The sequence below is a fragment of the Podarcis tiliguerta genome (assembly GCF_965153285.1).
Source record: "Podarcis tiliguerta genome assembly, chromosome: 2".
Classification (NCBI taxonomy): domain Eukaryota; kingdom Metazoa; phylum Chordata; class Lepidosauria; order Squamata; family Lacertidae; genus Podarcis; species Podarcis tiliguerta.
Window position 1 is genome coordinate 107751117 of NC_139535.1, and position 142050 is coordinate 107893166.

Genomic DNA, 142050 nt, shown 5'->3' on the forward strand with positions numbered 1-142050 from the left:
AACTACTGTATAGAAACTTATTCATGTATGCTACCAGAGCGGCAAGAATGTTACTCGCCCAAAAATGGAAAGAAGCAGAGTTCCCAGCAAAGGAAGAATGGATACAAAAACTTATGGAATATGCAGAAATGGCGAAACTTACCGGAAGAATAAGAAATCCAGATAACAAACTTTTTATAACAGAGTGGAAATGGTTTATTGAATATTTACAGATAAACTGTAAACAGATAAGAACATTGGCAGGATTGTTGTAATAACCTGCCGTTTTATAAGAGTACACATTTAAAGCAGCTGAATAAATGAGCAAATTAAATTGATTTGGATATGCAGAAGATATTAGAAATAAATTTAAGGAACCACAGAAAGAGGGGGAAGGAAGTCAAGCTTTGCAATGTTAAAATGATTGTAGAATTAGTGACATGTATAAACCTGAAAAGCATAATTTTTATTTTAAAAAATGCAGAAAGCAAAATGTTCAATCACTGCATTTTTATTGTAGCCAAATACCTTGGTACAACTGGAAAGGTGGGCTGGTTGTGTTCTGTTTCATTCGTGTAAGAAATGAAGCCGACCCGAATCACAAAAAAGTTAGCGTGTTGCACTTTGTTCCTTGGCTTCCTTTAGGTTATGTGATCGATCACACACCAGGGCTATCTGCCATTCTTGCTCAGGTTGGAGGTTTTCCAAAATCTGGGTAGGGATATTTCCTTCAGATGCTCCCACCCTCTTCTTCCCTCTTCCAAAGAGCCCCTCTCTTAATACTTTGTTGACATACCTTTTAATGCAACTCCAATTATTTTAAGTATAAAATGGGCATGTGGAATGCAGAGCTCATTCCTGCTTGTCTGGGCAAAACCCTTGACCTTGGCTTGTGCAGCAAGAGCGCCCCCTTCTGACACAGCCAGGCAACATCGCGTTCAGAGAGGAAGCCCAGGCAGGTTCTGAAAACAGAACCTGGTTAGGCAAACTAAGGCCTGGGGGCCGGATCCGGCCCAATCGCCTTCTCAATCCAGCCTGCGGACGGGCTGGGAATCAGCATGTTTTTACATGAGTAGAATGTGTCCTTTTCTTTAAAATGCATCTCTGGGTTATTTGTGGGGCATAGGAATATGTTTGTTTTGGGTTTTGTGGACCAGCCCCCTGCTGAAAAAGTTTGCTGACCCCTGATATAAACCCTGTGCTGTAACAGCCCATGTGCCTTTATAGAAAGAGCAAGCAAGGAAGCTCACACACCCTTTTTGTTCATATAATCAAAAAATATATCTCGAGGCACACACCTGACCTGAACATTTAGAGCACGGTTATACCACTTTAACAAAAGCCTGGGAACTGTAGTTTGTGTAAGGGGTTGTTGTTGTTTAGTTGTTTAGTCGTGTCCGACTCTTCATGACCCCATGGACCAGAGCACGCCAGGCACTCCTGTCTTCCACTGCCTCCCGCAGTTTGGTCAAACTCATGCTGGTAGCTTCGAGAACACTGTCTAACCATCTCGTCCTCTGTCATCTCCTTGTGCCCTCCATCTTTCCCAACATCAGGGTCTTTTCCAGGGAGTCTTCTCTTCTCATGAGGTGGCCAAAGTATTGGAGCCTCAGCTTCAGGATCTGTCCTTCCAGTGAGCACTCAGGGCTGATTTCCTTAAGAACGGATATGTTTGATCTTCTTGCAGTCCATGGGACTCTCAAGAATCTCCTCCAGCACCAGAATTCAAAAGCATCAATTCTTCAGCGATCAGCCTTCTTTATGGTCCAGCTCTCACTTCCATACATCACGACTGGGTGTAGGGTGTTAGGAGGCTCCTATTCCCCCCCCCACACACACACAAGCTACAGTTCCCCAAGTTGATTAACAGTCAACCCGGGAGCTCTGGGAATTGTAGCGCAGTGATGCAAAGAAAACTCCAATGGTTATAAGTGCTTCTCCTCTGAATGCAATTCTGCCTGCTTCTGCCTGGCAGTGCCTCCGTGCATGTCTGTGGACGTGTGCGCATCAGCGTCTCTGGGTGTGCATTTCCCACCTGGCGTTCCAACCGCCAGCCAAGGCAAAAACAACAGCTGCATTCCAGAGGCTCTGAGCTTTGCCAACGCCGGCACAGCGGTCCTGAGACGCAAACCCATTGTGACAGGCCAGTGGGCCCCAGACAGCCAAGCACCTTCTGCTTGGTTTGCAATGGCATGCGAGGCATGGAGGCAACTGGATTTAGCACCGGGGAGCATCCCACGCCCAGTACCCTGGGCATGCCTGGAGATTTAACTGGAGGGCAGCAATGAAGCGCTGAGAAAGTCTGGAGAGGAGGGGTTGGGGGAGTTGGGGGAGTGGTGCAGGAAAAACAACTTATTCCTTACCTTAAAGAAAACAAAAGAGGTCATTGTGGACTTTAGGAAATGTAAATTGAATATTCAGCCACTTATTATTAAGGGGAAGTGCGTGGAACAGGTCCCGGTGTTTCGATTTCTGGGAATGGAGTTGAGAGATAACCTAACCGGGGGAGAAAACAGCAGAGACCTGATGAAGAGAGCACAGCAGAGGTTGTATTTTCTGAGAATCCTAAGGAAAAACAATCTCTCAAAGGACCTGTTGATGGCATTTTACCATTGCACCGTGGAGAGCGTATTAACTTATGGTCTGTGTGTGTGGTTTGGGAGCTGCACGGCCAGGGAAAAAACAATGCTATCCAGGGTTGTAAAGACTGCAGAGAGAATAATTGGGTGCACTCTTCCCACCTTAGATCAAATCTATGCTGCCAGGTGCCATAAGAAAGCGGCAGAGATAGCGTAGGATAGTACGCACCCCGGAAATGATCTCTTTCAGCTTCTGCCTTCTGGAAGAAGGTATAGGGTTATAAAGGCCAGGACCAGCCGCCTGAGAAACAGTTTCTACGCAAATGCAATTCTGGTTCTAAACGCAGCATAAGGGGTCTCTATAGTAATAGTGTATTTTAAAATGGGGTTTCAGAGTTTTTAGGGGTTTTTGAATGTTTTACGTAGTTTTTCAATTTCATTGTTCTGCATGGGACAATGACAATAAAGATATTGTATATCGTATATCGTTAGTTGCAAGGAAGCTCTTCCTTCAAGGTCTTCCACTCAAACTCAGGAGACCAAAATGCTGATCTAGAAATCAAGGCTCCCTGACACCTGAGATCAGCCTCCTGTGATTGACAGGTCCCTTTAACACAGGGGTCAGCAACCATTTTCAGCCGTGGGCCGATCCACGGTCCCTCAGATCTTGTGGGGGGCCAGACTGTATTTTGAAAAAAATACTGTATTTTTCGCTCTATAGGACGCACTTTTTCCCCTTCAAAAAATGTGTGTGCATCATATGGAGCAAATGCTGGCTCCTTGGCTTCAGCGATAGCAACGCGAAGCCTCCGAAGCACAGAGGCAGCGCTCTGGACGCTTCGCGTTGCTTTCGCTGAAGACTGGAGAGCGAGAGGAGTCGGTGCGCAACGACCCCTCTCGCTCTCCAGGCTTCCGGGATAAACACCTGAAGCCTTTGGAGTGCAGCGGCAACTCGCGCTGCACTCCAAAGGCTTCGGGTTCCTTTTGCTGAAGCTGGGAGAGCAAGACTCTCCTGACTTCAGCAGAGAGGGAGAGCTGTGCAGCGCCCCTTCAGCGAAGTGGGAGGAGAAATGGAAGGGGCTCCGTTTCTCCTGCCGCTTCGCTGAAGGGGCGCTGAGCAGAGAGAGGGAGAATTCCCCCCCCCCCCCGTTCTCCCCCTCCTATGGTCCGGTGCACCCTATAGAGTGAAAAATATGGTATATATGAAGGAATTCCTATGCCCCAGTGGCGTAGCATGGGTTGTCAGCACCCGGGGCAAGGCAAGTAATTTGCGCCCCCTAACCCGTGGATTTGCGCACCCTAACCCTAACCCCCAGGTGTTGCGCCCGGTGCAGCCGGCCCCCCCTGCACCCCCCACGCTACGCCACTGCTATGCCCCACAAATAACCCAGAGATGATTTTTTTTAAAAGCACACATTCTACTCATGTAAAAATACACTGATTCCTGGACCGTCCGTGGGCCGGATTGAGAAGGCGATTGGACCGCATCCGGCCCACGGGCCTTAGATTACCTACCCCTGCTTTAACAGCTGCACAAGTAGAAATGCAACGTCAAGCTTTATCCAGCATAAAAACATGGCAATGAGGCATGCTGAATTTTTGCTCTGGAAACACAGGAGGAAGCAGGAAGCTGCCCTGCTTGTCAACGTTATAGGAAAAATTGGGGTTGGCTTTTACAGCTCAGAGGGACAGCGGGTGGTGCTGTGGGTTAAAGCCACAGAGCCTAGGGCTTGCCGATCAGAAGGTCAGCGGTTCAAATCCCCACGACGGGGTGAGCTCCCGTTGCTCGGTCCCTGCTCCTGCCAACCTAGCAATTCGAAAGCACACCAGTGCAAGTAGATAAATAGGTACCACTCTGGCGGGAAGGTAAACGGCGTTTCCATGCGCTGCTCTGGTTCGCCAGAGGCGGCTTAGTCATGCTGGCCAGCAGCTGCATGTGGAGGAGCGGGGAAGCGAACCCGGTTCACCAGATTACAAGTCCACTGCTCCTAACCACTACACCACACTGGCTCATTGTTTGCTACTATGTTTTGTGTTTTTATATTGTAAACTGCCCTGTGATCCTTGGTTGAAGGGCTGTGTAGAAATTTAATAAACTAATACAGTGGTACCTCGGGTTACATACGCTTCAGGTTACATACTCCGCTAATCCAGAAATAGTGCTTCAGGTTAAGAACTTTGCTTCAGGATAAGAACAGAAATCGGGCTCTGGCAGCGCGGCGGCAGCAGGAGGCCCCATTAGCTAAAGTGGTGCTTCAGGTTAAGAACAGTTTCAGGTTAAGAATGGACCTCCAGAACGAATTAAGTACTTAACCTGAGGTACCACTGTAAGACGAAGCAGGCTTGATAACACAGCACATAAGCTTCAGATCCATGCTGGACAGCAATGAGCAATTAACTGCATCAATGTGTTCTCACAAGCAGTGGCGTAGCGTGGGGGGTGCAGGGGGGGCCTGCCGCACCGGGTGCAACATCTGGGGGGGGGCGCTCGCACTCGCAGCTCTCTGCCCCTACCTGGCTCACTCACTCTCTCTCACTGCAGTGCTGGCTGTGCAAATCCGATCTGAGCCGCCGGGTCACCGCCCACTGTGGAGGGGAGGGTGCCAGGCGTGCGGTGCGGTGCGGAGAGAGAGTGAGGGACTATCTGGGGGAGGGACAGTGCAGCGGGGGGGCGCAAATTACTTGCCTTGCCCCGGGTTAGGGGGCGCAAATTACTTGCCTTGCCCCGGGTGCTGACAACCCACGCTACGCCACTGCTCACAAGCTCTTCCTCATAACGATGCCGCCTAGAAACTTGATTTTTTTAAAAAAAATGGGGGTGGGATGGGGAAACCCAACAATTTGGCATTGTCAATTTCCCCCGCTTCAAAGTGCAGCTGCAGTCAAGTGAGCTACGTTAACTCAAGTTTTGGCCGTGGACTCTGAATAACCTCCTAGACTGCTGTCCCTTCCACGCTAGCGTGAGGCTTGGAGATTCTGTTTTCCGGGCAGCGCCTTGAAATATCTGAGCCCGACTTAAGTTTTCTGTTTGTGACTCACACTTGTGCCTTGTCCCCAGCTAGTTACGGAGTGCCTTTGGCATGAGATTCAGCAATGAAGCAAATGCAACAGGCAGACTTTGGGGGGGAGGAGAGAGAGAGAACAAAACCTCATCTTGAGCCTATTATTCTGAATGCTGCAAAGGGACACATGTCCGGGACTTCTTTTTTTTTTGGCGCACTCTAGGTTCATCCAGCGTCTTTTCCTGCCTGTTTTCCTGTGGGATCTTGTGGAATTCCTGCTTGGAAACTCCCTCCCCAGCTTTTCCGGGGGCAGTGAGGGACCATTCTAGGCTGTGTTTAAAGAACATCTTGGGCTGAATGTGAACCATTTCGCTCCCCTTCCCTGCCTCTGTGTCTGGGGAACACATGCTCTTGTTTTTCCATTGCAAAAAAAAAAAAGTGCTTCCAGTCTGTTATGTACTGAGTTGAATAGGATCCAAAATGCAGCAGTCTGATTGGTCCTAGAACAATAGGATTCAGAATGCAGCAGTCTGATTGGTCCTAGAACAATAGGATCCAGAATGCAGCGGTCTGATTGGTCCTAGAACAATAGGATCCAGAATGCAGCGGTCTGATTGGTCCTAGAACAATAGGATCTAGAATGCAGCAGTCTGATTAGTCCACAGGAGCCACCCAATCCAGCTCCAGGTGGAAGTGAATCCGCAACCTGATTGCCTACAGGAGAATCCCAGAATTAGCCAATCACGTTGGTCCCACTGTGTAAGTAATGTATATAAAGCAGACATTCTGGGGGAACTTCCATTCCTCCTCACCACTATGAACTGAATAAAGAGCATGAAATCCACTCTCGACTCCGAGTATATTTCACAGTCTGTCACAGTTTTCTGGTGGGATACGACCCCACACCAGCACATTCGTGATGTGACATTTTTACAGAATATTTGGGAGGTTTTGCGCAACAAAGCTTGCTTTGCACGTAAGATCAGACTTTTTCCGATAAAGGAAAGTGACGTAGAAACACTCTGGGAAATGTGGGGTTGTGCTTGCTTGGAAGCAAAGTCACATCTCCCCGCGAACAAATTAGAACTGTGGGTGGAAAAGTATTAGAAATTAAGAAAAAGTATTTTACTGTAAGCAGCACAGGAGGGAGGGGAAAGAAGCACCTTGAAGGAGGGGAATGAAAAGTCAAGTTTTTAAATCTGTGTTAAATTTGTTGTTCATTTGTTAAAAATTTGGAAAACTAATAAAAATTAATTGACAAAAAAAACCCCCAAAAAACAACCACAACCCAGAACAAATGTTCATTAAATAACAAACATCGTTCAATCACCCTGCGGACAAATGAGGTTGGGTGACTGAGCAACAGGTCATCTGGAAGAACCCAGGTCACCTGGGAGCTTTAAAATAGGATTAGACAATTTCATGGAGGAAGAGGCTACCATTAGCTACTAGCCAGGATGGGTAGGTTCTGCCTGATCTGACGTCTTCCTTGGTGATAGGTAAAGGTAAAGGTACCCCTGCCCGTATGGGCCAGTCTTGACAGACTCTAGGGTTGTGCGCCCATCTCACTCAAGAGGCCGGGGGCCAGCGCTGTCCGCAGACACTTCCGGGTCACGTGGCCAGCGTGACATCGCGGCTCTGGCAAGCCAGAGCCGCACACGGAACGCTGTTTACCTTCCCGCTAGTAAGCGGCCCCTATTTATCTACTTGCACCCAAAGGTGCTTTCGAACTGCTAGGTTGGCAGGAGCTGGGACCGAACGACGGGAGCGCACCCCGCCGCGGGGATTCGAACCGCCGACCTTTCGATCGGCAAGCCCTAGGCGCTGAGGCTTTAACCCACAGCGCCACCCGCGTCCCGTCATTGTGATAGGATAGGGCAATTTCCCCCTTTCCCCAGCTACTCCATACTGCAAAAGCGTCAGAGTGCAAGGGGTATTAAGCCTCTGTCTGGCTCCTTTTGCCAATAAAAGCCCGGAAAGATGTGATGGGAGGGGGAAAGGGGAGAATTAAATGGCAGGTCCCAACTTAGAAAAGGGGAGGAGGGAAGAAGGGGCGACTACCACTTTTAGAACGATGCCTGATTATTCAAAGACGGCGTGTTGTTGTTGTTTAGTCGTGTCCGACACTTCGTGACCCCCTGGACCAGAGCACGCCAGGCACTCCTCTCTTCCACTGCCTCCCGCAGTTTGGTCAAACTCATGCTGGTAGCTTCGAGAACACTGTCCAACCATCTCGTCTTCTGTCGTCCCCTTCTCCTTGTGCCCTCCATCTTTCCCAACATCAGGGTCTTTTCCAGGGAGTCTTCTCTTCTCATGAGGTGGCCAAAGTACTGGAGCCTCAGCTTCAGGATCTGTCCTTCCAGTGAGCACTCAGAGCTGATTTCCTTCAGAATGGATAGGTTTGATCTTCTTGCAGTCCATGGGACCCTCAAGAGTCTCCTCCAGCACCATAATTCAAAGGCATCAATTCTTCCACAATTAGCCTTCTTTATGGTCCAGCTCTCACTTCCATACATCACTACTGGGAAAACCATAGCTTTAACTATATGGACCTTTGTTGGCAAGGTGATGTCTCTGCTTTTTAAGATGCTGTCTAGGTTTGTCATTGCTTTTCTCCCAAGAAGCAGGCGTCTTTTGATTTCGTGACTGCTGTCACCATCTGCAGTGATCATGGAGCCCAAGAAAGTAAAATCTCTCACTGCCTCCATTTCTTCCCCTTCTATTTGCCAGGAGGTGGTGGGACCAGTGGCCATGATCTTCATTTTTTTTTATGTTGAGCTTCAGACCATATTTTGCGCTCTCCTCTTTCACTCTCATTAAAAGGTTCTTTAATTCCTCCTCACTTTCTGCCATCAAGGTTGTGTCATCTGCATATCTGAGGTTGTTGATATTTCTTCCGGCAGTCTTAATTCCGGCTAGGGATTCATCCAGCCCAGCCTTTCGCATGATGAATTCTGCATATAGGTTAAATAAGCAGAGAGACATCTAAGGGCAGACAAATAGTTGCCCTGTTCTCAACATCAATATGTGTGTGTTTTTGTGATGGCTTCATCGTTCAAATGTTACTCGTGCCCACGGACAAGACACTCTTCTTTCGCTGGCAACATTGGCATGAAGTGATACAAAACACACACACAAAATGTGCCAAATGTTCAAACTATTGCAATCTTTGGAACCATACGCAAGCCAGCAGTTATCCAATACACACAAGGCAGTAAAAGGTGCCTTAGACCAGGGGTAGGCAACCAAAGGTTTGTGGGCCGGATGCGGCCCAATCGCCTTCTCAATCCGGCCCGCGGACGGTCCAGGAATCAGCATATTTTTACATGAGTAGAATGTGTCCTTTTCTTTAAAATGCATCTCTGGGTTATTTGTGGGGCCTGCCTGGTGTTTTTACATGAGTAGAATGTGTGCTTTTATTTAAAATGCATCTCTGGGTTATTTGTGGGGCATAGGAATTCGTTCATTTCCCCCCAAAAAATATAGTCCTGCCCCCCACAAGGTCTGAGTGATGGTGGACCAGCCCAAGGCTGAAAAAGGACCCCTGCCTTAGACAATATAACAAACAGTTCTTCTCTGGCACCATCTGCTGGTCAAAGTGACAAATGCAGCAGTGATGCTAGAAAGATAATTACAGTCGGACCTTGGATGCAGAACGCCTTGCGAGTCCAACGTTTTGGCTCCCGAACACCGCAAACCTAGAAGTGAGTGTTCTGGTTTGCAAACGTTCTTTGAAACCTGAACGTCTGACGTGGCTTTCCAACGTTTTGGAAGTCAAAGGAACTTCCAGAACAGATTCTGTTCAACTTCCGATGTACCATTGTACTGATTTTTTGCATAGACAAAAAACAACAACAATAACAACAACAACAACAACAGAGAGAAGATGGATAAGAGTAATCCTCTTTGCAAGCAAAACCCCACAACTTTTTTATTGACGCAAGATTACAGAAAATATTCAACAACAGAAAGAACAAAACCATGTTTTTCCACAACTGGACATAATTGCCCAATGACCTGCCAGAGCCAAGAAGGCCCAGAGCCAAGAAGATTGTGCCATTCAAAGGGACTTGGTCTCAGGTTGCATGAATTTATTTAAAATGGTGCAAGGCAAACTCCCAGTTAGAAGGATCAAGAGCTGGGAAAGTTTGCTAGTCCGTCCGCAACATGGATTCTCACCAGTTTGCCTCGTCGTCATCTGGGGCCAGCTGGGCTTCCAAGGTCTCTGAGGAGTCAGATTCTCCGATGCGGCAATAAACAAGACTTCTGAGTGCCATCTGCCCGGTGTCAGAGCTGCCGCCTCCTCCAAGCCTTGGGCAAGCCGAGCGGCAAAGATTGTGTAGTTGACCAAGGTCTTCCAGGTAAGGTCTTCTAGTTATCTCCCGCTTGGACTACTGAAATGCGCTCTATGTGGGGCTACCTTTGAAGTGCAATTAATCCAGAATGCAGCAGCTAGACTGGTGACTGGGAGTGGCCACCAGGACCACATAACACCGGTTCTGAGAGATCTGCATTGGCTCCCAGTACGTTTCCGAGCACAATTCAAAGTGTTGGTGCTGACCTTTAAAGCCCTAAACGGCCTCGGTCCTGTATACCTGAAGGAGTGTCTCCACCCCCATCATTCAGCCTGGACACTGATGTCCAGCTCCGAGGGCCTTCTGGTGGTTCCCTCGCTGCAAGAACTGAGGTTACAGGGAACCAGACAGAGGGCCTTCTCGGTAGTGGCGCCCGCCCTGTGGTACGCCCTCCCATCAGATGTCAAGGAAATAAGAAGCTATCTTATTTTTAAAAGACATCTGAAGGCAGCCCTGTTTAGGGAAGTTTTAAATATTTAATGCTGTATTGTTTTTAACACTCGGTTGGATGCCATCCAGAGTGGCTGGAGAAACCCAGCCGGATGGGTGGGGTATAAATAATAAATTTATGATGATGATGATGATGTTCAGATCAAGGGAAGTCCTGCTCTATTCTGTTTCTGTCAGATCACTCCTGGAGTACTGTGTCCAGTTCTGGGCAGCACAATTTAAAAATGATATTGACAAGCTGGAACTTGTGAGGAGCATGCACCACTCTGGTGAGACAGTCTGCGGGCAGGTAGGTTCTCAGCCTGCATACCAGGTGGAGCTGGTAGACAGCTGCCCTGGACACAGAATTGATCTGCGCTTCCATGGACAGCTGCGAGTCCAAAATGACTCCCAGGCTGCGCACCTGGTCCTTCAGGGGCACAGTTATCCCATTCAGGACCAGGGAGTCCTCCACACCAGCCCGCCCCCTGTCCCCCAAAAACAGTACTTCTGTCTAGTCAGGATTTAACCTCAATCCATTAGCCGCCATCCATCCTCCAACCGCCTCCAGACACTCACACAGGACTATACTTCTGTTACTGGATCCTAGAATAGCATTAGCTTTTCTTTTCTTTTTGCTAGGACCCCCTAGATCGTTTCTGCATGTACAGCTGGCAAGCCAGGTGTCCCCCATCTTATATTTGTGTATCTGGTTCTCCACGGAAATTGGGGTGGGAAGTCAACGAAAACAAGAGAAAAAGACATAATTGTGTTTTGATTATATATGCTAAAAATGTTGAAACTTAATAAAATATAATTGGGGGGGGGATAATTGTAATACAGTACTGTGGTCCTAACACAGTTCCTCATTCTGCTGTAGCTGTCGGATAATACAGAACTGTGTCTAGAAATCCTACTCAGATTTAATTAAAGCTCTCACCACACGAGGGCAGTGCAGCACAGCCTTGCTGAAGCTAGAGAAAGATAATCCTGGTTCAATATTGCATATGCAATACCGATCCCAGAAACAAACAGTGATTGTTTATTTTCTTCAAGTTCCAGCTCTTATTTCCTGCTTCTTCATCCTTACAACTCCACAGCATTTCAACTAAAGCCTGGGCCCCCAACTCCTGCAAAGAATGACTTCAGGCCAGGGTGGAATTTGGGTGGATCAATTTGATTTGATACCTGAAGGAGCGTCTCCACCCCCATCGTTCTGCCCGGACGCTGAGGTCCAGCGCCGAGGGCCTTCTGGCAGTTCCCTCATTGCGAGAAGCAAAGCTACAGGGAACCAGGCAGAGGGCCTTCTCGGTAGTGGCACCCGCCCTGTGGAACGCCCTCCCATCAGATGTCAAAGCGATAAATAACTACCTGACATTCAGAAGACATCTTAAGGCAGCCCTGTTCAGGGAAGTTTTTAATCTGTGATATTTTAGTGTATTTTTGGTTTCTATGGAAGCCGCCCAGAGTGGCTGGGGAAACCCAGCCAGATGGGCGGGGTACAAATAATAAATTGTTGTTGTTGTTGTTGTTGTTGATTTAAATCACTAGTCAGTAAGACTTGATTTAGATCATATATATATATATTACAGAAAAACTCATTCTTGCTGGTATAATCTTAATATTTACAACCAGATGAGGGTTTTGTTTTTGGAATAATAAATTTTCAGAGTAGCTTTTACAGTGAGATCAAAAATTACTGATTTGGTTATACTATTAGAAATACATAGATAATTATGAAATTATTTGAGGTTTAATAAGTTACCGTAACTTATTTATATCTGGAAAACTTTTCTGCTGTACTTTATTGGAAGGAGAAAAATAATCATTTCCTTAATAACAATTTAAACAGTTTATTTAACTAAAGCAATAACATCATAGCATATGTATCCATGTTTCTTAACTGATGTGGTTAAACTTTTTTTTAAAAAAAACACAAAAACTTAGACTGAGTTTTAGCACACACGAAAAACTTAAAACAAATCCTTATTTCCTTAGCCTTTGGTAACCTAAATAGAAAATCTTTAGAAAGATTTATCCTCCAAAAGCATTTTATTTAAAAAATCTAATTTAAATAAAAAAATATGATTTAAATCAATTAAAAAACCCCAATTTTTATACTTTAAAAAAATCATTGGTTTTCATCCACCTTGCTTCAGGCCCAAGGGACGGGCATCCTTTGTAAGAAATTGATGAGGCCACTGTACGGCTGTGCAAATCCCTTTCCCATAGTCCTAGGCAGGGGGCGGCGGCAGAGAGAAAGAACAAGGACAGGTTCCCTGGGACTAGTGGCCTTTCCTACAGGGTTGCATACCCTCCAACATTTCTCTGATGAAAATAGGGATGCCCAGTGCTATTTTTCTTGAAAAAGAGGGGACAGGACTCAGGAGGAACACCTCAATGGCGCCCACCTGAGAGGTGCCAGAACTGAGTTCCATCAAGTCCCACCTGGGGAACGCCCTATTCCATACCCTCCAACATTCCTCTGATAAAACTAGGGACATGCACTTGTATGCACCTGAATCTCCTCTTGCAAAATGAGTCACAGCCTGGAGCTCTCTTGAGTAATGGAGAAATGCATTTAAAGGTGTGGAATGAACTAATTGTTCATTCAGATGAAATGGATGCTCATGGTTCTATAACCAGTGCTATTTTTATAGAAATGGAGGTACCAGCACTCACCATGAATGCCTCCCTTGTCCTCTTATAACATACCCTCCAACATTTCTCTGATGAAAATAGGGACATCCTACTGTACCTTCCTGGGGTCACGGGTGAGGCTGTGGTCTAAACCACAGAGCCTAGGGCTTGCCGATCAGAAGGTCGGCAGTTCGAATCCCTGCAACGGGGTGAGCTCCCGTTGCTCGGTCCATGCTCCTGCCAACCTAGCAGTTCGAAAGGACATCAAAGTGCAAGTAGATAAATAGGTACTGCTCCAGCGGGAAGGAAAACAGTGTTTCTGTGCGCTGCTCTGGTTTCGCCAGAAGCGCCTTAGTCATGCTGGCCACATGACCCGGAAGCTGTCTGCAGACAAATGTCGGCTCCCACGGCCAGTAAAGCGAGATGAGCACCGCAACCCCAGAGTTGTTCACGACTGGACTTAACTGTCAGGGGTCCTTTACCTTTACTAATAGGTATCTAAAGCCATTTGCACATGCAGAATGTAGGCACCCTATATATAGAAATGAGCAAACCAGTGATATTTTAGGGAGCAGGCTAGCAGGCGGAGCCCATTACTTACATCATAGGAGCCTATGCAACACAAAACACTGTCGCTGTATGTAGGTTTTATTTTATTTGGGTGTTTTTTTATCTTATATCTTGGAAATGTACATCCAGTTGTTGTTTTTCCTTTCCATTTTTGGGAGGGCCCCAAGAGAGTGGGGCCCTAAGCTATAGCTTGTTTATCTGCACCTAATGGTCAGGGGCACCTTTACCTTTTACTGTAAGGTAAAGGTAAAGGGACCCCTGACCATTAGGTCCAGTCGTGACCGACTCTGGGGTTGCGGCTCTCATCTCGTTTTATTGGCCGAGGGAGCCAGTGTACAGCTTCCGGGTCATGTGACCAGCATGACTAAGCATGGCGAACCAGAGCAGTGCACGGAAATGCCGTTTACCTTCCCGCCGGAGCGGTACCTATTTATCTACTTGCACTTTGACGTGCTTTTGAACTGCTAGGTGGGCAGGAGCAGGGGCTGAGCAACAGGAGCTCACCCCGTCGCGGGGATTCGAACCACTGACCTTCTGATCAGCAAGTCCTAGGCTCTGTGGTTTTACCCGCAGCACCACCCGCCTCCCTACCTTTTACTGTACCTTCCAACATTTCTCCGGTGAAAATAGGGATGCCCTAAGGGAAAGCGGCACATTCCGAAATCAAATTAGAGAAGGAGACGGCTTCTGCAAACCGGGGACTCTCCCTGGAAAACAGGGACACTTGGGGATTCTGGGGTTAGCACACTGGAGCGGAGAGGCACCCCAAATGAGCATTAGCACCTGAACATTTTGATAAGCTTATTCTTGAATCACACTGGAATTTCTGCTAGATGGGGGGTGGGGGCAATATTTGCTGCAGTTCTTCCGCTCCCGGCGTACTTACAGTGGCTATTTTCTGCCTTCAGTGCTGGAAATGGAAGACATGCCTCTGAAGACCAGTTGCTAGGATTCACAAGAGTGCGGCTGTGCTCATGTCCTCTGTACGGGTTTCCCATGGGCTTCTGGTCGGCCTCTGTGAGAAGAAACGCAGGACAAGGCAGGCTTCCTTTTCAGCCTGATCCACAACAGCTCTTCATTACCTGCTAAAGCGTGATCAGGTTTTATTGGGCTGCAGGAATCACATACAGTGGTACCTTGGGTTACATACGCTTCAGGTTACATACACTTCAGGGTACAGACTCCGCTAACGCAGAAATAGTACCTCAGGTTAAGAACTTTGCTTCAGGATGAGAACAGAAATCGCACGGCAGCAGCAGGAGGCCCCATTTGCTAAAATGGTACCTCAGGTTAAGAACAGTTTCAGGTTAAGAACGGACCTCCGGAACAAATTAAGTACTTAACCCGAGGTACCACTGTACCGCCCAATACCCGCAGGCAGTGGCGTAGCGTGGGTTGTCAGCACCCGGGGCAAGGCAAGTAATTTGCGCCCCCTAACTCGTGGATTTTAGCACTAATTTTAGCACTGCGAGTGCGAGCGCCCCCCCCCCCAGATGTTGCGCCTGGTGCGGTCAGCCCCCCCTGCACCCCCCACGCTAAGCCACTGGCTGGAACTGAGTTCCGGCGGGGGGGGGTGAGAAGAGCCCTGCAAATATCCTCAATGGGCAGGATATACATCAGGCTCAGAAGTAAAGGGGATGTGCAGGATGAAATACAGGATGAAATACACAATGATTTACCAGCTCTGTGGATAGAGCACGAGACTCTTAAATCTCAGGGTTGTGGATTCGAGTCCTGCTTCGCAGGATGACCCTCGTTGTCCCTTTCAACCCTAAAGGTAAAGGTACCCCTGCCCGTACGGGCCAGTCGTGTCCGACTCTAGGGTTGTGCGCCCATCTCACTTAAGAGGCCGGGGGCCAGCGCTGTCCGGAGACACTTCCGGGTCACGTGGCCAGCGTGACGAAGCTGCATCTGGCAAGCCAGCACCAGCACAGCACACAGAAACGCCATTTACCTTCCCGCCGGAGTGGTACCTATTTATCTACTTGCACTTTGATGTGCTTTCGAACTGCTAGGTGGGCAGGAGCTGGGACCGAAGGACGGGAGCTCACCCCGCCACGGGGATTCGAACCGCCGACCATGCGATCGGCAAGTCCTAGGCACTGAGGTTTTACCCACAGCGCCACCCGCATCCCCCTACAAGTTTATAATTCTATGACTTCAATAGGCTCAAGTACATGGGTGTAGCCAGGGGGCAGCTGCCCCCCCCCCCAGATCAAGTAAAACAATAGAAATACTTAACTAACCGACCAATCACATTGGTCCTGCCCCACCCCCAACAAAAATCCTGGCTACGCCCATGCTAAAGTACAGCTGTACCTCGGAAGTCGAACGGAATCCATTATAGAAGTCTGTTCGACTTTCAAAACGTTCGGAAACCAAGGCGCGGCTTCCAATTGGCTGCAGGAAGCTCCCGCAGCCAATCGGAAGCCACGCCGGACGTTCGGGTTCCAAAGAACAGTCGTTTCCAGGTTTGCGGCGTTCTGAAGCCAAAAACGTTTGAGTCGCAAGGCGTTTGACTTCCGAAATACGACTGACTGTATACCTAACTCGTTCAAAGGACTAAGATGGAAACCTCTGCAGCCGGAAACTTTCTGGGTTGCGCTGTGTGGATGTGACAGATCGATGTCTTGCCTCAGAAAGCTGAGTAACTGAAACCGAATCTAGACTAGACGGAAGGGCTGTTGGTGGGCGGCCGTCAGACCGGATGGGTGTGATGTGTCGCCTGCTCTGGATGGGGTTACATTCCCTCAGAAGGAGCAGGTATGTCTCTCAGGGATATTTGTGAATTCATTTGTGTCACTCGAGACTCAAGTGGACTCAAGATTTTAAAAAAAGAAAATTGGAAATTATTTATGTACGCAACAACAGCGGCAAGAATTATATTAGCACAAGCTTGGAAGACAGAGGAAATACCAAAAAAAGAACAATGCCAAGGGTCTAAACCACTGAGCCTCTTAGGGTGGCGATCAGAAGGTCGGCGGTTCGAATCCCCATGAAGGGGTGAGCTCCCATTGCTGTGTCCCAGCCTTCTGCCAACCTAGCAGTTCAAAAGCACACCAGCGCAAGTAGATAAATAGGTACTGCTGCAGCGGGAAGGTAAACAGCGTTTCTGTGCGCTCTGGCTTCCGTCACGGTGTCCCGTTGTGCCAGAAGCAGTTTAGTCATGCTGGCCACATGACCCAGAAAGCTGTCTGTGAACAAACACTGGCTCCCTCGGCCTAAAGTGAGATGAGTGGTGCACCCCATAGTCGCCTTTGACTGGACTTAACCGTCCAGGGGTCCTTTACCTTTACCTTTTTTTACCTATTACCTGAAGGAGCAACTCCACCCCCATCGTTCTGCCCGGACACTGAGGTCCAGCTCCGAGGGCCTTCTTGGTGGTGGCGCCCGCCCTGTGGAATGCCCTCCCACCAGATGTCAAAGAGAAAAACAACTACCAGACTTTTAGAAGACATCTGAAGGCAGCCCTCTTTAGGGAAGCTTTTAAAGTTTAATAGACTATTGTGCAGTGGTACCTCAGGTTACATACGCTTCAGGTTACAGACTCCGCGAACCCAGAAATAGTGCTTCAGGTTAAGAACTGTGCTTCACGATGAGAACAGAAATCGTGCTCCAGCGGTGCAGCGGCAGCACCCAGTAGCTAAAGTGGTGCTTCAGTTTAAGAACAGTTTCAGATTAAGTACGGACCTCCGGAACGAATTAAGTACTTAACCTGAGGTACCACTGTATTTTAATATTCTGTTGGAAGCCGCCAAGAGTGGCTGGGGAAACCCAGCCAGGTGTGCAAGGTTAAAATTTTATTTTATTTTATTATTATTATTATTATTATTATTATTATCATCATCATTATTGAATAGGACATTCCTATTTTCTTTGGAGAAATGTTGGGAGGGTATACAATAACTAGTGATGACTCTCCAAGCTTTTGGGCAGCGGTCTCTCCTAGCCCCACCTAGAGATGCCAAATCTGGAACCTTGTGTTGCGCTGCCCTTTCCCTGTGACTCCGCCACGGCCCTTCCCTTAGGGGAGAGGGGTTTCTTAACCCTTTCCCCTGGAGCTGTTCTTTCCTGCCTAAAAGCACCAGCCTCCGAGCTGCTTTGAGCCCCGCTGTGGTAGGAAACATACATAGGTACACACGTCTTTTCTACAGTGAGGAGAAGACGTCTGTGGGCGTGGGCGATTTTCAGTGGTGGTGGGGAAGCAGGCTGGGAGGTAAGGGTTTAGAAGGTCCTCTCCCTCTTCCTGTGCCAATCTTCCACTTCAGATTGCAACCTTGGGGGCTGCAATAAAATGGAACCACGCAACTATAGGTAACATATCGCGTCATGCTTAGAAGTATGTGGTTTGGAGGTGTTGTCTCCCACCAGTCATTTCTCCCCAGCAAGCACACGGAACTGCTGAAAAGTGCTGCATTTTGTGGAGAAGTGTTACTACAAAGCTCTCCGCAAATGGGTGCCTTTCATTGTTTTAAATCTGAAGCGCTGGTTTTGTTAAAGCCGATCCAGAAAAACTTAATTGCCCTGCAGCAACAATTCAAAAGGAAAATCACCGGGGATTCCCAGGGGTGCCACAGGCTGCCTTCTCTATAATACAGTGGTACCTCAGGTTACATACGCTTCAGGTTACATACGCTTCAGGTTACAGACTCCGCCAACCCAGAAATATTACCTCAGGTTAAGAACTTTGCTTCAGGATGAGAACAGAAATCGTGCTCCGGCGGCACGGCAGCAGCAGGAGGCCCCATTAGCTAAAGTAGTGCTTCAGATTAAGAACAGTTTCAGGTTAAGAACGGACCTCTGGAACGAATTAAGTACTTAACCTGAGGTACCACTGCATTTAACAAATGGTTATAGATCTATAGATCCATCCATAGATCTTCAAGGTGATGTACACGCAGCTTCTAAAACAATGTGAAGATAAAATATTTTAACGGAAACAAAACACCACCCAAATCTGTAAAGAGATACAAATAGAAGAAATTGAAAATGGGAAAGACGGGAACATATTATTTGCTCTAAAAGGTTCAAGAGAACAGAACGGTGCCTGGGAGAGAACAGTGTTGATGCAGGCCAGGCAGATATGCATGGGAAGGTTGTCAAAACGCTCAGGGTGCCACCACATGAAAGGTCCCGTCCTGGATAGCCACAGCTTAAGGTAGGGCACGTGGAACAGGTTGTCAAAGAACGGTCTCAGCAGATAGACTAGTCCAGGGTTTCCCAAACTTGGGTTTTTTGGACTACAACTCCCATCATCCTTAACCAGCAGGACCGGTTGTCAGGGATGGGAATCGTAATAAAAAAACTGCTGGAGACCCAAGTTTGGGAAACGCTGGTCTAGTCCGTGCAGGGAAAGGTGAGACCTCACAACCAGTGGACCCAGATAAAGGGACCCCTGACCGTTAGGTCCAGTCGTGACCGACTCTGGGGTTGCAGCGCTCATCTCGCTTTATTGGCCGAGGGAGCCGGTGTACAGCTTCCGGGTCATGTGGCCAGCATGACTAAGCCGCTTCTGGCGAACCAGAACAGCGCACGGAAACGCCGTTTACCTTCCCGCCAGAGCGGTACCTATTTATCTACTTGCACTTTCTGGGGTGCTTTTGAACTGTTAGCTTGGCAGGAGCAGGGACCGAGCAACGGGAGCTCACCCCGTCGCAGGGATTCGAACCGCCGACCTTCTGATCAGCAAGTCCTAGGCTCTGTGGTTTAACCCACAGCGCCACCCGCGTCCCTTCTGGACCCAGATAGAGCTTAGCTTAATAGCAGCACTTTTAATTAGGAAAGGATTTTAAATACTGGCAAAATAGGCTCTGTACAGCAGGTCCCAGTTAGCAGCATATATTCTGAACCAGCTGAAATTTCCGATTTATTTATTTTTGCCTCAAAAGCAGCCTCCAAGTTGCTGCAATGTGTGCTGGATGCAACATCGAAGAGATCTTAACTTCTAGAGCCAAAGGAAGAGCCTCAAATCTGAAGAATGACAGTTCTAGTAATTTACAGCAGCAACATTATAACATCCTCACCAATTTCTCTGAAAGACAGAATAGGAACAAGGTTCTGGGTTACAGTTCCCCTGCCCCGCTTTAACATTTTGTGCCGTAATCTGGATTGCACTGAAAGACTTCGCATATTGCACCTGATATGCAGCAACCCCAGTTCTCCCGCATGACTGTACAACTTCACATCTACACATTTTTCATCAATTAATTAATCACCCAGCGATTAATAGGTCATTGTGATACAGTTTACGGCCTGAAACGAGGTTGCACACACCAACAGCACCTTTTGGCTAGTGCCCATGACATCACTCGCCATAAACAACACAACCCACTCCGCCCTCAATACGCAGGTGCCTGCACCACAACATTTTCCTATGCGATACTTAAATCTGGTGTGAAATGAGAAGGCAAACCACGCATGCCGGCCGGCCTCGCATTACTGATGTTACTGATGTTCACAATCCAGCACACGTGCTTTTGTCGTGTGCCAGGAGGTGTTTCTAACACCACGTGCGAGAATATCCTCAGCCAACAAAGAGCGGACCTCTCGCAGAAGCTAAATTACAAAGTGAAAGTGTAAAGGGAGGAGACTCTTGAGAGTCCCATGGACTGCAAGAAGATCAAACCTCTCCATTCTTAAGGAAATAAGGCCTGGAAGGACAGATCCTGAAGCTGAGACTCCAATACTTTGGCCACCTCATGAGAAGAGAAGACTCCCTGGAAAAGGCCCTGATGTTGGGAAAGATGGAAGGCACAAGGAGAAGGGGACGACAGAGGACGAGATGGTTGGACAGTGTTCTCGAAGCTACCAGCATGAGTTTGACCAAACTGCGGGAGGCAGTGGAAGACAGGAGTGCCTGGCGTGCTCTGGTCCATGGGGACACGACTAAACGACTAAACAACAACAACAAAGGGCCTTGTGGGCTGCATCCCTGGAAGAAGCCAGAGATCTGAACCACTCGTTGCGCTTTAGGGAGTGTGGTGCCACCGCAAAAAACCTGCAACCAGCTCCCATGTCACACGGATTTTGGACAGTGGAGTGCAGAGCTCAGTAGGGAGGGGGGGCAAAACTAGCATGATTTGGATCTGCCTGCCATTAGCTCTGGCGCCACCTACTGTTAGCCTCCCCGCCTTCCGCCCTACCAGTCCCAAGGGGCACCAGACCACTGCTGATTATATTGTTATGAGTTGCGGGGGGGGGGGGGCAGGGAGGAAGTAGGCTACACGCAAGATCCGTCTAAACCCTGGAACCGGCAAGTGTTAAAATATAAGCCAGGCTAGCTTCGTGGGACGCGGGTGGCACTGTGGGTTAAACCACAGAGCCTAGGACAGGGGTCTGCAACCCGCGGCTCCGGAGCCGCATGTGGCTCCTTTACACCTTTGCTGCGGCTCCGGGGTGGATACTAGCGAGGGGAGGAGGCGCATTGTGCGCCCCGACACTCCCCACTGTGGTGGGCGCTGTACTGGCTGTGACGTCGCATGGGGGCAGTGCATGTGTTAGTCATGCACCATTCCGACGTCACCTTCCCGCCCGCTGTCAGATCGGAGGGCAGCGGCGTGCATGCTTTAAATGTCGCAATGGTTTTGCGGCTCCCAGGTTTTTTTTTCTTCGGAAACGGGTCCAAGTGGCTCTTTTTGTCTTAAAGGTTGCAGACCCCTGGCCTAGGACTTGCTAATCAGAAGGTTGGCGGTTTGAATGCCCACGACGGGGTGAGCTCCCGTTGCTCGGTCCCTGCTCCTGCCAACCTAGCAGTTCAAAAGCACGTCAAAGTGCAAGTAGATAAATAGGTACCGCTCCGGTGGGAAGGTAAACGGCGTTTCCGTGTGCTGCTCTGGTTCACCAGAAGCGGCTTCGTCATGCTGGCCGGAAGCTGTACGCCGGCTCCCTCGGCCAATAAAGCGAGATGAGCGCCGCAACCCCAGAGTCGGTCACAACTGGACTTAACAGTCAGGGGTCCCTTTACCTTTACCTTTTTTGCTTCCTGTGTCAAGGTGATCGCCTGGGTGATGGGCCATTAAGAGAACAAAGGAGAGGGGGCTCTCTGCTAGATGTCAGAGTTAGAAGGACAAAGCCTAGGTTGAGAGTTGGCAGTGATGTGGGCCAGATGTAAAGCCGCAAGCCGGAAGAAGACAGAGAGGCAGAGCCATGCTTGATTTCTGTTTGAATCCAAGGCTGCAGCTATAGGAGAAACAAGACCCTTTCAGGGTGTTGATGCTGTGAACCCCTCCATCGTAGACTCAGGTTCTATATATGTGTAAATAAACCATATATCCTAAAGACACCAGAGTCTCCGCTGTGCCACATTCCAAAAGTAAACATGGACCCTAGGTAAAGTGCCCGGAATCTGCCATTAGAAAAGCTTGCTTACTCAAATATAAAATCAGTTTTGCTTCTAGTTTGTTTGGCACTGTGACCTAAATGCCACGTGTTAAACTAGCCTTTGCAAATCCCTTTCCATACTCAAGAGGCACAGAGAACGGCTTAAAATGTGACTTGTGAAAACAAACCAGACAAGACCAGGCAGGCATGTCCCAAGAGGCAATCTGGCCCCCCTCCTGGGTGCAAATTTGTACAGTGCCATCCCAAGAAGCTCAGTGCCATCATCAATAAGCTCTGATGTGGCTGCAATCCTGCACACTTACCTGGAGTTAAGACTGCTTCTACGCTGGCGTCCTTCAGCACTGCTAAGCTGAAAGTGGGATGAAAAAAGGCGATCCTCAGAACGCTTCCTATCAGCTAAGACGCTTTTGTAATGTTTACTCAAAGGTCTGCCCTATTCAGCAGAGGCCTCTTCCAGTGTTAAGAAGAATCTACCTACAGTACTTGCAATCTCAGCCTGTTTTATTGCTTCCTGCTGAGTGAGGCTGGGGGATTATGGGTGAACTGCTTAATCTCCTTTGAACAGCTTGTCTTAGTTTTCCCTTATTGTCCGTTTCTGGGGGAGTTCATTACAGTGGTACCTCGGGTTAAGTACTTAATTCGTTCCGGAAGTCTGTTCTTAACCTGAAACTGTTCTTAACCTGAAGCACCACTTTGGTTAATGGGGCCTCCCGCTGTCGCCGCACCACCAGAGCACGATTTCTATTCTCATCCTGAAGCAAAGTTCTTAACCTGAGGTACTATTTCTGGGTTAGCGGAGTCTGTAACCTGAAGCATATGTAACCTGAAGCGTATGTAACCCGAGGTACCACTGTATATGTGTGTGGATATATAGTATATTTTTAGTATATGTGCTGCCAGAGTACAAATCTTATATAGTGGTACCTCTGGGTATGAACTTAATTCGTTCTGGAGGTCCGTACTGAAGCCGAAACCGCTCGTAACATGAGGCGCGCAATTTCCGCTCACATCCCGGGGCAAAGTTCACAACCGGGAGCATCTACTTCCGGGTTAGCGGAGCTCACAACCTGTAGCGTTCGCAAGGAAGACAGTACGTAACACAAGTTTCCACTGTACACATGCACAGTCATACCTTGGAAGCTGAATGCCTTGGCTCCCGAAAAAATTGGCTCCCGAACAGTCGAAACCCGGAAGTGAGTGTTCCAGTTTCCCAATGGTTTTTGGAAGCCGAACATCCGGCACGGCTTCCGATTGGCTGCAAGACGCTCCTGCAGCCAATGGGAAGCTGTGCTTTGTTTTTCATACGGTTCTAGGAGTCGAACGGACTCCCGGAACACATTCTGTTTGATAACCAAGGTACCACTGTATATAGGTAAAGGTACCCCTGCCCGTACGGGCCAGTCTTGACAGACTCTAGGGTTGTGCGCCCATCGCACTCAAAGAGGCCGAGGGCCAGCGCTGTCCGGAGACACTTCCGGGTCACGTGGCCAGCGTGTCATCGCTGCTCTGGCGAGCCAGAGCCGCACACGGAAACGCCGTTTACCTTCCCGCTAGTAAGCGGTCCCTATTTATCTACTTGCACCCGAGAGTGCTTTCGAACTGCTAGGTTGGCAGGCGCTGGGACCGAACAATGGGAGCACACCCCGCCGCGGGGATTCGAACCGCCGACCTTTCGATCGGCAAGCCCTAGGCGCTGAGGCTTTTACCCACAGCGCCACCCACGTCCCACTACCACTGTATACGTGAGACCCTTTTTTCAGTCAGAGCTCACTGGAGCTCAGCTGCAGCACCTCTCAAGTGGGCGCCATTGCCATTCTAAGAGAACAAGGAAAAGTTTCCGGTGAGTTCCAGCACCTCTTTTTTTTAGAAAAATGACACTACAGTCATACCTCGGGTTGAATGTGCTTCGGGTTGAGCGCATTCGAGTTGCGCTCCACAGCCACCTGGAAGTAACGGAGAGCGTTACTTCCGGGTTTCGCCGCTCACGCATGCACATACGCTCAAAATGGCATCACGCGCATGCGCGTCAGCGGCAAAACGCGGCCCACACATGCACAGATGCGCCGTCGCGTCTTGCGTTGTGTTCAGGATGCGAACGGGGCTCCGGAACAGATTCCGTTCGCATCCCGAGGTATCACTGTAGCTAGCTACACATGCGCCTGTTCAATGAGACATTTGGGCTTTCCCCCCCTTCTCTTAAGTGAATGGGTGGTTTTTAATGAGGGACTGAAAACGGAAGAGACACATCATTGAAATGAGCGCTCTGGATAGTCGCCTTTCGCAGGGCGGCACGTGAACCGCGTTTAGCCCCATGCGCGACAATGGCATCTTTACAAAACCGGAACCGGTCAGACATTTGGAGGCGAGCCAGGATTCGGGAAATCGTTGCAAAGGCGGAAACTCACGACATTGGAAAGGCCGGGCTACAAGGTGGCTGCTGACCTTTCTCTTCTGTTTGGCGGCTGCCCAAAAGGAGTGGGAGGGAAAGGGATGGAAAAAAAATAAGGGAAGGGGAATAACTTTCATTTCAGGAACAAAATAAAAAAATTCCTTCCAGTAGCACCTTAGAGACCAACTAAGTTTGTTACTGGTATGAGCATGCACACTTCTTCAGATAGTTTCAGGGAACCCGTAAGCAAAAATCACATCCCACTCTCACCTTAACTGTCCTACCCAACAATTCGTTCCTCATCTGTATATTTTACTCGATAGTAAAGTTTCTGCCCCAGTTTGATAAACTCTACTCCCAAGGAAAAGCCATTTGGACGACCGCCTTGCAACAAGCTCCTACTACATTTACTATGAAACCGTCGGGTCCAGTAAAGTTCTACAGGGCTAAATCCAACCTTAGGCGTACTTACTCACGAGGAAGCCTCGTTGCACTCAATGGGAAAAACAACTGACTTCCAGGTATACAGAGTCAGGACTGGGCTGCCGCCGAGCGCAACCTCCCTGCTGGTTTCCATTGCGCATTCGCTCCGAAGCAAATCCCACCCGGCTCTCCGCTGCTCCGCTCCCCCAAGCGCGCGTTGCTTCCGGCGGAGGAGGGCTGCGGCCGCGCAGTGCGATCCGCGTCCTCCTCCTACACACGTTCATCGGCAAGCCAGCGTCGAGTGGGGCTGCCCCCGCTTTCTATTAAAAACCGCCCTGAGAAATTCAGGAAGGGATTTTTGTCCAGTGCCAAATTGCCAAGAGCTCATTTCGCCCCCATGCATTTGATGACGGCTCCCGGTTTTTTAAAAGTGCAACAAGGAGGAGGCGTGACGGTAGCTAAATGGGGGGGGGGGCTTTGTTTTTGGGGTTGAGCTCCCCCCCCCCATAAACTGGAGTGCTTGCTTTGCCCCCGCGCGTAGCGTTGCCACCTGTGATTGTCTCCTATTTCAATGCAAAATGCTGCGTCCTGTATTGATAGTTTTGTTTTACATATTCCAAGTCTTCTCTCTGTGTGTCTGTCTGCCAAGTTAGGGATCCTCTCCAAATGCGTGTCTGAAAGGTCATGTATTTAAGCTCTGGGTAGCCAAGGACAGACAGATTTATAAATTCATGTGTATGTTTGTGTGACAAATTCCAGAGGGGCCATTTTGTTAGGCTGCAATTATGGGCATAGCCAGAATTTATTTGGGGGTGGGACAAACCTGGACAGCATCTTAAAAAGCAGAGACATCACCTTGCCAACAAAGGTCCGTATAGTAAAAGCTATGGTTTTCCCAGTAGTGATGTATGGAAGTGAGAGCTGGACCATAAAGAAGGCTGATCGCCAAATAATTGGTGCTTTTGAATTATGGTGCTGCAGGAGACTCTTGAGAGTCCCATGGACTGCAAGAAGACCTCCTTCTTTGGAGGTCTTTAAGCAGAGGCTTGACAACCATATGTCAGGAGTGCTCTGGTGGTGTTTCCTGCTTGGCAGGGGGTTGGACTCAATGGCCCTTGTGGTCTCTTCCAACTCTATGATTCTAAGAAGATCAAACGTATTCTAGCCCTGAGTGCTCACTGGAAGGACAGATCGTGAAGCTCAGGCTCCAATACTTTGGGCACCTCATGAGAAGAGAAGACTCCCTGGAAAAGACCCTGATGTTGGGAAAGATGGAGGGCACAAGAAGAAGGGGACGACAGAGGACAAGATGGTTGGATAGTGTTCTCGAAGCTACCAGCATGAGTTTGACTAAACTGTGAGAGGCAGTGGAAGACAGGAGTGCCTGGCGTGCTCTGGTCCATGGGGTCACAAAGAGTCAGACACGACTAAACAACTAAACAACAACAACATTTGGGGGTGGGAGTGGCAGGCTTTATGTTAGGGGGAGGCAGAACCGAGTTATCTGCGACACAGCTGGTCAGTTAAGTACAGTATTTTTCTTGCTTTATTTACTTGATGGAGGGGGCAGGTGCCTCCTCTGTACCCCCCTGGCTCGCTTATGGCTGCAATGGATTGCTCTGAGGTCACTTCGGCACCAGATTATTTTTTTAAAAAATCGTCCCTGTCCTGTATTTTGCATGAACAGAGGTGGCTACCCTACTGGGGCCTCACAGCATACTTGCACCGGTGCACTGACGCTGCAGCTGTTGTAAACAAAAATTGGCCTTTTCCCTTATGGGGTATCCAAGAGCCCATATAGAGTCCTTACATAGGTTCCCTATTGGTAGGAGAAGATAACAGAGGCCAACCAGAGAATATTGAGAAGCAAAGCAGCAAGTAAGCTTGATCTTTATTGATCTGTTGCAACAGATCACCCCTCACCTGCAGGAGAGAGGAGGAACCCAGAAAAATGGTGCGCAAGGCCTTATGAAGACTTTTGAAATTGCCACCCTGTAGATCAGGACCACCCCCAGAAACATCATACATACATCACAGAAGGGGTGTAACCTAAGACCACCCCTCAGATACAGCGCACCTACATCACAGAAAAGGCGGTCTAAAACAGAAATTTGAATATTGTTTTTCTCTTGTTGTTTATCTCCTGTCTGGCAGGTTACTTGTTTGGGTTGCCTGGGGAGCCTGGCCAGTCTTTTGTAATGATAAATACTTAGTTCCTGGGCCAGGTCACAGGCTCACACCCTATTCAAACACAGACATACCCTTAAGACAGGATTTGTGAGGAAAGAGACAATGGAGAGGTTTCCCACTTTGACCTTGCAGAGAAAACATTTGCTCAGTTTAGGAATCAAAACGGTTCCAGGTCGGTCTTCCTGTGCTGATCTATGTATGTGCTTGGTTGGTACACTTATGAACATTTGTTGTTGTTGTTTAGTCCTTTAGTCATGTCCGACTCTTCGTGACCCCATGGACCAGAGCACGCCAGGCACTCCTGTCTTCCACTGGCTTCCGCAGTTTGGTCAAACTCATGTTTGTAGCTTCGAGAACGCTGTCCAACCATCTCGTCCTCTGTCCTCCCCTTCTCCTTGTGCCCTCCATCTTTCCCAACATCAGGGCCTTTTCCAGGGAGTCTTATCTTCTCATGAGGTGGCCAAAGTATTGGAGCCTCAGCTTCACGATCTGTCCTTCCAGTGAAGGACTCAGGGCTGATTTCCTTCAGAATGGAGAGGTTTGATCTTCTTGCAGTCCATGGGACTCTCAAGAGTCTCCTCCAGCACCATAATTCAAAAGCATCCATTCTTCGGCGATCAGCCTTCTTTATGGTCCAGCTCTCACTTCCACACATTATGAACATTACCATATATCTAAGGCCATAAAATTCCTATCACACAGGCGGGCCGGCGGCGTTGCAAGGCTGCGCTCCCTGCCCCTCTTTTCCCACTGGGGACAAAGGCCGCGGCGCTGCTCCCCTCCCCTGGCAGCCCCAGCCAGCCCCACCCTGCTCCGTAGCAACGCCGCGCATTGCTCCGGCGCGCGGTGCGGGGGAGCCTCGCGCGTCCTTGGGCGTGTAGTATTTTGGGTTCGGAGGCGTCTATTTTTAGCCCCATTGATGGCTGGGATTCCGACGACGTCAACGGAGCCCGGCCTTGACGTCACGGAGGCTCCTTCCAAGCCGGGGCGGGGAGGCGGGGTTTGCAGAAAGTCAAGCGGCGCACGGATGGAGAGCGAGCAGCCGGGGCGAGCGCGCAGGGGGCGGGAGGCGGCGGCGGCGGCGGAGAAGCGGGTCAGGGACCCATCGCGTGGGTGGGGGGCGGGCTGGGGGCTCGGCATGGCTCCGGAGGCCGCGGCCCCGATCCCAACACCGGACTGCCCGCCTTGGGAAGAGCGCGGAGAGCGGGGGAAGCAGGGGTGCCAATGGAGGACCGCCAGCGACAGCCAGGTGAGATGTGGGGAAGAGGCGCGTCGGTGGTGGGGAAGATCGATTTTCCTTTCTCTCTCGGAAGCATAGGAACCAACTCCTAGGGGAGGAGATCCCTTCGGCCCTCCCCGCAATAAAATATTTGAGGGGGCCACCTCCCCAAAAAGTTGATGGGCATTGTCATTAAAATAGTCCCTTGTGATCGATTATGTGGCGCAGGGCTCACCTGCCCCCCACTCAATATTTTGTTCAAGTTGGCACCATGGGCGTATCTAGGGAGGCGGGGGGGACGACAGCTGCCCCTCCCCTAAATCAAGTAGATACATAAAATACTTAACTGACTGAGCAATTGCCTCTCAGGTAGCTTGGTTCGGCTCCCCCAACATATATCCTGCCCCCCCCACCCCCGCAACATAAATCCTGGCTACACCTATGGGTGGCAGCCCTGCTGGGAAGGCAAAGCAATGCCTGGCTACATAGAAGTAAATCCCACTGTTTTCTGTGGGGTTTACTCCTAGGTACCTGCAATGGCGTTTTAGAAAACCTACATAAGGACTGGTTTAGTTGATCATAGTTTTTAATATCTCTGGGTTCTACTGAGAGATCTCCTGCATAAAGCTGCCATTCTTTCCTACAGTGAGCAGGTATTATTGTAGGGCAGCCCAACCATAGCTGTCAACGTTTCCCGTTTTTTAAAGGGAAATTCCCTTATTCCGAATAGAATTCCTCGCAAGAAAAGGGAAAAGTTGGCAGCTAAGAGCCCAACCATTCTCCCTTGAATAACAATATATGGGATATTAGAGGGGTTCTGGCCACCTGACTACTTCCGTATCATTTTTCTTTCTCTTTGGAGTTGTCAAAGGCCAGGCTAGTTCTGGTCTTGCCTTTCTACAAGATTGTTCCAATTAAGGGGGGAATGTTTCCCCTCCCATTCCAGTAAGTGAGCTGAATTGCAAATTGTGATGCTTTCAGTCAGTGTAGATCTCCTTCATGCAGTTTGGCACTCTGTATCCCACCTTGGCATAACAAAACACAACCCCTCTTCTGGAGCTGGGCACATATGTCAGAGTGGCCCGCATACTCTGCATTCCACTGGATAGTACTGTGGGTGTCTAGACTTGTGTTTGGAGTGAAATGAAGATGCTAATTTTGTTTGCATAATGGAAATTTCCTGGGCTACTACAGATTTTGTATTGGTGAACATGCTGCTTCACAGAGGAGTGATCACTCTCAAATACATAGGCATAGGAGCGAACCTAACACTATAATCTTCAGTATGTTTACTTGAAAGTAGGTCCCACTGAGTTCAGTAGCATATATGCCAAAGCATTCATGTTTAGGATTGAAGCCTTTGAACATCACTGTATATGTTGCAGTGTGGGGGGGGGAGAAATATTTGCTTGGCTGGCAAATGAAGTATTTTTTTCTGTTGCTTCTTCCTCTTGCTAGAGCCTCAGTGCTGATTGCTACATGGACAGCCTAACAAAGCCTTGACAATGCTTCAAAAAAATAATTAAAAAAATAAATGCGGTTGTCCCCAGCAAGATAAACCATTTCATGTTATATTCTTCCTCCGTCATATAGATTTCCTTGAGAATTAAGTTGGACTGAGCATGGTCGTGTGTGTGTATGTGTGTTGGGCAGTGGGCATTTAGTGTAGCTCCTTCCTGTGGAAATGCTGTCTGAACTCACTTTGTTAACTGGTTAACTTCTAGCTGCCTTGGATATCTTTATCCAAGGTGGGGTGTAAGTTTAAGAAATAAATACCGGTAACCCAAATGCTGCCTCTTGCCACTTGGTGCAAGTACACACTGCCCTAGATATGGACTTCAGAAAGTTATGAGATTCCTCTCTCTGTGTGTCTCTCTGTGTTTCTCCCTTTCTCTTTCTTTTCCTCTCTCGCACGCCTCTCACCTTTTGAAACTCCCTGAAGCACTCGCTGAAATACACCTTTTGTCTGGATAGGATAGAGACTTGGCTCAGAGCAAGTTTTGTTAGTGATGTGCTTCTCCTTTGCGACTGCGCCGCAGGGATCTCTTTCCTGGATGTCAGATGGGCACACACCCCTTTGGGTGACTTGTGATCTCAGTCATATTTGCCCATCGGTAGGGCACCATGATCAGTGGCGTAGCGTGGGTTGTCAGCACCCGGGGCAAGGCAAGTAATTTGCGCCCCCTAACCCGGGGCAAGGCAAGTAATTTGCGCCACCCCCCCCCCCCGCTGCACTGTCCCTCCCCCAGATAGTCCCTCGCTCTCTCTTCGCACTGCACGCCTGGCACCCTCCCCTTCACAGTGGGCGGCGACCCGGCGGCTCAGATCGGATTCGCACAGCCAGCACTGCAGTGAGAGAGAGTGAGTGAGCCAGGTAGGGGCAGAGAGCTGCGAGTGCGAGCGCCCCCCCCCCCGATGTTGCGCCCGGTGCGGCCGGCCCCCCCTGCACCCCCCACGCTACGCCACTGACCGTGATGTACCCAGTTTTTAAGGGGTAATCCATTCGAGAGCTCAATCAGGCGGTTTTTTGGTAGCCTAGTGTTGTCCATCTGTTGAATTCTAAACCAATAGCAGAGGATTCTTTGATCTATTTGGCTCACTATGCTCAACATGCAAGTTTCCAACCTGACCATGGCAGACTGCACGTCTTTGGGTAAACCTACAAGGACTCTTAAAAAATAATTCTATGGGGGTTCCAAACCAGAGGCCATTGAGGTACCCCAAACCTCTGCACCATATAAAATCTGGGCCATTGGTTTTGTTTTATACACAGATAGAGCTGGCTTAACCAGATTTCCACCTTTACAACCAGCAAATTTCAAAATAGCTTTTGCTATTTTGTAAAGGCTTACAATTTAATATTGGACTTAATACCTTGATCTGGCTGCCCCAGTGCCCACTCTGCGGCTGGCTCTTCCTATTGCATGCTTCCTCTTGGTAGGCCAGGGATAGCTGATCTGGGGGCTTATCGATGTTGCTAAACTTCAGTTCCCATCAGCTCCAGCCAGGTTGGCCCATGGTTGGGGATGATGGGGGTTGTAGTCCAATTGGTGTTTGATCCTTGCCCGCAGGTCATGAAGATGGAACTTCAGTTACCGTATTTTTCGCTCTATAAGACGCACCAGACCATAAGTTGCACCTAGTTTTTGGAGGAGGAAAACAAGGAAAAAAAATTCTGAATCTCAGAAGCCAGAACAACAAGAGGGATCACTGCGCAATGAAAGCAGCGAGCCCTCTTGCTGTTCTGGCTTCTGGGATAGCTGCGCAGCCTGCATTCGCTCCATAAGGCGCACACACATTTCCCCTTACTTTTTAGGAGGGAAAAAGTGAGTCTTATAGAGCAAAAAATACGGTACTTAGGAGGTCCCCTGCCCTGCATCTTGAATGTCTGGTAGTACCTGACCTCCTCCTGGGTTGCGATGGAGCATTGTCTTTTCATTTGGTTAGGGTTGCCATATTTCAAAAAGTGAAAATCCGGGTGCAAAAGTTGTTGAGATATTTTTTGGGCAAAGTTGTTGAGCTTTTCCCATATATGTCCAGGAAATTCCAGAGGTATGGCAGCCCTACATTTGGTGTTTTGGTGCAGATAGCAATGAAAGGTGTTGTCATATGGCAGAGCAGCCTCCCTGCTCTGTTCAACAAAGGGAAACATTGTGCGCATGACAATTCCGCTTGCACAACTCCAAGTAGGAATTTGGGCCTCGTGATTGATTTGGCACCCCTGGGTAACTGACTCAAGTAGCATTGTTTCAGATCACCCCCCATTGTTGATGATGATCAACATTTCTCCGATGAAAATAGGGATGTCCTGTTGCATAACGATAATAACGATGATGATAATAATGATTTTATTATTTATACCCCACCCATCTGACTGGGTTACCCCAGCCACTCTGGGCGTCTTCCAACATACATAAAAGCATAATAAAACATTAAACAAACTTCCTTGTGCAAGGCTGCCTTCAGATGTCGTCTAAAGGTTGTACAGTTCCTTATCTCCTTGTCTTGGGGGTTGCATAATTCCATGCCCTCTGGTGAAAATAGGGACGTCCTAAGGAAAAGTGGGATATTCTGGGATCAAAGGGTCTGGGAGTGTGCCTTAACTGTGCATGTATGTACCGTATTTTTTGCTCTATAAGACTCACTTTTTCCCTCCTAAAAAGTAAGGGGAAATGTGTGTGCGTCTTATGGAGCGAATGCAGGCTGCGCAGCTATCCCAGAAGCCAGAACAGCAAGAGCGATTGCTGCTTTCACTGCGCAGTGGTCCCTCTTGCTGTTCTGGCTTCTGCGATTCAGAATATTTTTTTTTCTTGTTTTCCTCCTCCAAAAACTAGGTGCGTCTTGAGGTCTGGCGTAGAGCGAAAAATACGGTACTTGGAATTCAGTTTTAATGTGATTTGAGTTTGCTCAGTTTGAGACCAGCAGCACTTTTGAGGGGTGCTGAAAAGAGTGTGTGGCTCAGGGCAACGCTGCAACGTTTGGCCTTCAGTTCTGGCGAAACAAGCTCTTTCATAACTGTGCTAAAACAGTCACCAGCCTGCTCAGTTGCATCAGGGTTGTTGTGTGTGTTTTTATTCTGGCACCAGCCAGCCATTCTGGGACTCCCAAATGCTTCCCCCAGCTTTGGCTAGAAAGTGACGTTTTTAGGAGGTCAACTAGGGAGGGGAAGGGAAAGATTCCTGGTTTAGAAGGGATTCCCCACATGGCCTATATATGGCTCTTGGCGTGTTCTTCCAAGACCTGCTGACGCGAGCCGCTGCCTGTCCAGCTGCTGACGTCCAGCGGTGGGTGGGACACCCTTTACGCTTTCTCTGACGCCGCTGTGGGCTTGGCTTCCTCTGAAACACAAACATGCGTGCATTCAGCGCTCTGCCTGCCAAACCCCACGAAGCAGTTCCCGGCCCGGCCCCTGATGATTGAAACCAGCTGTGGGCTGCTGCCCTCCGCCGCCGCCGCCGCTGGCCGCCTGCCAGATGGCTCCTCTTGGCCAAGGTGTTCGCTACACCTGCAGCTTTGCTTGAGATGAAAGAGGGAGAGAGCGAGGGAACAGAGCGAGGAACACCAGTCCGGCTCCCGTGCGATCAAAGGCAACACTCCTTTCAAGACAGCAAATAACTTAACCTATGGAACTTTCTGTTACGGGTGAGTCACACTTCGAAGCAAGGATTCCTTTTGCGGGGAGAACCCAGGAACTAATTGTGGCTACAAGCCTTCTGAGCAAAATAAGACCGATGCTCTTTAGATAGAAGGGCTGAGTTTCTGCCTGGAAAGGAGCTGATGGTTCCATCCACGATTTTATCGAGCTGCATTTTTATTTTTTTGTTTGGTTGTGAGTCACAGGTGTTTTTTGCAAATAGAAACTGCCTTAAACAGTTCGGCCAATTAAAATGAGCTGCGGGGAGTGTGCAGGAGAACTATTTACCCTGGAATAAATAATTATGCTAACTGGGGTTTTTTAATCCACCGCAGTGGTATTAAAGGGTCCATTCTCCACTCTGCCAAGGGATGCCCAAGGAGCAAGGATGTTAGTTTGGGTCATTGGTGGTGGTTGCCCTGATCTGAGGTAAAGGGAAAGGGACCCCTGACCATTAGGTCCAGTCATGACAGACTCTGGGGTTGTGGTGCTCATCTCGCTTTATTGGCCGAGGGAGCCGGCGTACAGCTTCCGGGTCATGTGCCCAGCATGACTAAGCCGCTTCTGGCGAACCAGAGCAGTGCACGGAAACGCCGTTTACTGTCCCGCCAGAGTGGTACCTATTTATCTACTTGCACTTTGTGCTTTCGAACTGCTAGGTTGGCAGGAGCAGGGACCGAGCAACGGGAGCTCACCCCATCGCAGGGATTCAAACCGCCGACCTTCTGATTGGCAAGTCCTAGGCTCTGTGGTTTAACCCACAGCGCCACCCGCTTAAAGAAGGGGTGAAGAACTTGCAGCTCTCCAAATGTGGTTGGACTACAGTTCCCATTATCCCTGACCATCTGGCCAGGGCTGATTGGAGTTGGAGTCCACCAGCAATCCAGATATCAACATTAGACTATGAGAATATTCCCCCCACCCACCCTTCAACCAGGCCTGAGCAAATAGGAAAGATCAACAGTTTAGCCGCCCTGATTATGTGAGAGGGGATGGGTACAATTACGGCGAAGGATGTATGGTTTCCTAAACACAAGACGGCCTTTATTGCAAATCCGGACTCTTCCTCTTAACGGTGTTGCTTTTCTTGGAAGTTCTCTCCAAAACCCAGTTTGACATGTTCGTACACTTTGTCCTCTACCTGTGTTCCTGTGCCAGGAAAGATACATTTACTTTCTGCCAGTCAAAATGCTTATGGCAGGACTCCCTGGATACATGTGCCGCAGGTGTACATTGCCTAAGGGAAGGGAACTTCCTGAACAATAAAGAAGTCATTTGGGGTCAGGAGGCTTTGGAGAAGGCCTCTCTTCTTTAGTTTTTCCTTCTGTAGAAGCGGAGAGAGCTATCTCCTGCTTCTCCCCAGACAGGTTTAAGAGTCTCCTCTCCTTCAATGATGGGCTTTACATACTGACTTCAGTTCTGACTCCGCCACAAATTTTCCCCGTGAACACAGACCCGCCAACATCAAAATAATTTTGCTTCCTGGAGAGACTTTACCAGAGTTTTGTCATGAATCAGTGGAAGCTGTGGGTTGGGCGATTCAAGATTCACTGGCCTGGATTGAATCTAACAGATATACAGGCCCAGTGACTGATCAGAGAGGGAACGTTAGATAAAGCACAATTGCTGAAACTAAGCACGTCCCAAACGTGTACTAACCTAGAAGGGAGAAGCGCTGGGTGCCACCTGTAAAAAACCAGAATACATGTAAATTTCTCCTCAGATAACGTGAGCCTAAAATCTAGGATCCAACTATTTTGCTTAACTTGCCAGCATTCATTTATTTATCGCATTTGTATCCCAACTTTCTTCCAAGGGCCTTGGGGTGGCAAATGAAGGATGTACAGTGGTACCTCGGGTTGAGTACTTAATTCGTTCCGGAGGTCCGTTCTTAACCTGAAACTGTTCTTAACCTGAAGCACCACTTTAGCTAATGGGGCCTCCCGCTGCTGCCGTGCCACCAGAGCACGATTTCCGTTCTCATCCTGAAGCAAAGTTCTTAACCTGAAGCACTATTTCTGGGTTAGCGGAGTCTGTAACCTGAAGCGTATGTAACCTGAGGTACCACTGTACTTGTTGCATCCTAAAAACCAGCTTTGCAAAGTAGACCAAGCTGAAAGACCACGATTGGCCCGAGATTGTGAAATCTGCTTTGTTGCTGAATGGGGTTCCGACCCTGGCTGTCCCAGGCTGTCCCGAGTCCTTGCGGTGTTCCTGTGACACACCTTGCCCACAGGACTTTTGTATCGTCAAATCTGCCTGCTACGCCTGCCTTGAGGAGGCAAAAGGCCTACGTCAGCCTTTCTCAACCTGTGGGTCCCCAGATGTTGTTGAACTACAACTCCCATCACCCCTAGCTAGAAGGCCGGAGCTCAGGGATGATGGGAGTTGTAGTCCAACAACATCTGGGGACCCACAGGTTGAGAACCGCTGGCCTAGGGCCTCAGCTTGTTTAGTTACCCAGCTTTGAGGTCTTCATCAGAGAGAGGCACCACCTACAATCCTGGGAATGTTTCCCTCCTTCGAAGCTTTCTGTACCCTCTCGAATATCCTGCAACACCAGCCAGGAACTCGGAGCCTCTTGCAACATTCATGTCTAGAACACTCCGTTGGCAGGCTAGGAGGACTTTGTACCTTTTGTTAATCCGGTTTGCACCTGGGCTGCGGGGAGGGGGCACAATCTTCCACTTTCCAGCTGCTCTCTTCAATCCCGAAGCACAATGCGCAATATCGGATCGCGCCTAGTCAGGGTTTCTGCCACTGGGCAGAGCAGAATGCCCGGGACCTTGTTCTGCCTGGGGACAGGGTAGCTTTTGTGCGTTAGAATCCAGGAATTGCACAGCGCATCTCCATCTCGGAGTGTGGGCAGCTGGCAGATTTTGAATGCTGCCTGGCTGCCTTGCACAAAGGGTGGCAATGCCCAGAGTCCTTTGTGTCAGCACCAAAGGTTCTTGGATCTGACTTCCTTCTGATTGTTTCTTCATCTGCTGTGTCTCGGCGGGGGGGAGGGGGGATGGAACGAGTAGCACATCCCATCAATGGCAGAGAGGGAAACAGGCGAGACAGTGGTGGTGGTAATGAGAATTCATCCAGCCTTTGACCACCCATTCACAGTGATCCTCTGCAAAAAAAAATATTTGCCAGATGAGGACATAAGCAACCAGTAACAAAGTCCATATTGTAAAAGATCCATTTGGCAGACTTATGAATCGACCCAAATCCTGCCTCACAAGGGGAAACATTTGTGAAGTTTTCTATAATGTTGTCACACGGTTTGATGCCTCTCTGTATTCTTTGTATGGAAGTTCATACAAGGATTTGGGGGCCACTGCGAAAAGGCCCTGCGACTGCCACATCGCTTTACCCTCCCCGCCCACTTTTGGACAATGGTACTCTGAAGACTCTCAAGGGGGTGTGTAAGTGAGAGATTGGTGGAAGAACACCGAGACGCCTCCGAGAAAAGACATCTGGTACGGAAACACTTTTAATAACTCAGCAAGCGGCTTGCTACCCTTCCTGGCACCCAGTTCCAAGCTCTGAAGTCTGACGCGCAAGTTGGGAACACTCTGAAACGCAAGGGTTGCCTTGGGAACAAAACCCGAGTACCAGGCTTGCAAGCCATCTTTTCTTTAGAACCAGACTGTGCCGGAACAGTTTGTGTAGTTAATCTATCTTCTCTATGGGATGACTTGGATGCAGCTGGCGGTACATGGTGTTGCTGGGTGTTAAAGCAGGGTCCAACTTGGCAGCGGATGTAGGGCTGGCTGCTTGTCTGATGGGTAAAAAATAAATAAAAAGTCTTGTTTTGTTGCACTAGAACCATAACAACAAGAGTTTGGGTTGGTTTTTTCCCCCTCCCCTGTTATTAGCATGAGTTTGGAACTGAACTATTCTTCAAATCAATTGGTACGAGAGATTATGGGCGTTGTAATCCAGCAAGACGCGGGTGGCGCTGTGGGTTAAACCACAGAGCCTAGGACTTGCCGATCAGAAGGTTGGCGGTTCGAATCCCCGCCACGGGGTGAGCTCCCGTTGCTCGGTCCCTGCTCCTGCCCACCTAGCAGTTCGAAAGCACATCAAAGTGCAAGTAGATAAATAGGTGCCACTCTGGTGGGAAGGTAAACGGCGTTTCCGTGTGCTGCTCTGGTTCGCCAGAAGCGGCTTAGTCATGCTGGCCACATGACCTGGAAGCTCCCTCGGCCAATAATGCAAGATGAGCGCCGCAACCCCAGAGGCAACCCCAGAGTTGGTCACGACTGGACCTAATGGTCAGGGGTCCCTTTGCTTTGCCTTTAATCTAGCAAGATCTGTAGGGCTAAGAGTTCCTGATCTTTGACGTAGTGTCCAGCAGTGATCAAGTTGTGCACTGATCTTGTAGTGGGGGGGGGGGTCGTGAATACAAAGACTTCTCCCTCCTCTCCAGTGTCTTTTTAAATTATTGAGCCAAGGATGGTGTTTCTCCCTTTATATATATTAATAATGATATAAATAGAATTTTGTCCTCTTCAATAGCGATATCCATTCTCAGAGTGCTGATCGTTATGTAACCGACAGCTGCGTAAGGTACCAGCAGGCTTTGGGGAAACCCAATAGATTTGCAAATGTACAATAAATATTTGGGAGGGTGGGGGAATCTTTAAAAAGCTCAGAGCAACCAAAGAGAACCAGTCACATGGAATACTGATTGACTGCTGGGGAAAGCTGAAAACTGGATGGGTAGCGGCAGAGAACGGGAATAGGGTTCCTGGAATCCTGAAAATCAGTTTGTTCCGCCCTGCAACATTGCTTTATATATGCCAAACGTACTCGATTAATTCAGGCTTTCTACCTAGATGATTCTGACTTCTAGACCTGATCGGATGATAAAAACCAATCTGCCTTCTGAATTTCGAATTACATAATTACTGTTTCAACGCGTTTGTTCAAGAGTGGAAACCCAGTGTGCGTCGTTTTCCATGTGTACATAGCAGGTTCCTTGCTTGATGGTTTTAGAAATTATTTTGAGTGTAGGAGAGGCACAAAGGCTTTACTAGAAGCACAGAGAGATCTGAGTAGGTTTTCCCCTGGTCTCCACCCCCACTGGCAAGCCACATTTCCATGCTTTCAAGAGAAGGGCTTGCCTTGCTCTGAGACTTCAATACGGCTGCAGACCTCAAACCACTTCGAAGTGCCTTTAAATTGTTTCAGAGTGGAACTTTCCATTGAATTAATGTGAGGACTGGTTGTCGTCTACATATACATGCCTTTCAAATAGCTTTTTAAACTCTGAGGTCTCCTGCCTAGCAGTCTGGTTTTTGCCTTTTTGGGGGTGCTCCTCTCATTTTCTGCTCTTCTTCTAGAGTAGCCGTCAACTACCGTACATTTTTACTGGCCAGCTGAAAGCAACAGAATGATTTTGGACTATTTAAAGAAATGTTACAGTTTGATGAATTTGCGGGCAGGATTTGAATAACGAGTAAAGAAAGAATTAGGACTTATTGTAATATTGTTAGGACATAAGAGATAGAAAACGGGGGGGGGGGATTCATGGAAAACAAGATGGGAAGTCAAAAAAAATTAAAAAATATGATTTATTGGAGTGTATATGTAGAATTTTTTACAGAAAGTTAATGTTTTATTTTTAAAAATTCCTTCTCAATCATTTCCAAATTCATTGGTCACATCAGGATTCTCTCATTCTCCCAAAGAGCTCAAGATGCCATAAAGGAGGTTATTATGTTTTTTATACTTGCAAAAAACCTGTGAGGGAGGCTAGGCTGAGGAAATCAGTGACTGATCTAAGAAGAGGGGTTTTGGGGGGGGGCTAAGCAATTTTTTTGCTCAGAGTCCAGTCCTGGATTCATGATTCTTCCCCCCAAAAAATATTGAAAACACAGTGTTCTATGGGGAACCTGATACAGAGAAATTGAGCCCCTCTGAGGACAGAGGATTGGCTAGATCAGAGATGGAGAAGCATGGTAATCCAGATGTTGCTGGACTCAGTCGTCCCTGGCCGAGGTCGATGAGAGTTGGAACGTGTCCAGAGGAGGGCAACCAAAATGGTCAAAGGCCTGGAAACGATGCCTTATGAGGAACGGCTAAGGGAGCTGGGCATGTTTAGCCTGGAGAAGAGGAGGTTAAGGGGTGATATGATAGCCATGTTCAAATATATAAAAGGATGTCACATAGAGGAGGGTGAAAGGTTGTTTTCTGCTGCTCCAGAGAAGCGGACACAGAGCAATGGATCCAAACTACAAGAAAGAAGATTCCACCTAAACATTAGGAAGAACTTCCTGACAGTAAGAGCTGTTTGACAGTGGAATTTGCTGCCAAGGAGTGTGGTGGAGTCTCCTTCTTTGGAGGTCTTTAAGCAGAGGCTTGACAACCATATGTCAGGAGTGCTCTGATGGTGTTTCCTGCTTGGCAGGGGGTTGGACTCGATGGCCCTTGTGGTCTCTTCCAACTCTATGATTCTATGATTCTATGGTACCAACAACAGCTGGGGGATGTCAGGTTCGCATCCCTAAGCTAAGTCATCTTCAGATTTCCAGTAGCGCCAGGATTCTGTGACTTGGATTTTAGTAGTGTCCCTCTATAATCTATTTACCAACCCGACATTTTAAAAACAAACCAACAAGGCACCGTTGGTTTTAATTCCTGAAATTTTAGGGTTTGTCCCCCCCCCACCCCGCAAAAAACCCCAGCATTTGAGAGTGCTGGGGTAACCAGCCAATTGACAATGACATTCCTCTCCTCAGCAGCTGCTCTGGGATTCCGGCCAAGTCTTCAGCTCAAACATGCAAGAAAAACGCATCTTGTTACGCAGTCGGTCTTAACAGGCGCGAGGCCTTTAAGCAAACCCAGAGGCTGCTGAGGCTAAAAATATTTTTAACAATAGGAAAATACATCAATCTTTCCGGCTGCCGAGTTATCGGCGTCTTTTATGCTTGGCCTACAAAATTCCACTTGGAGGTTGCAGCCCCTGATGTATCGCCAAGTTGGAAAATGGGGAGCGGGGGGGGGGGAGTGGGAGTAGACCAGGCAGAGGAAAAACTCCTTCCGCCCTGGGCTGACTTTGTTTTTGTGACACTAAACTCCCGGCAAAGTGGCTGGGGCCTCTGGAGTTTGACCACTGGGGCAAGGATCTTTAAGGCACAGCTTTATAAACACATACACACAGCCTGATCTTATATGCTTGTTTACTCAACAGCACGCCACGCTGAGTTCAGCAGGGGTCCTGAGGCTGGCAACACAAGAACGGGGCCTTATCTGCAGTGGCTCCCCGTTTGTGGAATGCTCGCCCCAGGCAGGTTTGGCTGGCACCTTCATTATACACCTTTAGGTGCCAGGCAAAAACGTTATTGAGTTGTTTTTACTATTTATGTTTTTATATTGTGATTTTATCTTATGAACTGCCCTGAGACCTGCGGGTATAGGGTGATGTACAAATTTTAATAATGATGATGATATTAGCACGACAGCCTTTGCATTGGCTATACAAGTAGGGGCCTGTAAAAGTAAAGGGAACCCGGACTATTAGGTCCAGTCGCGGACGACTCTGGGGTTGCGGCGCTCATCTCGCTCTATAGGCCGAGGGAGCCGGCGTTTGTCCACAGGCAGCTTCCGGGTCATGTGGTCAGCATGACTAAGCCGCTTCTGGCGAACCAGAGCAGCGCACGGAAACGCTGTTTACCTTCCCACCGGAGCGGTGCCTATTTATCTACTTGCATTTTGACGTGCTTTTGAACTGCTAGGTTGGCAGGAGGAGGGACCAAGCAACGGGAGCTCACCCTGTTGCGGGGATTCAAACCGCCGAACTTCTGATCGGCAAGCCCTAGGTTCTGTGGTTTAGACCACAGCGCCACCCACATCCCTACTTGCAACTAATTTACCTGCTTGTAACTCATTTGCCCTCAAAGTAGTCTTTGCCATGCAGTATTATTATGTGACCTTTAAAAGAAAAGGAGGGATTGGCTTCTAGGAGGGGAAAGGCCATATTTTATTGAATTGCCATTTTTTTTGGCACTGCTTTTTAGGAGGCAGGTGCCCTTGGTGCTGTTCTTGGTGCTGCGGGTTAACATAAGAGCAGCTCTGCTGAATTGGATCACAGCTCCATCTAGCCCTGGGCTCTTGCCTTCTGCAGTGGCTGGGAGTTACATGCCTTTTGGGAAGTTCACTGAATGAGGCCTGTGGACAATAGACCTTTCCCGATTCTGCTCCCCAGCAGCTGTTGTTCAGCAGCCTAACTTGCTCTAAACATGGAGGTTCTGTATAGCCACTGCAGCTTTATCAAGTAATGCCTGGCACACTGCGAAGTGATCTTTCTCCCCACCCACCTTCTTTCCTTGTGAATAAGGAACTCAGAATATCATTTTAGCTTCGCAAGAGCCCTGCAGCAGAGATACTGACATGCCCTGGGCTACTCACTTAACCTTTCCTGTACTATTCTCAAGTAAATTTGGAAGTAAATATGGAAGTGAGAGCTGGACCATAAAGAAGGCTGATTGCCGAAGAATTGATGCTTTTGAATTATGGTGCTGGAGGAGACTCTTGAGAGTCCTATGGACTGCAAGAAGATCAAACCTCTCCATTCTGAAGGAAATCAGCCCTGAGTGCTCACTAGAAGGACAGATCCTGAAGCTGAGGCTCCAATACTTTGGCCACCTCAGGAGAAGAGAAGACTCCCTGGGAAAGACCCTGATATTGGGAAAGATGGAAGGCACAAGGAGAAGGGGACGACAGAGGACAAGGTGGTTGGACAGTGTTCTCGAAGCTACCAGCATGAGTTTGACCAAACTGCAGGAGGCAGTGGAAGACAGGAGTGCCTGGCGTGCTCTGGTCCAGGGGGTCACGAAGAATCAGACACAACTAAACAGCAACAACAAGTAAATTTAAGCCCAGGAATCTAGTCCACAGCAGCTTCTGTATTCTGACAAAGCAGAGAGGTTGTATTCAGTGAAGGCCTACTCAGCGCAGACCCATTGAAGTTAATGAACGCAAGTTGGTCATGATTATTAGCTAAAGTGGCAGACCTTCCAGGTGTCCCTATTTTCCAGGGACAGTCCCGGATTTACAGAAGCTGCCCTGGTTCCTGATTTCATCCTGGAATGTCCCGCTTTTCCTTAGGGCACCCCTATTTTCACTGGATAAATGTTGGAGGGTACAGAGTTATCCAACCCCCGAGCCAAGGAGATAAGTAACTCTACCATCTTTAGAAAACATCTGGAGGCAGCCCTGTTTAGGGAAGTTTTTTATAATAATAATAATAACAATAATAATAATAATAATAATAATAATAATGTTTTATGTTTTTATATATGTTGGAAGCTGCCCAGAGTGGCTGGGGCAACCCAGTCAGATGGGTGGGGTATAAATAACAAAATTATTGTCATCATCATCATCATTATGGAGCATTAGCACAGCTGTAGTAGGTCAAAGAAAGTGGCTACAGATTGAGAACCCTCATTTGGGACCTAAAACAAGCAGTGGGGAGCCATAGAGGCAAATCAGCCCAAATATTTGACTCTTACTGGCAAAGGACCGCAAGATCCCACACTGATGACAATATGCCTTTCAGCTAGTCTAGAGTTAATTGTAGTACCCTCTGATTTCTTGTGCTGCCTGTTCATTCCAAAATCCAGGACTCCGTGAATGAACCTGAATGAAATCCGTTAATCCCACTAGAACCAAACCCTGAAAAGTCTTCACCCATGTTTGTTGGCTTCCTCTTATGACTCTTGGTTATTACAACCCAATAGAACAGGCTATGCAAACTATGAAAAGTAAAGAAAAGAGAAAGTGCATTTTAAAGGCATGCTTGCTCCAATGACTTGTCTCCCAGGTTATCTTACCTGAACTATAGCCTGGAAATTTTTGTGGACAATTTGGGACTGGCAGTAGCACCTAATGGGTACTTTGACTCTTTTGATTTGAGGGGGATGTGATGGTGGAGGCTAAGGTTTTTGAATATTTATTGGTTTGGCGCTTTTCAGGCAAACCTCCCAAAGCGGTTTCCGTAAGGTTCTTGCAAAAAAATAAACATTGATTTTTTTTACCCAAAATTTTTTTAGACTGGAACAGACAACATCTTTATTTAACAAAAGCTGTTACCGCATCTTCTCACTCACTCTCAGAGCAAGATTGTTCGTTGTTGCGTTTTCTCTGATATTACTGGTGTTCATATAGAATAGATTTAGGTTTTATTGCGTTAAGTTTAGCTTGTGGAGATGTGAAGGTGGGGGAGGGGAATTAGGAGGGGCTGTGCCCCCCCCCAAGTTTTGCTTATTTCCACGCCCCCTGTTTGTTTCTAAAAAAATACAGGAGGAAGTGGTTCCAGAGTTCCATTTTTCCAGAGTTTTACCAGAACTTGCCTTAAAAGCTGGGGGGGGGGGGGGACTGGCGGGCTGTTAAGGTCTTGTAAACAAAATTGCAGAGAGTAAAATCAAGATTTGGAAGTGGGCTTAGAAAGCCGGCTGGGAAAGAGAATGAGGCTTCTCTGAGGTTGTGGAGGCAGGGATGACTGCCAGTGCCTTGTTTGTGGCAGAGAACTACAGTGGTACCTCGGGTTAAGTACTTAATTCGTTCTGGAGGTCCGTTGTTAACCTGAAACTGTTCTTAACCCGAAGCACCACTTTAGCTAATGGAGCCTCCTGCTTCTGCCGTGCCTCCAGAGCACGATTTCTGTTCGCATCCTGAAGCAAAGTTCTGAACCTGAAGCACTATTTCTGAGTTAGCAGAGTCTGTAACCTGAAGCGTCTGTAACCCGAGGTACCACTGTACTTCTTTAAAAATTATTTATGGTTGGGGCATGCAAGGAAAGCCCCCCAGCCAACAACAGGTGCACTGGGGCACGTGCAGAAAGCTTGACCTAGTTTTCTGGACTCCTGAGTCACCCTTGTCTCTAGTTTCCCTTGTTTGATTGAGCAAAACATGCGCAGGGCGGGGGGGGGGGAGGGGTTTCCACCAGGCTCTTTCCCAAAACAGAGCCAGCCAACTAGAGATGGTGATAAAGGGCAAATGATTGATGCAAGCTGGCAGGGCTCTGCCCTCGTCTTTACACTAATTTCCCTAGCCTAATTTATTATCCACTTTGGAGATCTAGTGAGCTTCAGATTCGCTGCAGCTTTTTCCCCCAGCACCAGCGTTATAAATGTGCAGAGTATGGTTTTCTTGGTTTTTTTATTTACGGTATTTATTGTTTCTAACTTTTTAGTGCTGCCAGTAGTATTGAACATTTGTGAATAATTAACAAGTATCCTGCCCCTAGTTGGGTTGTATGGGAGAGAAGTAAGGACATGTACTACAAACAGTGGCATAGCGTGGGTTGCCAGCACCCGGGGCAAGGCAAGTAATTTGCGCCCCCTAACCCATGGATTTTAGTAGGGGCAGAGAGCTGCGAGTGCGAGCGCGCCCCCCCCCCCCGATGTTGCGCCCGGTGCGGCCGGCCCCCCTGCACCCCCCACGCTACGCCACTGACTACAAAGGATGTGTGCATCATCTGAAAACACAGTACATAGTTGATTTGGGTGCATAATATTTTTTTAGAAAAGTTGTTTAATTTACAGATATATTATTCTTGGTTAAATGAATTGAAACTCTTGATTTTTAACATTTCTTCAATCGGGTTGTAAGCTTAGTGGTAGTGCATTTTCAAAGCATGGGGGGAAATATATTTTAAATATTTTAAAAATTCTACTTATGCAATTGTTTAATTTTATAACCAAGCTAACCCCCACCCCGCCCAAAGATAGGGACTTAAGGCCTTAGGTTCCCAGGCCATCTCTCATCAATACAGTAGCCAGACCTGCTTAGCTTCAGCTCAGTCATGTGCCTTTTAAAACCACGCCGCAGGGGCCAATTAATTGCATTGCAAGAAGGCAAAAACCTGGAAAACATCCCAGCCTTGGTTAAATGGGGTTAGAAAAGCGAAAGTCATGCCCTCGCTGAAATTGACTCTCACCATCGGATTGCAACTTTTGTTTATTTCTCTGTAGTGGGTCTTGTCCCTATGCCTTTCACAGCAGCGGGGGATGCAGAAATCATGTTTTCCCATCTCCAGGCCAAGAAGGTGGAGGTGTGTGTGTGGGGGGGGTTCCTCTCGTCTAAATTCACCGTGCGCTGTTATTGAAAACGGAGGGGACGAGGCTTGCAAACAAAGCAACGCTAAAAATGTTGCAAACCAAATTCCGCTCGCATTATCCCCAAATACTCCTGAGAGGGAGCGGCAGCTCTTTGTATTCATGGTGGTGGTGTCGTGGCTTTTGCAACGATCAGGGCAGAGAGCATCGCCCGCCCCCCCCATGCCGCTTCTCATCGTTCCTCTTCCTCTCGGTGGGCATCTTCTAAATGAAGTCTCGGGGCGTTCCGCCGGCCCCTGCTCCCAGGAAAGGGGAGGAGCCGCTGCTTCGGGCGACTATGGGAGGGGAGGGCCCTGGAAGCACAGACGCGAGAGGAGTTTGGGGTTGTCCTGAGAACCTCGTGGCTGGCAGGGAGGGACGGAAGGAGGGAGGGGTGCAACCACCGCCCGGCTGGGGGGGTTGCCGGCGTGTCTGCAGCGCTGCGAGAGCTGCCTAAGCCGCGGATCCGAGCGCTGCTAGGAGCTCGCCTTGCAAGACAGCGCTCGCCTCTTGCATCGCCCGGTCTTTTTTTATTATTATTCTTTTGCCGTCGCCCCTTCATTTCCGTTCCCTGGATCCTCCCGTTCCCCCTTTTGGTTTTTCCTATGACACTTTCTCTCGTCTCCCCGGCTTAGGGAAAGGGCTCTATTTTTAGCCGGGGGCAGCTCGTTCTATTTTTAGATCAAACAATTCCAAGGCGTGCGTCAATGGAACCCCGCGTGCGTCACCCGCGCAGACATTCCAACCCCTCCCCTCGCTCCGCGGGCGCCGGAACATTCCGCCCCTTTTTGCCTTGTATGGTGAAGCCTGCAGCCCGGCGCGTGCGTCAGAGGATCCCCCCTCCTTCCCTGCCCACCCCTCCGCCTGTGCGTCACAGAGAGCTTAAGAGAATCTCCTGGCCACGGGCTGGTGAGCCCCAGTGGCTTACTCGGCGTCTAGACGGCGTGCAGATCTCTCTCTCGCGCGCATCTCTCGGCTGCCGCGGACCAGGAGGAAGGCAATCGCTGCCGCCAAGCCCTCGATGCAAGCTTGACTTTTTTATTTATTTATTTTTGGAGGGAGGGGAAGGCTCCCCCACCACCAAAAAGAACCCATTTCGAAAAGAGAACCCAAAAGTGGAAGGAACTGCAGCAAAACGATCTCTGAGCTGACTTGGGTACGTGGATTTTCTTAAATCTCTGCTTTTTTTCTCTCTCTCCCGGAAAGTGCTTAAGATGCGCGCCCGAGGGTCGACTTTTTGGCAGATGTAGGGGGGGGTTGCATGGGGAGGGGTGCGGAGAGATGCGGGATGCGTTTTGTTTTGGAAGGCGGAAAAAAGAACTTTGTAGTACACGGATTGTAGCGCGTTGCTTTGTGCCCGGGGTGCTCTTGCACGGTGAAAAGTTGGCTGTGCAGGAGATCGGGGCGGGGGCGGTTATATCTTTTGGGCTGGGGAAGCTTCTACTCCGGAAAGTTTTTTTCTGCAAAATGGGAAGGCTAGGTATAGACACTGCTTAATGTATGCATTCTAAATCCAGGACTTGAGGTGCAGCGGACCCTTGCAGATCTAACTCGTTTATCTTGGTGCATCTTAGCGGGTGAACAGAACTCGGTCCTTAGATTTAAGCCCCACGGAGTTTCTCAGTGATTGGCTCCTAAGTAGGTGTGTCTAGGCTTGCAGCCTTCGAAAAGTTGCTCTAAGGTGGAGTCAGTGCGTTACCAGGATCTGCAGGGCTGCTCATTTTCATAGTGCAAACATTAAACCTGACGTTACGTTGGCAGCTTCTGAAAGCTGTCCCGCATATGGCTCCTAAGTATAATTGTCTCAGAGGACATTGTTAACTGAGTGGGATAAAAGTGATGCAAGCAAATATTGAAATGAAACAAACGCAGGAGAATTGTTTCTGAATTTCAATCAAACTGCAAAAATATATATGATCCAGTGAGGAAGGTGTGAAATGATGTATTGGGGCGTGTCCCCGCCCCCGCCCGTCCCCCCCCCCCTGGTATGTATTGAAGGAGATGTTGGCTTTTTTGTACTGGAAAAGTGCAAGGGGATTGGATTTGCAGGGTTGGGGGGGGTGGACTGGGTTTGGGCTAAGGAAACTATAATGATGCACTTGTTTCAAGTGTTCAGGGAGCCCACATTTGCATTTTAAAGGATGAAGTTGCAGTAACCTGAGCTTGAGGGAGTTTTGGCAGGTGTGTGCTGGTGAGTTTTAAGCGGTGGGTTTTGCTTTATATATGTATATTTAAACCTCGATTGTGACAGCCGTGTAATCTGACGGGGGGGGGGGAGGATCTTCTGGGGCAAAAGTTTAATGGTGTCTGATTTGGAAGGAAAGCGAGTTTGCATTACTGGAAGGCAACCTGGTGGACGTTTGATAGCCAAAAATACAATGTGCAGCCAGCCTCAGTGGGCTCTGAATAATGAAGACTGTTCTCTTGCAAGGCTGATAACATGGCTTGGCTTTTGTAATACTCCGTATTTTGGAGAGGGGGAAATAAATAATGAGTTCCATCTTTGTTGAGGTTGCCACTGATTTGTTAGACACCTGCAGCTCTCCAGTGAGGCAGAAGTTTCCTTTATCAGGCTGAATGTGCCCTGCCCCCCCCCCCCCCGTGTACAGGTTTCTCCATGACTTCAAGTTTATTTCCTTATTCTGAGGCCACCGGGGAAGAGCTCTTTGTGCCAGATTCTTGTCTGCGTGAGGTAAAGCCTTTGCAGAGTGTCCCCGGGGACATTTGATCCTAATCGGGTTGGAGAATTTTTTTGTAAAGCCAATTGCTGGTCCTCTCCTTGTTTCCTGAACGCAGAAATCCCTCTTCAAGATGGAAAAGGGTGGAGTGGGGGGGACCTGTTTGCATGCAAATTGTGCAGAGGGAAGATTTTGAAGCACCCTCTTATCCGTCTAATTTCTTCCCCCTCCTTCTCAAAAAGAGATGCTCTTCTTTCAATAATAATAATAATAATAGTAAGTTTTGATTTGCAAAGCAGCTTGCTGTCAGCACAGGTGGTGTGGAGCGTAAATCAGAGAGGGCTCCTCCGCCATGGCCTCTTTCATGTGGCTTCTCAGGGGCTTGCAGTTCCTGGCATGTTCTGAGCAACAGGTGCAGCATCAAATTCAAGCACCTGGCACCGTTTTTTTCACAGCTACCAGGGTCTCCTCCTGTTTCTAAGTTGGTGCGCTAGACTTCAAAGGCTGAGGAGCCAGATCACAGCGGGTTTCGTTTTTTGTCACAGTTCCAAATTCATCACGGGCACCTTCTTTTCCGGGCCACATCAACTTTCTGCACGTAAGGTGGAAAACCTAGGTGCGTGAATCAGTTGAGTCTATCAGCTGCGATTATAAAATGGGGGGATTTCATCATAGTTTAATATGAGCTGTTCCTGTGGAAGTGGTGTTCAATAACGAGGTTGGCATCCCGAAGATGTCTACTTGGTCTATTTTGTTTTACTGGAATTAAAATAACAAAGAATGTGGTTTACTAAAAAAAGAAAAAAGAAGTCCCTTTGGATTCAGTGGTAAAGATGCGTGTAGCCCCAATTACAAAAGGGACCTGCTACTTTCATTACATCTCATCCAAATACCCTCCATTAGGAGAAACTGCTGTTGGCAGGCTAAAGCAAGGGGCAAATTGCCTGACAATCAGAACTAGGAAAAATCCCAGGTGGGTGATCTGGGCTTCTTGAAATCTGATGTTGACAGCTCAATAGCTTTGTGCCTGGTTTCTAATTATTGGAAGCTTGTTTTTGTGTCTTGTTGACAGCATGGAGTACAGAGTTGATTGCCATGTCGACTTCTTCAGAAGTCTTTCAGGCGTAGCTTTCCTCATCGTGCCATCCATGTAACTGTATGAAGCTTCACCTGTTTGATTTCTGCCTTCTGCATAGCTGTTAAAGGCATGGGGAGGGGAGTGTGTGGCCACCATCTATAATACCACTAGATAGTTGTACATCTGGGTTGGAATCAACCTAGACCCACCTCCTTCAGGTGGGCTTGAGCACAAGCAATTATTTCCAGCAGTTATCGCTGGAACGTCTTAGCCAATAAACAGTGGGGGTTTCTTCCATAGAGTGGGATGATAACCTCACCCATATGTTCCAAACCAACAGTAAAATTGCACTTGTTGTTCCAAGCCCCCTTAGCTTTAAAACATGCATGAGCATCAGCAGCTACTGTTTTCAGTTCTGAAGTTAGGAACCCTTCCATGGTTAATTTGCACCAACATAATCATGTGCAGAGACAGCGATCTATTCTTACTGTTTCGGCTTTCCGGCAGGGGGTGCTCTTGAGCAGTCTGGTCTGTAAACGCAGGGAGTATTTTAAGCAAAGAGCTAGTAGGTCATATTGTTAGTGCCCAGTTGATTTCTCTAAACTAGGGGTATGAAATCCTTCGCCCCCTCCATACACTAGCCAGCATAGCCAATGCTGTGAGCATTCAGATTTTCTGACCACTGTTGGGGAAAGTTTGCTGGGCTTGAGCGATGATCTGTCTAACCCAGAACAACTACACCAATGTAGATTTGTGTACACACACACACACACACACACATTAATCCTCAGGCTAACTCTGGAATAACTCCAAACTAATGAGATTTATCCAGATGTGCTTCAAGGTAGTTTATGCTTCCTGGCAGTGGTGTAGCGTGGGGGGTGCAGGAGGGCCGGCCGCACCAGGCGCAACATTTGGGGGAGCGCGCTCGCACTCGCAGCTCTCTGCCCCTACCTGGCTTACTCACTCTCTCTCACTGCAGTGCTGGCTGTGCGAATCCGATCCGAGCCGCCGGGTCGCCGCCCACTGTGGAGGGGAGGGTGCCAGGCGTGCGGTGCAGTGCGGAGAGAGAGCGAGGGACTATCTGGGGGAGGGACAGTGCAGCGGGGGGGGCGCAAATTACTTGCCTTGCCCCGGGTTAGGGGGCGCAAATTACTTGCCTTGCCCCGGGTGCTGACAACCCAGGCTACGCCACTGCTTCCTGGTGTCTGTCTTTCTCTGAAACAAGGAATGTTGAGGCACGGCACCTGAATGCCCAAGCTGTGAAATGCAAGAGAAGCCAACTTGTACCAAGATATGTCCGTCTGCAATTTTTTTTAAAGAAGCAAACAAGCCCATGAATGTACAAGAGGTAGCCGTGCCTCCGTTGTTTGTTTGTGATGTGCCACGGAAGCCATTTGTGTTTGGGAAAACAACAAGGCTCTGGAAAGGGCTGGCTGAGCTGGCCAGGTGAATGCGTTGTTATGGAAAGACTGCACCCATTAACTGTTCTTGGGCGGCTGGGGAGGGCTGTGTGCGAGAAGCAGTATACAGGGTGCCGTTGCACACAGGCAAAGCAAGCTCCTGGCATTTGGAGCCTCTCTTGGAGGCAAATGTGCAACTTACAAGCCCCCATTAGATGCTATGAGTCCCTTAGTGCAACACACAAATGCCCGGTTTTCCCATACAGTGGTACCTCGGGTTACATACGCTTCAGGTTACTGACTCCCCTAACCAGGAAATAGTACCTCGGGTTAAGAACTTTGCTTCAGGATGAGAACAGAAATCGTGCTCTGGTGGCACAGCGGCAGCAGGAGGCCCCATTAGCTAAAGTGGTCTTCAGGTTAAGAACAGTTTCATGTTAAGAACGGACCTGCAGAACGAATTATGTACGTAACCAGAGGTACCACTGTAGTTCAGTTGGCCGGTCCCTGAGGCTTTGGGGGAAGAGTTTTGGTCCAGAGTTTGCATGAACACAAAAGGTGTCTTTCTGCAGCATCCCAAAGAGCAAGGTGAAATCCTACTCTGGGAAACAGTTGCAGAACCTCTGCTGGTGTATCCAAACCGCTCCGTAGAAACATAAAAGTAGAACCCTAGAAATTATTGAACCTAATGCAGCCATGCACATTCATTTAAATAGGTCTGCTCTGAGTGCAACTTAGTGGAATACAGCCCTACGTTTTGGCAGCAGGATAGCAATCTGCCCTGACATAAACAAGGTTGTGGGAATAGTCTTCGTTGTTAAAACCCGTGACTATCTACCCCGTGTCATGCTGGTAACAGTCATAAAGGGGATGAACTGTGGGTGTGGTATTGCCGGCATGTTTTGCATGCCACCTGGCCAGGAAAGCCCTTGCTGCCCTGCTTTTATGCCTAGCATGCTCACCTGCTCAGTATTTATACATCAACACTGCTGGAAGGTACGGCTATGGTGGCTGGTTGGAAGGGCTGCTAGAGCGAGTAAAGGGGACAAAACCCATTGCACAAGCTAGCAGCCCTGTTTGCATCCAGAAAATCTCCTGTGCTACCTTTCGAAAGCTCTTCATACAGAGAAGATAGTAAGCAAATGTATGGAATCTCTACAGAAGGCAAGTGTAGAGCTGTGAGATTCCTTTAGAGTCTATGGGGCGGGGCAGGAGTTGCAGGGAGTATTTCCTGACCCCTGAATTGTCCAAATTTAGTGTGTTTTCAGAGCATTGTCAATGATGCGTTCCCTTTTCCTGGACCTGTGACGGCTGCTTGTCTCACCTGAGTAGATCAACCTCTGGACCTGGGGTAGCCAAGGTGTACTAACTTCTTGGTGATGTTAGATGCCAGCAACATCAGCCCCAGCCAGCAGCCAGCATAGGCAAGGGCCAGGCATGATGGGAATTGGAGTCCAGCAACATTAGGAGGGGACCACATTGCCTATCCCTCCTCCATGGGACTCCTTCAGTCTGTAGACAGAAATATCAATAGAAAGTTAGCAGTATCTGTCACACCATTCGACTGATGCTCTCACCTTGCAGCCTTCTTTCCCTGTTCCTCCTTTTGCTAAGAGGCCCCCTTGTTTGAGAAGCCCCAATGGTATTGGCTGTCATCTTGTGCTCTGCCATCCCAGCCGCAATCCCTGAGATTTGATCTCCAGCGAGTGTAATGGAACTATCTCGATTTGTACTACCAAGGGAGATTTGCAGACGTCAGGCCTTCCTCTGTGGGGGAAGAGAGCTAATAAATACTATGTCACAAGGAAGAGCCCAGGGTAGCATCTGTTGCTGTGTTAGAGCACTGTAAATCCTAACAAGCTTTAACAATTAAGTACCAGGGTTCTATTTTTAGGGCAGCAGAATAACGAGCCTGTGTGGCAGCAAGGAAGCTGGGAGTGTGGCGGCACACTGGTATCAAGCAGAGAAGGTTCTTCTTTAGAAAGCAATCGATTGGGGCTAGCCCACCCACTCGTTGGGCAAATGGAACCTTTGGCCCTGATCAGTGTTCGAAATTAGCCAGGCGCATTTTGCACCCGGCTAACGGCCACTTGCAACCAATTGAAGATGCCTGGGTGCCAGGAAGGCGCCTGACATTTCCATCATCTGGAGGTTCGTGCCTGGGGATCACTGGATCTTGACTGTTTTTACACACTAATACCACATCCTGTAGATTTCTACCAGTTATATTTTATCTGCACAATCGGAATGAATTTCAGGAGCCGAAATGCTTTTTCTATGCAGCCTGAGCTGGAGTAGTGAACAATGTTGTAGGTAAACGCTGTGGCTTGTCTTCAGTTACCCCACCCCACTGCCTTGCTCACAGTTACGGAGAATATTCTTATATTATGAACGGTCTGTGTCACCATTCAGAAAAAGAGGTCGGAATAGGCCAATATATATGTGGGCTGTCCCTGGATCAAGTGACTTTCCTTCTTTACGTTCTCAAAAGTTCTTCAGCTATCTCAAGGTTGTCTTCTGATCTAGCCAGATGTTTAGCTGACAACCCATCATGGTCAGTCCATCGTTTGAAAAATAAGACTTTAGAGCTGTCTTGCCCCAAAATGGCAACTAGACATTCTGCTTTGGTGGCTGTAATCTTGGATTAAGAGAGCCTAGTTTATAGATCTGAATTTCTAACACTGGTGATGGCAACTCCCTGGCAGATGCCACTGGAGTGACAAACTTGTTAGAAACCCTGGGGGCTTCTTCTGCCACTTCCTGCCCTGGAAGGAAGTGTGTTGCGAAGGTCAACATTTGGGTGCCCATTCAGGTAACTGAAACGGACCCTTATTTGTGACTTGTTCTCACTACAGCCGAAGCACCTGCCGTTCCATCGGCTTCCTCTGCCCACATGCTTCTCTGCTCTGCCACAGGGATGTGGCGTGTGCTACCTGGCACTCTTTCTAAACTGGGCAAGGAGGGAGGGCATCTTGGTTCAGTTCAGCGGGAGAACCTTCTTTTCCAGAGGCCGGCTGAACCAACAGCAGCTTAACAGAGGGATTGTGGTTCTGACCGGTCCGTAGCCGCAGTTGTCCCAGTGCCACTGCAACCAAAGAGGAGTTTGTTTCCCACCAAGGGGAGCTCCTTAACCTTGTCCTTGGAACTCTGCGTATCTCTGCATTCCGTGATCCTTTACTGCCCATTAAAGCAGAAGCTCCTTCACCAAACAGAATCTAACCTTTAAAGGTCTGTGATATGAATGACATTATCAACTTGCCGCAACTTGCTTACTGTCTTGGTTTTCGCCTGGGTCAAAAACTCCTGTTACGTCTCCTCTTCCACAGGGCGGGGGGACATTTGCTGTTCAACCCCCACAGAGCGTACTTTCAGCATGAGGGTGCCTCTTGGAGGTAAAGGTGGTTCCCCCACCCTGATTTATTGTATCTTGTTTGTGCCAGCGCTTAAATTGCTGCCCAGCTTCAGCCTCAAGAGATAAGGACAGCCCTTCAGAAGAAGCACTTTTTTAAGGTCAATGTGAACAGTGATCAGGCAGAGGTGTGACTCAACAGATAATCCTTTTTTTTCTTTCTTTTTTTACAATCTTCCTCTTCATTACGTGCATGAGAGATGCATGGAGCAATAATGTCTCTCAAGCTTTCCCCCTCCTAGAATCAGCCAGCCGTAAATCTTACGAAATAAGTTTTGCAAAACGACAGCATTCTCTTCTCAGTTTTGTAGGTGTTCTGTCCATCGTTAAGGGGGTAGGAAGCGAAAAGAAAAATGCATGTGAGCTACTTACTGTTAGTGATGTCTGACTATGGATTATGGTTTCCAAGCCCAGCTCTTTTCTTGATAGGAAGGAAACGGCCTAATATCCAAGGACACTTAAGTCCACACTGTTGTTACGTTCCACATAGTATTGTGGGAATATTGAGAGATCCGGAATCAGGGAAGATGAGGACACAAGGAAAAGCTGAAGGTCTGGAGGTGGACCTGGGAAGGCCCAAGCATTGCGGCATCTTGAAACAACATCAGTCAAGGACTTGAGCCCAGTCTCAGTACCTTGGTGGTCTTCCTGTTTAAAACCAAAGCTGTGGGCTCTGTGTCCCTCCCAGTGTTGTTAGACTCTCCCACCAGCCCTGGCCCAGTAATTCCTGGATTATGGGAATTGTGCTCCAGCAAGATCTGTAGGGCCAGTTTCCCCAGCCCTAGTTCAAACCCATTTGAATAACTACCTTTTGCATTTGGAATAAAAAGTTCTTAAAACTTCTCCCCATGCTCCTTTGCTGTCCCTTCACTTCCAGAATATGGCTCCTTGCACAAATGCCTTTTGGCATCTCCATTTTGTCCTCAACCAGCAGGAGTGACGCCCAAATGGGAGCCAGTGTGGTGTAGAGGTTATGAGTGGTGGACTCGTAATCTGGGGACCGGGTTTGCTTCCCTGCTCCTCCACATGCAGCTGCTGGGTGACCTTGGGCCAGTCACACTTCTCTGAAGTCTCTCAGCCCCACTCACCTCACAGAGTGTTTGTTGTGGGGGAGGAAGGGAAAGGAGAATATTAGCCGCTTTGAGACTCCTTCAGGTAGTGATAAAGCGGGATATCAAATCCAAACTCTTCTTCTTCTCCTCCTCCTATTTATTTATATTTCATCCCCTCTCGCTCTGTCTCCTCACTCATCCATCTGTGGAACGTTCTCCCTCAGGAGGTTGTGGGTTCTCCTTCCTTGGAGGCTTTTAAGCAGAGGTTAGATGGCCATCTGTCATGTATGATTTAGTTGAGATTCCTGCATTGCAGGGGGTTGGACTAGATGACCCCAGGGTCCCTTCCTACTCTACAATTCTATGATCCCCATCCAAATGCCTGCACTGGTGAGCCAGCTTCAGGCAGTCCACATGGCCCTCCTCAAGGAAGTAAATAGTGTGAACAAGCATACCCATTCCCTTAAGGGGCATGTGTTTTCTCCTGCAAGCTGCTAGGCATGCCTCATGGGTCCTATATAAGCTGGCTGTTTGGGGGTGGCTTTGCTGGAGGTGGGGCGATGTGATTTTTGTTTTCCTCCTTGCCTTTGAAGCTCATCCTCTGTTGGCACAAGCCAGGATCATCGTCTCAGCTTCAAAGTTAAAAGGATCTTGTGTTGGTTGGTTGCCCAGTTGTGCTGTCGGTTGCATTCTCCGCATTACCAAGGAAACTGTTGCCTAAGGCTTGTGCCCACAGCAGGTTCCCAGCAAATTTGTGCGAGGTGGAAGAATAAGAGTGGAAATGAGCTCACCCAGCTGCATGCCTCCTATTAGGCAAGGAACAATAAACATCGCCCACGCACAACAGTCATGATGCAGATAGCAGGAGGGTCTTTCCTATTGTGTCTTTCCACCCAGTGGTCATGCACCTGTTGGATATCGGATCAGACGGCTAGGAAATAAATCCTTTAAAAATAATGGTGCCTTTTCGTCAGAAATGACCATCGCCATGCACAATGCCCCATAACCAGCTAGATCTACAGACCTTGTTCTTGCTGTTAGCCAGGGGTGTCAGAGACTAGATGTTGCAAAAGAGCGATCCCTGGGAGTCTCTTTTAAGTTGGATAGTTGGCTGCATGTTGCATCTGCCTCTAGTCGACAGTGGCAGCCAGTAAAATGCTGGCGCCGTGCATTTTACAAAGGCAAATGGAGGTGTTTTCATCTAACCCAAAGTGCTGTTATTACCCCAAGGAGATGCATATCTCTAGGAATGCCCAGAGTTTGTGCTTGGCTCTGTTTCCTGCTTATTTGTTTATTAAATTTATATATCGCCCTTCCTCCGAAGATCCCAGAATGGTTCGCAAGATGAAAATACAGGATAAAATTTCCTACAAATTTCCTTCCTCCCATGAACAAAAGGTGCCCCACAGATGTGTAAAGGCCTCCTTTGAGCAGAGGACTCCTTTGCATGAATGAAAAAGGCTGGCATGCCTACATGTATGGGAAACTGAAGAAACTGTTTGCATGAATGGGGGCCAAGATGAGATGAGCACACCGCTCATGTGAGCAGGACAGGCCTTACCATTGGGCATAACAAGTCGGCAATGGCTGGGGGCAGCAGCAAGGTGTTGGAGAACCGGGCTCTTGTGTGTTGTCTGACACCCCCCAGCAACCCTCCTGCTACCCTCAGATGCTTCACCTATATTGTCAGGATGCAGGATTCAGCTACTGGTCCTGTTAGCATCTATGCCTGTTGTTGGGGACAAGGGGTAGCATCTGTCCCTTGCTTCAGGCAGCCCAAACGTCTTGGGCCAGCTCTGTTTGTAAGGGCACTCGCCAGCAACAACATCTGTTAGGCGGTGCTCGCTTTTCCCCTTCCGCTTTCATAGCAGCCATTTAGCCACTGACCTCTCCTGCTAGCCAGCTACTGGACGTGTCTCAAGACTAGGAACACCCACCTTGCCAGCTGTTGGCTGGCGCCCTTTGAGACTGGTTGGGTGGGAGGCCAAAAGCAGGTGGAGCTAGAGAGTCAACAGCAGGTGCAGGCGGGGCTAATGACAGGCAGAGCCAACCAGTGTTGCCCCCATCCTACAGAGCTCTACAATGGGACAACGCTGAAATTAAAGAGGAAGACGACAACAAGCAATACCACTCGCCTGGGCTGTGCATAAGGCAAGGGGCTGGCTGAGGTTACACTGAGATTGGTGGGGCAGTGCCCCCGTTTCCCTAATGGGCCAGCTGCTCCCTCTCAGAGGATATTATATGACCGACTATCCCATAACTGACAGCCGACTCTCTTCTCTTTTCCCTTTCCCCTCCCCTTTGCTCCTAGAGATGCCCTGTATCCAAACCCAATATGGGACCTTGCTTCAGAGCGGAGGCCCCTGTGAGCGCTACCCAGCCGACCTCTTGACCCCCGAGCTTGGCAAACCCACCATGGACCTGGTTAACACAGAGATCACTGCCGCCGCCACCTCTCTGCCCAGCTTCAGCACCTTCATGGACAATTACACCGGTGAATTCGACGCTTTCCTCTACCAGATCCCAGCCGCCAACCCCACGGCCGCCTCCTTCAAGCTGGAGGATTTCCAAGTGTACGGCTGCTACCCCGGCTCCTTCAGCAGCCAGCTGGACGAGACGATGTCCTCCAGCGGCTCGGACTATTACGGCAGCCCCTGCTCCGTCCCTTCCCCTTCCACGCCAAGCTACCAGACTTCCCAGGGGCCATCTTGGGAGAACTCCTTTGGGGCCTATTCCCCCACCCACGCCTACGAGGGCATGAGGCCTTGGGCGGCGGCGGCAACGGAGCCTCCCAAAAGTAGTTCCACCCAGCCCTCCTACTTCTCCTTCGGCCCCTCGGCTCACAGCCCCGGGGTCCCTCCGCAGAGCCCCCTGAAGATGCAGCCGCCCACCCACCAGCACTTGGTGGACGGAGACGTCTTCTCTCTCCCACAACCTTCCTCGTCGGTCAGCTTTTCCCCTTTGCCGCTCAGCCAGGCCTCGCCGGTCCTGGACGGCTCCGGCTTAATGGACAGTTCGCTCTCGCCCAGCAAGGCGCGCAGCCCGGGGTCCAACGAGGGGCGCTGTGCCGTCTGCGGAGACAACGCCTCGTGCCAACACTATGGTGTCCGGACCTGCGAAGGCTGCAAGGGGTTTTTCAAGGTAAGAACAACAACTTTCTGGCTCGCCCTCAAAACTGAGAAAGTTCTCATGTTCTGCTGGTGGTGTTTTTCAGGCTATATCTATGTTTAATGCACTGAAGTCCCCCTCCCCAAAGGATTCTGGGAATTGTAGCTTGCTATGGGTGCTGGGAATAATAATAATAATAATAATAATAATAATAATAATAAATTTTATTTATATCCCACCCTCCCCAGCTGAAGCCGGGCTCAGGGCGGCTAACAACAATAAAACAGTACAAAAGTACAGCACAAACAACACTCTAAAATCATTCATTATAAAATTAATTAATTCAAGCCACTGGCAACCATTGGGCCAGAGCTCCGCGAAGATTGCCGAGGGAGGGAGTCAGGCTGTGCCCTGGCCAAAGGCCTGGTGGAACAGCTCTGTCTTGCAGGCCCTGCGGAAAGATGTCAAGTCCCGCAGGGCCCTAGTCTCTTGTGACAGAGTGTTCCACCAGATCGGAGCCACGGCCGAAAAAGCCCTGGCTCTAGTTGAGGCCAGCCTAACTTCTCTGTGGCCTGGGACCTTCAAGATGTTTTTATTTGAAGACTGTAAGTTTCTCTGTGGGGCATACCAGGAGAGGCGGTCCCGTAGGTACGAGGGTCCTAGAATAGCTCTATGAAAGAGTAAACTATAGTTCCCATGATACTTTTTCTTTTAAAAAAGGGAGAGTCACATGCTTTAAATGTATGGGGTGTGCTTCTGTGTGCTGGATGCTGCTAGGAAAGGCATTCCAGTCCTCCATGTGTCTCTAGAGGCAGTGCAAAGCATGCTGGGACTTTTTGGAGGAGGAGGAGAGGGAGGGAGGAAGCCTCTGCTGTTGACTGCTACAGGGATGAGTCATCGGACCTTTCCCTGGCCTCTCCAAATAAAGGAGGTCTTTGTGAGAGCTCTCTGTCCCCTCACAGGGGTAGGTGGCAAGAGCATTTTTGGAAGGTTGGAGATGAGCTTTCTGCAGGCTACGGGACCTTTAGGGAGCCCTCCGTCTCTCTGAAAAGTTCACATTTGTTCCATCTAGTAACTTTCCACAGCTAAACCCACAACAGCTAGGAATGGGGTTGTTTCCTGGAGTGCAGAATTCCTTTCTGCTGTAAGTAGCAGCCTGCACACACAAGTAAATAGACCAGAGCAGGTATGGGTGAGAGGGGGCCTGTGGCCCTCCAGAGGTTGTGGGACTCCAACTTCGATCGGCCCCAGCCAGCCTGGCTCAGTGGTCAAAGAGTTGATGGGAGTTGTAGTCCAACAATATCTTGAGGGCCATATGCTACTTGTCCCTAGACTAGGCCCTGGCTCTTAGCTGAAAGTTCAGGGAGATGCTTAAGTAGCCAAGCAGTCTCTATGTATTAAGCCCTCAGTATGATCTCCTGGGACGCGGGTGGCACTGTGGGTTAAACCACAGAGCCTAGGACTTGCCGATCAGAAGGTTGGCAGTTCGAATCCCCGCGACGGGATGAGCTCCCGTGGCTCGGTCCCTGCTCCTGCCAACCTAGCAGTTCGAAAGCACGTCAAAGTGCAAGTAGATAAATAGGTACCACTCAGGCGGGAAGGTAGACCACTCTTTCCCAACCTTGGGTCTCCAGCTGTTTTTGCACTACAACTCCCATCATCCCTAGCTAGCAAGACCAGTGGTCAGGAATGATGGGAACTGTAGTCCAAAAGGAGCTGGAGACCCAAGGTTGGGAAACACTGGTATAGACCAAGCAACAACTGCATTAACTCTGGAGTAAGTGCCTGTGGCCAGGAGAAGACTGGTCTACTAACAGCACAACCCTCCTTCCCATTTCCTAACGTTCCCACTTCTACTGTAGTTTTGGAAAATTATAAACATATACATTTAGAAGCTTGGAGATGATAAATTTCAGGACACAAAACTTCAACGACAGAGGAGTAGGAAGGGGGTTAGTGAACACAAGCAGATCTTGCAAACCAAACCAAGAGGGCTTTCTGGTGGTTCCCTCGCTGCGAGAAGCCAAGTTACAGGGAACCAGGCAGAGGGCCTTCTCGGTGGTGGCACCCTCCCACCAGATGTCAAAGAGAACAACTACTAGACTTTTAGAAGACATCTGAAGGCAGCCCTGTTTAGGGAAGCTTTTAATGTTTAACAGACCACTGTATTTTAATATTTTGTTGGAGGCCGCCCAGAGTGGCTGGGGAACCCCCGGCCAGATGGGTGGGGTATAAATAATTTATTATTATTATTATTATGAATTATTATGGATCCTGACATTTTCTACAAGAGAAGCAGTGTCTGAACACCCTCCTGTAAGTCTAGGTACTTAAAAGCAGCAGGTATATCTGTACTACAAACCTGTTTTTGTTTAGCACCACTTGAAGTCTCGTGGCTCCTTCCACAGGACCCGTAGCTTTGCGAAGATGCTGCAAAGTCATTTTGTTTGTTTGTTTGTTTAACTCTTATATGCCAAAATGGCTTCTGAGTCATTTTACAACTATGGAATCCGTTACAAAATCTATGCATAATTAAATTACACAGAGCATTGCAGCATCTGTCATTAAAATGTACAATAAATCAAGGCAGTTAAAAAGCATGATAATCAAAACACAGCTGAAACAATAAGGTCAAGTTCAGGGAAATGCGTCCCTGAGCAAATGGGCCTGCAGGATCCGTCGGAACGCCAATACTGATGGGGTCTCTCGTATCTCGGCAAGGAGGGCATTCCGCAACGCTGGTGCCACAAGGATAAAGCCCGTCTCCATGTTACCACAAGCTAATAATCATCTGGCCGTGGCAAAACTTAACCGGGTTCCATTTGCTGATCACAATGTCCTTACTGGGCAGCGGAGAAGAAGAAATTCCCTATGAGATTCTTAGCTTGCCTCCCCATTGCCCCCAAAGCGACGGAATAGCTGTGATACCAACTTGTTTGTGGGTAGACATGGCCTCATGCCAATTGTCAAACGGCCAGATCTCCGAATCTGCAAAGCTGTTGGTGGGTGGCTGGGGACATTTTGAATCCTGAAACTTTCTGAGCTAATTTGCTTGGCCAAACTTGAATGGCGGGGGGGATCCACGTTGTCTCTGTCGCTTTGAAGCAGCCATGTGACCCGTTGCTTGTAGTTCAGGTACTTTACTCCTGTAAAGTAGCCAGGAGGAGGAGGTGGCGTCATAGTAGATGCTTGTTTACTTACAAGATTTACCGTATTTTTCGCCCTATAGGACACACTTTTCCCCTCCCAAAATGAAGGGGAAATGTGTGTGCGTCCTATGGGGTGAATGCAGGCTTTCGCTGAAGCCTGGAGAGCGAGGGGGGTCGGTGCGCACCAACCCCTCTCGCCCTCCAGGCTTCAGGAAGCTATCCGCTAGCCGTGGGAGACGCAGCTCTCCCACGGCTAGCGGAGAGCTTGCCGGCACCGAGAAGCTTGGGGCGCGCTGAGCTCAGCACGCCCCAAGCTTCGGGCTTCGCACAGCGCTCTGCTAAGTCCCGCAGCTCTCCCACGGCTTGCGGATAGCAGCCTGTTCTGGGGGCTGGGGTCAGGGGAAGCTTGGGCTTCCCCCGCCCTGCACCTGGGGGGGGAATAAATTTTTTTTTCTTTATTTCCCCCCCAAAAAACAAGGTGCATCCTATGGGCCAGTGCGTCCTATGGGGCGAAAAATACGGTATACAATTTTTGGCTGGGCGTGCAGCAGACCCAACATTCAGCTGCTTCAAAATGCTCAGGTCTCTACCCAGAGCTGTTTGATTTGCATTTTGAACAATTTCAAAACATTTTGGGTGTGTGACTTTCTAACTTGCCCCACAGCTGAGAGCTTCAAAGGCGGCTGCTCAGACCTGCCCCCTTTTTAATGCATATTGCATTAAACTGTTCTCCAGTTGCATGAATGCAGAAAGACCCAGATCTTATGCATACCAAACAAAGACCTTTCAGATTTTTAGTGGTTGAGGTGAGCCAATTGCAGATCTTGGGGAGAGAGAGAGAGAGAGAGAGAGAGACGCTTCGGTTTCTCTGACGTCAGGCCTTCTCAGTGCCATTTCCATCTTTCATCACCCCATTTCTGTGGCCTTATGGTAACAGTACCCACATGCGGAAATGTGAAGGCACAGCGGAAGGTGCGTACGATTTCTGTCGTACCCTTGTGAAACTGGAAACGGCGGGGTTGTAGGAACACTGCAATAAATAAACGGGCCTTTTGTCTTTCTCGACACCGAGCTTGGAGATGCCCTATGTGTTTTTGCGCATGTGTGTGATGAGTCCTAAATGTCCCCGCTGCCGTTCTGTCTCCCGTAGCGCACTGTACAGAAGAACGCCAAATACATCTGCTTAGCCAATAAAGACTGCCCTGTGGACAAGAGGAGGAGAAACCGGTGCCAGTTTTGTCGTTTCCAGAAGTGCCTTGCCGTAGGAATGGTCAAAGAAGGTAAGAGACGTCCCTGTTCGTTGAGTTTGATGTGCAGGTTAAAGTGTTAATAAGATCAGGGGTTTAATCGGCTTGTGGCCTGTGTTATTTGCCCAAGGCAAGCACCTTAATGCGTCTGGTCTTCGCAATCACTGGCAGATTTAAATCTCATTTTACAGTCATCAACGTCCATTGAAGCAGTCAGGAATATCTGTTCTTCAGCCGTGAATTGTCAGAAGGATTAAGGGGTGATTAGGTTCTGCGCTGATGTGATCTGTGCCACATTTTGGCAGGGTGCACTAGCTAACAACAGTCTGCTGGTGTCATTGCCTCGCTCTGGCCAGTGAGATCTACATAAAGGGGTTTGGGGCTTTTTAAGTGTGGGGTCAGGAGCAGAATTGTTCAGAGCAAAGAGCCAATGAGAGAGGACATGTAAATGACTTAGCATGAGGGGAGGAGAAGCAACTCTTTCGCAAGCTTCCTTTGACTGTCCAAGACCAGCACTTGAGATTTCAAACAGGCATGTGGAACCTGCAGCCCTCCAGATGCTGTGGGACTCCAACTCCCATCAGCCCCCAGCCAGCTTGGCCAGTGGTCAGAGGTGATGGGAGTTGTAGTTTAGTAGCATCGAGAGAGGTCACCCACTTAATATAAGTATCGCATTCCGCACTTCTGTTGTGCAGTTGTGAAATACAGTGGTACCTAAGGTTACAAGCACCTCGGGTTACAAACACTTTGGGTTACAGACTCCGCTAACCTGGAAATACAGTGGTACCTTGGGTTAAGTACTTAATTCGTTCCGGAGCTCTGTTTTTTAACCTGAAACTGTTCTTAACCTGAAGCACCACTTTAGCTAATGGGGCCTCCTGCTGTCTCCACGCCGCCGGAGCCTGATTTCTGTTCTTATCCCAAAGCAAAGTTATTAACCCGGGGTACTATTTCTGGGTTAGCAGAGTGTGTAACCTGAAGCGTATGTAACCCGAGGTACCACTGTAGTACCTCGGGTTAAGAACTTTACCTCAGGATGAGAACAGAAATCACGCGGCGGTAGGAGGCCCCATTAGCTAAAGTGGTACCTCAGGTTAAGAATGGTTTCAGGTTATTAACAGACCTCTGGAACGAATTACGTTCGTAACCAGAGGTACCACTGTTACAGAATACCCCAACCCGCCATCTTGCGAAACGTACCTAGCATACGGCAATTAGACCAATGCCTACTCCACTTTGGCCGGGATCCAAATTCCATTCTGCGATTAAAACCTTCCTAAGCCTCACAGTTAGTCCTGTCGATAGTTCCTGCACGTCTCTGCTCCCAACCTCTCTGAATGTGTGTCTTTTTTCACTTCCTCCTTCCCTCAGTGGTGCGGACGGACAGCTTGAAAGGCCGGCGTGGTCGTTTGCCCTCCAAACCCAAGCAAACTCAAGACACTTCTCCAGTCAGCCTCATCTCCTCGCTTGTGAGAGCGCACATAGATTCCATACCCAGCGCAACAAAGCTTGATTATTCCAAGGTACTTACTGATCTGTGGCACTCGTGGCTGACTTGGGCTGGGGGCGGCGGGGGGGAGAATGTGCCAGGCAGATAAATTAAACACATTTGTACTTTGTTCCTTGTGGGATGCCCCAAATGGTCCCGTGGCAGGCTGAAATGCCCTGAAATAATGGTGCCATTTTAAGTGCCTAGGTAGTCTAACATGCCATGGAATGACTTGGAGCAAAGGGCTAGGCAATTTAGCAGGGCGAAGCCCTTCCCAACAGATGCCGCAGATCCTGTTAGTAGAATATGCCTGAGCTGAAGGGGTGGGGGGGGGTGTTTTTGGATACACCTTCCAGCCCCAAATCAGCAGCCTAGACACTTGAAATGGCTCGTGACACTTGAAATGGCTTGAAAAGACACTAGAAATGGCTTGAAATGGCTCGTGAGCAGAGAATACAATATATTGGGGTAGGACAGCTGGGGGGGAGGGGGGAATCACACCTAGCAAACAATGCATCCCTTTGGTTTCAGATAGAATGTGGGAAAGGGTAAGGGGACCCCTAACCATTAGGTCCAGTCGTGGCCGACTCTGGGGTTGCGGCGCTCATCTCGCTTTATTGGCTGAGGGAGCCGGCGTACAGATTCTGGGTCATGTGGCCAGCATGACTAAGCCACTTCTGGCGAACCAGAGCAGCGCACGTAAACGCCATTTACCTTCCCGCCGGAGCGGTACCGATTTATCTACTTGCACTTTGATGTGCTTTCAAACTGCTAGGTTGGCAGGAGCAGGGACCGAGCAACGGGAGCCGACCCCGTCGCGGGCATTCGTCTACCCATGTGCTATCTGAAACCCAAGGGGCGCAATGGTTGCCAGATGTGAAATACATTGGCATTGTTTTCAGCTCTCCTATGCCATTATTCGTAATCTCTGGCTTGAGATGCATTATTTGGCCATTCAAATGAGAGTCTTGAGTTCATCAACCTTGATTCCTCTCTATCAGCGCTAGCAAGGAGAATGTCATTGTGCTGGTGATAGCGTCTACACTCCTGCCTGTCTCTCTACCCCCTCCCAAAATAAAATGAGTGTGTTATCAGGGCCATGAGCTGGGTTGTGCCTGCTCTTCAACCTTTTTGCTTGTTTCCTCCCCTCCCCAGTTCCAGGAATCTGTCTCCTACCAGTTTGAGAAGGAGGACTGTGTCGACGTGCAGCAGTTCTACGACCTGTTGACAGGCTCGATGGACGTCATCCGGAAATGGGCGGAGAAGATCCAGGGCTTCCTAGAGCTTCCGAAAGAGGATCAAGACCTGCTTTTGGAATCTGCTTTTTTGGAGCTCTTCATTCTCCGGCTAGCGTACAGGTAAACGCAGGGCTGCCGTACAAAACCCACAGTGATCCGCTTAGCCTCTAAATTTGGGGCAAGCTCAGTAGGTCACCTCGTATCAGGTTGCAGAGATGGTGACAGTATGGCAAAATAAAACAAACAGATGCAAGAGGAAAAGGGAATCCTCCATATATAGACCCAGAGCCCTTGAATTGAACATTATTGCATTATGGGCCCTCTAAACATCTGATAGGGATGCGGGTGGCGCTGTGGGTTAAACCACAGAGCCTAGGACTTGCCATCAGAAGGTTGGCGGTTCGAATCCCCGTGATGGGGTGAGCTTCCGTTGCTCGGTTCCTGCTCTTGCCAATCTAGCAGTTTGAAAGCACAAAGTGCAAGTAGATAACTAGGTACCGCTCTGGCGGGAAGGTAAACGGCGTTTCCGTACGCTGCTCTGGTTCGCCAGAAGCGCCTTAGTCATGCTGGCCACATGACCCAGAAGCTGTACACCGGCTCCCTCGGCCAATAAAGCGAGATGAGCGCCACAACCCCAGAGTCGGTCACGACTGGACCTAATGGTCAGGGGTCCCTTTACCTTTTTAGACATCTGATAGGGGACGCTGTGAGCAAAGGAAGCCTTTGTTTACAGTCTCTCTTTCCTTACTCTGGAAGGGAAGGGCTTCGGCGTGTCATGCTGGGACAAGGGAATTGTGGGAGAGAGAAGACCACAGGTGCTGTTTTTGCCCCAAAGTGGGTGGGTAGGAGAGCCTAGTGGGAGCAGACATGGCTTTCACAGCCAGTTCAGGAGGCTCCTCGACTCAAGACCTCTGTCTGGAACAAATGCTGTGCCTGCCTGTGACCCTGGGATTCCAAGTTCCAGCGAAGCAGCAGCGTTTGGCAATGAGCTCCAACTGCCCAGTCCAAGCCAACATTGCCCGGCAAACTCCCATGGCTTGCCCTGCTGGCTCTATGCCCTTCCCTCCAGTGGCCGACACACACTGTCCAAGTTTCAACTCAAACCGTGCTCTCTCTCTCTCTCTCTTATGCAGGTCCAAGCCAGAAGAAGGCAAGCTGATATTCTGCAACGGAGTGGTGCTCCATCGGATGCAGTGTGTCCGAGGCTTTGGAGAGTGGATTGACTCCATCATCGAGTTCTCCCAGAGCCTCCACCGCATGAACATCGATGTGCCCTCCTTCTCCTGCCTCGCGGCGCTTGTCATCATCACAGGTAGGCCCGGCGCCCACATCACTGGGGTGGTTCTCCGGGGTGCACGGGTGAGGCTGCGGAAAGCGCAGGTTGATAGGCAGGATCGAGGAAGCCCCGGATCTCTGGAAGGGAGGTGCTTAAGGCTGCCAATCAGTTTGTGACATCTCTAGGCGCCTTCAGAGAAAGGGATAGATCAGATCTACTTGCTCTGGGAGGGACGCAGGTGGCACTGTGGGTTAAACCACAGAGCCTAGGACTTACTGATCAGAAGGTCGGCGGTTCAAATCTCCACGACAGGGTGAGCTCCCGTTGCTCGGTCCCTGCTCCTGCCAACCTAGCAGTTTGAAAGCACGTCAAAGTGCAAGTAGATAAATAGGTACCGCTCCAGCGGGAAGGTAAACGGCGTTTCCATGCGCTGCACTGGTTCACCAGAAGCGGCTTAGTCATGCTGGCCACATGACCCGGAAGCTGTACACCGGTTCCCTCGGCCAATAAAGTTAGATGAGTGCCGCAACCCCAGAGTCGGCCACGACTGGACCTAATGGTTAGGGGTCCCTTTACCTTTACTTGCTCTGGGAGGGGGTGTCCAGCAATATCTGGAAGGCACCACCACTCCAGTCCTGAAAGCCGAGCCCAGGCGTGGCTTGGCGAGGGAGGGAGCCTGTCGTGGGTGCGCCCAGTTGTTTCCCCTTGTGCCCTTTCAAAAATCTGCGCCCGGGGACACAGTCCCCCCGGTCCTTCTTTCGCTATGTCCCGACACCTGAGTAGCATGGAACACCATGAGATACTTATGGGACCTTAGGGAGCCCAATATGTCTGACTGCATCAGGGAGAATAATAAATAAGAATAATTTTTTATTTACACCCCGCCCTTCCCGGTTCAGAAAACCGGGCTCAGGGCAGCTAACAACAAATTTAAAACACTTATTGATGCAACAAAAAACAGCATAAAATACAGTATGAAATGTGAATAGCAATAAATTCAGAATTCAAAAATCAATTTAGGGGGGAAATCCATCCAATAAACATTAGGTGATCACCAGGGCTAGCTGGCTAAATTAGTCCTATTTGGGCCAGCGAGGAGACCAGGGGAGAATTAGCTGTGGGATCCCGGAGCGGGTAATCTTAATAAAAAGGGGAAAGAGAGGGAAGGAAAGATAAGGCTAAGTTCAAATTGAAAGCCAGGTAGAATAGCTCTGTCTTACAGGCCCTGCGGAAGGAAGTTAAATCCTGCAGGGCCCTGGTCTCATGGGACAGAGCATTCCACCAGGTCGGAGCCATCACTAAGAAGGCCCTGGCCCTGGTGGAGGATAATCTGACTTCCTTAGGGCCCGGGACCTCTATAAACGATGCTTATTTAAGGTCCTCTTCGGGGCATACTAGGAGATGTCCTTGGTTCGCTCTCGTGTTTAACAGCTCCTTCCCTATTCTTTCTTTGCTGCCGCCGCCATTTCCTCCTTTTCGCCGGCATCTCCAAACCAGACCGCCATGGGTTAAAAGAGCCAAAGAAGGTTGAAGACCTCCAGAACCGCATTGTCAGCTGCCTTAAAGACCACGTGACTTCCACCACCAACGAGCAGCTCCACCCAAACTGCCTCTCGAAGCTGCTGGGCAAGCTCCCCGAACTCCGTACCTTGTGCACTCAAGGGCTCCAGCGCATCTTCTACCTGAAGCTCGAGGATCTGGTCCCCCCGCCGCCCATCGTGGACAAAATATTCATGGACACGCTGCCTTTCTGAGGACTCCGAAGGAAGGAAGGAAGCTGCCGTGAATCAGTGGTTCTTCCTGTTTGGGGGGAGGGTGGCTTTATATATATATTTGGGGAGGGGCTGGCAGATGGACAGAAACTGGCAGAGGGGATTTCCTTGCCACCCCATCACCTGGAGGGGAGTTTGCAGGGACATTTTTCTCCCCCAGAGACATTACAGAGGATGTTTAAAATTTTTAAGCCTAGTGGTCGGATGATGAAGGCCACTAGCGTTATCATGCCCACCCACCCCTTTCTCCTTTCGTCCACCCTTTTTGATCTTGGAGTTTAGTGGGACATTGCTCTCCTTCTCTCGTCTCCTCTTCCTCTCTCTGAACTTCCGACAACTTTTTTGGAGTTTGTGTTCTTCTTTTTTTTAACCTTGTGGGGAGCGGTGGGGAGGGGGGAATATCCCGGTGTGCCTTCTAGGGTTACATGCACAATATCCCTATATAATGCTGCCTTTCCCATGTAACTTGCCAACGGCTCCACACGTGCAATGCGACGCCTAAATTCCATACAGTTGCACAGATCAGCTTTGTGTAATACATGTGGAATATGTTGGTGTTTTGTGTTTTTTGTTGGTTTTTTTAAAGGCTGGTTAGGGATTTAAAGAAAAAAGAATTGCCTTCTCTTACTTTATCCATGTTCCTGGCCCTGGCAAAGAATTCCCTCTCAAGTATGGGAACTGGATGAGGTTTTTTGTTTTTCCAACTCCCTTCCGTAAAAGCTGCTTGCAATCTTGAACTCGGTGCAACTTGGGGGGGAGTGGCGGCGCAGTTTTGCCGTAAGTAAGCACATATCCCTCTGATAGCTTGTTCTTCCCACCTGCCGCTTCGTCAGGGGCGGCCAAGTTTTGTCGGATGGTGTTTTTGTGTTCTTTTTTGTGTGTGTAAAAGTTGTATATAAGAGGATGGGCACGTTGGCTTTGTAAATACAGATGAATGGATGATTGAATGAATGGCAGAGGAGGGAAAGCGGGGGGGGGGGAGGGCTCTTCTGTTTGAGCCGCTGAGAAATGTGCTTCGCCCTAAATTTGCAGGACACCTTCTGCCTTTCTGTGTATATAACTTTGTATTGTAAAGTCTGCCAAACTTTTTTTTTTTTTGACATTTATATTTGTCTATCCCTCCTTTCCAATTTCCAGTATGTGACTTTTTTCCAATTATTAATATATATTTAATATATTGAATTAAAAAAAAAAACCTGAGTAGATGTACTTCTAATCCGACTTTGTTTCTTTGCTTGATCGCGAGACGTGTGTGCCGGTGTAAAACGAGCTGTTTGAAACTGGAGTTTCCTTTTAAAATGAGACAGTCTCTTTCTGGGTTTTCTGTCCTAGCTTATCTTAACTTGAAAGGTTAAAGCGGGAGTCAGGCACTGCCTCCTTATGTCATGTGTGCACTTTTGTGTCGCCGTCTTTCCTGGTCAAACAGGTTTTGTGAAACATAAGCTGCTGCTTTTCACAAAGCGTTAAGACCATTGTCCACTTATCTGCAGCTTCTCTTCCAGCTGTCTCTTGGAGAAGATTACCAGGATCGAACCTGGAGACTTAATGTACCGTATTTTTCGCTCTATAGGATGCACTTTTTCCCCTCCAAAAATTAAGGGGAAATGTGTGTGCATCCTATGGAGCGAATGCAAGCTCCTTGGCTTCAGCGATAGCAATGCGAAGCCTCCAAAGCGCAGGGGGAGCGCTCCCTCCGCGCTCCGGAGGCTTCGCGTTGCTCTCCAGGCTTCAGGGACCTGCGATCCGCAGGCTTCAGGTTCCTTTCGCTGAAGCCGGGAGAGCAAGACTCTCGCGCTGTGGGAACTCGCGCTGCGCTCTGAAGGCTTCAGGGATAGCCGCCTGAAGCCTCTGGAGGCTTCGGGTTCCTTTTGCTGAAGCCGGGAGAGCAAGACTCTCCTGGCTTCAGCAGAGAGGGAGAGCTACGCAGTGCCCCTTCAGCCAAGCAGGAGGAGAAATGGAAGGGGCTCCGTTTCTCTTGCCGCTTCGCTGAAGGGGCGCTGAGCAGAGAGGGAGAGAATTTTTTTTTCTTGTTCTCCCCCTCTAAAACAAAGTGCGTCCTATAGAGCGAAAAATACGGTATGTAAACCTATGTGCCCCTATCCCTGAGCTATGACCCCAAAGTCAGCGTACCAGCAGTAAAAATAGCAGGTGTGTTCACTCCCCCAAGCAGGAATCTCTCACTGTCTTCAGCAGATGCTCTTAATGAAAATATAAATAGCATTACTTTAAAAAGGGGTATTCGCTCATTTTGCACAAATCTGATAAAATGATAGAACTTGCCAACTTTGAGGTGGTTGATAACTCCATCCTTAAGCAAGCAAACTGTGATCACTTTGAGAAGTAACACTGTACACATTCTGCTTGAGAGGTTTTGAAAATCATAGAATCGGAAGGGACAAGTCATCTTGTACAATCCCCGGCATCCAAACATCCATGACAGATGGCCTCCCAATCTCTGCTTTAAAAGCCCCGCAAGGGAGTCCATTTCACTGTCAAACAGCTCTTGCTGTCAGAAAGTTGAGTCAGAATCTCCTGAGTCTTGCCCTCCAGAGCAGGAGAAAACAAGCTTTCTCCCTGTTCCATGTCATGTGCATTCTGAAGAAGTGTGCATGCACACAAAAGCTCATACCAATAACTAACTTAAAAGCAAAGGGACCCCTGACCATTAGGTCCAGTCGTGACCAACTCTGGGGTTGCGGCGCTCATCTCGCTTTATTGGCCGAGGGAGCCGGCGTACAGCTTCCGAGTCGTGGCCAGCATGACTAAGCCGCTTCTGCCGAACCAGAGCAGCGCACGGAAACGCCGTTTACCTTCCTGCCAGAGCGGTACCTATTTATCTACTTGCACTTTGAGGTGCTTTCGAACTGCTAGGTTGGCAGGAGCAGGAACCGAGCAACGGGAGCTCACCCTGTCGCAGGGATTCGAACCACCGACCTTCTGATCGGCAACTTCTAGGCTCCGTGGTTTAACCCACAGCGCCACCCGTGTCCCTTAATAACTACTTAACTTAGTTGGTCTCTAAGGTGCTACTGGAAGGCATTTTTTTATTTTGTTCCAGGTTTCCGGCGTTCAGGAGCTGAAATGTTCAAGTACCAAGGCGTTTGAGAACCAAGGTTCCACTGTATTATTACTATTATTATTTGGCCATACAATCTCGACTGCAGGCTGTTTCTAAGGCAGAATGATTTCTGTGTAGGGATGCCACTGCATTCTCAGAGTAGTTCTGAGGAACCACCCTTCCAAGTGTCTCCTCCAAGCCCGCCCCTCCTATGTCACGGGCGGGGTTCAAGGCCTGGCACTGATGTGGCTTGCCCAGTGTTCCCTGCCAAGCCCCACTCGGCACCACCTGTGGTGCGGATTAAGAAGGGGCTATTTGGGTGGCAGAGATAAGCCTGGCATTTGTCAGCTCAGTGGGGGCTGCCCCACCCCACCTCCCAACAGCCCGTTGATAGCAACAGATCTGACACAGTAGGGTCTCCCTCCCTTTAGGCAATGCCTGTGTTCCACCAACTGGAATGTTTAGCCTACAAGATGCATCTAAACAGCTGTTCTGGATCACACCAGTGGTGAACCCAGGACCAGGACCCAGCCTGCAAAGAGGGATCTGGCTTCGGAAAGCGGTAGCATAACACGGAGATTTTTTTTTAATTAATATTTTTATTGAAAAAATAATAATTATAAAGAAATAATGTGATACAGAGAAAAAAAGATGGGAGGTGAACAAATATGTATATAAGGAAGAGAGAGAGAAACAATCTGCAAAAATGCAATGTAATATACTCCTATAAACTCTTAAATGCGGCGGTACCTCGGGTTACAGACGCTTCAGGTTACAGACTCCGCTAACCCAGAAATAGTACCTCGGGTTAAGAGCTTTGCTTCGGGATGAGAACAGAAATCCCGGTGCGGTGGCAGCGGGAGGCCCCATTAGCTAAAGTGGTACCTCTGGTTAAGAACAGTTTCAGGTTAAGAACAGACCTCCAGAACGAATTAAGTTCTTAACCCGAGGTACCACTGTAAATTGATATAGTGTTATCCTAATGCAAATGTAGATGTTAATAGCCTACTACATTCGGCACAAACTCATTCCAGATGTTGTCATCTTTATCCAAACAAAGTCTACACCTGTAAGCACTCGGTTCATAAGTTGTCATATTGTCGGCCCATTGATTAAAGGGAATCATATGTTTAATTCTTCCAGTTCATCAGTTTCTCTTGGCCATCATTAGGGCACGTGGAATCAATTCTGGTTGCCCCATTGTTAATTTCCATACAATAGGTATATAGTTCAAAAGAATACACTCCTCTGAAAGATTTGACTTTTTTTGCAGTCATAGTTGCACAGCCCAGCATTATCTCCCAGAATTTGGTTAAGTGTGGAACACTATACAAACATATGTTTCAGGCAAGCCACATGTCCCTGCCACATCTCCAACACAGAGTTATCTTAGCTAGTCCTTTTTTTATACAATGCGGGTGGCGCTGTGGATAAAAGCCTCAGCGCCTAGGGCTTGCCGATCGAAAGGTCGGCGGTTCGAATCCCCGCGGCGGGGTGCGCTCCCGTTGTTCGGTCCCAGCGCCTGCCAACCTAGCAGTTCGAAAGCATCCCTGGGGGCAAGTAGATAAATAGGGATCGCTTACTAGCGGGAAGGTAAACGGCGTTTCCGTGTGCTGCGCTGGCTCGCCAGAGCAGCGATATCACGCTGGCCACGTGACCCGGAAGTGTCTGTGGACAGCACTGGCCCCGGCCTCTTGAGTGAGATGGGTGCACAACCCTAGAGTCTGTCAAGACTGGCCCGTACGGGCAGGGGTACCTTTACCTTTTACCTTTAAAGGAGCCCAATAGATTCCAAGTACAGTGGTACCTCAGTTTACAAACTTAATCTGTTCCGGAAGTCTGTTCTTAAACTGAAACCGTTCTTAAACTGAGATGCGCTTTCCCTAATGAGGCCTCTCACCACCAGTGCCCTTCCACCGTTCGGATTCCGTTCTTAGACCAAAGTAAAGTTCGCAAACTGGGACACTACTTCCGGTTTTGCAGAGTTCGTAAACCGAATAGTTCGCAAACAGGGCTGTTCGTAAACCGAGGTACCACTGTATCTAAGGTATTGACTGAATCTTAAATTAAGACTTATACAACAGAAAACAATATTAGCACAGCACAGAGTAGCAATAATCAGAACTTGCTGCTTCCTGCTACCCACGCCCATCTGGCAGCTTCAGATATTAAGGACAACTTAAGAACAAAAGCAGATGCTCAGAGAATTCTAGGATCTCTTTATATTTTTTAACGTGCCGGCTTATTTTTCTTATCAAATTTCCACCTGCCCAGAAATTTATGCAAGAAGGCATTTTCGATTAACAGTCTGCTGCAGACCCAGGAGAGGAGAAGATCTAATTTGGGCAAGATCTAATTTGGTCCTCACAATGTCCTAATTGGGGCAAGATCTAGGAGGAGGTGCTGTGCTCAATAGGCCTGAGCCGTTTTGTTTCTTTGAATAAAGATTTAACCTTACCTAACACCCTGCGAGTTACTGCTGACCTGTTCCAGCCACTTGCCCTGACAGGAAGATTTGAACTAGGCAAAAACTCTTGAGGAAAAAGTGGAACGAGGCTTGAAGCATCCCATAGGTCTGCATGCTGATGTAAACAATTATAAATCGGCATGTATACCTAGTTCAGTTTGACCATAATGTAGAAATTCCTTTGCTTAAACAGGAAGGAAGGAAGGGTTGTTTTGACTTGTTTCAAAATGATTCCGTACAAAGTTTCAAAGGGATTGCATCAAATGATCCCGAAATCAGCGTGTTTTTTGTCTTAGAATCATAGAGTTGGAAGCACCCTGTGAATCATCTGGTCCAGCCCTCTGCACTGCAGCTGTCCCATACAGGGATTGAACCTGCAACCATGACATTATCAGCACCACGCTCTAACCAACTGAGCTATCTAGTGCTTGAAAGCATACACTTTTCAGAGCTGCCAAGCGGGTCACCAGGTACAGTGGTACCTCAGGTTACAGATGCTTCAGGTTACGGATGCTTCAGGTTACAGACTCTGCTAACCCAGAAATAGTACCTTGGGTTCAGAACTTTGCTTCAGGATGAGAACAGAAATGGCGCAGCGGCAACAGGAGACCCCATTAGCTAAAGTGTTGCTTCAGGTTAAGAACAGTTTCAGGTTAAGAATGGACCTCCAGAATGAATTAAGTTCTTAACCCGAGGTACCACTGTACAAATTTATCTTCTTGTAAGGGCTTTCCAATACCTCCGGTGCTCCTCTCATGCCTCAACACCATACTTTCATCTTGGCATTACGCAGTTATTGTTGTTGCCAGTTTATAATTCTTGGCCCATGCAGCTTTTTGAAATGGAGAACAGGTGAGAATGGTTTTAGCCAAACGCAGGTGAAAGGCTTGACAATATTTTGTTGCATTTATGAATCACTTCCCATGAAACATCTCAAAGCAATTAACAATAAAACATATATATAAAGGTAAAGGTACCCCTGCCCGTACAGGCCAGTCTTGCCAGACTCTAGGGTTGTGCGCTCATCTCACTCTATAGGCCAGGAGCCAGCGCCGTCCGCAGACACTTCCGGGTCACGTGACAAGCTGCATCTGGCGAGCCAGCGCAGCACATGGAACGCCGTTTACCTTCCCACTGGTAAGCGGTCCCTATTTATCTACTTGCACCCAGAGGTGCTTTCGAACTGCTAGGTTGGCAGGCGCTGGGACCGAACGACGGGAGCGCACCCCGCCATGGGGATTCGAACCGCCGACCATGCGATCGGTAAGTCCTAGGCACTGAGGTTTTACCCACAGCACCACCCGCGTCCCAAAAAACATATATATAAACCATTTCAAATCCAATACAGATATAGGGCATTTCTGGATGACCTGTTTGTTGAGAATCATTTGTTTGCAGGGAAACTAGACAATGCTGGCTATGTAATGAGCATTTATTCTGATTCACTTGTGGGAAGCTTAGGTGATATTGCATCAAATAAAGTATTATCTCACACTTTCCAGTGTGTTTGTTCATCTGTTTGTTTGCTTGGCTGGTTGTAAGTCACTTGAGCTTGCCTTGGGCAAGATAAGATGACTAACAAAATTATTTATTTATTTATTTATTTATTCATTCCCATGCATTTTACTTTTACTTTCCTTGCTGCAAAAAGTCTGATCTATTCCGAAAGCGGGTTTGCTTTGCAAGACTCCCCAATCGGTTTATAATTGCACAACCTAAATTTGCTGGTACAGTGGTACCTCAGGTTAAGAACTTAATTCATTCTGGAGGACCGTTCTTAACCTGAAACTGTTCTTAAGCTGAGGTACCACTTTAGCTAATGGGGCCTCCCGCTGCTGCCGTGCCGCCACCAAGCAATTTCTGTTCTCATCCTGAAGCAAAGTTCTTAACCTGAGGTACTATTTCTGGGTTAGTCTGTAACTTGAAGCGCCTGTAACCTGAAGTGGCTGTAACCTGAGGTACCACTGTACATGACTGAATCCCACCCAAAAAGAGTTTGGAAGTGTCCACAAACTGGAATAAAAATATCCACTTAAAAGATGTTGAAAAGGTAAGGTCTTCAACAGATGTCTTAAAGCGGGCTTCCTCAACCTCAGCCCTCCAGATGTTTTGAGACTACAATTCCCACCATCCCTGACCACTGGTCCTGCTAGCTAAGGATCATGGGAGCTGTAGGCCAAAAACAACTGGAGGGCCAAGGCACTAGAAATGGCAAGATGCCTCCTCCCACATTTCAGCTTTTTAAGCCAGTGAGTGCAGTGGTGTAGCGTGGGGGGTGCAGGGGGGGCCGGCCGCACCGGGCGCAACATCTGGGGGGGGGCGCTCGCACTCGCAGCTCTCTGCCCCTACCTGGCTCACTCACTCTCTCTCACTGCAGTGCTGGCTGTGCGAATCCGATCCGAGCCGCCGGGTCGCCGCCCACTGTGGAGGGGAGGGTGCCAGGCATGCGGTGCGGTGCGGAGAGAGAGCGAGGGACTATCTGGGGGAGGGACAGTGCAGCGGGGGGCGCAAATTACTTGCCTTGCCCCGGGTTAGGGGGCACAAATTACTTGCCTTGCCCCGGGTGCTGACAACCCACGCTACGCCACTGAATGAGTGACGTCAGAACTGAACTTGACACGTGTGTTGTTGGGACTCCAGGCCAGGAGTGGGGAGCCTCTAGCCCCCAGGAGATCCTTTCCCCCAAACCACGCCCACCTGCCCATCAGCTGATGTCACTGGGGCACATGGGCCTTTCTTGCACAGCCCCAGGGAAGGTGCAGGAGAGGCTGCCCTAGCAATTTTCTCAGGGGTTGACGGTTTTGTCAGGAGCCGATGAGAACTGCTCTCCTTGACCTGAACACCCCTTGTATCTTCTCAAAAGCAGCTGCAATAGCTGTGGTAAGAAGGCAAAGGGACCCCCTTGGCAGAACGAGCCCCACAACAGGGCTGCATTTTGAAGCCAGTGAAGTAATACACACTACCATCCCAAAAGGCTATTAAATTACATCCTTGCCCCTCTGCTCCTCCAATAGAACTGGTTCCCGATCAAGACTCTAAGCAAATAATTAGACCACAGGGAGTTGTGCCAATGCAAGGAATCCCCTCTCAGATGCTAGTACCCCACCCGGACACTGTGGTTGGAAGGCATCTGGTTGCCATGGTAACATTCCCTGATCCTCTTAGAGGAGCCTCATGGGCATGTCTCAGGTAAGGTAAATGATAGGAGCAAGCAGCTGAGCTTGGATCTGAACAGGCAGCCGGGAGATTAGAGTTCTGCTTACCTCCTGACCACAGTCCCTGGATTTTCTCTTAATTTCAGGAATCAGTTTGCACCCATGCTCTTCAATCTCTCCCAGGTTGTGCTGCACTGTCAATATTGTTTGTGCAATTGGAAGGGGTTGGACTAGATGATTCTCGGGGTCCCTTCTGACTCTAGGTGAAATATACTCGGAGTCCTATAGTGATTTCATGCTCTTTATTGCAGCTTGTAAAACAGTAATTGAATCCCCCCAAAAAAACCTCAGGCTTTAATATACATTATTTACACACTGAGTCCCGTCTGATTGGCTGATTCTGCTTCCCTCCTGCAGCCTGATTGGTCTTCTCCCGCAGGCTAATCAGTTGTTGCATTCTACGATCCTACCAGCCTAATAGGCTGATTAACTTCCTCCTGGAGCCTGATTGGTCTTCTCCTGCAAGCCAATCAGTTGTTGCATTCTAGGATCCTACTTGCCTATTGTTCTAGGATCCAAGCTTAGTACATAACACTATGATTCTATGAAAGTGGCTCGGTCACCCTAAGCACTGCACAACAAATTCACCTTCTGGTCGGCAAATCCTAGGCTCTGTGGTTTAACCCACAGCGCCACCCACATCCCAGTAACACACACATACTTTTCTCCAAGCAGAAGGATCCTTGTTGAGGCATGAATAACATTTCAGTACAGAGTACAGTGGTACCTCGGGTTAAGTACTTAATTCGTTCCGGAGGTCCATTCTTAACCTGAAACTGTTCTTAACCTGAAGCACCACTTTAGCTAAAGGGGCCTTCCTCTGCCACCGCGCCGCCGGAGCATGATTTCTGTTCTCATCCTGAAGCAAAGTTCTTAACCCGAGGTACTATTTCTGGGTTAGCGGAGTCTGCAACCTGAAGCATATGTAACCTGAAGCGTATGTAACCTGTGGTACCACTGCACCTCCTACAAGAGGGACATGAAAGAGAGAAGCATCTCTTGCAGAGCTTGACCAGCTACCTAACCAAATCTTTTGCCAGGCGTGCTCTTTCCATGGGAATTGAGGCTCACAGAGAGCTGGGTGCGGGGAGTGGCTTTACGATGGGACAGTAGCTCAGTGCCAAGAGGTGGGTGGGATCACAGGACGGTGAGCCCATGTGGAAACTCTGATGCCCTTGAACAGTAAGTAATATCCCCCGGGCAGCAGCTGTAAGGCTCACCACCTGTTGTGCTGTTGATTTGTTCTCCCCAAAATAGGCCGGGAATCATGATCTCCCTGCTCTCCCCCACTGGCTGGAATAATTCTCTACCTGGCACCAAATCAAAGGCTGCCCAGTGTCCCTGCCTGTAGTGGCACTCTCCTTTGGGTAAGGGTTTCATCAGGTCGCTGAAAGAATGGTGTTTAAATACAGAGAGGAAGCAAAGAGAGTCCCGTCTCCTCCTGAGGAATATGTGACTCACCAGCTATATCCTATGCAATCCACGAGGGAGAGATTGAATCAGCTATGGGAAAGGTTGCTTTGCACAGAGCAAAGAATAGCAATGTGAATATTTCAGTCCAGAGATCAGAGGGGCAGAACCTGTAACCCCAATGGCGCAGCGTGCAGGGGGCCACAGGGGCAGTTGCCCCGGGGGCCAAGTTGTTAAAGGACCCCTGACCATTAGGTCCAGTCGTGACCGAATCTGGGGTTGCGGCGCTCATCTCGCTTTATTGGCTGAGGGAGCCGGCGTACAGCTTCCGGGTCATGTGGCCAGCATGACTGAGCCACTTCCGGCGAACCAGAGCCGCGCACGAAAACACCGTTTACCTTCCCGCCGGAGTGGTACCTATTTATCTATTTGCACTTTCATGTGCTTTCGAACTGCTAGGTTGGCAGGAGCAGGGACCGAGCAAAAGGAGCTCACCCCGTCGTGCGGATTCGAACCGCCAACCTTCTGATCGACAAGTCCTAGGCTCTGTGGTTTAACCCACAGCACCACCTGCGTGCCGAGCTTGCCAGTAGTGCATGTGAAACGGATCCAGGGTTCTCTTTAGACTATAAGCTTAACAGTGTGATGCAGCAGCAAAAAAGCTGTGCACGGAAACACCGTTTACCTTCCCGCCGGAGTGGTACCTATTTATCTATTTGCACTTTGATGTGCTTTCGAACTGCTAGGTTGGCAGGAGCAGGGACCGAGCAACAGGAGCTCACCCCGTCGGGGCACAAAATTTCAACACTCAGGGCTCTCTCAATATAACTGTGCGCTTCCATCGTTGGGCTCCGTTGAAAACGGTTCCTCCATGCAAACCAGGAAGCGACCTCTCCAGACAACGAAACTACTCTTCTTTTCTTATCATTGTCGCTGTGATCTTCTGGGTGATGCGGACACTGTTAGGCAGTTAAATGCACATGTGAACTCTGTCTGTTTCCCTCCCTCCACGCAGCCCTGGGCGCTGTCAACCCCCGCTACACCACTGCACCAAACTACAAATTGTAGAATCATAGAGTTGGAAGGGACCCCGAGGGTGATCTAGTCCAACCCTTTGAAATGCAAGAATTTCAACTAAAGCATCTATGGCAATTGGCTTCAAAACCTCCAATGAAGAAATAGCAGGTTTCTTTGCTGTCATAACAATTCACTTCCTCACTGCGAGAAGCCAGGTTACAGGGAACCAGGCAGAGGGCTTTCTCGGTGGTGGCACCCGCCCTGTGGAACACCCTCCCACCAGATGTCAAAGAGAAGAACAACTACCAGACTTTTAGAAGACATCTGAAGGCAGCCCTGTTTAGGGAAGCTTTTAATGTTTGATGCATTACTGTATTTTAATATTTTGTTGAAGCCACCCAGAGTGGCTGGGGGAGCCCAGCCAGATGGGAGGTATAATTATTATTATTATTATTATTATTATTATTATTATTATTATTATTAGAAATATGAAACCAATATAATTTTGTGTTGTAGATAAGAACATAAGAAGAACCTGCTGACATACTCTCCAACATTTCTCCAATGAAAATAGGATGTCCTAAGGAAAAGTGGGACATAGTATGTGGATTTCAACCCAGGTCTCTGAGCCACACTGGCCAACAATTATAGCTATCGGTCTGAGCTGGGGAGGGCCCAACTCACGGCCATGCTCTTTCAATTCTGTTGGCACTGCCCTTGGAGAAAAACATGGGCCTCCAAATCTTTGAGGCTACTTTCGAATCCCAAGTTGCCCTTTAAAGTTATGATGAGCCAGGAGAACATGAAGTTCAATCCGTCACCCAAGAGCCAACACAAAACTTTCCTCCAAGGATTAATGCCAGGCGAGGCGGCAGCTCCTCTGGCCAGAGCCAGTTAATAGGCGGGCTGCCTATGCGAAACATCTCGGTTATCTTGAAAATCAGGAGTGATGGGCCGGCGGTCGGATGTAGCCAATGAGACGAACCCGCAGCAAAACACCCTGCTGCAGTGATGTACCTTAAGCTTCTCAGCGGGTCCCCTGCCTTGAAGCCATGGCATGGAACGACTTGTACAGTGTGGTGACCCGTTGGCATGATGCCCATGCTGAAAGAACGTGTGTGTGCCTGTCTCACACCTTCACATAACCAGCACAGATATTATTCTTAGTAGTACAGTGCAGTGGCGTAGCGTGGGGGGTGCAGGGGGGGCCGGCCGCACCGGGCGCAACATCTGGGGGGGGCGCTCGCACTTGCAGCCCTCTGCCCCTACCTGGCTCACTCACTCTCTCTCACTGCAGTGCTGGCTGTGCGAATCCAATCCGAGCCGCCGGGTCACCGCCCACTGTGGAGGGGAGGGTGCCAGGTGTGTGGTGCGGTGCGAAGAGAGAGCAAGGGACTATCTGGGGGAAGGACAGTGCAGCGGGGGGGGCGCAAATTACTTGCCTTGCCCTGGGTGCTGACAACCCACGCTACGCCACTGATACAGTGGTCACTGTGCCTCATTAGATCATCTGTTTAAAAAAGCAAGAGTTTTAATATATTTATTAAACTTATTAGTTGTTTTCTTTCTTTTTTTTACAAAAGTAACTCAAGGAGATTCGGGTGACAGGCAGATGCTCAACAGATGTAGCACTGCCAATCATGGTGCCTCCATGATGAAACACTACACCATTGTGGAGTGCAGCTGGGGATACCCTACCCAAAAAGTAAAAATCCAGCGGCAATTTTTAATAGTAATACTAATGTTATTATTTGTACCCCACCCATCTGCTTGGGTTGCCCCAGCCACTCTGGGAGGCTTCCAGCATATACAAAAACATAAAAAGGTAAAGGTAAAGGTACCCCTGCCCGTACGGGCCAGTCTTGACAGACTCTAGGGTTGTGCGCCCATCTCACTCAAAGAGGCCAAGGGCCAGCGCTGTCCGAAGACACTTCCGGGTCACATGGCCAGCGTGACATTGCTGCTCTGGCGAGCCAGAGCCGCACACGGAAACGCCGTTTACCTTCCCGCTAGTAAGCGGTCCCTATTTATCTACTTGCACCCAGGGGTGCTTTCAAACTGCTAGGTTGGCTGGCGCTGGGACCGAACAGTGGGAGCGCACCCCGCCGCGGGGATTCGAACCGCCGACCTTTCGATCGGCAAGCCCTAGGCACTGAGGCTTTAACCCGCAGCACCACCCGCGACCCCTATGCAAAAACATAATAGAACATTAAACACAAAAACTTCCCGATACAGGGCTGCCTTCAGATGTCTTCTAAAGGTTGTAGTTATTTATCTCCTTGACATCTGATGGGAGGGCGTTCCACAGGGTTGGCGCCACTACTAAGAAGGCCCTTTGCCTTGTTCCCTGTAACCTCACTTCTTGCAGTGAGGGAACCGCCAGAAGGCCTTTGGAAGACCAGTGTCTGGGCTGAATGATGGGAGTGGAGATGCTCCTTCAGGTATACAGGGCCAAGGATGTTTTGGGCTTTAAAGGTCAGCACCAACACTTTGAATTGTGGAGACTAGAGGTTTACAGCTCCGGAGGTTGGTTCTGTTGGGATACTGCCAGGGAGACAAAGTCCATCATGACTCCACGTCGTCTCCGGACGTCCATCAATCTCCCGTAGACACACAGTATCAGCAATTAGCGACACGAGCTCCAGAAATAGCTTGCCACATTCCAGAGCCGTGCACGCTCTATCAGCAGATAATGCACACAGCAAAAGATGCACTCAGGAGAGCATATTTACAAGTTTATTCAGCGTTGAATAAACTTGTAAATATGATATTTACAGCGTTGAATAAACTTGTAAATACTTGTAAAGGACACTGACAAACTAGAACGTGTACAGAGGAGGGCAACCAAAATGGTCAAAGGCCTGGAAACGATGCCTTATGAGGATCGGCTAAGGGAGCTGGGCATGTTTAGCCTGGAGAAGAGGAGGTTAAGGGGTGATATGATAGCCATGTTCAAATATATAAAAGGATGTCACATAGAGGAGGGAGAAAGGTTGTTTTCTGCTGCTCCAGAGAAGCAGACACGGAGCAATGGATCCAAACTACAAGAAAGAAGATTCCACCTAAACATTAGGAAGAACTTCCTGACAGTAAGAGCTGTTCGACAGTGGAATTTGCTGCCAAGGAGTGTGGTGGAGTCTCCTTCTTTGGAGGTCTTTAAGCAGAGGCTTGACAACCATATGTCAGGAGTGCTCTGATGGTGTTTCCTGCTTGGCAGGGGGTTGGACTCGATGACCCTTGTGGTCTCTTCCAACTCTATGATTCTATGATTCTATGATTCTATGATCAGAACAAAGAAAACCATGACTGCCTGCTTTAGTGTTCCGGCACAGAGAGAGAAACGAAAGCAAAGACACAACAGAAACATCCTGTAAAACAGGAAATACGCAGGCTGTGACACAAACATCCTGCTCCCTTTTAAGGTGGAACGGAAATATCCTAACAGGTTCGTGTTTCCATGAAAGCAACCCCTTTGACAGAGGTAGTATTGCATTCTTACATAGAGTCCAACAACCCACACAAAAGGTTGTTGCAGTTCCACAGAATCCTTTCACAGAGACTAAGACAAGGATTCCCGGAATATTAGCCTTGTTTCGCCGTCCTGGGCTTCATCAGTAGTGCAAACTCATATATGATATCACAGGACAGTGGATCTGATAGCATAGCAGTAGCTATGGATTCTGTGGATCTGCAACAACCTTTCGTGTGGATTGTTGGACTCTATGAACAGACAGGTGGAATAGACACTTTCACATATATGGACCTTATGCATAAACTGATTAGAGAATGAACTGATCCACTGAGTCTTCTACTTTTTTCGTTGAACTTTATGAGCTCCTTCTGTTGAAATCTACAATTCAATACAACGAATAGTATATATTATTTTTTCAAACGTACAGCCGGTTACGTCTTGTGTGTTTATTGAAGGGAGCTGCGTGCTGGCAATGGGCTAAGTCAGAGACAAACGTGCTCTTCGGATTAATTCATCTAAAATAAAGATATTTACAAAGAAACTATCAATCACCAAGAAGAGTTATTTACCAGTAGCTTCCTAGTTGTAAGCTACTCTGCTATTTTGCATATTGCCAAAATTTATTTTTATATACATAGCAACCGCTGTTCCCCTCACAGAACTACCATTCCCACAGTTCCTTGGGAAGAGGGAGTGATTGTTCAACCACTCAGGGGGCCAGATAGGGGTCTCCTATCTGCTCTCAGCACCCCTAACTAGCTTGCTTCCCTAAACCAATGTTACAGAAGGACCTAATCAGGATCTAACAAAGAAGATCAGCAAGCAAGATCAGGGAGGAATGAAGGAGAACTCTGTGGCAGATGCCAGCCCTGGTTTTCTGGTCATTAAGGATCTGTCGTCTCTGCTGAAGAAGAATTTAAATGAATTTAAATACTAGCTGCAGAACACCTTATGAGCCAACAACAGCAGCGAGTGCACCAGATATGCCCCACTGTCTTTAGAGTTTATATACCACCATCAATGTGCATGGTACAAGAGAACAGGGCCCTTTTTCTACTGATGTGGGGTTTATGGTCCATAACTGATCTGGGAGACAAGAGTGGGAATGGAGGCTGCACCAGACAAGGGAAGACGTACAGAGGTACCTCGGGTTAAGTACTTAATTCGTTCTGGAGGTCCGTTCTTAACCTGAAACTGTTCTTAACTTGAGGCACCACTTTAGCTAATGGGGCCTCCCGTTGCCGCCGCACCGCCGCCACGCAATTTCTGTTCTCATCCTGAAACAAAGTTCTTAACCCAAGGTATTATTTCTGGCTTAGTGGAGCCAACACAGATCTGGGGAACCTGGCTTGATCAGCATTCCCACCTGCATGTACAAAGATCCTTAAAAGACCAGTGCACATAGTTGTTTGCAAGCGCACTGTCTTGCACATGTGATTGAGGGGGTTGGTGCCACACGACATCACTTGCACTCCCGTGCCCCTTGCTGACGTCACTCACAGAGCGTGCAAGTGCAGTGAACCCATCGTTCGGCATGCACGCATGGCCGCCATGGAATGTATAGGGGCAGCTCCCCCTCCTTGAAAATTTTTGGGGGCCCTCACACCCCACAGCCCTCCCTAGATGGCTCCCCTGGTTGTATGACAGCAGCACCAGAACTGCCCTAAAGGCCCTACTGTAAATCAAGGGGGTGCGGTCAGAGGTGACCACATCGCAATGGTATATGGACCAGCTCCACCTGGTACGCAGGCTGAGACCCTACCTGCCCGCGGACTGTCTCGCCAGAGTGGTGCATGCTCTAGTTATCTCCCGCTTGGACTACTGCAATGTGCTCTGTGTGGGGCTACCTTTGAAGGTGACCCGGAAACTACAACTAATCCAGAATGCAGCAGCTAGACTGGTGACTGGGGGCGGCCGCCGAGACCACATAACACCGGTCTTGAAAGTCCTACATTGGCTCCCAGTACGTTTCCGAGCACAATTCAAAGTGTTGGTGCTGACCTTTAAAGCCCTAAACGGCCTCGGCCCAGTATACCTGAAGGAGCGTCTCCACCCCCATCGTTCTGCCTGGACGCTGAGGTCCAGCGCCGAGGGCCTTCTGGCGGTTCCCTCATTGCGAGAAGCAAAGCTACAGGGAACTAGGCAGAGGGCCTTCTTGGTAGTGGCACCCGCCCTGTGGAATGCCCTCCCATCAGTTGATAAACAACTACCTGACATTCAGAAGACATCTTAAGGCAGCCCTGTTCAGCGAAGTTTTTAATGTATGACATATTAGTGTATTTTTGGTATTTGTGGAAGCCGCCCAGAGTGGCTGGGGAAACCCAGCCAGATGGGCGGGGTACAAAGAATAAATTATTATTATTATTATTATTATTATTATTATTATTATTATTATTATGTTTCCAAGGATCTCAACTGCATCAAGAGCATGAGAAGCATTACGATGGAGGCAGATTAGGACCAGGAAAAGACAGGAGTGGCTGCGTCCCTCTGCTGGCAAGGAATCGAACCAGTTCCTTTCAGGACGTGTGTGTGTGTGTGTTCTGAGACGGGACCCTGAATAATATAGGGTGTTCAGCTTTGTGGGTGTGGAATGTTCCGTTCCATCTCAATTCACAGCGGGCGAGGCAGGAAGGGGACTGGGGGGGGGAGCATTTTGCATGCTGGCCGGTCGTGGGTATCTGCTCCCTGCACAGTGGCAGCATTGAGGGCTCGGTGGAACAATGCGTGGGCGGGAAGGGCCATAAATTGAGATGCACGCACAGAGCTCATGCAGCCAGAAAGGCTGGGTCTACATGGGTAAGGCAAGTTCTTGCCAAAAACCAGACACAATGGCATCTCTCCTCTGTTTTGACGGCAGACTTGGGAGGCACAAAGCTGCTCCTGGCTCAGGGATGGGGGAGGAAATCGATTTTGTTCGCCTTTGAATCAGAAAGTGCCCTTTGACCCTTCGAAATTCGCACTGCGAATGCCGTTCTCCAATCAAAACAAGGCACTTAAAGGATGCATATCTGCAGGGACACATATATTTAGTGCAAATAACATCCAGAAATGCATTGTGTAGAGGGAAGAAGTTTCCAAAAATGTGTGCGTTAGTCGAAACCAAAAGTGTGTTTATCAGGAGACAATTTTGCACTAAGCTGCTGATGAAATTTCATGAGGATTAAAAACCATATCGTGAGGAAACGTGGACAGCTGAATTTAAGATTGGAAAAATGAGAAACTGAGAGAAACAGCACTGACAGATCTGTCAATCCCTGGCCTGGCTACAGAGGGAAGCCCCTAGAAAGCAAAGTTCTGTGTCCTTTGCAAATGGTGAGGCTGTGTACACACCATATGTTTGAAGTACAGTGGTACCTCTGGTTACGTACTTAATTCGTTCCGGAGGTCCGTTCTTAACCTGAAACTGTTCCTAACCTGAAACACCACTTTAGCTAATGGTGCATCCCGTTGCTGCTGTGCCGCTGCCGCACGATTTCTGTTCTCATCCTGAACCAAAGTTCTTAACCTGAAGCACTATTTCTGGGTTAGCGGAGTCTGTAACCTGACTGTAACCTGTGGCATATGTAACCCGAGGTACCACTGTACATTTAAAGCACATTCCCCACTCAAAAGAATCCTGGGAACTGTACAGTGGTACCTCGGGTTAAGTACTTAATTCGTTCCGGAGGTCCGTTCTTAACCTGAAACTGTTCTTAACCTGAACTTTAGCTAATGGCGGTTCCTGCTGCCGCCGGAGCCCAATTTCTGTTCTCATCCTGAAGCAAAGTTCTTAACCTGAAGTGCTATTTCTGGTTTACCGGAGTCTGTAACCTGAAGCGTATGTATCCTGAAGCGTATGTAACCCGAGGTACCACTGTAAGTCTTTTAAAGGTTCTAGGAACTGTAGCTCTGTATGGGGTAAACTGCAGTTCGCATGATTCTTTTTTGGGGAGTGGGATGTAACTTAAAAGTACTTTGAATGTATGGTGTGTGTGAAGCCTTGAAACATTGGTGGTGATGACCACTCGGGACCACTCCCCTTTGCTTCCACCCCAATACAGGGGTATTGACTGCATGCCGCTCCGTAGCCAAAGTATGAGGAATCCTGAGCCAAGCGGAACTGCTGCTGCATCTCATGACTTGGGCACAATGCTCCTGTTAAGTTAAAACATCCCAAAATAGGATTTTCTCCCCCCCAACCCACCCGCCTCTTTCTCTACTCTCACCAGCGCTGTGCTGCGGATTCAAATTCTATAGGCTTTTGGCAATCTTATTGTCTTCCTTCCAGTTAAAGCAGAGTGGGGAGTCTGGATTCTCGGACAGGGCATGCCTGCATATTTCCGCGAATTTGAGGCCCTGGCAGTGAGATGGGCTGCCCCTCTCCCGACCGTGCGCCCTCTCCAAGCGGGGCGGCGGGGGGGGGGGGAGATAATGAAAGATGAGCCTGGGTCGTGCCAAAACGCTTTTCTGTGAAGGGTGTGACCGGCAAAGACTGTACATACTGTACTTGGAGGAAACCTGACCTTAATGAGAACATCTGTGGCAGAATAAATCCCATTCCCACTCAGAGCATGCTCAGGCAACTGTTTCCCTTCCCTCCCCCTGACCCTCTGAGAGGGGGCTCCCCTCCAGCAGGAGGAGGTCAGGTTAGCTCCATGGCAGCTCCATTCCCCCTCAGAATTTCAAAAAGGACCCCTGACCATTAGGTCCAGTTGCGGGTGATTCTGGGGTTGCGGCGCTCATCTCGCTTTATTGGCCGAGGGAGCCGGCGTGCAGCTTCCGGGTCATGTGGCCAGCATGACTAAGCCGCTTCTGGAGAACCAGAGCAGCGCACAGAAACGCCGTTTACCTTCCCACCAGAGTGGTACCTATTTATCTACTTGCACTTTGACGTGCTTTTGAACTGCTAGGTTGGCAGGAGCAGGGACCAAGCAACGGGAGCTCACCCCGTCGTGGGGATTCGAACCGCCGACCTTCTGATCGGCAAGTCCTAGGCTCTGTGGTTTAACCCACAGCGCCACCCGCGTCCCAGAATTTCATAGAATCATGGAAATGGAGAGTTGGAAGGAACCCCACCCCCCACCCCGAGCGACAACTAGACCAAACCCCTGCAATGCCGGAATCTCAACTAGACCATCTAACCTCTGCTGAAAAACCTCCATGGAAGGAGAGTCTACCACCTCTCATTGGAGTCTGTTCCACTGTTGAACAGCTCTTGCTGTCAGAAAGATCTTCCTGATGTTTAGGCGGAATCTCCTTTCTTGTAACTTGAAGCCATTGGTTTGGGTCCTTGCGTACGGAGAGGAGGAATTTGGATTTGATATCCCGCTTTATCACTACCCTAAGGAGTCTCAAAGCGGCTAACATTCTCCTTTCCCTTCCTCCCCCACAACAAACACTCTGCGAGGTGAGTGGGGCTGAGAGACTTCAGAGAAGTGTGACTGGCTCAAGGTCACCCAGCAGCTGCACATGGAGGAGCGGAGAATCAAACCCAGTTCACCAGATTACGAATCTACCGCTCTTAACCACTACACCACACTGGCTCTCCAAAGCTTGTTCCACCCTCCAGCCTTTAAGATATTTGAAGATGTCTACCATATCTCCTCTCAGTCTCCTCTTTACCAGGCTAAACGTTCCCAATCCCTCAACCATTCCTCATAAGGCTTGGTTTCAGAGAATTTACTCTAAAGCCGTGTTTCTCAAACTTGGGTCTCCAGCTCTTTACGGACTACAATTCCCATCATCCCTGACCACTGGTCTTGCTAGCTAGGGATGATGGGGTTGTAGTCCAAAAATAGAGACCCAAGTTTGGGAAACACTGCTCTAAAGCAGTATCATGATGCAGTGCCTTTTTTGCCTCTTGGGCAACTTCCAGTATTCTGGTCTGAAACTTAACCATACTCAACATTAACCATGATTTGTAGCTGGAGCTCTGGTTAAGATCCCAACAGCTCATGGTTTCACATCCTGGTTTTATGGTCAGGGTTTCCCAAACTTGGGTCTCCAGCTGCTTTTGGACTACAACTCCAATCATCTCTAGCTACCAGGAGCAGTGGTCAGGGATGATGGGAGCTGTAGTCAAAAAACAACTGGAGACCCAAGTTTCTGAACCCCTGGTCTAAATCATGGTTTAGGTATTCAAAGTTCAATGGAGACTTAACTATGGTCGAGGAAAACAAATCATGGTTATGTATTACGTTCAGCATTATGTATTATGCTACGTATTGTGTCTGCAAGACGCCAAAGTAAACCTATAGATGCCTGGAGCCAGATTCCTCGTCGTCAGGGAATGAGGATGTGGACCCTGAAGCAGAAGTGGAAGAACACATGCAGGATCAACCGAAGAAGAAGAAGAAGAAGAAGAAGAAGAAGAAGAAGAGGGAGGAGGAGGAGGAGTAGTTTGGATTTGATATCCCACTTTATCACTACCCGAAGGAGTCTCAAAGCGGCTCACATTCTCCTTCCCCTTCCTCCCCCACAACAAACACTCTGTGAGGTGAGTGAGGCTGAGAGACTTCAGAGAAGTGTGACTGGCCCAAGGTCACCCAGCAGCTGCATGTGGAGGAGCGGAGAATCGAACCCGGTTCGCCAGATTACAAGTCCACCGCTCTTAACCACTACACCACACTGGTGGAGCTTGTGATACAAGTGCCCCCTCTGGCCTGAGGATCCTGTGTTGCTATCCTCAGACTCCATCACAGAGGCTGAAACCAGAGTCTTCCCTGCTCTGCCAGAACAGAAGACTAATGGACTGGGCTAGGATGCAGGAACTGAAAAGTGATGTTCAGCAGAGAGTGAAGATGTACTTGCTTATGCTCTATTAGGTCTGGTCTCAATGTGATGCTTGCTGAAGCAGCCTCAGAGTTCTGCTCTCTGATAGCACAGCCTGAGCCCTGTCTGGACCTGCACCAGACATCGCTTTGCCTGAGATCAGTATCTGCCCCAAAACAATAGCCTGGAAATGGATTGAATGACTTTAACATCAAAGTGTGTAACATGTAGCCCAACCACCGTAAGATTGGGTCATCAAGCCCAAACCTTTGGTGATGGTGATGGTCCTCTATGGATGATGGATCTAGTTGGGTTCCAATTGGTCCTTGTTTTCCCCCACTCTGAACAATAATGATTGTTCCATCTCCTGCTGTGACACCATATCTTGCTGATACGTTTTCTCTCACATCCATTCAGACTTGGGTGCCTCCTGTGGCATCCTCAGCCTCTGACTATTGCAACCCCTAGGGTGATTTGTTACTATGTACGAAGGATGCAGGCAGGGCCCTTTTCTCTGTGCATCAGGTAATCTGGATCCCAACCGAATACAGTGGTACCTCGGTTTACGAACTTAATCCATTCCGGAAGTCCATTCTTAAACAAAATCCATTCTTAAACCGAGGAGCACTTTCCCTAATGAGGCCTCCCGCCGCCAGTGCCCTTCCACTGTTTGGCTTCCGTTTGTAGACCGAGGTAAAGTTCACAAACTGGAACACAGCTTCCGGTTTTGTGGAGTTCATAAACTGAATAGTTCATTAACAGGACTGAACAACAACAACAACAACAAATTATTTGTACCCCACCCATCTGGCTGGGTCTCCCCAGCCACTCTAGGCGGCTTCCAACAAGGATTAAAAATACATCAAAATGTCACACATTAGAAACTTCCCTGAACAGGGCTGCCTTCAGATGTTTTCTAAATGTCAGGTAGTTGTTTATCTCTTTGACATCTGATGGGAGGGCATTCCACTGGGCGGGTGCCACTACCGAGAAGGCCCTCTACCTGGTTCCCTGTAACTTGGCTTCTCGCAGCGAGGGAACCGCCAGAAGGCCCTCGGCACTGGACCTCAGCGTCCGGGCAGAATGATGGGGATGGAGATGCTCCTTCAGGTATACTGGGCCGTGGCCGTTTAGGGCTTTAGGAAAACCAAGGTACCACTGTATGCTTTCTCTTCCTCCTTACCCACTGCTGGGGAAGGGTCAGACCCCATCTCTTGGCCCACCCAGCGCTCCATTTCCTGAGCCCCTCTTATCCATCTGTTGTTCTAGCTGCAGCTACGCTTGCCACCAGTCGACCCGGCTTCAGCCAGCTTTGTCGGTTCTAGTTCCATAATCTCTAGAGGAAATATTCCCTGCCACCAGCAGAAACTTGGCCGTCCTTTGTCTTCTGCCTTGCATGTGGTTCTTGAGAGTAAGGGTGGGGGCCCCGGGGGGGGGGGCTGGCAATAGCTATGCTAACAAGAGGGGCATTGACATGGCCCGAGATAAACAGCTGGCTCCCCGCCCTCTCTGGAACAACGGCCTTTCTGTTCCGTATTGATCGCTAATTTCCAGAGCCGTACAATAGTAAAAGGGAATCTGACGTAAAGGCAGAGATGGAATCCCAGGCTGTTCTTTTTTTCCAGGCCTAGATGCCACACGTTTTTGGCCGTGTGGGTTTAGGAAATCCTTGGTCACTCCGAAGACAAGGGCCTCCTTGCAAGGGCGCTGTCAGAGTTCCCGGAGCATCAGCCTCCTTTTGTGCTTTTGCCTTGTTATACAATCCACCCCCGGCTGGCTGGGCCAGAACATGGGCCCCTTTGTTGGGTTGCAGTGTGCGTCTGTGCGCGCGTGCGTGCGCACTGCGGCGAAAAAGGCTGTTAAGTAAGATTCCATGCCCTCCGCATCATATCTGTGCTCGGGAAAAATGCATGTGGAAATTCAAGGCGCAGGCTCCCCCACGACAAATGACTTAGCACAAAGCTATGCCGTATCCCTGTGTGAAATAACTTCAGCTCGACGTCCAACACGCCTTGTCCAAAAGGTATTCCATTGCAACTTTTCTGTATCCTGAATGAAAGCACCATTAAAACAACAACAACAACACTACAGGTGATTCATACATCTAAAACAGGCAACTGCAAAATATAAAAGCAACATCCAAATGGAATTGTGTGCAGTTTTGTCACAGACTGCAAACAATGGAAACTAATCTACAAGACATCTTATAGGTAAAGGTAAAGGGACCCCTGACCATTAGGTCCAGTCGTGACTGACTCTGAGGTTGCGGCGCTCATCTCGCTTTACTGGCCGAGGGAGCCGGCATACAGCTTCCGGGTCATGTGACCAGCATGACTAAGCCACTTCTGGCGAACCAGAGCAGCGCACGGAAACGCCGTTTACCTTCCCGCCAGAGCGGTACCTACTTATCTACTTGCACTTTGACGTGCTTTTGAACTGCTAGGTTGGCAGGAGCAGGGACCGAGCAACAGGAGCTCACCCGGGCGTGAGGATTCGAACTGCCGACCTTCTGATCGCAAGTCCTAGGCTCTGTGGTTTAACCCACAGTGCCACCCACGTCCCACCAGACATCTTAGCCGTCCTTAAAAACAGATAAAAGTCATATACACACTCTGGCTATTGCAGAGAAAATTGCTCAAAAAAGGAAGGCCTGGAACATTTCTGTGTTGTTTGGTGTAATTTTCTTTCTTATGTGTCAAGTTCAGATATGCAAAACTCTCTTCCCAAATCGCAAAATCTGGCTCTCATGATGTGTTTTGCTGTTTTAATTTTCTTTGAAACAGATTACCTGCTCTGCATTATCTTGAATTTACAACTTTTGCACAGCTCACACATTTTGCGATTGTGTTTGTACTTTCGACTCTACATTGTTGTTTAGTCGTTTAGTCGTGTCCGACTCTTTGTGACCCCCTGGACCAGAGCACGCCAGGCACTCCTGTCTTCCACTGCCTCCCGCAGTTTGGTCAAACTCATGCTGGTAGCTTCGAGAACACTGTCCAGCCAACTCTACATTAGAAATAAAAAAAACCTTGCAAAAACACACACACAAGAGCTTGAGAAGTCTTGCGGCTCCTTAAAGACTAACAGATTTATTGTGGCACCTGCTTTTGAGAGCTAGAGGGCACTCCATCAACTACATAACCAAAATAAGTTTTGCTTATTTATATTTCATTTAACTTAAAAGATTCCAAAGAGCGTCCTGGGAAGTTTACAACAATAACCCTGGTTATTCTCAGCTTGCAGGCATATTGATATATAGGTAAAAGGTAAAGGGACCCCTGACCATTAGGTCCAGTTGTGACCGACTCTGGGGTTGCGGCGCTCATCTCACTTTACAGGCCAAGGGAGCCGGTGTACAGCTTCCGGGTCATGTGGCCAGCATGACTAAGCCGCTTCTGGCGAACCAGAGCAGCGCACAGAAATGCCGTTTACCTTCCCACTGGAACGGTACCTATTTATCTACTTTGACGTGCTTTTGAACTGCTAGGTTGGCAGGAGCTGGGACTGAGCAACGGGAGCTCACCCCGTCGCAGGGATTCAAACCGCCGACCTTCTGATCGGCAAGTCCTAGGCTCTGTGGTTTAACCCACAGCGCCACCCGCGTCCTGATATATAGGTACATACACAGAAAGAAAAGAGGGCAAAATGACCATGAAATGCAATGAAACATTGTCTATGACAAATGCACAATTCATAATAAAGCAAGGGTGGAGAACCTGCTTCCTTCCTGGTGTTGTTGGACTACAACTCCCATCATCCCTGACCGTTGGTGAGGCTGACTGGAGCTGATGGGAGTTGGAGTCCAACTATACTGGTGGGCCACTTTTGGATGGTGCAAGGCAAGTCTCTTTGAATTCTTTCTTTCCTTTTTGCTACAACAGCCTAACAGTTATTCCTCTTTCCCTTTATTTAGGATCTTCTATTACGTTCTCCATTGCCAGTCATAAGCATTCTGCTTCCGGGCACTACATATTCACTCCGTGACATCTGCAGTTGATTATAAACTGGTCCCGGGTGCAAGCAATACAGCGCCTGCAAACCCCCCCCCCCTCAGCAAATCTGCCAGGTCAAGATGTTCCATGGAAAATCTCATTATATTTATAGAGTGGTGCGTGGCCTTCAAGATCCTTCCAGGATGGGTACGTGGGAGCCAGATGTTTGGAAAACAGGGGTACTTCGTGCAGATCCAGAAGAAGAAGAAAAAGATCTCAGGAAGAAAGGAAGAAAACCTGCTGCCAGCAATCATCAAGACTGTGGGAATAGGAGATTACTTGCAAGCACAGCGCAAGGATAAAACACTCCAGTCCTGACAGTCTTGAACCATAAAAGTGACGTGGATTCTTTGATGTCTTAAGACTCTGTCTTGACTATTAAGTTGCTTGCACTGGGTAGAAAAGCAGAAAGACAAGCTAGGAGGAAAAGCAGTCTCAACAGTATGTTGGGAAATTGTAATTTATATCATTATAAAGATCTTTTCCTCAATCATAACGTCATTCCTTACATAGATGTTGTCACAAAGACTGGTGGGGACATTTATCCTGTTTTAACAATACTTGCAAATTAGGGTTTCTTTTGTATCTGCAGAGGAGGGAACTTAACATCTTACCCAAGAGCTGAATTTGAAAAACTTGACTATCAACTCTGAGAGTATATCCATCATGTCTTATTAAATATTGACTGTAAAGGAACTAAATTTGATATAAAAAATGGGAGAAAGATCTGCGACATTAACTCTTCCAGGAATATGGTATCTTTTTTGGGAGGGAGCCTCTATTTTTCATTCATTTGAACATTAGTTTTTTTAAAAGCCCACTTTTAAAAAGCTTAAAAATGGTAATAAAATGGTATATTTTCACATGTGAAATTGCAAAGATGTATAAAATAGATATGAGATGTTGCTGGTTTTGCTACAAAGGTAGGGATGACTTTTGCATATGTGATCACTCTGAAATAAAGCTTTTGTAAAATGAAAGCAGAGATCACATTAGATATATAAAATATTAAACTGCCACCAAATGCAGCAACACACTGTATTAGATAATAGGAGCCTCGTGCCCAGCACTGCTGTGGAATTCCATGAAACCAAAACAAAATTGGTAGTTTTGAAAGGTTCAGTCTGCCATCTTGATTCAAAATAGCATCCAATTGTATCCAAACGTATCTCAGAAACGGTTGTGCAAAATTTGGTGACAAGGCATCCAAATACATTCCGACAAACAACCTTGGAAAATGTATAGTAGATATTAAATTTTCAGTTATAATGAGAAGTAACAAAAGACGCCTGCTTCTTCAGAGAAAAGCAATGACAAACCTAGACAGCATCTTAAAAAGCAGAGACATCACCTTGCCAACAAAGGTCTGTATAGTTCAAGCTATGGTTTTCCCAGTAGTGATGTATTGAAGTGAGAGCTGGACCATAAAGAAGGCTGATCGCCAAAGAATTGATGCTTTTGAATTCTGGTGCTGGAGGAGACTCTTGAGAGTCCCATGGACTGCAAGAAGATCAAACGTATATCCATTCTTCAGGAAATCAGCCCTGTGCTCACTGGAAGGACAGATCCTGAAGCTGAGGCGCCAATACTTTGGCCACCTCATGAGAAGAGAAGACTCCCTGGAAAAGACCCTGATGCTGGGAAAGATTGAAGGCACAAGGAGAAGGGGATGGTTGGACAGTGTTCTCGAAGCCACCAGCATGATTTTGACCAAACTGCAAGAGGCAGTGGAAGACAGGAGGGCCTGGCGTGCTCTGGTCCATGGGGTCACGAAGAGTCGGACACGACTAAACGACTAAACAACAACAATGGGTGGAATTCAATGTAGCAACAAGGAGATTGTTCTATCAGGCAATGGAATGCTTGTCTGACCCCTTTCCCCCTCCTGTGCTGTGTTCAGGGGGTTCTTCTGACCATCAGAGTGGATGGGGGGGGGCTTGGAGGGAACACAAGGGGCAAGAGGGAAACCCCAGTTGAATCTGTTTCCTTTCTTGCAAAATGTTATTCCCAAGAAACTGCCGGAATTGGCATTGAACCATTTGTGTCAGATGTGTTATGGTTTGGGTTTGCATTTTTTAAGCTGATACAAAAATTGTAAGTCCTATTTATTTACATTTTGTTGAAAGTATTAAAAAAAGGTAAAGGGACCGCTGACCATTAGGTCCAATCGTGGCCAACTCTGGGGTTGCGGCGCTCATCTCGCTTTACTGGCCGAGGGAGATGGCGTACAGCTTCTGGGTCATGTGGCCAGCATGACTAAGTCACTTCTGGCGAACCAGAGCAGCGCACGGAAACGCCGTTTACCTTTCCGCCAGAGCGGTACCTATTTATCTACTTGCCCTTGGACGTGCTTTCGAACTGCTAGGTTGGCAGGAGCAGGGACCGAGCAATGGGAGCTCACCCCGTTGCGGGGATTCAAACCGCCGATCTTCTGATCGGCAAGTCCTAGGCTCTGTGGTTTAACCCACAGCACCACCCGCATCCCACGTTGAAAGTATTACAGTGAGTTAAAGTAAAAAGGGGGGAGCAAAGGGGGGGGGAGATTACAAAAATAAAGCAGAAGAAAATATAATATAATATACCACACCGTATTTTTCGCTCTATAACACGCACCTGACCATAACACGCATGTAGTTTTTAGAGAAGGAAAACAAGAAAAAAATATTCTAAACGAAACAGTGGATTTATGGTTTTTGTGGTTCATGCTGTGGCCACAGACATGTGATCTGACGGTGAGTTTGGGGTGACCCAGTGCAAAAATCCTGAGGATCCATGTGGGTCCGTGCTTTGTAACCACGTTTTAAGTGGGGGGGGGAGGAAAAGCACTCAAGGGACAAGGAGCACTCGTGGGGTGTGTGGAGAAGGATGCTGCTAATAATGCAGGAGAGGGGTATAAGGGGAGAAGGCTCCTCTCCTCTCCCACTTTGCTCCTTTAAAACAAGCAGGCTCTGCTTCTCTCCCTCCTCCCCGGCTCGGCTCGCTGAAAAGCTTTGCTGCTATTTAGCGAGCTCAGTGGGGAGGAGAGAGGGACAGAGAGCACGGGGTGGTTTTAAAGCAGCCAACCAGTCAGGAGCCACTTACAGCCGCTTTGCTGTTTCAAAGCGAGCCACGGACTGCTCACGACTGCAGCAGATCCCCCCGCCATCCATAGGCATTTGCTCCATAACACGCACAGACATTTCCCCTTACTTTCTAGGAGGAAAAAACTGCGTGTTATGGAGTGAAAATTACAGTATGTAAATGGATATTGTTTCCTTCAAAAATACATTGATTGATGCATCACTATGGTTTTGATAAATACTTTTCATTTGTCTTTGCATAATCTTCGTCTAAAAGCAATCCACTCATGGGTTGCAAGAGATGACATGTTGTCGATTTATTGATCAAAGGAGACCATATTTTTATCCTTCCAACGTATCAGTATTAATCTTTTTGCCGACGCAAGGGCAAGGAGAATCCATTTACGCTGACGGATTCTCAAGCCCCATATATTAGGTATATAGTTTAAGATGACGTTGTCACCTGAAATTCTTAACTCTTTCCCCGCAAAGGTATGTTTCCTGAACATGCCCACAAGTTGAAGGCAGCAATGCTTCTGAACACCAGTTGTGTCAGGAATGAGCCAGCTCCAAGTGAAGGTTTGCAGCCAACTGCAGAAAGCAGCCAGGAACAGAGAGGCTTAGATGTTAGTCAGGCTGGGGAAAGCCAGCAGTTGCAGACTTAGGCTCTTCCTGAACTTGGCTGATAAGGCAGTAGCTGAAAGCAGGCTAGAACACAGCCAAAGCTCACAGAAAACACAAACAGGAGCCAACAGATTCGGCGAGAGTCTCTCAGCACACTGAAGATGTTGGACTTTTTGGAGCTAGCCGACCTGACTGGAAGAATCCGCGATCAGAAAGAAGAGGAATACTAAGAAGATTGGACGACATTTAAAGATTATTTAGCAAAATATTGTAATATTAGATAAGTAGAAGCTACTTGAAAGTATTAAATCAGTTTTGGATTAGAGTAAGATTAATTTGTAAAACATCATGGATTTAGATCTATGAAAAGATTGGAAGATAGTAATTGAAAGGAGTTAAATTTATTAGAAAGAGGATATTGGAAAACTGTTACAAGGGGATTCAATGAAATTCAGTTAGGGGGGATAACAACGACAACTAAATTGGACCTTAGAAGTAAATATGTGGTTATATGTTTATCTGTATTTCTTTTTCTTTTTTTTTAGTACTGTAGTGTCTTTTTCTTTGTGTGTTATGTTTGTTATAAATTTGGAAAATAAATTTAAAAAATTGGAAAAAAAGAAAGAGTCTCCTAGCACAGGAAGAGGTTGGAGCTGATCCACCAAGTCCAAGAGTTGGCGAATGGGAGGACTGCTAGATTGGAAGCAAAACAAGAGACGCCAGGGTCATAAGTTCAATATCTTCTGTCACCGCCAGAAGGAGTCTTCAGAAGGGTCATCTTGAGTAATGATGCCAGAGGCTATGTGAGAGCCTTCCAGAGCTATCAGTTTGTTTTTGCAATAAATCCTCCTTTTTAATGACCTACGCTTACTGTGTTATCAAGCTGGGAACCTGGACTCTTGACAAGTTGCTAGAAACCACAAGAGGGGAGAACGCTCTTGTGTTCAAATCCGGGCTTTTCACAGGCATCTGGTTTGTCAGTGTGAGAACAGAATGGTGGTGGTTCCTTCCAGAAGTTACTTAGTGATTCTCCACTGTTTCCTGCACCTTACTCCCATTTTGGAGGCTACCTCCCTTGGTTAGGTCTTCGCTCCATCACCAACAATTCTTGCTTAGTGTGCCTTAGTAGCAGTGTTCCAAAGGAAACAACAATTTAGAATATCGCATTTTTCACTCTATTAAGACGCACCAGAACATAAGACGCACTGGACTTCCAGGTTGGTGCATCCGGTAATGGCGGAATTCCTCTGATCGGGAGGAATTTGCCCCGTGGGAATCTGGGTCTGGCCGCCACGGCGAAGGCGGAGACCCGCAAAAAAACACAGGCGGGAGAAGCCTGTGAGCGTGGGATTCGGCGGGCACCCTTTCCGCCTCCCCTACTCGCGGGGAAACCCGGTTTCGGGGATCCGGAGCGACGTGGGGTGTTAAGATAATTATAGGATAGAAAACAGAGGAAGATGGAAAGGAATTGCTGAAACAATTGATAGAAGTGGAATACAAAAAGGGAGGTGTGAGGAGGTCGGTGAAATAAGTGAATGAAAGATAAGATATTGAAATTGTTTGAGGTGTTTTAAACTGTTTTTGTTTGGTTTTGTTAGTGTGGTGTAGCCAGTGTGGTGTAGTGGTTAAGAGCGGTAGTCTTGTAATCTGGGGAACCGGGTTCGTGTCTCTGCTCCTCCACATGCAGCTGCTGGGTGACCTTGGGCCAGTCACACTTCCTTGAAGTCTCTCAGCCCCACTCACCTCACAGAGTGTTTGTTGTGGGGGAGGAAGGGAAAGGAGAATGTTAGCCGCTTTGAGACTCCTTAAAGGGAGTGAAAGGCGGGATATCAAATCCAAACTCTTCTTCTTCTTCTTCTTAATGTGTTAGTGATATGTAGTGTTTTTGTATTGTATTGCATTGTTCTTTTTTTTGTTTTTTGTCTTTTTTTGTTTTGTACTGTTTAAATTGTTGGAAAAGAAATATAATATTATTTTCAAAAAAAAAACAAAACAGAACATAAGACGCACCTAGTTTTTGGAGGAGGAAAACAAGAAAAAAATTATTTCGAATCTCATAAGCTAGAACAGCAAGAGGGTTCTGGCTTCTGGGATAGCCTCTTGCTGTTCTGGCTTCTGGGATAGCCACGCAAAGCCTCTTCCGGGCAGGCTAAGCCAGGATGAAGGCTCCCCCTGCCCGGAAGAGGCTTCGCACGGCTAAGCCAGAAGCGAGGACAGCAAGAGGGATCGCTGCGCAGCCATCCCGCTTGCTGTCCTGGCTTATGAGATAGCCGCGCGAAGCCTCTACTGGGCAGTGGAATGAAGGCTCCCCCAAGAGCCGCGCTCCCTTTAAAGCGCGTGTGGAGTGTGTGTGCGGCTCTGGGGGACTTTTCCCTGAGAGAGAAGGGCAGCCCTTCTCCCTCCTTGGGGAAAGGCCCCCAAGAGCCGCAAAGACGCTCCATGTGGCTCTTTAAAGGGAGCGCTGAGCAGAGCCTCCCGCCTGCATTCGCTCCACAAGACGCACACACATTTCCCCTTACTTTTTAGGAGGGGAAAAGTGCGTCTTACAAAGTGAAAAATACGGTATCTGTCTAAATATTTATCTATCTATTGAGAGGGCATGGGGCTGCATGGCATAAAGACTCTGTAGAAGACTCTGCTGAAGGTCCCCCGCACTCCTGAATGTGCCACAACACAACTGGCAGGCACATTTATGGACGTGAACTAGTGACAACATGTACCCAGTCATGGGGAATGCTAGCGAGTCCTTTCAGCAAGGCAGTCCGAAAAGGCAGAAATACGGCAACTAGAGACATACCTCAAGGGACAAAGGCCAGGAAACAGGCACTGTTCCTGGTAAACAGAGACAGTTGGTACCTACGCAACCAGTCCACCTGAATGAAGCCGCGGCACATAAAGGCCTCTTTCTGCAAGATGCTCTTTGAGGCAGGTGATCGGATCAACCTCGTTTGTATGATGTTGATCAAATCTCCTTGTAATCCCAGCCTTTTTGGCGATGGTCTAGAAGCAGCTGGGAGTAGCAGTTTTCACTAGGACAGCATGTGCAGATAAAGGGCACGTCTTCCTCTTCTTACACTCTGGAGAAACAAGCCTCCGAGACTGTCTCTGCCCCTCCTACAGCTGCAGCTTATATTAATTTATAAGCAAGTCAAGGCTAAATTTATCGGCGGGAGTGATGATGACATTGATGAGTAACCTTGGAGAGGAGCCTCAGTTGGCTTCTTTGCTTCCAGGGTAGCTGCAACTGAAATTCACGCAGCCTCCTGGTTCTGACCTTAGCCTTTGACGGCAGATGAAGCGAGGACCAAAAACTGTATAATAATAATAATAATAATAATAATAATAATAATAATACAGTGGTACCTCGGGTTAAGTACTTAATTCGTTCTGGAGGTCCGTTCTTAACCTGAAACTGTTCTTAACCTGAAGCACCACTTTAGCTAATGGGGCCTCCTGCTGCCGCTGTGCTGCCGGAGCACGATTTCTGTTCTCATCCTGAAGCAAAGTTCTTAACCTGAGATACTATTTCTGGGTTAGAGGAGTCTGTGACCTGAAGCGTATGTAACCTGAAGTGTATGTAACCCGAGGTACCACTGTAATTTATTATTTATACCCCGCCCATCTGGCTGGGTTTCCCCAGCCACTCTGGGCAGCTTCCAACAAAGACCAAAAATACACTAAGATGCCACACATTAAAAACTTCCCTGAACAGGACTGCCTTCAGATGTCTTCTGAATGTCAGGTAGTTGTTTATCTCTTTGACATCTGATGGGAGGGAGTTCCACAGGGCGGGCGCCACTACTGAGAAGGCCCTCTGCCTGGTTCCCTGTAGCTTTGTTTCTCACAATGAGGGAACCGCCAGACAGCCCTAGGCACTGGACCTCAGCGTCTGGGCAGAACGATGGGGGTGGAGACGCTCCTTCAGGTATACAGTGGTGCCTTGCAAGACGAAATTAATTCGTTCTGCGAGTTTTTTTGTCTTGTGAATTTTTCGTCTTGCGAAGCACGGTTTCCCATAGGAAATGCATTGACGGTTTCTCATAGGGAAATTCGTCTTGCGAAGCAACTCAAAAAACGAAAAACTCTTTCGTCTTGCGAGTTTTTCGTCTTGTGAGGCATTCGTCTTGCGAGGTACCACTGTACTGGGCTTCCATGACTTTTGATGGACTAGATCTCACCTAGATGCAGAGCTTAACTCTGCAGAAACTGGTGAAAAGCTTAGAGACAGCAGATCGAGCTTCAATACCCAAACTAAGTAGGGTCTGACACAAGAATCCCCTGGATGAGAGACTATCACGAAGCACGTTGTATGTATATTTTCCTGTCTTTTTTCTGGTTTCTCTAAATGGCAGAGAAACTAGTGTTATAAGAATTTAAGGTCTCAAAAATATAAATTAAAAGTACAAAGCAAACACGTACATAAATATATAAACCATATGTCTGAAACAGTACAGGAAGACAGTCCTGAAACTGTTTTGACTCTCCCAAACTGACCAAATGTTTCTCTGCAAGGAGGGAGGGAATAAAAAAACCTCCCCATTGTCTCTATGCTCACAAATCCTGCCTTAAGGGCACATTTAAGATATGAATAGGGTGAGCCTGTGTCCTGGATTCAGGAATTAAGTAGTTATTTTAACAAAAGATTGGCCAAAACCCAGATAATGCAATCAGGTAACCTGGCAGACAGGAGATAAACAACACACTCAGGATTCTGTTTTAGACCGCCCCCCTGTGATGTATGTCTCCTGGAGACCACCTCTTTCTGTCATAGAATCATAGAACTGTAGAGTTGGAAGGGACCCTGAGGATCATCTAGTCCAACCCCCTGCAATGCAGGAATATTCAGCTGGTCCATACAGGGATCGAACCTGCAACCTTGGTGTTATCAGCACCATGCTCTAACCAACTGAGCTATCCAGGCTCATGTATTTATGATGTATTGGGGGGGGGGTCCTGGGCTACACCCCTTCTGTGATGTATGTATGATATTTCTGGGGCTGGTCTTGAGTTTGAGGGTGGGCAATTTCAAAAGTCTATATAAGGGCTGGCTCACCTTTGTTCTGGGTCCTCCTCTGTCCTCCTGCGTGTGAGGGGAGCACCCTGTTGCAACAGTTTTAATAAAGATCAGGCTTACTAGCTGCTTTGCTTCTCAATATACTCTGGTTGGTCTCTGTTGTTTTCTCCTACCCATAGGGAACTCACTTAGGGCTCTATACAGCTTTTGGATACCCCATAAGGGAACATAGGGCAGATTTTGTTTACAACACTAGGAAGCTCATCTAGACTGTTGGAAAATCTTGGTTTGCAGATATTGTCATTTTGCAGTACTTCTGATGATGATGTCCTGAAAACAAGGTTAAAGAAGACGTAATGTGGAAGATCTATTACTACGATACTTTGTTTTCATTTCACTTCAGGGTAGCCATATGGGGCTGCTAATTTGGTCAGGGGCTGTGTTGCAATGTTGTTGTTTAGTCATGTCCGACTCTTCGTGACCCCATGGACCAGAGCACGCCAGGCACTCCTGTCTTCCACTGCCTCCCGCAGTTTGGTCAAACTCATGTTCGTAGCTTCGAGAACACTGTCCAACCATCTCGTCCTCTGTTGTCCCCTTCTCCTAGTGCCCTCCATCTTTCCCAACATCAGGGTCTTTTCCAGGGAGTCTTCTCTTCTCATGAGGTGGTCAAAGTATTTGAGCCTCAGCTTCAGGATCTGTCCTTCCAGTGAGCACTCAGGGCTGATTTCCTTAAGAATGGTGTGTTGCAATAGGAAGAGTATTTCATGGTCTCCTCCTTTCCCCTTGTTCAATGTGAATCTCCAAATTCTCAAACCTACAATTACCTATTCAAGAGAGCAGAGGGCAGAACACACCCATTCTTTTTCCTTGGTGGACTGAACAGCAGCTGGGGAAGGGATGCAACTGAGATTGAATAAATGAGAAAGGAGGGAAATATTAAAATACTTCTTCCTCCCCTGCTACTACGCTAGTCAAACCCGCAAACTCACACACCTCATTGGGAGTTTAAGGAAACACAACCGCAAGAGATTCTGATTCGTGGGTCTGTCGTTCCACTTCTAGCTGAGCTCTTAGGTTCTTGTGGAGGAAATCTCAGAAGGACGCTCTGTTATTCACAACAGACTAAGAATATCGACGCAACTCAGCCTGTCAAGCAATTTCAAGGGGTGCAGGCATCAGTGGGGGAGATTGAAAGCACATGCTTAACTATCACACTGAAAGGGATGGGATTTGCTGGCACAAACCTGCTTAGGGAATAAGCTCCATTGAACTCAGGATGACTGAGCCCTCCATAAATATCCATAGGCTCGAGTTGCGTTAAGGGCTTAACTTTTGTGGTACCACAACAAGAAGGGGAGGCTCAAAATGTCTGAGTTATTCACTTAGGGATGGACTTGTTTGAAATGGCTTAACACAGCCAAGCCCTCTACCCAGAGAACCCTGGGAACTGTAGTTCAGTGACGTGGATTGCCAAATTATCAAGAAAAGGGAGAGGAGGAACCTGCTCCCTCCTTTCTCATTTATGCTTGCCAGGAGGAACCTGAGGACAGAGGCTCTATGGTGGAAACTAACCCCCCTAGCAATCTTTCCGTGCTCGCCAAAGGGTGACAAAAATGAGCCCAGCCCCTGCTCCTCCTCCTGCATAAATCACTCGCAGGAGTTTACTGCGGCAGTCACCGCTGATACGGTACTCAAATGACCCGGAGACCTGTCTGACTTCGCACTCAGGTTTAAAAATATGCCTTAATTGCAACAGCCCCAGAGGCTTGGCTCAGTTGGGCCATATATCAGGGTTAGATATCTCCAAAGTCAGAAGTAACCTTGATTTCAGGATGGACACCCTTGCCGATGAGAGGCAAGAAGGATGGGGGTGGGTGGCTATTTCCTATAGCAGTCACCCAGTTGGGGACACCTTAGTCAATTCATTGTATGATAAGAATCTATTGATTATAATTGCACATATTTGCAAGTGGGTGAAAACCATAGTTCTGAAGCAAAAGGTAAAGGGACCCCTGACCATTAGGTCCAGTCGTGACTGACTCTGGGGTTGCGGTACTCATCTCACTTTATTGGCCGAGGGAGCTGGCGTCCAGCTTCTGGGTCATGTGGCCAGCATGACTAAGCCGCTTCTGGCAAACCAGAGCAGCGCACGGAAACGCCGTTTACCTTCCTGCTGGAGTGGTACCTATTTATCCACTTGCACTTTGACGTGCTTTCGAACTGCTAGGTTGGCAGGAGCAGGGACCGAGCAACGGGAGCTCACCCCGTTGCGGGGATTCGAACCGCCAACCTTACTGGCAAGCTCAGTGTCCCCCATCCTATATTTGCACATCTGGTTATTCCTGCCAAAGTGCAGAACCTTACATTCGTCCCTATTGAAATGCATTTTGTTAGTTTTGGCCCAGTTCTCCAATCTGTTAAGCGATTCTTGAAGCCTGATGCTATCTTCTGAGGTATTAGCTACCCCTTACGTTTTGGTGCCATCTGCCAATTTGATTAGCAGCCCCTCTATTCCTTCATCCACATTTTTGATAGAGATGCTGAACAACACACTGGGCTCAGGACAGAACCTTGCGGCACCCCACTTGTCACTTTTTCCCAGGAGGACATGGAAACATTGGTGAGCATTCTTTGCTACTAATCCACCTAACAGCAACATTGCCTAGCCCAACTTTTCCCCACTTCTCTGCAAGAATATCACAGGGGACTTTGTTGAAAGCCTTACTGAAATCAAGATACATTACATCCAGAACATTCCCCTGATCCACCACTTGTAACTCTATATTAAAAAATATATATGGCACGTTTCTAAGAAACCCATGCTGGCTCTTCATAATCACAGCATCCTTCTCTAAGTGCTCACAGACCAACTGTGATGGCCTGGGATTCAGACTCGGAGGCTGAACCTGAGGAATCCCAGCTTGCACTGGAGTCCCCGCCTCCAGAACCAGCTGAGCCGGGGCTGGGGCTTGAGCCTGAAGGGTTCTCACCTGTGCTGGATCCCCAGGTGCAGGCACCAGCTGAGTCTGCTCTGGCTCCTGAGGTGATGAAGGACCCATTGCCTGCAGGTGCTCCACTCTCAGCCCCGTCAGGGGAAGCTGAGGTTGCCTCTGGGTCCGGTAACCCTCCAGCCTCTCCTGAGCTGCTGAGGCTCAGGGCAGAGAGGCGGAGGGAACTAAGTTCCCGCAGGAGGAGTGCTCGCCTCCAGGCTAGGAGAGGCGAGTCACCTGTGGCTCTACCCCTATGCCTCGGGGTAGATAAAAGCCAGCCAGCCCCAGTCCCAGGTTGCAGGAGCAACATTGTTGGTAGCCTGTTCCTGCCTGCACCCTGTCCTGCTCCTCTGCCACAGTTCCTGACCTCACCCGACTCCCTGCCTTGGACCCAGCTTCAGCTTTGACGGACAGCCTCCAAACCACATCCTTGACCTTGGACTAGACTCGGACCTTGCCGCACGGTTAACACTCGGGACCAGCACACCAACTGTTTAATACCTTTCCTGGTATCGATGTCAAGCGGACTACTTGGTGGTTGCTTGGGACCTCATTCCACCCCCCCTTTTAAGGTAAAGGGACCCCTGACCATTAGGTCCAGTCGCAGACAGCTCTGGGGTTGTGGTGCTCATCTCGCTTTACTGGCCGAGGGAGCCGGCGTACAGCTTCCGGGTCATGTGGCCAGCATGACTAAGCCGCTTCTGGCAAACTAGAGCAGCGCACGGAAATGCTGTTTACCTTCCCGCTGGAGCGGTACCTATTTATCTACTTGCACTTTGACATGCTTTCGAACTGCTAGGTTGGCAGGAGCAGGCACCGAGCAACGGGAGCTCACCCCATTGCAGGGATTTGAACCGCCGACCTTCTGATCGGCAAGCCCTAGGCTGTGTGGTTTAACCCAATTGCTCGCCTCCATTCTGGAGGATGTTGGGTACTTGTTGGAAAAGAAAAATTGAAAGGAAAGGGTGGGAAAGAATGATACCCTGAAGATGACCAATCCTGTCAGAAGGTGAGGGTTCCCACTTGTTCTCACAAGAGCTGAAATAGATATGAGAAGAAAAACTCCTGCAGTTCAAAATATGATACAGTGGTACCTTGGTTTGCATATGTCTTGGTTTGCATACGTTTTGGATTACAAACACGACAAACCCGGAAGTGTGTGTCCCGGTTTGCAACCTTTTTTGGGATTACAACCCATTTTTTATTATTACAACATATTTTTTTAAGAGGCCCCATTGGTGAAAGAGCGCCTTGGGTTACAACCTGTTTTGGTTTACAAACGGACCTCCGGAATGGATTATGGTTGTAAACCAAGGTACCAATTTACAGTGGTACCTCAGGTTAAGAACTTAATTCGTTCCGGAGGTCCGTTCTTAACCTGAAACTGTTCTTAACCTGAGGTACCACTTTAGCTAATGGGGCCTCCCCCTGCCGCCGCGTGATTTCTGTTCTCATCCTGAAGCAAAGTACTTAACCCGAGGTACTATTTCTGGGTTAGCGGAGTCTGTAACCTGAAGCGTCTGTAACCTGAGGTACCACTGTACTGGGAAATGACTGACGCAACATCCCTATCTGAAACGTAGAAAAACCACCACCTTTCCAATTGGTTTGTTTCGATCCTCATTGAATTAATGCCTTTCAACCATTCTTCCTGAAGAGATTAAGGAACCACCATTTTCCCCCATGTTTTTAAAACAATAGATGTTGGTCTTTCAGAAAAAGGAGGGGGGTTATTGCTGCCTCCATGCTTCTGAGATATGGGGTGAAATCTCTCTATAGACACACTTGCTCACCGCCTGGGATTGAAGGTGACCTACTAAAGGTGGCATGACAAACACCTCATGTTCAGAAGTGATGCAATCAGCAGGTTATTATTTTGGGCCCGACACGCTAATCAATCATGGTGTAGCTTTCCCCTGCCAGGCGGTGTGCCGAGCTATGCGCAGAGGTGGTAACAGCTGTAATCCCATGCAAACTATACTGTCAGATGCAAAGCCAATTCTACCTGAGTCAGCAGAAGCCGAGGGGAAGCATCCCTGGTAAGATGCCGTAACAGGATTCCATCGATGGTGCCCTGTGAAGAGAGCACTTGTGTGCCCCGTGGCTAAAATGGCTAAATGTCTAGCATGCACACATGAACTGCACACAGCGATTCCTATGCAAGTGCCATAGAACTCTGGAAGTGGCAATGTTCCCTCTTTCCTCCGCCTTCCGCTGCTCCACTGCCCACTGACTGTACTGTACATGCAGCAAGGGGCACTGCCCATATCGTGCAAAAGGGAGAGGAAGTCTGCCCTCAGCTGGTTGGAATAGTGTGCTTTCCCTGTGGCTCTAGGACATGCCCCCCCCCCCCAATGATGCTTATTGGAAGCACTGGGTTATTACAGGCATCCAAGTTTGATGCAAATTTTGAAATGCATTGGCATTTCCTAGAACGGCTTTTAAAATTATTAAAATTATTGGAGAGAAGCAAGAAAACATGGATGTATTGTGAAGCGGAAGACCTGCCTACGCTGAGCCACCAGGCTTTGCCTCAGACCTGTATCTCCTGCCACCGGCTTCTGGACACATTATAAATAGCCACGACTCTTTATCCTGGAGCAAACCCTACATTTCAGATATGTGCCAAGGGATGGGTTTCACTTGCTCTAGGCCAAAGAATCAGAAGCTGCTTTTAAAAAAGCTCCACCTCTATCTCTGCAAATGCTTATAGCGCCTCCTGAGAGGAGGAAGAGTGTGGTATGACATGGCTTGAAATGTATAGCGAAGGTTCAATATTGCTGTGTGACACCCCAATCTCCAAGCCGTGCGAGATTCCACCAGGGTTTGTGTTTCCTTTCGGAATGAGGCACAGTGGAGACTGCGGTATCTTTATGATGTATGGTTTATTTATGCAACTTAAGATGGAGGGGTTCACAGCATCAACACCCCCAGCAGGATCTTGTTTCTCCCACAGCGGCAGCCCTGGGTTCAAACAGAAAGCAAACCTTGCTCTGAAACATTGCTCCGACTCTCTCTCCCCAGCTTGCTGCTTTTCTTCCAGGTCACATAATGGCAATCCCAACTCCTGGCTTTGTTCTTCTAACCAACCAATCAACCATGAGCTGGACAACTGGCCCCACTCATTTGCCATTTTGCACACAGCCCCTTTCCTTTGTTTCAGTTAATGGCCTCACCTCAACATAGAAAAAGGGATGCGGGTGGCGCTGTGGGTTAAACCACAGAGCCTAGGGCTAGCCAATCAGAAGGTTGGCAGTTCAAATCCCCGTGACAGGGTGAGCTCCCATTGCTCTGTCCCTGCTCCCGCCAACGTAGCAGTTCGAAAGCACATCAAAGTGCAAGTAGATAAATAGGTACCGCTCTGGCGGGAAGGTAAATGCCGTTTCCATGCACTGCTCTGATTTGCCAGAAACGGCTTCGTCATGCTGGCCACATGACCCAGAAAAACTGTCTGTGGACAAACTCCGGCTTCCTCGGCCAGTAAAGCGAGATGAGCTCCGCAACCCCAGAGTCGTCCACAACTGGACCTAACGGTCAGGGGTCCCTTTACCTTTACCTTTACCTTTACCAACATAGAAAACTAGCTTACACTTAACACTTGCTAGATTCAGGGATTTCCATGGACTGCAAGAAGATCAAACCTATCCATTTTTAGGGAAATCAGCCCTGAGCGCTCACAGGAAGGACAGATCATGAAGCTGAGGCTCCAATACTTTGGCCACCTCATGAGAAGAGAAGACTCCCTGGAAAAGACCCTGAAGTTGGGAAAGATGGAGGGCACAAGGAGAAGGGGACGACAGAGGACGAAATGGTTGGGCAGTGTTCTCGAAGCTACCAGCATGAGTTTGACCAAACTGCGGGAGGCAGTGGAAGACAGGAGTGCCTGGTGTGCTCTGGTCCATGGGGTCACGAAGAGTTGGACACGACTAAACGACTAAACAACAAGATTCAGGGGTTAGAAGGGTCACTGCATACAGCCTACTCCCCACCCCCACTAGGGATGCGTGATATCTGGTTTCCAACATCGCAATATACAGTATCACCAGCTAAACATTGCGACATACTGATATGATGTCTGAAACAAGGATGGAGCTAGTAGAGGCATTAGCTGACTTCACATTTCCCCCCACAATGTGACTTTTGCATTGCACACGCACGCATGCATCATGATTCGCAATACTTTGCCAGGTCAAAAATTATCGTGATAAGGACTTCAAACCAGTTTTGGATGATATTATATTGCCCAGCCCTACCCCCTATCCCTAACTCATAACAATGAACAGGCCTTCCTTTTCACAACACATCATTGACCTTTCCCTTCCCCCTCGCCAAATAATTTTAAAAGCTATATTTGAATTTAGAGAATGCAGCCATAACACTATGCCCAGACACAGAGCTTCACCATAGGCCAAGAGAGGCTGTTTCCTCAAGCAAAGGAACGTAGAGCAACTGGATTGTAAATATTCAGCCAAACTAGTGGCCAAATCTCATCTGTCTCCTGAGAAATCTCTATGTGGGACAAGAAGCTACAGTTAGAACTGGTTATGGAACAACTGATTGGTTCAAAATTGGGAAAGGAGTATGACAAGGCTGCATATTGTCTCCCTGCTTATTTAACTTATATGCAGAATTCATCATGCGAAAGGCTGGGCTGGATGAATCCCAAGCTGGAATTAAGATTGCCGGAAGAAATATCAACAACCTCAGATATGCAGATGACACAACCTTGATGGCAGAAAGTGAGGAGGAATTAAAGAACCTTTTAATGAGGGTGAAAGAGGAGAGCGCAAAATATGGTCTGAAGCTCAACATCAAAAAAACGAAGATCATGGCCACTGGTCCCATCACCTCCTGGCAAATATAAGGGGAAGAAATGGAGGCAGTGAGAGATTTTACTTTCTTAGGCTCCGTGATCACTTCAGATGGTGACAGCAGTCACGAAATTAAGAGACGCCTGCTCCTTGGAAGAAAGGCGATTGCAAACCTAGACAGTACTGTATCTTAAAAAGCAGATACATCACCTTGCCAACAAAGGTCCGTATAGTTAAAGCCATGGTTTTCCCAGTAGTGATGTATGGAAGTGAGAGCTGGACCATAAAGAAGGCTGATCTCCGAAGAATTGATGCTTTTGAATTATGGTGCTGGAGGAGACTCTTGAGAGTCCCATGGACTGCAAGAAGATCAAACGTATCCATTCTTCAGGAAATCAGCCCTGAGTGCTCACTGGAAGGACAGATCCTGAAGCTGAGACTCCAATACTTTGGCCACCTCATGAGAAGAGAAGACTCCCTGGAAAAGACCCTGATGTTGGGAAAGATGGAGGGCACAAGGAGAAGGGGACGATAGAGGACGAGATGGTTGGATGGTGTTCTCAAAGCTACAAACATGAGTCTGACCAAACTGCAGGAGGCAGTGGAAGACAGAAGTGCCTGGCGTGCTCTGGTCCATGGGGTCACGAAGTGTCGGACACGACTAAACAACAACAGTGGCCAATTAAAAAAACCAAAAACACTAAAACCAGCAGCCACCTCTTTCTTGTCAGCCACCATGTGACCACAGTTGGCACCTTGTTCTCAGAAAACCTAGGCAGTATTAGGAAAGCCTCTGGGTTGGATGGAGAGGCCAATGAATGAAGCTAAACTGTTATTAGTGATTCCTCCATTTAAGAGGTTGAAAATGCTGGCCCCATCCCTCTGATGAGACCAGGTGCCAGCCCTGGCTAGATTTTTCTCACTCATTGATTCTCTGGCAGAGAGCAAGTGAAACCCATCCTCTGGCACATGTCTGAAATCTAGATTCCCAATCTCGCCATGGCTATTTATAATCCGGAATGCCCACAGGGTGTATCAAACTAGCCGCTTCCACATTCAACCTGGCTGTCTTTCTGAACTTTCTGCCCACATATCAAATAAGGCATATATAATTTTGAGACAAACAACAGCTTCAGCTTAGGGCGTGTATTTGGAATGGGCAGTGATACCAGGCAAGTGAGGTTGTACCTTCCTTCTTAAGGTGTACGAGAATCTGAAATACATTGGCCCTAGAGCAGTGCTGCCCTGCCACCCGCTCACTGACCCCTTGAAAATTGCTGAAGATCCTGGTGGACCACGGGACAATTTTTCTGCCTGTAGTAGCAACAGTAGAATGCCATGCTAGACGCTGCATGATCTTTTTATTGCTTCTTTTATTTCTTATATTGCATTTTAGTGTGATAGTTTAGATTCCATAGACTACAGTGCAAAAGACAACAAAAATAAAATACAATATAAGAAATAAAAGAAGCAATACAATTAAACATCAATACAAATATTTAATGCATTGTGCCTGCTGCATTTCATAGACACACCATGGACCACCTGAATGAAGACTGTGGACCACTAGGGGTTTGTGGAGCAGTTTGGGAGCCCCTGCCATTGAGCACAGGTGAGAAACCTCTATCCTATATGTAAATAGTAATTATGTCACAACCATGGGACTATTTAATACATGCAATTATTAAAATACATGCATTGGGGGAAGTCCATTTCGACACCAGGGGTACAATTCCATGTTGCGCTGATACCATTGTATTTTCTACATATGCCAGAAATGCAAAAAAACAAGCAGGCATTTTTCCAGGTTTCCATGGAAAGACGGTGTGAATCTAACATTGTAATGAAAGTGCCTCCACTGTTGACAAAGAGGAATAATTCTCTGTTCATAAAAACACAAAGGTGCATCTGGTGGTGAAGACTGGATTTGTCTACAGTGGTACCTCTGATTACGAACTTAATTCGTTCTGGAGGACCATTCTTAACCTGAAACCGTTCTTAACCCAAGGCACCACTTTAGCTAATGGGGTCTCCTGCTACTGCTGCACCGCCGGTGCACAATTTCCGTTCTCATCCTGGGGCAAAGTTCTTAATCCGAGGTACTACTTCCGGGTTAGCGGAGTCTGTAACCCCAATTGTTTGCAACCTGAGGTACCACTGTATTATTATACAAATGCTTACTGTTTGATTAGGGACGCAGGTGGCGCTGTGGTCTAAACCACAGAGCCTCTTGGGCTTGCTGATCAGAAGGTTGGAGGTTCAAATCCCTGCAACTGGGTGAGCTCCCGTTTCTCAGTCCCTCCTCCTGCCAACCTAGCAGTTTGAAAACACGTCAAAGTGCAAGTAGATAAATTGGTACCACTCCGGTGGGAAGGTTAACAGCGTTTCCGTGCACTGCTCTGGTTCGCCAGAAGCGGCTTAGTCATGCTGGCCACATGACCCGGAAGCTGTACACCGGCTCCCTTGGCCTGTAAAGTGAGATGAGCGCAGCAACCCCAGAGTCGGTCACAACTGGACCTAATGGTCAGGGGTCCAGAAGCAGCTTAGTCTGTGGACAAACGCCGGCTCCCTTGGCCAGTAAAGCGAGATGAGCGCCACAACCCCAGCGACTGGACTTAATGGTCAGGGGTTCCTTTACCTTTACCTTACTGTTTGATTATGTTTTTGCATATGTTGGCAGCCGCCTAGAGTGGCTGGGGCAACCCAATCAGATGGGCGGGTTACAAATAATAAATTATTATTATTATCTGCACAAGCATTTCTGCTTGCCCGGCGGGACAATCTCCCCTCTCCTCTCGCTGCATGCTGTTCTAGGAGGTTCTCCCAGAGACAATTGGAGGGGGGGGCACAGAGGGAGAGAAGATGAAAAGCCCAAATTTCACTAGCAGGATTTGTGGTGCTGGTTCCCGCAAGTGCAACCATGTGGTTGAATCCAGCCCCGAAGTCTTTTTCAAGTTCGTATAAAAATAAACTTCTGATTTCTCAGGAGAAAAAGTATCGCTGTCGGATTCCAGCTGGAGTTGTGGTTACCGAACGCAGGCTCGTAACAAATGATCTGAATCTGACTGGGCAAAGGCCATGTGGGTGGGAGGCCTGGCAGGCAAAGCAGAACACCCCCTTCTGGCATGACAAAACAGGAGAGCCTGGAGAAGCTAATCAGATGCCATCGGCCAACTCAGATGTGTTTTTCTCCCCTTGCTTGCCAACTGTGAAGAAGAGGCTGCCTTTCAAAAGTGCTGGCTCCCCCTGATGGACGAATGCTGGCAACAAACCTCCCTCTTCGTTGTCAGGAAGGAAGAGCCGAAGGGATAAGGCAGAGGAGCATGGGGTGGGCAGGAGGTCGGTCTGGATTTGCCGCTAGGTCTCTTGGATGATTTGCAAGGGTGCTGACCCCCACATTGTTCAACAGCAGTCAAGATAACAAAGGAACTTCCCCTCTGAATTGGGCTGGCATGCTCATTAGAGGACACAAATGCTCCCCTCTGTAACACTCTCATTGGTTTCAACTTACGCTGCTTCTGGATGAGCCCTTAGATTGCATTTCAGCTGTAAAGGTAAAGGGACCCCTGACCATTAGGTCCAGTCGTGGGGTTGCGGCGCTCATCTCGCTTTATTGGCTGAGGGAGCCGGCGCACAGCTTCCGGGTCATGTGGCCAGCATGACTAAGCCGCTTCTGGCAAACCAGAGCAGTGCACAGAAACGCCGTTTACCTTCCCCCTGGAGTGGTACCTATTTATCTACTTGCACTTTCATGTGCTTTCGAACTGCTAGCTTGGCAGGAGCAGGGACCGAGCAATGGGAGCTCACCCCGTCGCGGGGATCCAAACCGCCAACCTTCTGATCGGTAAGTCCTAGGCTCCGTGGTTTAACCCACAGCGCCATCCGCATCCCTGTACATTTCACCTATACATGGTGCTTAATGCTTAGCTGTGTATTGTAGCGGTCTGCAGCTGAATAGTGAATTTCATAGATCTACATAGGGATCACAGAATTGTAGAGTACCCAAATTTAACTGCTGCGCCCATTGTCTGATGCTGGGAGAGCACAGAGTGCTCTTTAAAGAGTGATGGACTTTCATCCTGAAAGTTTGGCTAATTATTTATCAGAACAAGAAAAGGAAAATACTCTCCGTATCTTCTAGCCACTCAGCATCTAGATCAGGCATAGGCAAACTCGGCCCTCCAGCTGTTTTGGAACTACAACTCCCATCATCCCTGACCACTGGTCCTGTTAGCTAGGGATGATGGGAGTTGTAGTGCTAAAACAGCTGGAGGGCCAAGTTTGCCTATGCCTGCTCTAGATGTCAAAATTCGCTTGGCTTCCAGTACACTTTAATATAATAACAAAGCTTTAGCTATTCAGTAAGCACACTTGGTTTTGGAGGCACTTTCCTCTCAGGAATTAAAACCCACTTCTATAGTAGGTTTAAACAAATAGATTTCCCCTGCACATTACACAGTCATGGAATCCAGCTCCCTTAAGTAAAAGGGGGGGGGGGAGAAAAGCACTCTAGGGCACAGCAGAATGCATCCCAAAGCAGCCCGGGAGGTATCTAAGCAACACAGCCATCTCCTAGGTGAGAAAAGAAATGAGGCTGTGATTGAGCTAATTTATGTCACAACAGTGGCAGAGCCCTTTTCGTAGGGATGAGCAGTAACCAATGAGGATTTCGCAGCTGTTACTAGAGTGCCTGCAGAGCAGTCTTGCAGGAACATGGCTGTTGCTTCCTGGCCTTGAAGGATGCTTCTGTGTCTCTAGCACTTGCGTGGTAGGGTGCTTAGCTGATGTGGCTTTTCCGACTGCACAACTCTGGGGTGACAGAAAGCCCCACCTCTTACTTCCATCGTTCTGCCCAGGCACTGAGGTCCAGTACCAAGGGCCTTCTGGCGGTTCCCTCACTGCGAAAGCCAAGTTACAGGGAACCAGGCAGAGGACCTTCTCGGTAGTGGCACCCGCCCTGTGGAACGCCCTCCCACCAGATGTCAAAGAGAAAAATAAATACCAGACTTTTAGAAGACATCTGAAGGCAGCCCTCTTTAGGGAAGCTTTTAATGTTTAACAGGTTATTGTATTTTAGTGTTTTGTTGGAAGCCGCCCAGAGTGACTAGGGAAACCCAGCCAGATGGGCGGAGTATAAATAATAAATGATGATGATGATGAAAGTGGACAGACATTTTCCTACCTCTCCATATTATTAGAAACAGAGGTCATCCAAGAAGCTGAATGTTGGAAGATTCAGGCAGGAGGTGGAACTTTCGTTCTAGAAATTCGCTCCCACAAGATACAGTGATGGCTGTCAACTTGGGCTGCTTCGAAAGGAAATTAGGCAAATTCAGGGAGGTGCAAGCTGTCAAGGACTTCTAGACAGCTGAGGTAGCTCAGTCGGTAGAGCATGAGGATCTTAATCACAGGGTTGTGGGTTCGAGCCCCAAATTGGGCAGATGATTCCTGAATTGGGGGGGCGGGTTGCACTAGATGACCCTCGTGGTCCCTTCCAACCGTACAATTCTATAATACAGTGGTACCTCAGGTTAAGTACTTAATTCGTTCTGGAGGTCCGTTCTCCGGGGACCCTGTGAGATCGCCACAACCTGCAACCCCCTACTTGCACCACTGAGTAAGCAAACACCCATTATTTATGATCTGCCAGGGTCAGGTCCTGCTGAGTTCTTGTAATCATGCTCAGCAGCCATCTGCTTCAGTTACCATATTTTTTGCTCTATAAAACTCACTTTTTCCCTCCTAAAAAGTAAGGGGAAATGTGTGTGCGTCTCATGGAGCGGATGCAGGCTGCGCAGCTATCCCAGAAGCCAGAACAGCAAGAGGGATTGCTGCTTTCATTGCACAGCGATCCCGCTTGCTGTTCTGGCTTCTGAGATTCAGAATATTTTTTTTCTTGTTTTCCTCCTCCAAAAACTAGGTGCGTCTTGTGGTCTGGTGTGTCTTATAGAGCGAAAAATATGGTAGTTTATTTATTCTTTTCCGTTCGGGGCTTCTTTCTGCCATGCGCCAACAATGTTCCTCCATCCCTGTAATCGGGAGCCACTCCAAAATCCACCGCACAAGTGCCCCCCACCTCATCCTTTCCCAACCAGCCTTTCCCTCTTGACCTCCGCCTGACCTAAGGGGAAAGGGGTTGTTTTGCAATTTGCCCACAAAACAGGCCGATCTCAGGAGTTCAAGCAGGAGCCCATCCTGGCTGCCACATGTAGGCCTGGCATTCACATCCTGCTCAGGAGACATTCACACACCCTATTCCTTGGCAACGCACCGATATTTATCCGTAATTACATGTTACCTGAGCTGGGGAGCCCGAGGCGACTTTGGTGCACGTGAGACAGGGGGACGTTCCTTCGGCACTGTTCTGGCACACAGCCCGGACGCATGGAAACATCAGAACAGACACGTCTCTGCTGTCACAGCTCACTGGCACGGCAGCCTGGTATCAGGACAGGGCAGCAGTTTGAACCAAAGGGGATTTGAAAAGGGAGTTGCCACCTTTTTTTAACTGCCCTTCGCTACTGCTCCTTCAAGACAAGTCTGACAAACTAAAGATCTTCAGCTTTTCCGGTTGCATGTCTCCAGACCAGAACTTGCCCGCTAAATGTATGTGCACATGTGCAGGCTTCTGTCGCAGGGACAGAGGTGAGGCATGCAAGAATGCTGCTACTCTAAGGAAAGACCACAGACTCCTGCTGGAAGCTTTGGAATACAAAAGCAAACAGCTTGGTTGCTGCAGACGGCAAGAGAGGCCATAGTTCAGTACTGGGGGTTTTTTTTGTTTCGGTTCTCTTAATTTGTCTTGAACATGTACAGTGTTTCTCCCCCACTACCGAATAAACCCAAAGTTACAACGCCTTCAGGTGTATGTTTCTTCAGGACTCTGTCCCGCTGTCTTCATTACGGCTTAAGCCCCAAGTAAGAGGGTGTAAGATTGAGGTCATGGTCACATAGATCTGGGGTTATATAGTACAGTGGTACCTTGGGTTATGGGACGCGGGTGGCGCTGTGGGTTAAACCACAGAGCCTAGGACTTGCCGATCAGAAGGTCGGCAGTTCGCATCCCCGTGACAGGGTGAGCTCCCGTTGCTCAGTCCCTGCTCCTGCCAACCTAGCAGTTCGAAAGCATGTCAAAGTGCAAGTAGATAAATAGGTACCGCTCTGGCGGGAAGGTAAACGGCATTTCTGTGCGCTGCTCTGGTTCACCAGAAGCGGCTTAGTCATGCTGGCCACATGACGTGGAAGCTGTACGCTGGCTCCTTCGGCCAATAAAGCGAGATGAGCGCCGCAACCCCAGAGTCGGCCACAACTGGATCTAATGGTCAGGGGTCCCTTTACCTTGGGTTACAGACACTTCAGGTTACAGACTCCGCTAACCCAGAAATAGTACCTTGGGTTAAGGATGAGAACAGAAATCGTGCTCCAGCGGCACAGCGGCAGGCCCTATTAGCTAAAGTGGTACCTCAGGTTAAGAACAGTTTCAGGTTAAGAACGGACCTCCAGAACGAATTAAGTTCTTAACCCGAGGTACCCCTGTATAAGGAAACCCTGAGCAGAGCATTCAACCTACACGCCAACTGTTTAAAGCACGTGACTTTCCAGAATCTGGAAAGTGAGCTTTATCCCCTCACAGAGCTACAATTCCCAGCACCCTCAACAACTAATGGTTCCCAGATTCTTTGGGTGAAGTAATGTGCTTTAAATGTACCGTATTTTTCGCTCTATAAGACGCACCAGACCACAAGACACACCTAGTTTTTGGAGGAGGAAAACAAGGGGGGGGGGAAATATTCTGAATCTCAGGAGCCAGAGCAGCAGTCCCTCTTGCTGTTCTGGCTTCTGGGATAGCTGCGCAGCCTGCATTCGCTCCCTAAGATGCACACACATTTCCCCTTACTTTTTAGGAGGGAAAAAGTGAGTCTTATAGAGCAAAAAATACGGTAAGTTGAGTGTGCAGCCAAATGCACTATACATTGAAGGCAGTATCGTGCTACTTTAAATAGCCATGGTTTCCCCCAAATAATATTGGAAACGGTGGCTTGTTAAAGAGTGCTGAGAATTCCCTCACAGAGCTACAATTCCCAGGAATGACCGATTGTTAAACCACTCTGGGAATTGTAGTTCTGTGAAGCGCTCATTTGGATCCCTGCCTTTCCCGTGCAAAAACTGCATCGGTTTTCTATTTTAAATCCCCAACCTTAGAAGCCTCCCATGTGCTAAGTCACCTGCTTAGGAGAGGAAAAACAGCTCCATGGAAAAGCCCCATCTAGAAAGAGCCGGGCGTAATGTGAAAGGCATTCAGGGTGAGAAGACACTTCTCCACGCTGTGGGTTTCTTGGGGAAGGACTTGGCAGGCAGGCCAGGCCAATGAAATAGTAACAAGATCCGCATTTAGCAGTGCCCTTGACTGTAAAAAGAACAGGCGAGTAACCCATACCATAAATGTCCAGACACAAAGTCATTTTGGACCACAGACAAGACACATGAGATGCAGTTAGCTCGCTCACACTTAAACGCACCCCTCTCTGAACCCTGGTCAGGTTCAGGCTGTGATCAACACGGCGCTTGCCTAAACACCTGTGTCTAGGAGGTGGAGGGCACTAGTTAACTTGTGACCCATCATTCCACCTTTGACATCAGCTGAAAAGCAGCTACTCTTCTTCCAAAGGTGACATAATGGATCGTGAGTTAATTAATCCCCCCCACCTCTCACTTCCTAGTTTCTCAGCTGATGTCACTGAGACACCATGAATTATCTTGGAAAATGCGTTGTCTGTGTGTAGGGGATTCTCCATGGCCGATGGATTGTGTTCTTGCCTAGCTTATGTAATGGGACAAAAGCAGAGAACCTCATAGGTTATTTTTAAGAGAGGGGAAGCAGGGAGGGGGACCTCTTTGTTCCCAAACAAGCCTGCCAAGCATGTAAAAAAACCTTTTAAAAGGGTGGAAGGGCAGAAAAGATGCTTGATGGGCTGGAAGAATAAAACTGCACGGACAGAAAAAAAGGTTGCACTACAGACGTTTAATGGTGACTCCCTCGGCCTTAGGAACCCTGGAAATTGCAGTTCCTAGACTGGGGATGGGAATATCTGAACGTAGGATTTTCTGCACCCTCACCACATATCCTAGGATTCTTTGGGCAAAGTTGTTTTTTATAAAGAGCGAAACACTTGGGACAAACACTTGTGCCAGATTTGGGTCAGAAGATGTTTACTGCCTCCACTGTCCCTGATTGCTGGGGGCACAAGAGAGACAGCTTGCAGAGACGTGGGTGTTCAGTTTTGTGCACATAAAGGTAAAGGGACCCCTGACCATTAGATGCAGTCGTGACCGACTCTGGGGTTGCGACGCTCATCTCACTTTCTTGGCCGAGGGAGCCGGCATACAGCTTCCGGGTCATGTGGCTGGCATGACTAAGCCGCTTCTGGCAAACCAGAGCAGAGCACGGAAACACCGTTTACCTTCCCGCTGGAGTGGTACCTATTTATCTACTTGCACTTTGATGTGCTTTTGAACTGTTAGGTTGGCAGGAGCAGGGACCGAGCAATGGGAGCTCACCCCGTCGCGGGGATTCGAACCGCCAACCTTCTGATCAGCAAGTCCTAGGCTCTGTGGTTTAACACAGTGCCACACATAGAGGCAAATATTAAACCAGACAGAAAGCATGCCTTATGACTCTTAATATGCGGGAACATATTTCCCAGGAGGAGGATCATGTTAAGTGAAGTCATTAGTAACACAGACTTTGCTCTGTTTTCTAAAAGAAGTAAGTCGTCTATGCATGAGGACCTCTTGCAAGATGTCTAAATGGCCAAACAATTAAAATCTTTGTATATTTGCTCAGAAGCAAGTCCCGAGTTCAATGAGCTTTGTTCTTATGCAAGCTTACACAGCTCTCATGCGAAAACAAGGCAACTCTACTTAAGGGCTGGGGTTTCCTTTCTAAATAATAAAAAGGGTCCCTTGGGTTCTTGGGAATGCTGAATTCAAAGACCAGCACCAGCTCTACTGCTTGTAATAATGCAGCTGAAGAATGCATAAAGGCCTGAGCATCCGAACCTCTGTGTTAAGTTGTGGGTGAACATATCAGACAACACAGCGATTCTTCAAACAGCTCTTGTTTATTCACAGGCCAGAAGAGAACTGAACTGAAGGGTTCAGCCAGCCTGCTTATATAGAGCTCCGCTACAACACAACAGTAACCACTTTCTGTAACTATCCAATCACTGAACGTCACTTTCAATCCCTTATTTGCATATGTGGACCTGAGTGAAAACTATCTATAGTATCCCCCTGCTGGCCCAGGGTGAGAACTTCAGTACATAACACTCTGGGTGTTTCATGTTTTCTGGCTTCAGTTCAACACTTTTCTGGCTTCATTTGCTGGGTGCCCCTGTCTACACAAGTGACTTTATCTGAGTGTGCTTTTTACCTTACCATCACCACCTCTAATTTATGGTCATAACTAGTTCTAAGTTGGAAATCTCGACTTATTTTGCTCTGCTTATCACAGCAGCAGATCACAGTGGTTTAATAAAGAGGGAACATTCTGCACCTTGTGTTTTTCTCTAGCCATTGCTGATCTTTCTGTTCACTCTTGGACCAGAGGCAGATTAACCAGAGAATGTAGCACTCCATTACGCAAGGGACTATTCTCTAAGCTTGGCATGGAGCCTAGTCGCTGGGCCTGGCTTTTGGGCAGCTGCAACGGAAAAGTTCTGTTTTAAAGGATTCCTATCACAAGCACACTTTCAAGACGTTTGCACAGTCCATGTCAGGAACATTGATCTGGCAAGGTAGAATCATAGAATCATAGAGTTGGAAGAGACCACAAGGGCCATCGAGTCCAACCCCCTGCCAAGCAGGAAACACCATCAGAGCACTCCTGACATATGGTTGTCAAGCCTCTGCTTAAAGACCTCCAAAGAAGGAGACTCCACCACACTCCTTGGCAGCAAATTCCACTGTCGAACAGCTCTTACTGTCAGGAAGTTCTTCCTAATGTTTAGGTGGAATCTTCTTTCTTGTAGTTTGGATCCATTGCTCCGTGTCCGCTTCTCTGGAGCAGCAGAAAACAACCTTTCTCCCTTCTGCTGTAATCCCAGCAGCCCTCCCAGCAGCTGTAATCAGACAGCTGCTGACAGCAATTGGGAGACAGTAAGACCCATCCGTCAGGCCAGATGCACTAAATTGGTTCTTCACTTTATGCACATGCATGTCTACGAATAAAAGCATCGAGTTGTAAATGGCCTTATTATCACAGAGGCCATTACAAATCAACTTGGGTCAGGCTGAGGTGAAGGGAAATGCAACTTGTGCGGCACTGTTGAATTAATGTATGTAAAAGTAATTTAAAACCCTCTAATCCCCAAGATTACTAATTATTTCCCCATTTTTCTAGGATGCTCTGCTAGACCTAAACAATAATAATGCATAGCATTTGGTTCACCCTGCGCTCAGGGATGTCAACAAGTGCAGATCCAGACCAGAAATGAGTTTAAATCCTCAGAATTTATTTCAAACGTTGGGGCAATACCCCCATTTTTTTTCAATGGAAGAAGCATTAAGAGTAACACCATGTGGCCTAGAAAAGCTTCTCCTAGTGTGTCTTATGGAGCGAATGGCACTGCGCAGAGAGGGAGAGCTGTGCAGCGCCCCTTCAGCGAAGCGGGAGGAGAAACGTAGCCCCTTCTGTTCCTCCTCCCGCTTCACTGAAGGGGCACTGCGCAGCTCTCCCTCTCTGTGCAGCGCCTGTCCTGTGAAGCCGGAGGAGGAACAGAAGGGACTCCTTCTATTCTTCCTCCCGCTTCGCAGCGACGCACCTGTCCTGGAAGCCGGAGGAACAGAAGGGACTCAGAGAGGGAGAACTGCACAGCGCCCTTTCAGCAACGCGCCTGTCCTGGCTTCTGCCTTAGCCATGTGCAGCCTCCTTGGGCAGGGGGAGCCTTCATCCCGCTGCCCTGAAGAGGCTTGGCGCGGTTATCCCAGAAGCCAGAACATCCACACGGTATCCCAGAAGCCAGATCCCTCTTGCTGTTCTGGCTTCTGGGATTCAGAATAATTTTTTCTTGTTTTCCTCCTCCCAAAACTAGGTGCGCCTTATGGTCTGGTGCGTCTTTTGGAGCGAAAAATACGGTATGTTTGCAGGGGGTGGGGGGAGGACGCCCACTTGTCATCAACCTCTGTCTGGCTCTGTCTAGCAAATTCAGAATGAAATGTCTCAACAACAGTTGTTCTAAATTACTTGGTTTTGACCCCAAGTGCTCAGAAAAATCTGTCAAAATCTTCAGTTGTTTGAAAACCAGGAAGTTAAACAAAAAATTAACATCAGGGAGAACCTTTCGTGTGGTTAACGAGCATATTTTGCAAAATTACAAAGAGCACGCCTTTTTTCATCTCATTTTAAACAAGTGTAAACTGAAAGAATTTTTATCAGATTTGCTGAAAACCTTTTCTCTCAAATTCCTTTTTCCAATGCAGTTTTTCTGTGTACACTCAGATAGCACAGCCCATTGAGATGCTCCCCTGTCATCGTTGACCTTAGCCAGGTCTTTACTCTCTGCAAGGTACTGAATGACAGCTCTATGGTACAAGTGGTGCATGGCTGAGCAAGAAAGATGAGCAGTGCCTTTTTTTGTTGTAGAGTAAAAGATTTCCGCCTCTTTTCCTAGGTCTGTTATGTTCAGCTCTTTTAATTGCTCTTTGCTGAGTTTCTTCTCCTTCCACACGGAGTACCATAGTTCAGCTTTGGAGTCAACTTATCAAAACTTCTTGGCTTTCATCTTGAACGCTCATCTCCAACATAAGGTGATGTAGAGCCAAAATTGAAAAGGCAGGTGAATGTTCTTCTGAGAAACGTTGCTCTAACAAAGACACTAAAGAGTTCAAGTAAGGAATTACTAGAAATCTCTTCCAGTACTCTAAAGGGCTGAACGCTGGAGCCATGTTGCTGTCTTCCAACAAATCTTGACACCACTAATTCCACTCCAACTTCCTCAGCAATCTTGTAGACATCCTCCATGAGCTCTGTAGCAACTTGCTCTGCATCACTGTGGCAAGTTGTTATTGGTCTAAGGATCAGTTTGATGTGCTCTGAACAATGGAGCAGGTGCAGGATTTTAGAACTGCAGAGCATTTGCCCCAGGTCCCAAGGCAGAATACTTGGCTATCAGAGCAATGATGAATTGAGCTTTGGTGGCAGCAGAATGTAGCTGGGAGGCCTGTTTCCTTATGTTGCCATTTCCTTTGAGTGATCTCTCCAACCCATCAATGATGCTCACAAAATGCTCTTGGAAAACTGCAATATTTTTGTACTTTTGGGACCATTGCGTCTCACAGAGGAGTGGAATGTTTAGAGCGTAGTGTCCAGGCTGAACGATGGGGGTGGGGACGCTCCTTCAGGTATACTAGGCCGAGGCCGTTTGGGGCTTTAAAGGTCATCACCAACACTTTAAATTGTTGGGGTCCCTTCCAGGGCTTATTTTTCCTGGCGGAAATCACCAGAACCCAGTTCTGGCACCACCATTCAGGTGGGCACCATTGCCATTATGAGAAAACAAGGGAGGTGTGTTCAGGGTGAATTCCGGCACCTCGTTTACTAGAAAAAATAGCACTGGTCTCTTCCAACCATGGGTGGACTGCCTCCCATCAAGTAAATTTAACAAAAATCAAAATACTTAACTGAAAGTAGAAATTATCAGAATATTTGAAATTGAAATGCTCCCTGAGGTCACTTGGAGGATGTTGTGGCGCGTTCTAGCGACTGCATGCAACTAACAAAGCTCAGAACAGAAAATGGTGCTTTTTTATATCCTTACCAATGACCGTCTCTCCACCCTAAAGTAGGGTTACTAGACGTCCCCGTTTCCTGGGGACAGTCCCCAGATTTGCAAATTTGTCCCCAGACAAATTCCATCCCTGGAATGTCTCCAGATTTCATCTAATGTCCCCAGGAAACATGGCAGCAGCAGTCTCAGCAGCCTGGAATCAGCCTGGTAGCGCAGTTGGCTCTGGCTAGTTTCAGGAGCTGCCTACTACCGTGATGCCCGCCATTTTGCCTCGCTGGAAGTCCCCATATGATGTGTTGCACACAAGACACATCATATAGGGACTCGGAGTAGGGGCCGAAGACATGGTGTTGGGCGCTGCTGCTGGGCGAAAGCTGCGCAGGGTCGTTGAGTTTGGTGCACCACTGCAACTTGGGCTCAGCTCGCTGTCAGCACCGCTTCCCAAGGCCATCGGCTCAGCCTCTGGGTGGTGCTTGGGCAGCAGCGGCTGCGCCATTGTGCTCCTGAACTTGCAAGCAGCGGCTCAGCTTGTTGACCAGCTCGTCGTTCGCCATTGTGGACGATCTGGCCCAAGCGTGCCTCCTCCCGCTTGCTCGCCGCCAGCTCTGCCCCGGACCCACTGACTGGGCGTGCTACAGTGCAGATAGACAGACTTTATTTGTGTTAGCCAACGGCCATAGCAACATAAAACAAGCAATATATACCTGAAGGAGCGTCTCCACCCCCATCGTTCAGCCCGGACACTGAGATCCAGTGCCGAGGGCCTTCCGGCGGTTCCCTCATTGTGAGAAGTGAGGTTACAGGGAACCAGACAGAGGGCCTGCTCGGTAGTGGCGCCCGTCCTGTGGAACGCCCCCCCTTCAGATGGAAATAAGCAGCTATCTTCTCTTTAAAAGACATCTGAAAGCAGCCCGGTTTAGGCAAGTTTTTAATAGTTAATGCTGTATTGTTTTTAACACTTGATTGGAAGCTGCCCAGAGTGGCTGGGGAAACTCAGCCGGATGGGTGGGGTATGAATAATAAATTTATTATTATTATTAAAAGACAACAATGGGTAAAAAGGACAATCAAATGACTAAGATTATCGTTCAGATAGTGGCCCTTAATCTCACTGCACCCTCGATAAACCTAGCAACCTTTGCTGTTGTCTGATCATTTTGATCTGATAAAAGAAAGGATAATGTGGCTGCAGATGGGCGGCCTGGGGTGGTAAGTACGGTGGGGATGGGCGGCCAGGGGACGATCCCTGCGCAGGAGACGCCCAGACAGATGGGCAGGGCAGCAGCAGGAGGAGGGGGGGTTCTGTTAACGCTTACTCCCGAGTAAGACTATAGGGGATCGCAGTGCAAGGGGGGGGAGCACGGCTAGCGCTCCAAGAAAGGCCGGGACACAGAGGAAGGCCGCGTAACAGAGGAGACCACAGAAGAGAAGATATTACTTCTTTATTTTTTTAATAACATTTTTCCTCTTTTTTAAAAAAATTAATTGATTGATTGATAGTGTCCCGGGATTCATTGAAATAAATCTGGCAACCTTAGCCTAAAGACCATTCCTTCCCCGATCCAGACTTCATGCTGCACTTTGAAAGCCCTCAGACCCTCCCAAGTCAGAGAATGAAGTCAGAAATAATACTCCACTTCCGCCCAGAACCTACAGCTCCGAGGAAGCAGTTCAGAATTCCCGCTCAAACTCCTCTCTCTCCCCCCTCCTCTTTCTTTTCCTCTCTCTGCCCCGCCTCTTCCGGTGACGCCACGCGCCCTTTTCTGAGCCTGCGCGCGCTTTCAGCTTCCGCCTCCGTTCCAGTGACCGGAAGTGTCCGGCTGAGCAGGCGAGGGACAGGTGGCAACGTTCCGCCGCTGCAAAGTTTGAATACGTAAGATGTACTGTTCTTGTGGCGCTAGGCCTGCCTTTTTCGCGCCCCCTCCCCACAGGTTCTTAGCAGGGTGGTGGGCTTCCTTCCGCCCTGCCCGATTCCCAGCTGTTTCTGGGGGACCCTGCAGAAAACTTGTACTTGGGAGAGTGAAGTCTGTTGTTGTTGTTTAGTCGTGTCCGACTCTTCGTGACCCCATGGACCAGAGCACGCCAGGCACTCCTGGCTTCCACTGCCTCCCGCAGTTTGGTCAAACTCATGCTGGCAGCTTCGAGAACACTGTCCAACCATCTCGTCCTCTGTCGTCCCCTTCTCCTTGTGCCCTCCATCTTTCCCAACATCAGGGTCTTTTCCAGGGAGTCTTCTCTTCTCATGAGGTGGCTGGAGCCTCAGCTTCAGGATCTGTCCTTCCAGTGAGCACTCAGGGCTGATTTCCTTAAAAATTGATAGGTTTGATCTTCTTGCAGTCCATGGGACTCTCAAGAGTCTGCTCCAGCACCATAATTCAAAAGAATTATGAGAGGTCTAGTACTAGAGAGGGACACAGGTGGCGCTGTGGATAAAACCTCAGCGCCTAGGACTTGCTGATCGTAAGGTCGGCAGTTCGAATCCCCGCGGCGGGGTGAGCTCCCGTCGTTCGGTCCCAGCTCCTGCCCACCTAGCAGTTCGAAAGCACCCCTAAGTGCAAGTAGATAAATAGGTACCGCTTTATAGCGGGAAGGTAAACGGCGTTTCTGTGTGCGGCGCTGGTGCTGGCTCACCAGTGCAGCCTCATCACGCTGGCCACGTGACCCGGAATTGTCTTTGGACGGCGCCGGCTCCCGGCTTCTTGAGTGAGATGAGCGCACAACCCTAGAGTCGGTCACGACTGACCCGTACAGGCAGGGGTACCTTTACCTTTACCTTTAGTATTAGAGAGGTCTAGAATCATGAGAGGTCTAGTAGCCACTAACTGGCGACTGAAGGTGGAGAAAGGGAAGGGGTTTTATATTGCCAGAAACAACGTGGGTTGTGTGTGTTGTGGCAGGGTGTCACCCTCTCCAGCAAGGATGATAGGATGTGTATAAGAGTCTCTTCCCTCCCCATAGCCATTTCTTCAGATTCAGCCTCTTCCCCGCCCCCCCTCCTGTGCATGTTAGTGGAGAGAGTTCTGCCCGTTAACTTGCATGACTTGTGTGTGGACGTGGGCACGCAAGTGGTTTTGGTTTTTTGCATGCAAGATTCACTTCTCACACTGCGTCATAAAGACAGTGCAGCGAACTAAGAACTTCCCATTTTTTATTCTGCTTTACAATTGCACGTGGCATGGAACGGCGTTATAAACAAGGTATCATACATCGTGACAATGGCGTTTGAGAAAAGTACCAGCACAGCAAAAGCGGTTTCCAGTGTGGACTGCACCCCAAGGTGTGGTTCATCACTGGAAACCTCCCACTCCCAATGTCCTGATCCTCAAAAGCATAAATCTACTGGAATGTAAGCCTGCGGGCAACGACGGTGGTATGTCTTTATACTGAACTTTGTACAGAAGCCCGCCCTCCTTTGGATTGTTACCATCTAGCTTGATGGATTCTGGAAAACTTGAAAGCTTGCACACTCTTTTGTTTGCATTTTTATTTAATAGTTAGCCTAATAAAGGCATTGCCCTTATAACCTTTAGGTATTATTAATGTATACATAAGTGGGTATTTTTTTAAGCTCCAAAGCTTTCAATTTACAGCACGATCCCATCACCGGAACTATAGGTGGCAACACAGAATTCGGTCCTTATACGGATTTTTTTTTTAAAAAAAAACTTTAGGTATTTTTAATGTATACATAAGTGGGTATTTTTTTAAGCCCCAAAAGCTTTCAAATGACAGCACGATCCCATCGCCGGAACTATAGATGGCAGCAGAGAGCTTGGTCCGTTCCGCAGGACCAGGAAGTGGCGCCCTTGTGACGTTCCGTTTTCCTTGCGCGTCGTTTTGTTTTGTTGGAACATACCACGAGCGACGGGGGGGGGGGGGAGGAGGCGTGCATTCCCAAAGCCCTAGAAGAGAGAAAGGAGTGAAGCCACGCCTAAAACGAGCTGCATCGGTTAGGTAACAACCCCTCTATCGTTACATAGATCTCAGAGGATGCGGCAGGAAGAATAGCATCGGCTTGCGTTAAGAGGCTATAGGTCTCCCCCCCCTTCCCATTCACCTTTAGTTGGGCTGGTCCGAGGGCTAAGTTGTTCGGCCTGGGAAGCATCAGCGGTTAGAGCAGGTGAGTCTCCAGTTCATATTCTCAAAGGGGGGTTGGGGGACAGCTCGCCTCCCCTCGGCCTGCTGGTTGCCTTGGTAACCAACCGTCGCCACCCGCTCGCGCCGGTGGCTTCGTGGCCTTTGATGGCGCCTTGATAAGCCACAAAACTGGTAAGGGGCGAGCAGTGCCATATTTACGTATAAGCTAAACAAGCTATAGCTTAGGGCCTCGCTCTCTTGGGGGGCCCAAAAAAATTTCAAGGGGGAAAAACTGGCTGTACATTGCCAAAATATCACTGGTTTGCCAATTACTATATATAGGGTGCCTACATTCTGCTATTTATAATTATTAGCAGTCTGCATCATATATTTACACCTATTATAGCAAGTTTCTAAGAGACTAGACTATGTGTCTTTGTAAATTGCGTTTCTAAAGGAACTTTTGTTATTGCCAAATGCCAATGTGTTTGCATTATTAAGTTTGTTATGAATAAAAAATCATTTTAAGTTAGAGCTTAATAATAATTTCACTATTAATAAGAAAAGGTAAAGGGACCCCTGACCGTTAGGTCCAATCGGGACCGACTCTGGGGTTGTGGCGCTCATCTCGCTTTATTGGCCGAGGGAGCCGGCGTACAGCTTCAGGGTCATGTGGCCACCATGACTAAGCCGCTTCTGGCGAACCAGAGCAGCACACGGAAACGCCGTTTACCTTCCCGCCGGAGCAGTACCTATATATCTACTTGCACTTTGACGTGCTTTCGAACTGCTAGGTTGGCAGGAGCAGGGACCGAGCAGCGGGAGCTCACCCCGTTGCGGGGATTCGAACGGCCGACCTTCAGATGTCTTCTAAAGGTTGTATCTCCTTTGCATCGGGGTCACATAACTCCATACCCTCCAAAATGCCTCTGATGAAAATAGGGGCGTCCAAAATTTCTCTGATGAAAATAGGGACATTCTAAGGAAAAGCAAGCTATTCCAGGATCAAATCAGAAACTGGGACTGTCACTGGAAAATAGGGGAACTAAGTGGGTCTGAATGATGTCAGGGGGCAGGGTCTGCTCTTTCCATATGTGATTCGAAACAAAAAAAAATATTACTAAGCTGTAAAATGAAATGTTGCTTTTCAAAATGACGCAGAACTTCTATGTGTGCTGCAACATGCATGTGTGTATGACATGTGCAACACATGAAAGGATCTAATTTTCTCGTATTTATTTAAATATATGTTAGTTAGGACGCCCCCTGTTTTAGATAAGTAATAAAAAGGGAGCAGAAAAATGGGGGAAGAGTGTAATGGAGAGTAAGAAAGTCTAACAAAGCTCTGATTTCCCCCATGATGGCAGATTTAAGGGTTTAAAAAATAATATTCTTTCAAAAATGCCTACATGGGTTTTTTGGGTGGAGGGCTGTGTTGCTTTTGCCCTAAGCACATGCCTATTGAGTAATCTGGCACTGTACTTAAATGGCACCTCTTAAGAACTCACAATTATAATTAATTACATTTATATCCCACCTTTCCTCTGAGTTTCTTAAGGTGTATGTGGTTCTCCTCTGCCATTTTATCTATACAACAACTAGTGAGGTAAGTTAGACTGAGAGGTAGTGATTGTCCTAAAGTCACCCAGTGAGCTTAATGACTGAGCAGAGATTTGAATGCTGGTTTCCCACTTACTCTGGCAACCTTGCTTTAATCATGCACTATGTTATTTGTTTTTACAACAATCTTGCCAAGTAGCTCAGTATAGCTTCTCAAGTTGTCAGATCACAACCTAGAGAGTGTACTTTACTTGACCTGCTGACCTGCGAAAGATAAGCACATTAATTTTTTTTCTGGCATGCAGATGAAATGATAGGCAGAGCTTCTGCTTGATTTCTTTGCATGCTTGACTGCTTCTAAAGGGGCTCAGGCAGTGACCTGGCATGAAATATTTTCCATAATGGAACATTTGCTGCCCCTGTATTTTCTATGGGAAAATGGTCATTCCTAAAATGCATTGTTACATAAATTAGTTACATAGGATTGTATACAACGTTGCACAGGCAGTGCTGTGAAGGTAAGAACTGCTGAACCTTCCAAAATTCCTTCTTCTGCACATTTCCAAAAAGTACAAAAGTTCTGTTTTCTGTTCATCCTAGGGAGCACCTTCCTACAACACTCCTTCCCTGGGCAACTGTTCACATGACTGTTCAGGCTAGTTCAGGGAGGATGGTATGCACAAGCTAGTTTCACAGGATTAATCTGTGCATCTTTTAATTCTACTTAGGTTTTTGTATGAACTTAGAAGTGTTGAGCAAAAGTCCAGGGTATTTCTCCCACCCCTTCTGGGACTCAAGCAATGGTTTCTTGTTTAGCCACACTCAGTTTTAATACAGTGGTGCCCCGCAAGATGAATGCCTCGCAAGACGGAAAACCCGCTAGATGAAAGGGTTTTCTGTTTTGGAGGTGCTTCGCAGGACGAATTTCTCTATGGGCTTGCTTCGCAAGACAAAAATGTCTTGCGATTCCTGGGGTTTTTTTTCCGCTCCCCACCCCCTTTTTCTAAGGCACTAAGCTGCTAATAGCCTTTTAGCAGCTAATCTGCTAATCCCTTAAGCCTTTAATAGCCGCTAATAGCTGCTAAACCGCTAATAGCGCTAATCCCCTAATCCGCTAATGGGCTTGCTTCGCAAGACGAAAACACCACTAGACGAAGAGACTCACGGAACGGATTCTTTTCGTCTTGCGAGGCACAACTGTATTAAATCAGGAATAGATAGGAAGCCTACAGTCTGGCTATATCTGTGTCTTTCCTGATATTTTAAAATTCAGATTAAAATATATGAAGCATGGATTAAAGTGATGAAGGAAAATAAGCTATTTTTCGGTGCTGTTTCTCATTATAATAAAACCTCTGAATTGTTAACAAAAATAATCTAAGCTTACTAGCAGAAGTATTGCTAAATGATCACCGAGGAATCGCCGCAATGAAATTCAGCATATTCAGGTGCAGTTCCAAACTGAAGCCACACATGAAACCACTAGAGGGCAATCTGGACACTTGCTTGAAGTCAGCTGCTATTTGACATTAAGGTCTACCTTTAAGTCACACTTAAAGCACGTTTCCCCCCTCAAAGAATTCTGAGCATTGTAATTCGGTCAAGGATTTCTGGGAATTGTAATATTGTGAGGGGTAAACTACAGTGTCCATAATTCTCTGAGGGAAAGAGAGTTTGGAGTTGGAATTCCATTGTTGATGTGGAAGAAAGACGACAAAACAAATCTGTGTTGCCATTTTGTTCTTTGTGTTAAACTGATAATTTGATTTCCTTGCAGAGGAAGAAAATGAATCAAGTGTTTTTATTCTCCTTCACCACCAAAATCCCGCTCTTCTCCCATTTGTACAATTGTTTTATCCCAGGCTTGTTATTTTCATTTAAAACCATCTCAGTTCACTTTCATAGCTTGACACTTTGCTGTTGGGCATTCCTACCCTCCATAAATATTGCCATTCTCTGTTTTGGTTGCACTGCTTTTTTAATGGGAGGGCAGCTTATCTATTTTCCTTTGCAAAAGCCAGGATGAACTGCCGTTCAGAGGTACTGGAGATATCAGTGGAGGGGCGCCAGATTGAAGAAGCGATGCTTGCCGTTTTGCACACCATATTGCTCCATCGCAGCACAGGAAAGTTCCACTACAAGAAAGAAGGGACCTACTCCATTGGGACAGTCGGCACACAAGATGTTGACTGTGACTTCATTGATTTTACCTATGTTAGAGTTACTTCCGATGAGCTTGACCGGGCATTGAGAAAAGCTGTTGGGGAATTCAAGGTAATGCTTGCTATTACTCACTATTTATTTTTTTAAGTACATGAGACTTCCCATGAAGACGGTTCAAAAACTTCAATTTTTCCAAAATGCAATTGAGCCACCAAGGTTTGGGCAGTGACCAAAAGAATGGAACATGTGACGCTGGTCTTTTGCCACCTTCACTGGTGATCAAGTTCTTTCCAGGCTCATTTCCCTAAATAGCCTGCTACTGGATAGTTTGCAGAATCACCTCGTCCCATATAAACCTGCTCTAGAACTCCATTCCTTTTCTGTGTCCAGCAAGTCTTTATTGCAGTTGTCCCCATGTCTGCATGGAATGCTTCTCCACATATCTTAACAAGTGTTTTGTACAGCATGGCTGGGTGATAGTTGTTACCTTTTTAAATAAGGGGATTTAGGACACCAAGGAGTTCTGTCTCCAGTTTTATAAGCACACTGTTTTGCTCAACTGTTCAGTGGAATTGGGTTAGATTTCTATCATACAACTCCCACATACTATCAATTAATGTACATAATTTGGAGGACATATTTTTTAATCTGCATTCTGGTAACTTAGCAGCAGGATGTTTAAATTTGAAATTTGGTAATATATGAGAAAGTAAAATGGATGACAGGCACAGGGAATGACAATGCCCATGTAGGGCTGAAGGGAAAGAACTGGAATGAATGTAGAAAGAGAGGGTCTTGTATAGTGTAAAACCATCCAGCTGATTGATGACTGGAACCAGAGTTAACTCCTTTTAGCAAATATTGCCTTGAGCAATTCTCAGTCTTGGGAGTTAAGAAAACGTGCTTGATCTTCAGAGTTATGAAAAGCTTTCGGTTCATATGAAATTTTGGCCATACAACTGTCTATCCACCTTGAATGTGGAGGCACAGCATGATTCTTGGTGCAGGGAGCAGTGATTTCTATATGTTGTGAACGTCTTTGGGAATCAGCATTGTTATAATTGGTGGTTCTGTATTCCCAGGATGCACTGCGGAACTCGGGCAATGATGGGATGGGCCAGATCTCGCTGGAGTTCTACCAGAAGAAGAAATCGCGGTGGCCATTCTCTGACGAGTGTATCCCATGGGAAGTGTGGACGGTCAAAGTGAACGTGGTGAGCCTGGCTAATGAGCAGGAGCGGCAGATCTGTCGTGAGAAGGTTGGTGAGAAGCTCTGTGAGAAGATCATCAACATTGTAGAAGTGATGAACCGACATGAGTACCTGCCCAAGATGCCCACCCAGTCTGAGGTGGACAATGTCTTTGATACGGGGCTGCGGGATGTCCAGCCCTACCTGTACAAGATTGCTTACCAGATCACTGACTCACTTGGAACCTCTGTCACTACAACCATGCGGCGCCTCATCAAGGATACCCTGGCACTCTGATCTCCATGAGACTGTAGACCTGACATTATTGAGAGGCAACATGAGCAACTGGCTTTCTGTCCAAAAGCACCAAATACATATTTTCTCCCAGAAAATCTGGGAGTCTTGATATCCAGGTGCCCTGTTCTAATTTATTAATTTCCATAGTATCTCCAGGGCAAAGACAGAACCAGCCCTGACTCCTGGGTTCAGTACACCAGTTTACGTGGAACCCAGCCTCTCACAGCAGGAAAGGAAACCAGGATTCTTCCTTCAGCCCCCTTTTCTGTTAGACTTAGCTCTACAAGCTTAGAAGGTGTGCCTCTTCATGGGAGAAAATAGTGTGTATTTTTTCAAGAGCATTTCCCTAATATAGGACAGATGATAACTCCAAGCTTGGTTCTCTCCATGACCAGATGCCTTTATTTATTAACTGTAGAGTCTTTCGTTAATGGAAATCTGCCACAGCTGGGGTTACCTATCTTGGCAAAATGGGTGCCTTTCATCCTGATAAACCACTCCTTCTCCTTGACCCTCCTCTGACTTGGATAATTGAATAAGATTATAAGTCTCCCTGTCTTGTACAGGTCGGTTAGGGCAGTAGAGGGCCGCAGACTAATTTTTTTCCTTGTGAGTCCTGGTTGCAAAGAAGAGCTAAGTCCGAAATACCTGTTCAAAGGGCTGTCTTAACTTGCCAATCTAGTCCTCAACAACCCCACAGTTGCTATTTCTCAGTAGAGTTTGGAAGTCAGGCACTTGCATTTCTAAAAATAAGGATCTTCAATTACTTGTATTTGTTTTTCCAGTGTAACGTAAATGTATAATAGTCTGAGAATTAAAATTAGAAAACCCAAATCTCTGCCTCTGTCATAGTATATGCTACACAATAATAGTTTTCAGATGCCATACACTGAAAAGGTTGGGAAAGTGTCTACCAGTATGGACTTGGGCAGGAGAAACCTAGATTCAAAGTCCAACATTCAGCTAGAAAGTTCACCATTGAGTCTTAACCAATCATCATCTCAGCCTCGTTTGCCTTTAGGGGCTTGCTGTGCAAATAAAACGAAAGAAAGGAAATTGATCTGTGGCAGCCTAACACCCTTGGAGGAAGGATGCAGTACAAATGTAACAGACAATCTTAGGCAAATCAACCTGGAAATACACGTGCAGCCTTAAAAAGGTAAAGGTACCCCTGACCGTTAGGTCCAGTCATGGACAACTCTGGGGTTGCGGCGCTCATCTCGCTTTACTGGCCGAGGGAGCCGGTGTACAGTTTCTGGGTCATGTGGCCAGCATGACTAAGCCGCTTCTGGCGAACCAGAGCAGCGCCCGGAAACGCCGTTTACCTTCCCGCCAGAGTGGTACCTATTTATCTACTTGCACTTTGACATGCTTTCAAACTGTTAGGTGGGCAGGAGCTGGGACTGAACAACGGGAGCTCACCCCGTCTCGGATTCGAACCGCTGACCTTCCGATCGGCAAGCCCTAGGCTCTGTGGTTTTTAGACCACAGCACCACCTGCGTCCCTTACACACATTCAAATCAGTGTGTTCAAGTAGGATCACAGCCTTTCTTGCAGATACACGTGCATTTATATCAAACTTAATTGGAATCTGAAATTACTGGTTCACTTTTACTGGTGGCCCTCCAGACGTCCCTTCGACCTAATAAAATGTTGAAAACTTCCCGTTTAAAGCAAGGACAAATCTGGGACACGTGCTCAATCCAGTCTCTTTGGTATACGCTTAAAAGTTAAACCCGCCTCCCCTAATCATATCCGTAAGGGCGGGAACTTCCACAATTCCGAACAATGATCAAGCCGAGTTTCCTTGAAAGGCGTCGGCTCTAGCCTGTAGCGGAGAGCTATAGCGATAAAGAGCAGATCCCTGGCCCAATAGGCATATTGGGCATATCCCCCCCCCATGGAACCGCCCCTTTCGCTTAGCCCTTCCCACCCCGCGATTGCTCCAGCGGGTGAGTGACAAGGCAGCTAAACCAATAAGCTTCGGGGAGCCGAACACTTCCCGGCCAATAGCCGGCTCGGACGGCGCCATCCCGCCCTTCAGCCGGAGTTGACTGAGGCTGTCGGTGGCGCTTGCTCTTTCAGTCAGCCGGTGGCCGCCATGTTGGGCTTCGCGGGTCGCTGCTGCGCCTCTTCGGCCGCCTCCCTGCTGCGGGGCGTGCGGAGCGCGCCGAGCCCGCTCCAGGACCTGCTGAAGCTCCGCGGCGGGGTCGCCTCAGCTGCCACCGAGGCCCGTGAGTGAGCGGAGGGCGAGGGAAGGCGCCCGAGGGCGGGGTCACCTTGGGGCCTAGTGGCGGGTGTGAAGCGCTGCCAGGACGGCGTGGGCCCAGCAAATCCTTATGCCGCATCTGCTCCTCTGCGGCGGGAGGAGCTGCCTTTCAGGCTGCAGGGCCTTCCCTGCTGGCTTAAGTCAAATCTCTGCAGTCAGGCTTTTTATTATGTTCCTATATATATATATATATATATACGCGCTGTAAGCCATCCAAAGTGGCTGGGGAAACCCAGCTAGATGGTCTAAATATAAAATTATTACTATTATTAGGGAGGGCAAACATAAGAGGCCCCTCTGGATGAGCCCCACTTAGCCCGCGGTTCCTGTTCCTTTTTTGTCGTAAATTTTAATTGATTTTCATACAATTCAACAAATTCAATTCGCAATATTCCCTCAGCATTTTAACTTCCCGGTCTTAACATCCACGGTGTTTCTGTTCAAATTCTTTTTACCTGCTACCCTAAATGTTATACTTCTCTATTACGGGTTCAGTTCTCATTTGGGGCGGGAGGGACGACACGCGTCTGTGCCCCCCATGCAGGACACGGGCCCCTCCTCCCAGCAATCGTCGTTCGGAGGCATTTCTAACGTAGGAATCCTAGCGCTTCGGTTGGGGAAGTGTGCACGCGAAAGCCCCGTGGACGTGAGAGCGGAAAGCTGCCCTTTTACGCGACGCGTGGCCCCTGGCAAGGATCGGGTTTTTTTGGAACTGGGAAGCGAAGGTGGCCTGTTTTAACAGAGGAGGTTGTTGCAGGGGAGCCGACGAAGAAGATGGCGATGGGAAAAGGCTTCCGCAGTGTGTCGGGGTGGCGGTGGTAAAGGGCTGGTCCTTGGTGTGCAAGAGTTTCCAAAGCACGCGAGACCAGTGCCTCTGTTTTCACCTTCGACAAGGTGGAAGGGGCCTGGCCTTTAAGGCAGCCTTTCTCAACCTGTGGGTCACCAGACGATGTTGAACTACAACTCCCATCACCCCTAGCTAGCAAGGCCAGAGCTCAGGGATGATGGGAGTTGTAGTCCAACAACATCTGGGGACCCACAGGTTGAGAACCGCTGCTTTAAGGGAAGGTTATGCCAGAAAGTGGGGGTGGGGGTTGCCCCTGGAGTAGTGAGGGAGGTGGGTCTGGGTTGCCAGTGCTGGACTCAACTAAGCCAGCATAGAGAGATTCCTTGCAGAGTGTCTGCAGTGTACAGGAAGACAAGTAGAAAAGGCATATATTGCTGGAGTGGAGGATCTCTGTAGCTGGAAACTGGCTTATGGGTGTATAAAGGGATCCATGTTTTGTGCTTGGGAGCAGTTTGTTCTCGACAGTCTCACACTGGTAACCTCAAGGATTTGGGAATGAGGGTTACAAGGTCACAGCCTGACGTTCTCCTTGATTCAGCGGGTTCTCCAGGCCAAAAGAGTGGGAGTCTTGAACTAACTCCTGTCACATTTGCTTCCTTTGCAGCCTTGGGGGTGGGGAAATACTCTGTGATAACTGCTTAATCGTCATGTCTGCCATGGTTGTCCTCTAGGCCGGAACTATGCTGCACAGGCGGCTCCTGCAGCTAAAGCTGGAGTGGCCACTGGGCGCATTGTGGCAGTCATCGGTGCTGTGGTGGATGTCCAGTTTGATGATGCCCTGCCACCGATCCTCAATGCACTTGAGGTGCAAGGCAGAGATACACGGCTGGTGCTGGAGGTAGCACAGCACTTAGGTAAGCACCATTTGTATTCCTTGGCTTTTCTCTAGTCATGTTTTAACTCTTCCTTCCTTGATGATCAGTAAAATGACTTTCGTTCTTCTGAGCTTGCTGAAGCCATATTTATGATCTGAGAAGGAATTTTAAATCCACTGCTAACCAGAAGGTATCTCGACACAGGGCCGTGTTGACTGGTGGTATTGGTTAGTGTTATGGCCCAATTTTACTTATCAGTCTCCAACCCAGGAGAATGTAGGAGTTTTTGAGGGCACTGGCATTTTATGGCCCAACACAATAAGGAGCAGATTACCTATTTGATATTCTCAAACACAGATCCCTTGCCTTTCCTTCTTGACCTTGGTATCTGATTGTAATGAGCTTAATGTTCTAATCTTGAAATAAATCTTTACTGAAGTGCTTTTTCAGTCATAAATCTGTTAACACGATGTACTGAATTTTAGCTCTATTCTCTGTGTATGTTAAATGGAAAGTACATTGTTTCCATGCCCAATGTTTATGTCATTCTCAAACAGAAGTAAAGCTTCCTTTAGCAATTTACCACAGGGGATTAACATGGAGTATTTCCCCCCTCTAAATATTGAACTCATTGGGTTTAGTGAGAAATGCAACTTAGAAAGTTTGTTCTCCGTTGTAGGTGAGAATACGGTTCGTACCATTGCTATGGATGGTACTGAAGGCTTGGTGAGAGGCCAAAAGGTTTTGGACTCTGGTGCACCCATCAGAATTCCTGTAGGACCTGAGACCCTTGGCAGAATCATGAATGTGATTGGAGAGCCAATTGATGAAAGAGGCCCAATAACAACCAAACAGTAAGTGTGAATCTGAGGGTTAAATGATAGGCAACCATTCATAGGCTGGTAGCAAAAGCATGTTAATTAGCGTATTTTCAGTTTTATAGAACTCTTGCTGTCTTCATGTTCAACTGTTGTTGAGCTTAGATAGCAGAGCACCCCTACAGTTTATGAGGGTCTGGAGAATTTTAAGGCAGAAGCCATGCCAGCAGTTATTTATTTCATGATCATTCTTTAATCTCGCTGTTCTTAGAAGTTCTGGACAAGCATTTTCTGGCCATTAAGAGCTAGCCTAAGCAATGCAGTGCTAAATTATAAACCAAATTAATAGCAGCATGCTAGCTGTGGAGCAGTTCCTGTATCACTATTGCTGAACATTAGTTTTAGCACTTCATGCTAGAAAATGAAAATAAACATAATCTAAAATAAAAAAGGTTTTGTTCAAAATACATATTTTAGATATTGCATTTTTCTTTTGTAACTTAGAGTATAGATTTCAAATCCTGCTTTTTCTGCTCCAACTCTTACTGAGCTAAAACTAGACAGTTTTTCTATGATTAAAACACAAATGAAACTATGGTGTTGCAGACTCCTTGGCCTAAAGCAGGCACAGTGTGTGAATACCAAACTGGGGCTTGGGTTTAAGAATTATTGGTGGGCACTTTGTGAATACCCAATATAAGAGCACAATTTTTCATAATGTGTGGCCAACTGTCTTTTTTCTATCTTCCTCTTGCAGACTTGCTGCTATTCATGCTGAAGCACCAGAGTTTGTTGAGATGAGTGTTGAGCAAGAAATCCTTGTGACTGGCATTAAAGTTGTAGATCTCCTTGCACCATATGCCAAAGGTGGTAAAATTGGTAAGTTACCAGAGGACCCATGTGGAATAGGTTCTATCTGGGGTAGGGTGGTCAGTGCCTTGAATGCCCAGGTCTCCTGCCCCAACAATTTGTGTTCCTCTGTCATTAGGCAGTTAGAACCTAAAATCCTGGCAACGGCTTTGTTTCCTTCACTGATGAGTAAATTTATGACTTTCGTTCTTCTGAGATTGCTGAAGCCACTCTTATTTCTGAGAAGGAAAAGGAGGAGAATGATAGAGGGTGCATAGTCAAAGGCTGAATACTAAACTGACTTTCTTTCCCAGGGCTGTTCGGTGGTGCTGGTGTAGGCAAAACAGTACTGATCATGGAGCTTATCAACAATGTTGCCAAAGCCCATGGTGGCTACTCAGTGTTTGCTGGTGTTGGGGAAAGAACTCGTGAAGGAAATGACTTGTACCATGAAATGATTGAATCTGGAGTCATCAACTTGAAGGATACCACATCCAAGGTGAGCAAGCTATTCTGGCTACGCAGGTGGGAAGGGACTAATCTAGGCCCCAAGAATTCAGTATTGGTTGACTTTGTCTGCCATCTCGAAAGGGAATTTTGTAGCTTTCACCAGAAATTGGTCGCTGTGTTTGAGACTAGCCTATAGAATTCTGAATATCTAGTCTGGACCTTGCACCAAATGCTCATAGGAAGCTAACAGAATTACTGAAGTACACAGGCTGAAGAGGCTTTCTTGTTAACATTTGTAGTAGCAAGAGCCTGCCTTGGGAGGAAATACTTTATATGTCATTTGAAGCTACCTTGGTGTGACCTGGGAGGGGCTGATGAGGGGCATAGAAACTTTCCACGCCATAATGAATTTCCTCTTGTCCTTCAGGTCGCACTTGTTTACGGACAGATGAATGAGCCACCTGGTGCTCGTGCCAGGGTTGCTCTAACTGGATTGACCGTGGCTGAATATTTCAGGGACCAGGAAGGTCAAGATGTACTGCTCTTCATTGACAACATTTTCCGTTTCACACAAGCTGGATCTGAGGTAAGGCTGGATATCCTAGGTCACCCTCCATCAGAAGCTTCAATTAAGCTTGCTAGTGAGAAGGCCTCAGACTTTAAGAAATGTGAGTTTCTGTCCTGAGTGTTGGATGTCTCCAGGTGTATTTAGGATCCCCTATCCCTTGAAGGCAGAAATTTCTAGTTCTCGGTGCCTTCTTCCTGTTAGGACCCCTGTTTTTTGCCATACTCGTTTCCTGCCTGCTTGAAAAACTAATTACAGCTCTTGCCAGTCGTGTGTAACTATCAGGTGTGTAAATAGTCCACAGAGCCTAGGACTTGCCGATCAGAAGGTCGGCGGTTCGAATCCCCGCAACGGGGTGAGCTCCTGTTGCTCTGTCCCTGCTCCTGCCAACCTAGCAGTTCAAAAGCACCTCAAAGTGCAAGTAGATAAGTAGGTACCGCTCCGGCGGGAAGGTAAACGGTTTTTCTGGTTCGCCAGAAGCGGCTTAGTCATGCTGGCCACATGACACAGAAGCTGTACACCGGCTCCCTCGGCCAATAAAGCGAGATGAGCGCCGCAACCCCAGAGTCGGTCACAGCTGGACCTAATGGTCAGGGGTCCCTTTACCTTTACCTAGAAGATCTTATATTTGTCAGCCACACTGCTGTTCAATTACTGCACATTTCTTCTCTTCCAGGTGTCTGCCTTGCTGGGCAGAATTCCCTCAGCTGTGGGGTACCAGCCTACTCTAGCAACTGATATGGGTACCATGCAAGAGAGAATCACAACAACTCGCAAGGGATCTATCACATCTGTGCAGGTAACAACTGTTAAAACAAGTCCCTCTCTAAGGATGGCAGAACTGCCCACAAAGTTCACTGTGTGCTTTGTTTAATAACAAACTTCATCCTATTGCTCTCCCCCTTGATCCCACACAGCTGTTTTTCTTCCTTCAGATGGTTAACATTTAAAGTCATCATCATCAAACCTTTTATTGGTATCACATACAACATCCAAAACAGATCAATACAGAATTACCGCTTCCCCAGTGGCACAAAACATTTGCTAAAAGAAAGGAGGCAGAGCAGTGTTTGCATATGCAATATGGCACTATAGTAAGTCTTTTCTCTTCACAGGCTATTTACGTACCAGCTGACGACTTAACTGATCCAGCCCCTGCGACTACATTTGCCCACTTGGATGCCACCACCGTGTTGTCTCGCGCCATTGCTGAATTGGGCATTTACCCAGCTGTGGACCCTCTCGATTCCACCTCTCGTATCATGGATCCCAATATTGTGGGGCAGGAGCATTATGATGTGGCCCGTGGGGTGCAAAAGATTTTGCAGGTGAGGAGGATGGATTAAGCACACAATTACTTAATATCTCATGTGCAAAAAATAATCTCTGCAGAGGTTTGTGCCAATAAACTTTACCCTCACTGGTAGTACCACTGGCTGTTCAAAAGGCAGAATGTAGATTTGGTGTGCATGGTCTGTTCTCCTTCAGGGTGCCTTTGCTGCTTTTGGTCACATGCCTGTGTTCTTTCTAGGACTACAAGTCCCTCCAGGACATCATTGCTATTTTGGGTATGGATGAGTTGTCTGAAGAGGATAAGCTTACCGTGGCTCGTGCCCGTAAAATTCAGAGGTTTCTGTCCCAGCCCTTCCAGGTTGCGGAGGTTTTCACTGGCCATGCAGGCAAGCTGGTACCCCTAAAGGAAACCATCAAGGGCTTCCAAGCAATCCTGGCAGGTAAGAAGTTATCCTGGTATTTTTTTTATTAAATTTGTATGCTGCTCTTCGTCTGAAGATCTCGGGGCAGTTCACAGAATAAACACAAAAGTACATAATAAAAGCAAGAACAAAGCAACCCTTCCCTTTCCCACAAACACTGTGGGTATAGGAGATCAATCAGCCTGGTTGAAGAGGAACATTTTTACCTGGTTCCTAAGGGTGTATAGTGGGACACAGGTGGCGCTGTGGGTTAAACCACAGAGCCTGGGACTTGCCGATCAGAAGGTCGGCGGTTTGAATCCCCGTGACAGGGTGAGCTCCCGTTGCTCGGCCCCTCCCCCTACCAACCTAGCAGTTCAAAAGCACGTCAAAGTGCAATTAGATCAATAGGTACCGCTCCGGCGGGAAGGTAAACAGCGTTTCCGTGCACTGCTCTGGTTCGCCAGAAGCGGCTTAGTCATGCTGGCCACATGACCTGGAAGCTGTACACCGGCTCCCTCAGCCAATAAAGCGAGATGA

The 142050-nt window shown here is 48.1% G+C and overlaps 3 protein-coding genes and 3 long non-coding RNA genes across 12 annotated transcripts in view; 3 read left to right on the forward strand and 3 right to left on the reverse strand.

Moving 5' to 3' along the window:
- Positions 1-10685: 10685 nt before the first annotated feature.
- On the reverse strand, positions 10686-25008 carry LOC310671800. Its single transcript, XR_014508206.1, has 3 exons — positions 24756-25008; positions 14441-14569; positions 10686-11053 (listed from the first exon to the last, which is right to left on the reverse strand). It is a non-coding gene; the product is annotated as an uncharacterized lncRNA (long non-coding RNA).
- Positions 25009-27993: 2985 nt separating this feature from the next.
- NR4A1 (nuclear receptor subfamily 4 group A member 1) lies at positions 27994-69459 on the forward strand. Of its 3 annotated transcripts, none has more exons than XM_083427575.1 (7): positions 27994-28145; positions 57276-58105; positions 62372-62501; positions 63840-63991; positions 65113-65315; positions 66329-66507; positions 67969-69459. In XM_083427575.1, the coding sequence occupies exons 1-7, from the start codon at positions 28121-28123 to the stop codon at positions 68223-68225; spliced, it is 1776 nt and encodes a 591-aa protein (XP_083283701.1). In that variant the 5' UTR covers positions 27994-28120; the 3' UTR covers positions 68226-69459. The 3 variants fall into 3 exon arrangements, with proteins under 3 accessions (XP_083283701.1, XP_083283702.1, XP_083283703.1); XM_083427576.1 differs by lacking the exon at positions 27994-28145 and adding an exon at positions 33070-33257; XM_083427577.1 differs by lacking the exon at positions 27994-28145 and adding an exon at positions 46250-46500.
- On the reverse strand, positions 46394-54859 carry LOC310671769. The gene is made up of 2 exons (XR_014508169.1): positions 50296-54859; positions 46394-49954 (listed from the first exon to the last, which is right to left on the reverse strand). It is a non-coding gene; the product is annotated as an uncharacterized lncRNA (long non-coding RNA).
- Positions 69460-125716: 56257 nt separating the features above from the next.
- Positions 125717-134036, forward strand: ATG101 (autophagy related 101). 5 transcript variants are annotated; one of them, XM_083428058.1, is made up of 3 exons: positions 125717-125788; positions 131574-131826; positions 132798-134036. In XM_083428058.1, exons 2-3 carry the CDS (start codon positions 131575-131577, stop codon positions 133200-133202), a joined length of 657 nt encoding a protein of 218 aa, XP_083284184.1. In that variant the 5' UTR covers positions 125717-125788; position 131574; the 3' UTR covers positions 133203-134036. The 5 variants fall into 5 exon arrangements, with proteins under 5 accessions (XP_083284184.1, XP_083284180.1, XP_083284182.1 ...); XM_083428054.1 differs by lacking the exon at positions 125717-125788 and adding an exon at positions 127723-128035 and having other exon boundaries at positions 131570-131826; XM_083428056.1 differs by lacking the exon at positions 125717-125788 and adding an exon at positions 127894-128035.
- On the reverse strand, positions 127385-128077 carry LOC310671790. The gene is made up of 3 exons (XR_014508196.1): positions 127973-128077; positions 127559-127817; positions 127385-127439 (listed from the first exon to the last, which is right to left on the reverse strand). It is a non-coding gene; the product is annotated as an uncharacterized lncRNA (long non-coding RNA).
- A 1122-nt stretch (positions 134037-135158) lies between the features above and the next one.
- ATP5F1B (ATP synthase F1 subunit beta) overlaps positions 135159-142050 on the forward strand; it is a 7510-nt gene continuing 618 nt past the window's right edge. The window contains exons 1-9 of the mRNA XM_083427636.1: positions 135159-135437; positions 136991-137173; positions 137814-137988; positions 138710-138831; positions 139116-139300; positions 139679-139837; positions 140493-140615; positions 140932-141144; positions 141348-141549. Of these exons, the coding sequence (XP_083283762.1) occupies positions 135305-135437; positions 136991-137173; positions 137814-137988; positions 138710-138831; positions 139116-139300; positions 139679-139837; positions 140493-140615; positions 140932-141144; positions 141348-141549 (1495 nt within the window). The 5' untranslated portion in view covers positions 135159-135304. The remainder of the gene's footprint in view (positions 135438-136990; positions 137174-137813; positions 137989-138709; positions 138832-139115; positions 139301-139678; positions 139838-140492; positions 140616-140931; positions 141145-141347; positions 141550-142050) is intronic.

Coding starts and splice junctions, on each gene's coding strand:
- NR4A1 (XM_083427575.1), top strand. CDS start 28,121: ATGGAGGACCGCCAGCGACAGCCAG. Junction 63,992..65,112: donor CAAAGCTTGATTATTCCAAG/GTACTTACTGAT, acceptor TCCCCTCCCCAG/TTCCAGGAATCTGTCTCCTA. Junction 65,316..66,328: donor ATTCTCCGGCTAGCGTACAG/GTAAACGCAGGG, acceptor TCTCTTATGCAG/GTCCAAGCCAGAAGAAGGCA.
- ATG101 (XM_083428058.1), top strand. CDS start 131,575: ATGAACTGCCGTTCAGAGGTACTGGAGATATCAGTGGAGGGGCGCCAG. Junction 131,827..132,797: donor AAGCTGTTGGGGAATTCAAG/GTAATGCTTGCT, acceptor CTGTATTCCCAG/GATGCACTGCGGAACTCGGG.